At 32.9% G+C, this 122,348-nt stretch overlaps 7 protein-coding genes and 3 long non-coding RNA genes across 19 annotated transcripts; 5 read left to right on the top strand and 5 right to left on the bottom strand.

Moving 5' to 3' along the window:
- Positions 1 to 21,766: 21,766 nt before the first annotated feature.
- LOC112758648 (uncharacterized) lies at positions 21,767 to 22,973 on the bottom strand. Its single transcript, XR_003814967.2, has 2 exons — positions 22,585 to 22,973; positions 21,767 to 22,198 (listed from the first exon to the last, which is right to left on the bottom strand). It is a non-coding gene; the product is annotated as an uncharacterized lncRNA (long non-coding RNA).
- Positions 22,974 to 29,611: 6,638 nt separating this feature from the next.
- Positions 29,612 to 32,619, bottom strand: LOC140179894 (cyclin-dependent kinase F-4-like). 8 transcript variants are annotated; one of them, XM_072219772.1, is made up of 9 exons: positions 32,420 to 32,619; positions 32,098 to 32,187; positions 31,872 to 32,010; positions 31,602 to 31,696; positions 31,469 to 31,521; positions 31,303 to 31,369; positions 30,444 to 30,890; positions 30,261 to 30,348; positions 29,612 to 29,974 (listed from the first exon to the last, which is right to left on the bottom strand). In XM_072219772.1, the coding sequence occupies exons 4-7, from the start codon at positions 31,691 to 31,693 to the stop codon at positions 30,812 to 30,814; spliced, it is 291 nt and encodes a 96-aa protein (XP_072075873.1). In that variant the 5' UTR covers positions 31,694 to 31,696; positions 31,872 to 32,010; positions 32,098 to 32,187; positions 32,420 to 32,619; the 3' UTR covers positions 29,612 to 29,974; positions 30,261 to 30,348; positions 30,444 to 30,811. The 8 variants fall into 8 exon arrangements, with proteins under 8 accessions (XP_072075873.1, XP_072075874.1, XP_072075875.1 ...); XM_072219773.1 differs by having other exon boundaries at positions 30,267 to 30,348; XM_072219774.1 differs by having other exon boundaries at positions 30,676 to 30,890.
- Positions 32,620 to 33,023: 404 nt separating this feature from the next.
- LOC112757969 (carbon catabolite repressor protein 4 homolog 1) lies at positions 33,024 to 36,398 on the top strand. Of its 2 annotated transcripts, none has more exons than XM_025806510.3 (5): positions 33,024 to 34,740; positions 34,955 to 35,681; positions 35,787 to 35,873; positions 35,959 to 36,042; positions 36,118 to 36,398. In XM_025806510.3, exons 1-5 carry the CDS (start codon positions 34,586 to 34,588, stop codon positions 36,382 to 36,384), a joined length of 1,320 nt encoding a protein of 439 aa, XP_025662295.1. In that variant the 5' UTR covers positions 33,024 to 34,585; the 3' UTR covers positions 36,385 to 36,398. The 2 variants fall into 2 exon arrangements, with proteins under 2 accessions (XP_025662295.1, XP_025662296.1); XM_025806511.3 differs by having other exon boundaries at positions 33,041 to 34,740; positions 35,077 to 35,681.
- A 6,809-nt stretch (positions 36,399 to 43,207) lies between these two features.
- LOC140179970 (protein MAIN-LIKE 1-like) lies at positions 43,208 to 45,342 on the top strand. The gene is made up of 4 exons (XM_072220340.1): positions 43,208 to 43,285; positions 44,407 to 44,828; positions 44,937 to 45,122; positions 45,207 to 45,342. The coding sequence occupies exons 1-4, from the start codon at positions 43,208 to 43,210 to the stop codon at positions 45,340 to 45,342; spliced, it is 822 nt and encodes a 273-aa protein (XP_072076441.1).
- On the top strand, positions 45,304 to 46,908 carry LOC112754219 (uncharacterized). The gene is made up of 2 exons (XM_025801779.3): positions 45,304 to 46,440; positions 46,601 to 46,908. Exons 1-2 carry the CDS (start codon positions 45,390 to 45,392, stop codon positions 46,756 to 46,758), a joined length of 1,209 nt encoding a protein of 402 aa, XP_025657564.2. The 5' UTR covers positions 45,304 to 45,389; the 3' UTR covers positions 46,759 to 46,908.
- A 696-nt stretch (positions 46,909 to 47,604) lies between these two features.
- Positions 47,605 to 50,216, bottom strand: LOC140179969 (uncharacterized). The gene is made up of 5 exons (XM_072220339.1): positions 49,892 to 50,216; positions 49,428 to 49,509; positions 49,098 to 49,322; positions 48,517 to 48,890; positions 47,605 to 48,428 (listed from the first exon to the last, which is right to left on the bottom strand). Exons 1-5 carry the CDS (start codon positions 50,214 to 50,216, stop codon positions 47,605 to 47,607), a joined length of 1,830 nt encoding a protein of 609 aa, XP_072076440.1.
- Positions 50,217 to 69,826: 19,610 nt separating this feature from the next.
- On the top strand, positions 69,827 to 73,067 carry LOC112758486 (uncharacterized). The gene is made up of 2 exons (XR_003179650.2): positions 69,827 to 70,560; positions 72,840 to 73,067. It is a non-coding gene; the product is annotated as an uncharacterized lncRNA (long non-coding RNA).
- Positions 73,068 to 82,267: 9,200 nt separating this feature from the next.
- Positions 82,268 to 88,143, bottom strand: LOC112758444 (beta-amyrin 11-oxidase). Its single transcript, XM_025807121.3, has 8 exons — positions 87,837 to 88,143; positions 86,211 to 86,694; positions 85,752 to 86,018; positions 85,568 to 85,657; positions 85,032 to 85,110; positions 84,484 to 84,590; positions 82,896 to 83,020; positions 82,268 to 82,599 (listed from the first exon to the last, which is right to left on the bottom strand). The coding sequence occupies exons 1-8, from the start codon at positions 88,061 to 88,063 to the stop codon at positions 82,500 to 82,502; spliced, it is 1,479 nt and encodes a 492-aa protein (XP_025662906.1). The 5' UTR covers positions 88,064 to 88,143; the 3' UTR covers positions 82,268 to 82,499.
- A 6,284-nt stretch (positions 88,144 to 94,427) lies between these two features.
- On the top strand, positions 94,428 to 97,660 carry LOC140179891 (uncharacterized). 2 transcript variants are annotated; one of them, XR_011873779.1, is made up of 4 exons: positions 94,428 to 94,620; positions 95,371 to 95,443; positions 96,236 to 96,314; positions 97,508 to 97,660. It is a non-coding gene; the product is annotated as an uncharacterized lncRNA (long non-coding RNA). The 2 variants fall into 2 exon arrangements; XR_011873778.1 differs by lacking the exons at positions 94,428 to 94,620; positions 95,371 to 95,443 and having other exon boundaries at positions 95,848 to 96,314.
- A 1,031-nt stretch (positions 97,661 to 98,691) lies between these two features.
- LOC112756333 (beta-amyrin 11-oxidase) lies at positions 98,692 to 106,271 on the bottom strand. Its single transcript, XM_025804872.3, has 8 exons — positions 105,986 to 106,271; positions 103,763 to 104,246; positions 102,784 to 103,050; positions 101,199 to 101,288; positions 100,944 to 101,022; positions 100,259 to 100,365; positions 100,033 to 100,157; positions 98,692 to 98,996 (listed from the first exon to the last, which is right to left on the bottom strand). Exons 1-8 carry the CDS (start codon positions 106,210 to 106,212, stop codon positions 98,885 to 98,887), a joined length of 1,491 nt encoding a protein of 496 aa, XP_025660657.1. The 5' UTR covers positions 106,213 to 106,271; the 3' UTR covers positions 98,692 to 98,884.
- Positions 106,272 to 122,348: the final 16,077 nt, after the last annotated feature.

Here is a 122,348-nt window from a genome sequence, read left to right as displayed (position 1 = left end):
ACTTCACAAACAGCTCAGTTATCCTCACCTCCGGAAAACTACGCCTGCAGTGAAACAAGACCTGCAAGTCTTCATCCGACCCGATCACGAAGGTCTCATATCTCACACCAGTTGAGACAACGTCAATGGGAATCTTGTAAAATAATTTTTTTACCCACTTCGTCCCACACGTACCGAACTTTCGTAATATGCTTTGCTTAATCTCCGCCAACGTATTCGACGATCGGATAAAAACACTAAGCGGTTCTCTATCTGTGAATTTTACACCATGCCTTTTGCTCTTTTGAATTTTTCCAGAGCAGTGAACCAGAGCCACAAAACTATCCTCCCCCTCTATTTGTGAATAACACTCTACCTCTCCACATTTGGTCCCTCTATGGTTTATATAGGCAGCCCCATTCAGCCCATCACATGTAAACCGCTACTGGCAGTAGCGGTTTACACTCACACACACACACACGTAAACCGTTACTGCCAGTAGCGGTTTACACTCACACACACACGCACGTAAACCGCTGCTGGCAGCAGCGGTTTACACTCACACACTCACACACATAAACCGCGGCTGGTTGTAGTGGTTTATGCACACCTGTAAACCGCTACTGCCAGTAGCGGTTTACATAAAATAGTGAAACAATGTATTTGCGTATTGAATTTGGAAACAATGTATTTGCGTAATATTGGGGGTCAAACAATTTACTAACGTAAATTGCCCTATTTACAGATTATTATATTAAACACAGACTAAAAAAGCCACACTAAACAAAATAAAAGCATCAATGATACAATATAACCTAAAAAATCACTTAAATTCAAAAAGAACATTGATGAATTATAATAAATCTATATATGAGAAGTAAAAGTAAAATAAATAATTAAAAATAAAATAAAAAGAGCAATTAAAAAAAGTAAAAGAAGATAGAAAAGATAATGTGAGAAGTAGATAAAAAAATATATTTCAATAGAAGATTAATATAATTAATTAATACAAAGAATGAAAGAGAAAAATTAAAATACGATCTTAATAAAAAAATTTCAAAAACTATATTTTAAAAAAGAACCTATTAATCAACTTTTATAAAAATATTACAAAAAATTTAAATTATCTTTAAATAAAATAATAATACCCTTAAGAATTATTAATCAAAATAAATAAAAAAGAATTAATATAAAACAAAATCATAGAAAAATATTAGCAAAATTAATTAAGATAAAAAACAAAAATAAAAAATTACAAATACTTTACCTAAAGTACAAAATAGAGAAGGAAAAATGGAATATATAAAATAATAAGATAATAAATTGAATTAATTGAGTACATTTATTTCATTGTTTTATATATTATTTATTAAATAATTTATTATTTGTCTCGATCAAATTAAATAATAAATTAGTTATAATTAATTTGATTTAATGAATAAAAAATTTAAGATAATTTGATATTTACTCTAATTAAATTAAATATTTAAAGTTATGATTAATGTAATTTAATGAATAAAAAAATATTAAATAATGAAATATTTATCCTAATCAAATCAAATTATATAATTGATTAGTTATAATTAATACAATTGAATGAATTAAACACATTAAATTAAAAAATAATTTAGTTAATTTGTGTCTTAAGGACAGATTTTAAAAATATTTATTTTTCAACAACTTTTATAAAATATTTTCAATAATATTTTTTTATAATAACCCATTAAAAAGTACTTAATTAGTTAATACAAATAATTAGTATAATTGATTTAGTTCAATAAATTAAAAGAAATAAATGTTAAAGGAAGAGATAAAGAAAAAGTAAAATTATAAAAACGTATAGCCATTAAAAAGCAATAAAAAAAGTCTCTTTTAGTTTTTTGTTTATTAATTATTAATTTATTATAATTAATTTCACAACATTTATTATACGATATTCATCTTATAAATTAATACAATCAATTAATTGATATCAATTATCGATAATTAATTAGAATTGATATAACTCATTTTGCTATACTATCTAAATAAATAATAAAAAAATGCACGCCTCAATTTTTGTTAAAGTAGAATAAAATAAAATACATAAATTGAGTAGATATGAATCTGAAAATTATAAAATTTTATTAACAACTCAAATAAATTAGTATCATAAAACTAAATTTAATGTCTATTTTAAAAATAATTACTAACCTTTTATTCTTTTAATTATTAATAATTTAAATAAAGTAATACCCTATAACTTATTTTATTATCTATTTTAAGTAATTACTAACATTCTATTTTTCTAATTATTTGTTTGTCTTATTTATCATTTATGCTTTCAATCAATTATATTAATAAACAAATAAATTAAATTAACTCCGGTTATACTTGCACTACAAGATTAATATTGATTTGAGGGAGTATTTTGGTGAAGGTTTTAAAAACCTCCACTCATAATTAATTAAAATTAAAAATTTTGGAACATAACATCATTTTCTCCTTTCTCCCAAAATTAGGGCACCGAGTTAGCGAGAATGAAATCCTAAGGTTTCTACGCCATTTTCGCCGCCGTTTCCGCCGCCGTTTCTCAATATAAAGCTTTACTTTCTCACCACTTGTCAAGCAACTTCCCGTCCATTCTGAAATGCTGGCCTTCTTTATAAACCTCCACTCCACACTCTTCCTGCCTCCATTACTCCACAACTTGAACAACATTTCACCAAAACTATATATAACACATACAAACACTTTTTATTTTAATTATTAGTATAATGTCTAATTATTTTCTGTGTATTTAACAGTTTTGTGTGTGTTGATATACAGTCATGCCAAGGAGAAAACGCATTAAAAATCCATTGAAGTTTGTAGATGAGAGGGAAAACAACAATGCTTTTCGTTCACTTCAACCTCCAGCACCAGCAGCAACTGAAGATACCACTAGTGTAGAGGCTAGTGAGGCTCCTTCTCAAGCCGCTGCAAATTCCATTTCATCTGATGAAGCGACACGTTGTTCTAACTCAAAGTCTTCATCTGCTTGGAATGTGGAGATAATTGATATTAATTTATATTGCGTAATTAATTAATGTGATTAAAGCATAGTTTAAATCATTTATGCTACTAGGTTGAACATGTCCTGATCCGTAATCATTTATGCTAGCTTAAAAAATTGTAACTCCTAATATTTTCAATAATGAAGTTTTTTATTTTTCTTAAGACTCTACAAATATGAAGAAGAAGGCTAAGATCAAAGTCAAAGATATTTGCAACTTACCTAGGGGAGACCGTGTAATTGTAGAGGTTGACGAAGAGGGTGCGGCATATGGTGAAGCACAAGGTTTACTTGCTTGCTATTGTGGTATATTAGTAACTAATGCACGTATCTTTCCAATTAGCTTTGAAAAGTGGTCAGGACAAGAAAATGGTGACATGCCTAAGTCTTTCAAGGATGAGTGCTTTGATACAATGATAAAGGTAAAATTCATTTTATTTGAAACTTTTATTAGTTCAAATAATTATTTATTTATTTATTTGTTTGTTTGAAGCCCCACTTCCATTTTACAAGCACAGAAAAGATTGCCTACAGATATTGCATTCAAAGTATTGCAAAGAAGTGGGCAACATATAGGCAAAGATTGTGGAATGAATTCTATAATCCAACCATGAGAAGAGAAGCATTGGTGAACAATGTGCCCGATGATATTCCAAGAGATCAATGGGTTTGTTTTGTCAATTATCGACTAAAATCGTCTATAGTTGTAAGACACTAAACAATTCATTTAGTTATTGTTGTACTTTAATTAAAAAAACTCTTAATTGAAGTTTTATATTTATTTTTAGGAGCTTTGCATGAAAAATAAGGAAAATCGAAGCAAGCAAACCATTCCTCACACTTGTGGATCTAAATCCAACTCTCGAAGGCGACATGAGATGGTATATATATACACACACTTAATACATGTATGATTTTACTTGCATTATATATGTTAATTATTTAACTCTTTATTCCTTCTTTTTTAGTACTTGAAAATGGGGAAGAAGCCTAGTAGAAGAATGATGTACATTGAAACACATAAGAGAAATGATGGGTCTTTTGTAAATAACGAGACATTAACTATAGTGGTAAGTGTTTTGTAAATCTTTTCTATGTGATCTTATTTTATTTGTATGTGATCATGTGAAAATGGTATTTGAGTATGGTTACTTGTGGATTAAGATATATATTGATTATAGGAAAGTGGTTCACTCACTTGCACGCATTTTTTACTTTAAATTTTTGGTTGTGATCACACAAGCCTATAGTTCCAGCAAGTACTGAGCTGTAGAGGACTTTAAATAGACATTCTTATTTAGTTAGTGGCTCTCTTGTAAAGACACGATTTTGAATTGAAAGTTCTGCATATCCTAATTTTTCTATGCTGCTACTAGTGTTCTTCTATATATTATTCTGATTCTATAGTTTAGAGCTTTGAGCTATGTTGGTATTCGATAATATTAATGAAAATTCATGCTTTCAAATATTCATGCGCTTGGATCTTATGAGATTTGCAAGTGATATAGACAAGAGAAGGAAGAAGTGAAGAACTGCTAATTGAAATTTCTGTTATTTATTTCTTTTAAATTGAATAGTTTCTGTTGACTACTTTTAAATAGGAATAAATTGAGTTGAATATGACACAGTCAAATGAACAATTTGAGGTGTCTCCTAATAATGTTGTTGATAAAGTTTTGGGGCCTGAACACTTTGGGAGAGTTCGCTGCATGGGCATGGGAGCAGCGCCTACAAATACCTTTAAGAATGTGAGAAGTCGGCTTAATGAGATGACCATCTCCACTAATTCAGCTGGATCTTTTTCACCTACTACTGCTGTAATTTTACAGAAAAAGATCTATAATTTGGAGTCCGATTTACATAATTCACAGCAAAAGGTCACTAGTCTAGAGTCTAAGTTGCAGCAATCATTTGATATGATGAAAGCATACCTAATGATGAAGAAAGGAGGAATTTCCGAAGCGCTTATTGGCTTCTTTTCTTTCCGAGAGGTAAGTTTATAGTAAATTTACTTGTTAGGAATATAAGTTTAGATAGAGTAATATTCATTAAAAGTGGAGTCTAATTATTTAAATTAAACATGTTGTTTATCTCATCAATTCTAATTTCTACAACTGAAGATGAATAATAGTAGCTACTGGCAAGCATTCGTCTTATCTACATATAAATGGTTCTAAAAAGTATTGTTGTATTTTAAGAGTGTCCCTTTAATTTGTCACACTTCATAATAAGATGTGACTCCATTTTAATATTGAACATAAGTTTAAATGCTCTTCAAAATTGATTTGTTAGACTTATATCGAATCATCTTGATGCTTAACTTTATTGAAATTACTAATAACATCTTATGTTTACATATAAGCTAATGATGCTGAAAACGAGCCTACTACTCCTTTTGATACTAGGAGATCAGCTGGTGATAGCAACGGACATCCGAGGACAAATATTTGAGATTTTTATGTAATTAGATAATATTAAAATATTAAAGTTGTTATTTTATTTTACTTTTTAAAGAAAAACAGTAATAGTTATGTAGAACAATACCATATGAAATTATGTTTGGAACTATTGATATTGAGAATTTTTATATATATAGAGTTATGTCTTATATTGAGAAATTGTGTTATAAAAGATTTAGTTTTTAAATTTTGATATTAAAAAATAAATTTTAAATTTGAGAATATGTAAATGAGATGAGATTAATGAATGATTTGAAATTAAAAATAAATAAATAACTACAAGGTTTGTGGAGGTTTGAAAATCTCACAAAATAGTTAATTTGTGTTAAATTAAAAAAATCAATTTGTGGGGGGTTTTAAACTGCCACAAAAATTTAATATAAAACCCCACTAAACACACACAAAACTTCCACTGAAAAGATTGTGGAGGTTTCTAAAAATCTCCCACAAAAGACCTCGTGGCACCTCAAATTTTGGGAGTTTTAGAAACCCCCACAAACCATTTGGTGGGGTTATAAACCTCCACAAATAAGAAAAAAACTGCCACAAATAAACAAAAACCTTGTAGTGTTGAACTATTCAACAATTCAACATAATTTTTTTAATTTGGGATTAACGATAGAAAATAAAATTTTTTTGAGTAATTCAATATTATGAACATTAATTTTTATCGTGAAATAACCTAAAATTATAATGCAATTTATTTTTAAAGAAATAATCAAATATTATTGTTAATTATGAAATAACCTAAAACCATAATGCATTTTATTTTTAAAGAAACAATCATCCATTAATATCTATAAATAGAAACTATCGTCAAAATGCTTTGATTAAAAATATGAGGGATTAATTACCATTCATTATTAATAATATATCAATTATATCAAAAAGTAAAAATATAATTATTCGCATTTACACCATTAGAAGAATTACCATCATGAGGAAAATTTCGTCAAAAAAAAAAAAGAATAAAATTGCATACATAGTGAATTTAAAAAATAAATATTGTTAAGTAATTATATTTTTTCTAATAAATAGTAAAAAATTAAATAGCATAAACTATATTCTTTCAAAAGTAACCTTTTTAAGTTATGTTTGGCATGGTTTATTTGTATATCATTTAAATTGACATTATTTTTAATTATAATAATTATTTATCCTTAATAATTATTGTTAGAATTTAATAATTTTTCATGCCTTACAATAATTATCTATAAAAAAAACATATATATCCTGAAAAAGTTATTAAATAAATTTATTCTTTTTGCCCTATTTTCACTTTAAAAAATTTTTTGTTTTGTCTTTTTTAATTGTTATTATGTTATTAGATTTGTTAAATAAAATTAAAAAAATTATTTAAAAATAGAAATAGCGATGGCACCTTGAATAATTAATTCAATAGAATTAAATTTAAACGAATAAGATTATTCAATCAATTATATAAATAATAGCATATTTATAAATATTAATAATGAAAATAGTCTCACTAATGTAAATGATCAATACAATAATTATATGAAAAAATAACTAATCACATAATTGTATAATTTTTAAGATTCTATATAGTTGAATCTAATGGCCAAATAAAAAAATATCTATATGATAACGTTATAATATTTTATCATACTATAAATCATATTATAAATTTATATATCATATTATAATTTTAGGTCAACTCCTTAAACACATTATAACATAATGCATCTAAAAAGATACACCAAATTAACGAATATCACATGGGTCATAACATACACTCTAAATTGTCACGATACTTCAAATAAAAAGAGCATCAATACAGATAAATCAATGAATATAACTAAAATAAATAGCAACAAAGAGACACACAAAAAAAATAATAAAGAGAATCAATAATAACATTAACTTATAAACCACATATACGAACAATGTATATATTAATTGTGAATCACGAAAAAAATACAATATATATATATATATATAAATTGAAGTACACATACATGATAAAATAGAATATTATAAAATAAAATTATAGTAAGATTATTTAAAAAGAGATGACGCATCTTTTTTATTAATCAGAAGTTAAAAGAAAAAAAAAATATGCGTCTAAGAATAAGCAATTAAAATAATTTTTTTTAAAAAAATATAAAAAATAAAATGTATAAATAAAGATAAAAGAAACAAAAAATAAATAAATTACAAAAATTGTACCCTAAACATAAAAGAGAGAGGTAGGGAGAGAAGAAGGAAGAGAGAGAGAAAAGAGAGCAAATGAGAATAAAAAATATTTAATATTGTATAAATAAACGGTATTGAAAAAAATAAACTAATTAAATTAATTTATATATTTTATTATCATATTTATTATTTATTAAATAATTTGATATTTATTCCAATCAAATTAAATAATTAATATAATTAAGCAAATTAATTAATTAATATAAATTATAATAAATAGTGAGATTTAAAGTCTAATCAAATTAATTAATTAATATAATTAATTAATTATAATTAATTTGCTTTAACAAATTAAATAAAATAAATCAGAAAACATCTCAAAAGCATGCCAAATCAATTCCATTATTAAGAGCATGCGACATTAGTTCTACCTCAAGAATTTATTTTTTAATTTTTAAAATACCTTTCTTTTTAAGCACATTTTACATATTGTACACTATAATTATTAGCTCTCCATACTTTCTCTTACAATAATAACTGATTTTCACATTCACCTAGGTTATAAAAATCAGTAAACTTCTCTTTGAAAGCATCAATTTCACTTGGGTGCTTGACTTCTCCCAACGATCATTGCCAAGTGAGACTATGGATAAAATGATCAAATTTCTCTTCCAATTCTTCTTTGCACGCCGGATGAGGTAAGCCATATTTTTGTTTTTTCATGGACTAACACAAAATAACACCGTCAATTTCTTATTTCTCTTTCTCTGACTTATTTTGTACTTAACTGCCAGGAAATCCCAAATACAAAGGTCTTATTTTTTCAGTCTTCCAGTCGATATAATTACCGATATTTTTGTTAGACTTCCTATAAAGTCTGTTCTGATTTGTAGATGTGTTTGCAAGCATTGGAACACATTGATTTCTAATCCAAACTTTGCCAAGTTACTCCTTACTTATACACTTCCTGTCGTGATGATCCGACGCATACATTCAAGATTCTTTCACCTTGTTGAATGTCACCGAATTGAATGGCATGAAAGAAGAAACAATCCATTCGATGTGTTTGAGGTCCTGAAACCCAATAGTAATGGCAGCATAAAACTTGATCCTAAATTTGAAATTCCCCTCCTTGGTACAAAAGTTTATGCTAATGTGCATGTGCTTATTTGTAATGGTCTTTTTTACTTGAGTTGGTCAAAGGATAGAGACATTTCACTTATTTGCAACCCAATAACAGGTGAGTTCATAAGACTTCCAGAACACCCTCCAATCCTGAAACACTGCGAGTGCGAAATATCTTGGGGTTTTGGTTTTCACCCAAAAACAAACCAATACAAGGTAATGAGAATGCATATCTTTAAACGTGGTCATCCTATGGTTGTTGAAATGCTCAGAGTTGGAATATCGACAACATGGATAAATATTGAGGTAGATTATCCCAAGAATTTGATATATATGTCGAGATATGCTATTTATTTAAATGGGGCACTTCATTGGATTGGTGGGGATGTTGATGACAAGTCGATATGGGCTTTCAATTTCGACACGGAGAGGTTCCAATCGTTCTCTTTGCCGGATCAGGGTCTAAAAATCAGCATATTTGAATTCAGGGGTTTTCTTTACTTGATATATTTTAATGAGCCGGTCACAATGTGGATGATGGAAAGATACGGAGTTGGAGAATCTTGGACTCCCATTCTGGTAAATTCTTACAGAAATACTAATTCTTCCATAACCACGTATCATGATGTTTTTGTCTTTCGTGATCGTGAAAATAAAGCAATTACGATTTTTTGTACTCACCGTAATGACAACATTGAAATATTTGGTTTTGTTCCTACTCTTATCCCACTGAAGAATATTATCATCGGAGATAATGTGGAGGTGCAGAACATTTACTCACGGAATAACTCAAAATTGAGATTCTGATAGAAGTTTTAGGAGATTATTTCATTTGATATTTTTTTATTAATAGCAAATTTCTGCTGGATTGTTTTAGATTCATATTATAATTATAATGCTCACATCTTAATTATTTGGTTGCTTAATTATTGTCTCTAACTACTCAATATTTGCAAAAATTTTTTTTCTAAACTATTATAATTTGAAATATAATTTAAATTAATTCAATTTAATTTATAATCCCTGTTCTAATTTTATTGGTTTAATCACCTTTGAGTTACATTTTAAGCTGATAATAATAATAATGACTCCAAAATCGAAATTAAAAATTCAATCTCATGATATAATCATATGGTAATGAAACACGCTTCAAAATCATATTATAAAATCTAGTTATAATTAAATGCATTTAAAGTAATAATTTAACTCAAAATTCTAAATCAAAGTTCGATTTCATGATATATATTAGAATCAAATACATTCCAAAATCCATATTACAAAATTTAGTTATAATCAAATACGCTTAAAATAATAATCAAACTAAAAAATAAATCAAAATTTAATATTATAGTATAATCCTATTATAATCAAACAAAGTCCACAATTATATTAAAAAATTCAGTTATAATCTGTTACGGCCTGACCCAAACCATCTACGGACCAGCCCGACTCGGACACCACCCGACCCGAACGGTCGGATGTGAGACGCTCAGATGCCGACCCGGACACGCGTCCCTGACACGTGTCTTTGACAGCTTCGCTACAGCTGTGCAAGGGAGGCCTCGAAGAAGGTGGACCTGTTCCTGTAGGGCCCACCTCTAACACGGTATATATGCAGAAGAACCTGACTTCCCCCAAGGTATGTCACATACCAATCAACCCTTATTCGCCTGCATACTTTACTGACTTGAGCGTCGGAGTGTCTTTGCAGGTGATACCCCTTCTCACACGAAGTGCTCGGGACGTAGTCTACCCCAACCCGGCAACTCAGGATCAGGCGAGATCCCCTCCATCAATCAGGATACCAACCCGAATCGTCCGGTACCCGACCTACCGAACATTGGCGCCGTCTGTAGGGACCGCCTGAATGAAAGTAATACAAGGCCCTGGAGGAGCAGGGCGAGAAGCCGGGCAAAGAGGGGAACCCATCGTGGCGTCCTCGGAGGAGCGTACAAGATCCCCCCCCCCACCCACGACGAACCACACGATCCCTAGAAAGACGCCCCTTCGGGGGAACCGGCGACAACAACACCAGGATAATGCAGGAACTGCACCACAGAATGCAGGACCTAGAGCGTCGACTGGCAGATCAGGAACATCGCCAGCAAACGCCCGAATCAGGCGACTCCCGTTCTCCCTCGAGAAGCCGCTCCCGACGCACGGGTAGCCCAAGGTCCGAATCTGAGAGCCCCAGGGAGGAAAGGCCCACAAGGAGGCGCCACGACCCACTCATATATGTCAGGCACAGGAGGCGGCGCACCACAGATCACGCCACCGCAGATCGCGACCGGGAAGATGGTCGACGGGAAGACGGCGAAGGGAGAACGCGACGAACACGCGGACTAGTCATAGTAGGTGCGACCCCATTTCATCGTTCCATCCTTGAAGTCCGGCTGCCAAAGCACTTTGACAAGTCAACAGACATGAGGTACGATAGAACCCAAGACCCACAGGAGCACCTCACGGCCTTTCGAGGCCAGGATGAACCTGGAGGGAGTAGGGGACGAGGTAAGGTGCCGCGCTTTTCCGGTCACCCTCGTGGGACCTGCGATACGGTGGTTTAATAGCCTCCCGCAGGGCTCGGTGGCCGAATTCTCAGATATAAGCCACGCCTTCCTGGCCCAATTCACGACCAGGATAGCCAAGGCAAAGCACCCAATCAACTTGCTTGGAGTAACACAGAGGTCCGGAGAACTGACAAGAAAATATCTGGATCGTTTCAACGACGAGTGCCTGGAGATCGATGGACTGACTGACTCAGTTGCCAGCCTATGCCTGACGAATGGTCTCCTAAACGAGGACTTCAGAAAGCACCTCACGACGAAACCGGTATGGACAATGCAGGAGATCCAATGCATGGTCAGAGAGTACATCAATGACGAAGAAGTCAGCCAGGTCGTGGATGCCAATAAATGGCAACCCTCCTACAGTTAAAACCAGCACCACGGAAGCGGAGAAAGGCAGAAGGAACACGCCAGAGACGGTGGCCCGAGTAAGAATCCCAGGCCTTTCCCTCGGGTCGGGAAGTTCACTAATTACACTCCCCTCACCGCACCGATCATGGAAGTTTATCAACAGATAGCCGAGAAGGGGATCTTGTCGAAACCCCGACTGCTGAAGGAGCGAACAGGGGAGAACCGGAGCCTCTACTGTAACTACCACAAGGGCTATGGGCACAAGACTCAGGACTGTTTTGACTTGAAGGATGCGCTGGAGCAGGCAATTAGAGATGGAAAGCTAGCCGAGTTCTCCCACCTCATTAGGGAGCCGAGGAGGCGGAACCGCGACCACGAGAGCGAGGATGGGACATGGGCAGCAAAGTGGCGTCAGGAGCCGGAAGAGAACGACCACGGCCTCACCAAAGTAAATGTGGTAACCGCAAGAAACGCGGCACCCAGGTCAAAATCGGCACATAAGAAGGACGCCAAGGTCCTCGCGGTTTCCTCATCCCCTGCGCGAAGCACCAAGAAACTCCCATCCATCTCATTCGTCCCGGAGGACCAATGGTTTGACGAGGTTGGGGAAAGCCCTCCCATGGTCATAACGCCCATAGTAGGAACCGGTCTCGTCAAGCGGATCCTTGTAGACACGGGGGCAGACTCGAACATTATGTTCCGCAATGTGTTCGACGCTTTAGGTCTAAGAGACGCCGACCTACAGACTCACCAGCACGGCGTCATAGGGCTCGACGACCACTTCATCAAGCCGGACGGGATAATCTCCTTGCCGACCTCCGTGGGACAAGGTCAGAAGAGAAGAACAGTGATGGCCGAGTTCGTGATCCTACGAGACTCCACCGCCTACAACATCATCCTAGGGAGGAAGACCCTCAACAACCTAGGGGCAGTCATCAGCACTAGGATGTTGGTAATGAAGTTCATAGTTGAGAATGGGTCGGTAGGGTCCATAAAAGGAGATCTGGAAACGGCAGTCGCCTGCGACAACGCTAGCCTCTCTTTAAGGAAAAAATCTAAAGAGGCCTTGGGGGTGTTTCTCGCCAACCTGGATGCCAGAGTTGACGACAAGCCCAGACCCGAACCAGAAGGGGACCTGGAAAAGTTCAAGGTCGGGAATACGGAGGAAAAGTTCACGTTCGTGAACAGAAACCTCCCCCATGAGTTAAAAGAGACTTTGATGAAATGATCAGAGCCAATGGCGATCTGTTTGCCTGGACGCCAGCCGACATGCCGGGGATAGACCCCCGACTCTTGTCACACCACCTAGCCATCAAGCCGGAAGCCAAACCAGTGGCTCAAAGGAGAAGAAAGATGTCTCAGGAAAGGGCAGAGGAGGTGGCCAGACAAACGGTCAGCCTCCTCGAAGCGGGGTTTATCCGGGAACTGGACTATTCGACCTGGCTCTCAAATGTGGTCCTGGTAAAAAAGCACAATGGGAGATGGAGGATGTGCGTGGACTACTCCGACCTCAACAAAGCATGCCCCAAGGATTGCTACCCCCTTCCCAACATTGATGCACTCGTCGATGTAGCCGCGGGATACCGGTATCTGAGCTTCATGGATGCTTACTCTGGCTACAACCAGATACTGATGCACCGGCCAGACGAGGAAAAGACGGCGTTCATAATGCCAGAAGGAACCTATTGCTACAAGGTGATGCCCTTTAGCCTGAAAAACGTGGGGGCCACGTACCAGAGGCTGATGAACAAAATATTCAGCGATCTCATTGGCAAGACGGTAGAAGTCTATGTGGACGATATCCTTGCAAAGACCACACAACCTGGTGATCTCATAAGTGACCTGGAAAATGTGTTCGCGTCCCTCCGACAACACGGCATGAGGCTCAACCCGCTTAAGTGCGCCTTTGCCATGGAAGCCGGAAAGTTCATGGGATTCATGATAACCCAAAGGGGGGTGGAGGCCAACCCGAAAAAATGCCAAGCGATACTCCAGATGAAGAGCCCGGGCTGCATCAATGATGTTCAGCGACTGGCGGAAAGGCTCACCGCGTTGTCCCGGTTCCTCGGTACATCGGCAGCAAAAGCCCTGCCCTTCTTCAACCTGATGAAGAAGGGAATAGCGTTTGAATGGACCCCTGTGTGCGAGGAAGCATTAAACCACTTCAAAGAAATCATAGCAGCACCCCCGGTCCTCGGCAAGCCCAGAGCCGGAGAACCACTCTACCTGTATCTGGCCATAACAGAGGGAGCGCTTGCAGCGGTGCTGGTGCGGGAAGAAGCGAAAGCCCAACAGCCAATTTACTTTGTGAGCAAGGCGCTACAAGGAGCAGAACTTAGGTACAGCAAGTTAGAGAAACTAGCACTAGCGCTCCTAACCTCTTCCCGCAGGCTGCGGCAGTACTTTCAAGGTCACCAGGTGGTCGTAAGAACAGACCAGAGAATTCGTCAAGTGCTCCAGAAACCCGATCTAGCGGGAAGAATGATGACCTGGGCCATCGAGCTATCCCAGTATGATCTAAGGTACGAGCCTCGACATGGAATCAAGGCACAAGCAATGGCAGACTTCCTGGTGGAAGTAACGGGAGATCCGACCGAGGACACGGGCACACGGTGGAAGCTCCATGTAGACGAAGCCTCCAACCAGACGTCCGGGGGAGCTGGGGTCATCTTGGAAAGCCCAACTGGGGTCATTTACGAACAGTCGGTCAAGTTCGAATTTCCAGTGTCGAACAACCAAGCGGAATATGAAGCCCTTCTAGGCGGCTTGATATTGGCCCAGGAAGTCGGGGCTACGAGGCTAGAGGTATGCAGTGACTCGCAGATCGTCACGTCGCAAGTGAATGGAAGCTACCAAGCTAGAGACTCGTTACTACAGAAGTACTTAGAGAGGGTTAAAGAACTGAGCAAACAGTTTGAGGAGGTCACGGTCCAACACGTCCCAAGAGAAAGGAACACACGGGCAGACCTCCTATCCAAGTTAGCGAGCACGAAACCGGGAACCGGAAACCTCTCCCTCATTCAAGGCATCACGAGAGAACCAGTGGTTGCCCTCCACCTGACCAAGATAAGCCCCTCCTGGATGGACCCCATCACCAATTTCTTGGAAAACGGCGACCTCCCCGGAATCGAGAAGGAAGCTAAAACGTTAAGAAGGGAAGTTGCCAAATACACAGTCATACAGGGCCAACTATTCAAAAAGGGACTTAGCCAACCTCTGCTGAAATGCCTACATCCCAATCAGACGGACTACGTGCTCCGAGAAGTCCACGAGGGGTGCTGCGGTCACCACATCGGGGGCAAAGCCCTAGCAAGGAAGCTCATCCGAGCCGGATATTACTGGCCGTCGATGATGGAAGACTCCAAGGCGTTCGTAAAAAAATGCCTCAAGTGCCAAGAGAACGCCAACTTCCACAGAGCAACGGCCAACGAACTAAGCCTGATGACGTCCTCCCGACCTTTCGCACAGTGGGGAGTCGACCTCCTGGGACCCTTCCCAGTCGGCCCAGGGCAAGTCAAATACCTCGTAGTCGCCGTTGACTATTACACCAAATGTGATAGAGGCCGAGCCGCTAGCCACCATCTCCTCGTCCAATTGCAGAAAGTTTATGTGGAGGCAGGTGATAACTCGTTTCAGCATCCCAGAGTTCGTCATCTCAGACAACGGAACGCAATTCACCGACAAAAAGTTTGTAGAGTTCCTCGCAGGCTTGGGCATCAAACAGAGATTCTCCTCGGTAGAACACCCTCAGACAAACGGACAAGTCGAGTCGGCAAACAAGGTCATCTTACTTGGCCTCAAGAAGCGACTAGACAACAAGAAAGGAGCATGGGCTGACGAGCTCGCCTCGGTCCTCTGGTCCTACCGAACAACTGAGCAGTCAGCAATGGGAGAAACCCCTTTCCGCCTGACATACGGGGTAGACGCCATAATACCCGTTGAGATCGGCGAACCGAGCCCACGGATACTTCTCAAGGGGGTCGAGGAAGCAATAAAGAAGGACCTAGTAGACGAGACCAGGGAGAAGGCCCACCTGTTAGAGGTAGAACTAAAGCAAAGAATGGCCCTGCGCTACAACACCAAGGTGCTCAAAAGGGAATTTGGGCAGAACGACCTCATCCTGCGATGCAATGACATCGACCCCCCGACCCAGGGAGAAGGCAAACTGGCGGCAAACTGGGAAGGCCCGTACATGATCAAAGAAGTGATGGGTAACAGTGCCAACAAATTGGAGAAGCTCGATGGAAGGGAGGTCCCGAGAACTTGGAATGCGGGCAACCTGAGAAGGTTCTACTCTTAGATCAAGTATGTCGGCCAGTCGATCTAGCGAGCTTAATTATTTCCCTTTGTATCTGTCAATGGTAACAGACTTGCTTAATTGCCGATTAATATTTACTTACCATTTCTTCCTATTTTATTCCTATTTATCCTTTTTCCTACTTACACATCGCACGACGACGAGTTCCTCAACGCATTAAACGGAACCACAATACGGCACCCCGGGACTGATCACCCCGGGGACCACCTAAACCACAGCCACTACGAACAGCTACAACGATAACAAAAGGCCACGACCTGGCCCCGCTACCAACACAATGGTAAACGAACGAGCACTAAGCTCACACCAACAAAACGGTAACGCGACGAAGTAAAAATACCACCACGGGCAAAGACAACGGCAACGATAAGCCGATCAAACGTATTTTAAAGGTATAACAATATAAACGAGTTATACAACAAAAAACCGCAAATCCATATAAAAACATAGGCACAAGAGCTCATTTCCTCGGCATCTCAACGATCTTGCCATCCTTGATCGTCTTGAATACTCCGATCGCTGATGTGTCGAAATCGGGAGCCACGATTTTCACCTGAGCCTTAAGGGCCTCCTCAGTCATCAAGGTCGCGTTCTTTCCCTGCTCTTTAGTCGCCTTGTGTTTCTTCTTGAGCTCTTCAACCTCGGCCTGAGCAGCCTTAGCCAGCGAGACGGCCTCATCACGCTCTTTCTCCAAGGCCACCACCCGACTTTGCGCGGCGTTCAGCTGGCTCTCCAGAGTCATCTCCCGCTCAGCTAAACGGGACACGGTCTCATCGAAGGCTCTCATTTTTTCCTCGGCATACATGGCCTTCTCCTCGGCAATCTTGAGTTTCTCCCCCGCTTCGAACAGCTGCCCTTGAAGCAATTCAACTTGAACTTTGAATTCGTTGTTGGCCGTGGCAGCAGACTCAAGTTTTCTTCGTAGTGACTGCATCCCCGACAACTCGAACTCGGCCTTCTGAGCTATTACAGCCCCACGAAGCAGCGTGCGATACATCCACCTCGCCTGGCTCGTCAGCTCGGTACCGAGGAAGTGATCCTCCGTGCCAGGGATCAGTTGGGAGTCGATGAAAGCCGCAGCATCGAAGTTCCTCTCCATCACAGTAAGAGTCCCCTCAGGGCTAGAGGATGCCCTCTGCCTTTTGGGAGTAGGGACGAGCTTTAAGTCGGGACTCTCTCGTCGGGAGGAGGAATGCCCAATGCCGGCCGTCTCCTCGGGAATAGGGGAAGCATGCGCATCGATAGGATTCTTGTCAGACATTTCAGCGTCACGAGGTGAAGGCACTGACTGATCCTTCTTCTCCGAAGAAAGGTCCTCCGGCTTCCCGGCAACCTTCTCGTCGGCCTTCTCCTCATCGCTATCCTCCAGGAAGGTCTTATACAGACCCTCGAGCCCTGTCACTGAAGCCGACATATCTACTGCAATGGAAAAACAAATGTGTTAGTCGTGAAGCCGATAAAACCAAATAAAGCGATAACAATGCAAAAAACACAAGACAAAGCAGCTCACAAATATAACTCCTGGCGACCTCCCGTTCGCCCATGAGGAGGTGGGGGTTCACATGGTTCTTTCCAAAAACTGCCCACAACACGTCGGCAATTCTCTTATTTACAGCAGACATTCCCTTATAGGTCACCTTTATGAAGGTATTAGACCTCGCCCCGAAACTCCAATACGTCGGGATGAGGCGCTCCCCCTCCAACGACAACCAGAATGGATGGCGACCTTTGGCGGGACGGACCTTGAAGTATTTATCCTTGAACCCATGGTAAGAGTCCTCGAACAACCCAAATATCCTCCGACCCCGGGCGGATCGGAAAGACAAGAACGCTTTCCTCGCTTTCCCCTCCTTGGAAGGGTTAGTTAGGTTGAAGAAAAAGAGAAAGACGTCCACGGACACCGGCAGCTCGAGATATTCGCACACCATCTCAAAACAGCGGATAGAAGTCCAACTATTCGGATGCAGCTGCGACGGCGACACGGATATCCGGCTGAGAAGCGCCATCTGGAAGTTAGAAAACGGGATACGAACGCCCACCTGGGTGAACATGGCCTTGTAAAACCAAATCCAGTCGGCAACCCGGGGGAAATGGAAATTAATTTCATACAGCCGTTCGTTGGGGCGGGAACGAAGACGTCATAATTGGCCTCCTCGTCTGTCCCCCCACAGAGATACTCGGCTTGTCGGAACTCTGTCAACTCCCCCCTCGTCCATTTGATTTGGCAAGTCTTTCACATTGGAAGTCACCCAGGCGTATGGGTCGTAATTCGCGGCAGAAGGAGAAGCCCGAGAAACGATTCGAGGCATACCTACAGTGGGGGCACCACTCCGTTAGTCTATGAGGTCGGGAGTCCAGATAAAGCCCAGAAACTATGTTCGTCCTATTCAACAGTTAAGACCAAGCATGGCTAGAAGTTATATATCATAACAAGCTGCCTAAAAGCCTACCCTGGAATGGTAACCCCCCCTAACCCACCTACTTGGTACTAAAAAGTTATCTATCAATGAAAACCAAACATGCAGCAAAACAAGCAACAAGCACAAGTAGAAAAAACAACAGCAAAGACAAGAGATCCTCGAAGCAAAAAGAGAGGAGAATAGTGGTTACCTGGATTGGTTATGAAAGACTTGAAAGGGAAAGGAACGCGCGAAGATGCAGAAACGGTGCTTTGGATATTAGGGAGAGAAGAAAATGGAAGTAGGAGGAGCAAGAATAGGTAGGAAAAGAAAAGGCAAACTGTTTAAAAACCGCTACGCAAAGCGCGAAAGGACCAGGGGCACAATGGTCTTTATGCGCGGGGTTTTCCAACCCATTATGAGCATTTAATGCTCGGCGCAAAGAACGAAGCGACGAACGGTCACCCCAGTAACGAAGAGACACGCGCGCAGGAGGCACGTCCCTCCCACGGGTAGCCGACCTGTCGCCAAGCGCACGAAAGAAGAGGCAACGCGCCCCTAACAACCCTCGCGATTATTGCTGGCACGTCGGGGGCACTGTTACGGCCTGGCCCAAACTATCTACGGGCCGGCCCGACCCGGGCACCACCCGACCCGAACGGTCAGATGTGAGACGCTCAGATGCCGACCCGGACACGCGTCCCTGACACGTGTCTCTGACAGCTTCGCTACAGCTGTGCAAGGGAGGCCTCGAAGAAGGTGGACCTGTCCCTGCAGGGCCCACCTCTGACACGGTTTATATGGGGAAGGACCTGCCCTTCCCCCAAGGTACGTCACATACCAATCAACCCTTATTCACCTGCACACTTTACTGACTTGAGCGTCGGAGTGTCTTTGCAGGTGACACCCCTTCTCACACGAAGTGCTCGGGACATAGTCTACCCCAACCCGGCAACTCAAGATCAGACAAGATCCTCTCCATCAATCAGGATACCAACCCGAACCGTCCGGTACCCGACCTACCGAACATAATCAAACATACATAAAGTAATAATCAAAACCGAAAATCCAAATTCAAGTTAAAAAAATGTGCGGAGCTTTCTTAATTTGAAAAAAAAAACTCGGCTTTTGTAGTTCAATTTCTCCACTTACAAAAATAAAAGCCTAAAATTAGTAAATTACAAACCTTGAAGTAAGGACTAGCTTACAGCTTGAAATGTCTATGCCCCTCCAAAATTGGCTAACCACACTATGACTAGGAGGTGGAAGTAAAACTATCCATATCGTACAACACTTCTACAAACCAAAACAATTTGAAGATTGCTATTGTTACAGCTACACCTACTTCTACTACTCATCTTTCACAGCTGGCAGTCGTAATTTAACCAAAAGTAAATTATGCTGCCTTTTGATATCTACTTGAACAATTAGGAGAGCTTTCTTAATTTTAACCACAAACTGTACAATAAAAGAGGATCAAAATTCTAAAATAAAAAGAACGAAAATAAATAAAAAAAGTAATGTTAGGTAAACAAAAAAAAACAGTCAGAACTTGCTTTATTTAATATTAATTAATTATCACAACAATTAATAAATGCTAAATAAGATAAGTTATGATTATTTTTGGCTGATTTTCCTTGGTTACCAAACATTTCCAAAATAAAAAACAGGGAATGAAATTGATGCATTGATCAGAGAGTAAGAATAAAAATAGAACATATTATTAAGTGATTAATGAAAGGGGGATACTCCCACAAAGATGTTCAAAACATCTTTTTTTAAAGTTGCTGATATGTCACATGATATGTCACATTGTAATTGGTGTATTTAAATAATCGGTTTAGTATTTATTATTTAAACCCGGTTCGATCTGGTTGATTTAAATAAACCGGATCGGATCATGCTTAATTAATTTTTTTTTATTAAATTTCTGATACGACGTCGCTCTTAAGCTCTACCTTCTCCTCCCTCACCGTGTCTCTCTCTCTCTCTCTCTCTCTGAAGCTCGAGTTTTCTCATCTCTCACTGTGGCTTATTGGTCATTGCTCTCGCACCCAAGCTCTCTCCCTCTCTCGGCTCCAGTCTCTCTCACTGTCTGGTGTCGCACTCAACTCGTCATCGCTCTCTCGGCTCCGGTCTCTATCACGGTCTCTGGTCTCGCACTCAGTCGCGCTCGCGCGCCTTCCCTGCCCTCGTCGTCGCCGGAGGCAGAAGCAGCAGGTCCTGGGACTGGTCGTCTTCGTCGTACCCTGTCTCGTCACCGTCTCGCAGTCAGTCTCGCACCTTCGTTGTGCTCGTCGTTGCCGGAGGCAGAAGCAACAGGTCCCGGGGATTCCTCCTCGCCGCCAGCTTCCTTCGCACAACCAGAAGCTGGTCCCAATTTGGTGAATTCCAACAAATTTCCCAGTTCTTTCCTTTTCTGTTTTGTTGCTGTCTTTGATTTTGGTGCTGAAAATATCACTGAACTAGAATGACCTTTTTGTTGCTGAAAATAATCACCGACTGTCAATTCGTCACTGATTATCACTGAACCCTGAATAATTTGTTGTTGAAACTATCACTAAGCAATTTTTTTGTTGCTGAAAATCATCATTGAGATGAATATGGTACTGATTATAGAATTTTTATGGAATAATTTTTTCACTTTTACCTATATAGAATTAAAAAGAGAAAGAAAACGAGTCTGGTTGTGAATGCATTATTGATATTGAAACTTATTTGCCAAAGCTCCATCCTATGTAAACAAATGAGAAGACAAATGACATTACATTGGGGGCTTTTCTCTGGTGTGGAACAACTAATTTGTCTTTATGCACATTGATAATCGTGCTAGGCGCTTCAATTGAACTTTTGGTTGGTGGAGTTAACTCAGATTTGATAATATGATATGTTATGGCACTGCAATGCAAGGCTTCTGGGAAGGATTACCAATCATGCTGTACTTTTAGCCGTTCTGATTTTATTAGTTCCACACCCTGCTCCCTTCTTTGATCACTTTGTGTCCTTTTTTCTTTGTGTAGCATTTTGATTTGGCAGTGTTATTACTTACTAGGTTGAACAATTGATTGGACAATTAGTGTGATCAAGGGAATGGGAAGGAAGGAAGAAAGAAACAAACAAAACAAACATTTCTTTCCCATTGCTTGCCTTGTGACAATGTAAATTTGATTTTGTTGTTATGGATTTAAGTTTGTCTAAATAGAAAAAGGTTTTTCTTTTTTTCATAGGAGTTATTGGTTTAGTGTTTTTTATCAGTTTTTTTCTGCTAGTTGCAAAGGTGCAAAACTTGGGTCTCATTTTACCTTTGTGTATGAGAAATTGGTTCATTCTTCAAGATGTGTTTGAAAGACAAGAGGGAGAGGAGAGGGAGGGAGAGAGCAAAGGAAAAAAAATATGGCTTCATGTTCCAACTTGTGGACTAACTTCAATTCTATTTGTGCATCTAATTGACTACATAATAGGGTCAGGGATCAAGAAAGTGCTGCTTAATTCTTTTTGTTTAGCTAATGCAGTAGATAAGCAAGCACACCATTATTTTCCACTTAGTTTATTTTTCCCACTAACTACTAATGTCTGCTGTGGTTCCATTTCCTCTATTCTTATCAGTTATCACCACTAGTGCCTGCTCTGTTTCCGTTTCCACAGATTCTGCCAACACAGTAGCCGGTGGTTCCTTTTTCTCTCGTGGTTGTGGTGCCACCACCGTTGCCTGCTGTTGTTCCTCCTCAATTACTTGTGCTTCTCTCTTTTCTAGTTGTTGCACAACATGTTGCTTTAAATATCTAAACAATATTAGTTGTTTTTTGATGATTTATCTGCTATAATAACTGTAGTTAAAATCAGAACTCAATAATAAGAATTCAAGATTCAACAACAACAAAATTCAAGTAAAACAAGATGCAGCTTAGCAAAATTCAACTGAAAAATTTAATAAATAAATAAATAAATTCAGTTCAATGCAGCAGAAAAGATTCAATCATACATATTAGTAACTCAGAAGAAAAATTCGATACAGCACAAGTACAACAGATTGGATTTATAAATCAATCTCAACAGCATTAATTCAGTAAATTAATAACTCAAAACTCAACAGAATCATCAATAATACACCATAAGCATATTCAGAATAAACCACAGAAGAAAACAATATAGCACAAATACAACAAATTGAACTTTGAAGAGGATAAAGGGGAGGTCTTACCTGAACTGGCGGCGAAGGCGAGAAGAGCAACAGCGAGCCAGAGACCAGAGAGGAAGAGATGCAGTTACACTGTCGCAGATAGTTAGAGGTAGAGAAACATGTAGTTACAGAGCCAAAGAGCCAGAGCGGCAGAGAGGGGAACAGGATGGCGGATAATTCTGCCTCCGGCGACGACGGTTCCCCTCGGGTGGGTGTCATGCGCGCGACGACGGCGCGGTAATCTTGAGAGTTAGACGTGGAAGAGTGAGAGGGGGAGGGTGGCAGACGGCCATGAGAGTGGAGGAGGTTGGCGGAGAAAAGGAGAGCGACAGCACAGAGGGTTAGGAGTTGGGTTTTTTTGGTAACTAATATATGAAAAAGTGATAGAGATATTTTAATTATTTTGTATAATAAAAATATGATAATTATTTTATATATATATATAAAATAAAAAATTAATTTAGATCGGTTTAAAATTTGGTTTATTTAATTTTTGATTTAAATTAATTTATTTGGTTTAATTTTGACAAAATATATGGTTTAACCGGTTCTATATGCTATAATTTGATTGGTTAAAAACAAAAATTCATAAAAAAAGATGTTTTGAACATCTTTATGTAAGTGGTCTCCTTAATGAAAACATCTAACTTTTGATTAAAAGAGAATCAGGAGCGCTGAGAAGAGAAGAGTGAATGGCGCTACTAAGAGTTTTTTTTAGAAAGTTCTTTAGTATTTTGGAAGACCAATAAACAAATTACTATTATCTGTTTATCCATTGAAATAAAATATAGTGCACTTGCATTAAAATATCCACTGTTGTCCGTTCATAACACAATCAATATATTAAATTTGGTATTCATGTGAATCCATATTTAAAAGGATAAAAAATAAAAATAAAATTCATTCAAAGCTTACTATATAAATTATCTTTTGTCACGTATAGTAATAAGAAACATGTTGGCAAAGTGGTAAAGGAGGTGGCGTTGCATTCATAATGTCTTAGTTGACATCTTCACCAAATTTTTATCTTCTCAAGTCTTCCATTTTAATCTTAATAAGTTTGGTATTCTTGACATCTTTCATCCTTGAGAGCCGTATTAAACAACTATTCTATCTTAGTCTATGACAAAAAAAAAAAAAATCTTACACTGATCCGCATAAAGTCAGTCCAATAGAATATATAAATTCAATTATAATTTCAGCTTATATATTTTAGTTTTATGTTTATATTTTTTCAATCAAAAAATACATAACACAATATTTTTTATCTTTGTATACTCTTTATACTCTCTATGTACTCTATTTTTTAGTTTTATTACATAAATCTCTTCAATAATATTTTCATATACAAATGTATATACATTATAATTGATGTTATTTGAACGTACACAACGGATTGGTACCACTTTTTCACAGTGCTAGATTTGCATGCCACTGCAAACAACCTTCTTTTTTCCCTTACCATCGATGTTTGGTAACGTAAGCGCCAAAGTTTATTACATTTCACTCACTACGAGGACTCTTCTTCCTCGTCAAGTTCCCTCTCTCTCATCCCCCTCTTTCTGCTCACGCCGACGCTGCATTGAGTGACCACTCTTCCTCCATAGCCGAGTTCCGTCCCTCTTATCGTCCCTCTCTCCTCCCGCTGTCGATATCTGGTAAGGTAAGCACTCCAGCATTTTCCTGTCCTGAAATACTAGGGTATAGAATGCTCCTTTGTCTCTATTTCTTTGTATTACTCTATGCCTTGTAACATTTTTTTTACATTAATAATTTTGGTCTCAGGGTGTCTATTCTCACTTAGATAATATATTTGGCTGGTCTTTAATTATTTAGCTTTTAAAAAAATGTAATTTCTTTTCAAATTACAAATAAAAAATATAGTTTCTCAAAATTATTTTTCATTAGTATTATATTAAGTAAATTTTTTTATTAAACATATATATTTTATATGTGTAATTAATTTTAATTTACATATGAATTTGAATCAAATAACATCAATTATAATGCTTATACATTTGTATATGAAAAAATTGTTGAAGAAATTCATGTAATAAAACTAAAAAATAGAGTACATAAAAAGTATGTAAAAATAAAGAATATTGTGTTATGTATTTTTTTATTAAAAAGTTACAAAAATAGAGCTAAAATATATAAGCCGAAATTATAACTAAATTTAAATATTTTGAGCTAAATTTATGTGTTAGTGTGAAATTATTTTATTGTCATAGACTAAAATGAAAAAGTGTTTTAATAAAGAGAATTGAATGGAAGAAGAGTCCCTCCCTCTTTGGCTCTTTCTATCACGATCTTTTTATAACACTGTTACAAAATATTTACAGACCCAATGATTTAATAGAATAGTGAAGTAAATAGCAATGTAATTAATGAACAAAAGAAAAAAAAAAACAAAAATTCTGTTAGAAAGACAATAAAATATTTTTACAATGTTTACAATAAATTGGTTGTTTAGTTCAATAAAAACAAAAAAAAAAATTACCCCACAAATTATCCCTAATTTCAAAAACACTCCTTCAGTTTTTTTATCAAACCAAACATCCAAACCCTAATTTCAAATTGATTTTCATCCAAATCATTTTCCTTTTCCAGCGGGCATCCCTCCCACCCTCCTACCGTTCTTCATTAACCCTCCTAAATTTTCAACTTAACATCCTTTTTGAGCAGTTTCTTATTATTTTTTGTCTTCTGAAAAATACCATAATCCAATTTAATTTAAATCGTATAATACTATAAATTTTGTTATAATATTGTGAAAGTAATTATAAACTGAACTGCGTAAATGATTATTAGACTTGATGATACATATAGTAGATATTAAGATATATATGGCCGAGATGGAGCATAAATAACCAAGTATGCAGCAATATAAGGAAACTCTCCCTAGCTTCATAACTGCCTGGTAACAATCGGTACGGCGCTTAATCTTTTTCTATTATTGCAGTACCTATTATACCCTTATCATTTTATAATAGATTTAAGTTGTCATCATTATGTTGTTTCATTTATTTCATGTATTACATGTTTTTTAATATGTATTTTTTTAGAATGTGCATAATTTTATCACCGTAATCTTATTTTATTTCCATGGATATAATGTTATAAAGTAAATTTCCTCTTTAACTTCCTTCTTGAGCAGTCTCTTGTTATAGTCCATTATAAGTTGCTCAAGCTTGTTTAAACCAATTTTCAAAGTAAGAGGAATTGGTCCTCTAAAACTATTCACTCCTATATCAAACACTTGCAACTGAGACAGGTTGAATATTGAAGATGGAAAAGTTCCAATAAATTAGTTCAATAGAATAGTAAACTGCTAGAAATTGAAAAAAGCATGGTCTATATTTAAAGGAAGAGTACCTACTAATTGGTTTTTTCTTAAATGAAAATCTCGAATATCGGAAAGAATGTAAAGTGAATGAGGAATTATGCCCGACAAATTATTTGAACCAAGGAAAATAGAATTCAAATTGGATAACCTACCCAAAACATGGGGTATATTTCCTTCAAGATGATTGTATGCAAGTGACAGCGTCTCCAACGATGAAAGATTTAAGGAAGGTGGAATTCTTCCAACTAAAATATATGGCCCTCTTGTTGAATGCGCCTTATTTATCATCGATTGAAGATTAGGGTTCAAATGCTAAGGGACTGATTTGAACTGTTTCAGCATAGTTATTTTATCAGTAATAGCAGGGGACACCTAGGCATCTGTCACGGTGACAGTTAACGTCACACACGTCAGCTAACGTTAGCCAATTCAGCGAGGAAGATGACGGAAAGACAAATGTAAATAACTCGGTTATTTTTTGTGGACTATTTTGATTAACTTTATTTTTCGGAGATGAAAATGGAGATCAAAATATCTTTCAGAACGATTTTGACTATTAACTCAATACTAATTCTTCTATAACCACGTCTCATGATTTCTTTGCCTTTCACGATTTTTCGAATTCACTGTAATGACAACATTCAAATATTTGGTCTTGTTCCTACTCTTATCCCATTGAAGAATATTATCATAGGAGATAATATGGAGGTGCAGAATATTTACTCACAATTGAGGTTCTCTTAGTTTTAGAAAATCATTTCATTTGATATTTTTTTTATTAATAGCAAATTTTTGCTTGATTGTTTTAGATTCACATTATAATGCTCACATCTTATTTGGTTGTTTAATTATTGTCTCTAGCTACTCAGTATTTGCAAAAAAATTTTTCTAAACTATTGTAATTTAAAATGTAATTTAAATTAATTCAATTTAATTTATAATCCCTGTTCTAATTTTATTAGTTTAATCACCTTTGATGAAAAAAAATTTTAAATTTTGAATCCCTGTTTGCAAAAATTATTTTGCATATGCATTTAATTATATATTATTAAGTCAGAAAAAATTATTTTACACATGCATAATATAAATAATTTTAAAAATAATGTGTATAAGAGTTTAATTTTAATACATTATAAAAAAATTTACACAATTAGATTCATAATTTGAAATTATTTTTTAGATAATAAATTTTAAAATTAATTATTTAAAATCAGCCTCTTTTGCGGAAAAAAAAAATGAAAAACCTTGTCCCATGTGGCTTGATCCTCCGAAATCCTTCCATGACGATTCCAAATTGCGGTAAACACTCCTTCTAATATTCCAATGCCAAAACCTTCCTTAACATCCTCTTTCTCCAATATCACCAACTCCACATTAATAGGTGGATTTAGATCTCTCTCTTCCTTTCTTTTTCATGTAGATATTGTGTAATCACTCACTCGATCGGTCTTTTCCTAGATCATAAAATTGACTTTTCATGCACTAGGACTCCAGTTTCACACACACTTCCGTACAAAATCCTAACAGGACATAATTCTATTATTATTATTATTAATAAGATCAATATTATTATAAAGATAAAAATATAATTAAATATTAGAAATAAAAAAGTACAAAAGAGATTAAAGAACTCGAAATTTATTTATTGTTCACCTTACAACAAAAAAAAACTAATAAAAATATTTAGTTTGTTATCCAATTCATATTTTTAAAAAAAAATTCATAAGAGTTGAATTAATATTTTATATTGTGTTAGTTCATAATATAAAATATTTTATCTATTTATCATTTATGTACCGTGATATTAAAATCAATTTCACAGCAAAATCGAAACATTAATTTCAAAAAAATCTAATGGCAGAAACGACCAACTATAAAGGAGGTGGCCGGCGGCATAACAAATTTCTCGTCGCAGAGCAGAAGCCGTGCAGATTCTTTACAGAATAGAAACGCGACTTGAGCAAATTCGTCATCGCAGAGAGGGGATAGTACAAGGAGAGGAGACGGCGACAAGAGGCGCCGACAAGGCTGATGTAGCGGCGGAGAGAGGAGAGGATTAGAGAGAGAGTGGGAGAAGAGAGGTTAGAGAGAGAGGAGATTTTGAAATGTATGGGGAGAGGATTTGCGCTTCGAATTTTAGGACTCGATACCGTCGAATTTACCGGCGGATAAATCCGACAGTAACACATTACGGGTCACCAAAATGCAATGTTTCACTAATGGGTTTACTGACAGACAAATCTCACGCAACATTTCTTGCGCTATTTTTCTCATTTTTCCTTTAATTATTACCAGTAAATTTATCGTCGGAAACGAAAATCCACTTGTTAATGATTTGACCTGACGAATTCCACATCAAAACCGTCAATAAATTCGTCGGTAAAGTCGACGCTAATGTGCGACGCTGAATCTCACTGTAAATCCAATAGTATTCAATGCATCTCTTATAATAAAAATAGGTTGAATTAAATAAATTTTTTGTATGATCTCAATTATATTTTTATCAATATGAATTTTTTTCATTATTATTACTCAACATTGCATCAAATAGAAAAAAAAATCTTCATATTCTCACCATATTATAGTTGGCTCTGCAAATGAAAAAGATTAATCAAATTTTATTTTATTATTTTTTTTTAGGATTTGAATCCTTTAAAAAATTTTAATATTTTTTTAAGTATACATAATTTTATCAAAATAATTTTATTTTTCATGGGTATAATAGTATAAAGTAAATTTTATTTTTATTATGAATATCTTTACCAGCATTTTGAATATTTATAAACAAAAATAATAATTTATCCATAAAAAAACCAAATAAAACCAATTACAATAAATTAATACACATAAAATTCAATCTCCCGACACTTATTTAAGCGGATGAGTAAGCTAACCACTCGACCAACCTAAGTTGGTTTGTTAAATTATTATTAGTGCAATATGAAATGATACACAAAACTAATAAATAGAAGATCTCCTGCTTTTTTTTCTGCCTTAGCTTTTGCTTAATTAAATCACTATATACTACTAATTAATCACGTAAATGACATGTGTATTGTGAAAAAGGTCAACGTGCATGTTATCTTTTTATTAGAACAAATGCAATCTGCACTACAAGAAAAACACCCATTCAGGTACACTTGAAAAATGTAGCCAAAAGTGAAAAAAAATGATGTCTTAGGCTACGGCTACGCTTTTTGGGCTACGGCTACGCTTTTTGGGGTGATTTCTATTCGGCCGTTGCCTATTCTCAAAGGCTACGCTTTTCTGCACCAAAGTCTACGTTTTTGGCGTTTGGAAATAGGCTACGCTTTTCAAGTGATGCTGTCCAGGACCAAAGGCTACGCTTTTCAACTTTCATTTTTTCAGAAAAGGCTACGCTTTTCAACGCTACTGCATCACTTGTAAAGCGTAGCCACATTGTGTACCATAGCTACTTTTTATAAGTATAGCTTTAGGTCCCTCTTTTTTTTTTTGTATACTATAGCTACTGTATATAAGTGTAGCCTTAGGCCCCTCATTGTTTTTTTTTTATTTTCTATATATATATATATATTCTAATAATTTTTTTAAAACCTAATATTTAGTAATATGATTATATATATAATCCTATTTTTTTTAATTAAATTAGTCAAAAATTATAAAATAAAAATAAATACATAATAATACCATACAATATTCTTTAAATAATAAAAAATATCCTTTAACAAAATATATTTATAATGAACTAAAAATATTGGGATGATCATAAATGAGTATTCATACATCTCACACTAAATTAAATATACCCATATCAAAATATACATTAGATTAGACCACTTAGAATTTACTACTAATAAACTATAAAAAACCAAAATATTGTATTCTACATAAGTATCTTCTAATAAAAGTTATTAATCTTCTGATAGAAGAGAAAAAAATAAATTGATGTCAAATAGAGCACCTAACATCTGCGACTGAATTGAACATATATTGAAGCAAATTCTTGGCTTCTCCCATTGAGCGCAACTGATTCCGACGTCCTCTATTCGTAAAGGCCCGCTCTCGTTTTTTTGCCTCGAAAAGCTGAGAAGTCATTGCCACAAGTTAATTAGATGATATGCTTAACATGCCTTCAAAGAAAAGAGTGCAGGTGTCTCCATATGTCAGCGATCATTAGTGACATAGTAGTAAAGTTAACTTACCAACTTGACACATAGTGATATCTTTCAAGAACTAAATTGAAAGTATTGAATCTTTAATCAGTTTAATGAACCATATCGACTTATGTGTGATTTTTGATAATCCAATTTTAATATTATCTCGTGAATCAAGTCACGTGAGACCAAATAGGTTAATTGACACTACTTACCAATACCTTCAATGATAGTTTTTCATCACTTAGAATAGGCAATTTGCTTCCGAAAACTAGCTTTGATACATCAGGTGCCTTTAATGACCTGCATTATTATCCAACAACTCATATATTTTGTCACTTTCTCCTAATAAAGGAAGAAACAAATATGAATGATGATGATTCATTAGTTAATAGTACCTAGTTTCATCAACACAGAAGGAAGTAGAAGTAGAAGTAGTAATAGTTGTAGTAGTTGAGGTTCCATTTCCATAATTTGAAAGACAGAAATAAATTGGTGTTAGTTCAGAAAGTTGGTCATTTGCAATAGCCAAAATGCCAAATGGTCCAAAAAATATGTCCAACTGAACAACAAAAAATAAATAAATAAATAAATAAAAATCAGGAAAATGTAAAGTAAAACCATGATTACTGTGAGATACAAGTTGTAACAATGCAACCAATAACTATGGAAAAATCCTGTGTTGCAGGGCCAATGTGTAATGGCACTACTGTGCCAGGTTTAACCAATAATTCTTTAAATTCATCACTGCTAAGTCTCAAGCTCTCTATTTCTTCCACTGGCCATTGAAGCAAATTAGTTCCAGTCTTCTTGTCATACAATACTGTTCACGAAATAGTCTGATTCTAGCAGCCAAAACACAAACATTTGTGGATTAGAGATTCTTACTAATTAAAGTAATTTACCCATCAATATATAAGATCAAATTACAATGTGTCAAACTTTCAAAGTTGACTCTTTGTGCTACTAAAGTACTTGTTTTCTATTTTCTTTCTTTTCCTTTTGAATTCAGGCATTATCATATTGAAATTGGTACAGTAGGTCAGTAGCACATGTTTGAAAGTGTCATTTGAAACTTGAAGTAGATTCACAAAAACCAGGACTGAGAATTATTAGATAAACATTACCAATCAAGAACACATAACACAACATAAGGAACCAGAGAGAGAGAGAGAGAGAGAGAGAGAGAGAGAGAGAGAGAGAGAGAGAGAGAGAGAGAGAGAGAGAGAGAGAGAGAGAGAGAGAGAGAGAGACTACCTGGCACCAGGGAAAAGAGGACGAAGAGAGAACAATTCAGCCATTATAGCACCCATTGCCCACATGTCTAAATGAGTGACAGAAAATTCAGTAAATAAAATGGTACTTATCATCACTCCAAACAGTATTAATTTGATCATTATCGCTGTTTAAAGCATATACTTACCAACTTTGGAGCTATACAGATAAGATTGAAGTAGCACTTCAGAAGCACGATACCTAACAGAAGCCAGCGTACAACTTATAAACTGCACAATACACAACTGAACAATTTACATACAAAAGTTGAAAGCACTTACCACCGTGTGGAGACATACTCAGTGTAGGGTGGTTGTGAACTGATCTCACGTGCTAGGCCAAAATCAGAATAGACCATAGAATAAATCTCCATTTGCTGCACAATAACAACTTCATTAAAATGTCAACCTAAATGATTCATAATTGATAGAAAAAGCTAGGTAATTCTTGAGAAGTTTGAAAAAAAAAAGGCTAACATACTCAAAAAGCATGTTCTCTATTTTATCATATAGCACATTTAACAAAGGATTCGGATGCAATGATAAATGTACCAGGCTTCAGATAACGGTGGAAGTATCCCCACTGGTGCATATATGCAAGACCTTGGAAAACTTGAAAACACCAATTCCTAACTTCACCCTCAGAAAACATCTTCTCCCTGTCTTTCATAAGTTGGTACAGGTTGCATTCCTAAATCACCCAAAAAATTGAAACATCAATTACTGGACTTTGCACAAGATGATGCAGACCACATCTAATGAAGAACTGGCCACCCACCATGTACTCAAAAACAAAGTACAGAATGTCACTTTCTCGAATAACTTCCTTTAGCTTCACAATATTTGGGTGGTTCATTTTTCTTAGTGACTGTAAACCAAGAGAAATTGAAGTAAGTTATAAACAGAAAATAAAAAGCCATATAGCGATAATGTTAGTCCTCACATTAGTCCTCACAGCAGTGGCCATGGTTGCAGCAAAACAGAATATTCAAATTGGATAGGAATTAAAAGCAATTACAATCCTGGGGATTCAAGATAAAGTAAGGACTAGAATTAAAATCAGAATATAGAAACCATAGTGGTGATAAAGCAGAGCATACAAATTCAATCTAATCGATGGCAGCAGCGGTGGCGGAGCAGGACGGCATGAGAGCAGACCTCGCCCTTCTCCCCCTTGTCGCGTTTCTGCTCCTCTGTCTTCCGTGCATCTCTCATGCTTTCCACTCTCCTCTGCCCTAATCAGCGTTGACTGTGTCTGTGGTGACAAAGGCTTCGGCGGTTACCATGAAGTGCGGTGGCGCGTCGGTGGCCATGGAAGCACCGCGACAACAAGGCGTCACCTCCCTCCTGCGCGACGCTCCTCCTGATTCTCCCTCTCTCAGGCACGACTCTTCCTCTCCAAACGACGCGATGGCAGTGACAGCACCAAGTCCCGCGGCGAGACACGAGCGGCGGGCTCCAGGCCGGCGGTGGCGGCTCGCGAGGACGACGACAACGAAGCGGCGATGGCCAGTGGCGCCTGCGCAACCTTCCTCTTCTCTTCTTCCCCCTCGGTTCTCTCTTTCTCTCCGCTATCCCTTTTCCCTCTTTTCCTTTTACTGCTGCTGTGTCTTAGGTTGAATTAGGAAGAAAGGAAAACTGCTGCTGTGTATTGGTCAGAGAAGGGAAACATTGGCGGTGGCTAGGTTAGAAAGGGTTAGGGCTTTTGGGGATTAATTTAGGAATTAGGATATAATTTGGGACAAAAGTGAAATTAAAAATGTTGGGTAAATTGGGGTTTGGTCAATTTTAATAAAATTAAAGTATATTATAAAAAATTGAAATCTAATTTACTCTTTTAAAATTATTTTAAAAATACTACTTAATTATCAATTTACTAATCAATTTTTAATCAAATATTCTAATTTTAAAATTAAAAATATAATTTATTTTTTGTTTATAAAAATCAGAGTATTAAATTTCAAAATCTCAATTATTTAACTAAATCGTATAAAATTTTTATTCTTTTACAACTATTAAGTTATATAATTTAAATATATAAAATTATTCAATAATTATAAGATTAAGTAAAATTTTCAATTTAATTATCAAAACTTGATTTAATTACTTTTAATAAAATAATTTCTAAAAATAAAATTTTTAAAGAATATATAAGTTGAAATTAACTCATAGTAATATTTTTCGAAAATTTTGGATCTTACATCTTTTTTGATGGTGAGAGGGTTTTCGAAGGCTACTAAGTGTGAGTTTTGAAGGGACAAAAATTTGACTAAGTGTGTGAGTTTGCTTTTGAGAAAATGAGAAAAAAAATTTATCAAGTGTAAGCTTTTGGCTTTAGATACATTAGGCATCACTTTTAAAGTGCACCCAAAACTTAATAAATAGGCTATCCTTTAAAAGCACTCTCTTTAATACAAAAAGTGAACTCATAGATATCAACATACAGCTACATTTTATAAGTGATTTCTATAATACCTAAGGCTACACTTTTTAAATGATGCCAGTATTGTGTTTCCTTTTCTCTTATAAAAAGGCAACACTGAGAAAAGCGTAGCCTATTCTAAATAGAATACGCTTTTCAAATGTAGCTTAAAAAAAGTGTGGTTGAATGGGTATTTTTCTTGTAGTGCTGTGATCATATTGATGGAATTATTAACGTATCAGATAAGTCTTCTATTTCTTTAAATGACTAAATGTATTTTTATTCTAAAAAATGTGAATATTTGTTAGTTTAAAAATTATCTGCACGTTGATGTAGACACATAATGAAAAAAAAAAAAAACAAATAGGAAAATGAAAAACAAAACAAGATTAAATAATCGTTTCTTGTCTTCCTCCCAATTTACACTCACTCTCACACACACACACACACCAAGAAAGAAACCATACGAGACGAAACCATTTCTTTCACATCCTCAGTAGTAAAAACCCTAATCTTCGATCGCTCTCCTCTTCCTCTCTCTAAAACCCTAATATCCGATCCTCCAGATCGCTTCGCCCATCAAATCCCCGCTCCCCAATCGCTAAGCTTTCCTATTGCGCCACCAATTTTCCTCCTAGGGTTTGTTCTGATTGAAATTCCGTCAAGGCTGGCGGCTAGCCGGGTCATGTAAATGGCGGATCCGCCAACAATCCGCCCCTGCAAGCGTTGTGTTACAATTACACATACAGTTACGGGCGGTAGCATAAGAAGCAAAAGCAGCAGTAGAAGGAGAAGAGTGGTGTTGATAAGGTCAGAGAGCTGTGAAGATTGCGAAGAGTGAAGCATGCTGAGCGTGGTGCGAGTGCACCTCCCTTCCGATATTCCCATCGTAGGATGTGAGTTAACACCTTATGTGCTCTGCCGCCCTGACAGGACCGTTACCACCGATGATGTTTCCGAGATCAACCCCTCAGATGGCCATTTCTTGCGTTACAAGTGGTTAGTGCACTTCCCTCTATTCGCATCTTCTTTTTACCCTATTGTGAAAGAATTATTTATCTTTCTTGATGATCTTGAATTGTGTTTCTTGTTTCTTAGAAGTGGGTGTATGTAGTGTTTGCTGTTAGGTTTTAGCTCATTTAGCTATTTTGGCGTATTAAACTTGAATCTTTTAGTGTCTGCTATTTGAGGTCACCATTTGGACTTTTGGCAGGTATCGTGTACAAAGTGATAAAAAAGTTGCTGTTTGTAGCATACATCCATCCGAGCAGGCTACACTGCAGTGCCTAGGTTGTGTTAAGGCTAAAATACCTGATGCGCTAAAGTGTTTTTCAGATGCATGGCAGCATCATGGTGTCTTACATGACCGTGCTGCAAGCGCAGTTAATGACAACGGAAATGAAGAGGAGGAGTTATTTGGGCGATTTAATAATTCTGGTTCTGGATCTTCCAATACCACCTTATCTGCCTCTGCTTCAAGTGCTAGCCTGACAAATGGAGCTGCACCTGTGTATCCGGCAGCAGTTACACAACGAAGTGGGGGTGAAACGTGGTTTGAAGTTGGACGTTCTAAGACATACATCCCTACTGCTGATGACATTGGTCATGTACTTAAGTTCAAGTGTGTTGTAGTTGATGCAGAGACAAAACTTACCGTGGGGCATGCTAGCACTCTACTAACATCCCGTGTCATTCCTGCTCCTTCGCCTAGTCCACGTCAAATGATACCTGTTGATGGGATGGGGCATTTAGATGCAGAAGGGCGTATAACATCTTCGGGATCTTTTACGGTTCTATCATACAACATATTGTCTGATTCATATGCCTCAAGTGAATTATACAATTACTGCCCTTCGTGGGCTCTTTCGTGGCTTTATCGCAGGCAAAATTTGTTACGAGAAATAGTTGGTTACCGTGCTGATATTATTTGTCTTCAGGAGGTATGTTCATGTGCTGTTAGATGTGATGAGAATTTTTTTTAATGGTTTTTAAACTCTTTATTCGTTGAATGGTTCTAAGTAAATAGCTCTTTATGTCAACCACAGGTTCAAAGTGATCATTATGAGGAATTTTTTGCCCCTGAACTGGATAAACATGGTTATTATGGTCTTTACAAGAAAAAAACAAATGAGGTTGTTGTTGAACTTTACTTCGTTATTTACATAATTTTTAAGTTTTTTCTTTTGTTGTTAAGCTGAGATGATGGAGGTCTTGCAGGTATTCCTTGGTAATGCCCATACAATTGATGGTAGTGCGACATTTTTTCGTAGAGACAGATTTTCACATGTGAAAAAATACGAGGTGAAGAGTTATTTTATGGGTATAGACTTCTCTTAAGTTTCTATACAACTTAAAATGGTGTTCTCTTGCATGCAGGTTGAATTTAATAAGGCTGCACAGTCATTAACAGATGCAATGTTTCCAACCTCTCAGAGGAAAACTGCCTTGAATCGGCTGGTTAAGGTTGTTTATTGCATGAAACATGATACTTTTGATATTTTGAATGAAGAAATTATCTGTAATAGAGCTGTCACACTATCAGTAATAATTGATGAGTATAAAGTTATCCATAAATCGCAGAGAGAAACTCAATATGTCAGGAAATCGTTCAAGTTCAGTGACAGACAAATTATATACAAATAGCATATAGATACAAACCTGCCCCAGATTTTGCTTCTCTATCTCCGAGAGCTCAACCAAATCTTTGGTACTAGCTTGTTCCACTTTCGAACGGCAAAGAGGCATCGAGAAACAAACATCCTAGTTGCCATAAGTATAATAGTTATTCACCAAAATAAATAGTAATTGGAGATTCTAGTACAATAAGCTACTAAAACAACCCTTTGGATAAAAAGCAAACTCTGGTAGCACAAAGAGTACCTAAAGTTTTAAGTAGTTTTAGATAAACTGCATAACTCAGGATTAACCTTGGATGCTTCAGTCAAACTATGGACCCGAAAAGGCACTAAGGGCCAGAAAATAAGAGAACTATATTGCTAAGCAAACAAAAATGTGAAGCTGAGAATATACGTAGTTAAAGCAGTATTGCATACTAAATGCATAATTCATGAGTTTTTTTTTTAGATATATTATCTTTTAGACTCTAGATACTATTTTATTTGAGTTTTAGGGTTTAATGGGTGTCATACTCAAATATAAATAAGTTTTTAGGGTTTCAGTCCCCAAAATACTAAAGCCGCTTTTGTTACTCTTTTCCCATCAAAAGAGTTGTAATTCAGCCACTTAGGAATACAAAAGACTTTGGTTGAGGAAGATCGAAAGAATTACAAGATCCAAATTCTTCTGTCAAATTTTTATTTTTATGAATAAAGGTACGCTTTCGCATTATGATATATTTTTGGTGATTCAATATGAATTATCTGGGTTATTGAAATTAATTTATTTCAATATGTTAACTAACTAATAATAGGTGGACATGTGTCACTTATGAGATATATTTAATTTGCATGTTACAGTAGAGGGGATTCTTAATTATACGACTTGTATAGTAAAAAAATATTTTTACCGCGTGGCTAGTTGTGAAAAATTATTATTCTTATGATAAAGTAGAGGTATATTTGTAAATTGAGTTTTGCCGCTGTTCACCCAAAATCGAGTGTATGTAGCAGGTTACAACTTAGAAGGAAGAGGGGCTATTTTTTTTTATTTCTTTTTTTGGTTATTATTCTGGGTTACACCAAATCTCACCCACAACAGAGAACACACTAATACATGGCTGGGGAAAAACCTTTAACTGCAACTTTTAGACTTGAAATCTCTTGTACCTTCTTCCATCAGCCAGGAATTGCAGAGGAGTGTTTTCCAAGACTTACGCACCCATTAGAAATGAAATCTAAAGGTGCCTTGGTTTGTATTTTAATTTTATATTTTTTGGTTTTTTAGATTTTATAAAAAAATAAAATTTTATTTTTTATTTTGATTTTTAATTTAATAAAATTTTAAAAATAAAAAATATTTAAAAAATAAAAAATAAAAAATAAAAATACAAATTAAATACATCAACAGTAAAAATAAAAAAAATTATATTTTTTATTTTTATTTTATTTTTTTTACAAAATTTTATATAAAAAATACCAAAAATCAAAATGCAAATCAAAAGCAACCATAGCTCTTTTATTTTGAATTTGTATATATCCTTAATTTAAGATTAATCTGATCTTGTTCCTAAGATGTGATTTGATTATTGAAAAAAAATAATAATAATATGGCTGATGCTATCGTTTGTGATTTTTAAAAAATTTATTTACAAATTATGTGATTTGATTATTGAAAATAGAAAAAATAATGTGGCTGATGCTCTTGTTTGTGATTTTTTTAAAAAATTTATTTACAAATTATATGAATCAAATTCAGAAATCTACATTCTTTGGAATATTCTTGTTCGGTAGATCCTATTTCTTTTCATATTGCAATTTCTTGTGTGTTTAGTTTTTTTTATTTCATAATAATATAAAAGTAGAGTCTATTAAAAAAAATTCTTTACGCATTAAAATCAACTACTATATATATAATTTAATTTATTTTTAATATATATTTTATATTTTAACGTATATTCATAATTTAATTTATTTAATATTATATTAAAATTAATCTGTATATTAATTTTTTTAGACTAAAATAATTCATTTTTAAAATTATTAAATTAATTTAGATAATTATTCTGTCAAAAAAATAAATTGGAATTGATTTGTCTATCAAAATAAAATTTTAAAAATATTGTTTTTTTTTTTAAAGATAAATATTATTTTATTAATATAAAATAAAAGTGTTTCCATAAGGAAGTACAAAAGAATTGGGTATTCCCATTTATCATCAGCTGTGACTGAAAGACTAAGAGCTTAAAGAAGAGTAAAGTAAGAGTAAAGAAAAAGTAGCATCTATTAGGTATGGTTCACGAGTTCACGCACTAAATTGCTAGCTTTTTTCACTATCTCTGGTGCTGGGCTTATTACCTTCTCAAAAACACACCGATTCCTCGCTTTCCAAGTGCTCCAACACAACGCCGCTATGAGGAGGGTCTTTTGTCTACCGTCGAATTGAGCCACTGCCCATGATAAGACTCGTTGCCACCAATTGAAAAAAGTTTCTTCTTCTCTCATCCATAGGTCAGGGGTTATTAAACTTAGGCTCCATATTATTGAAGACAGGGGGCATTGGAACAAAGCATGAGAAATTGATTCAGCCTTCAACATGCATCTTGGACAAGTGGCAGGAGTGGATGCGAACCGGCTGTGAACTTGTTGCAACACCGGAAGCTTTTCATGAAGACTTTTCCATAGAAAAATCTTAATTTTATGTGGTAATTTCAACTCCCAAATGCTATTCCATACTCTGTTGTGTATGTTCTGGGACCTCAATGAAGTAGGAGAATGAAAGAATCCATAAGCAATTTTGTATCCTGACCCAACTTCATATATACCAGATTTTGTCCAGCACCAATTAACTTCGTCCTCCTCCTCTGTTGGTTTGATTGAAAAAATTTTATTGCATATATCAACTGAAAAAATCGACTCAATCAGATTTTTATTCCAACTTCTATCAGGATTTAGTAACGCACTAACGTAATACACTTGCATATTTGGTGGGATTGTGAGTGCATTTTGAGGGACATTAAGGGGCACTGGTGGTGGGAGCCAGGGGTCATGGAAGATGCAAACATTAGTGACAGAGCCTATTTTCCATAACAAGCCTTTCTCGATCACCTTGCGCCCTTCAAGAACACTTCTCCAACCCCACGACGGTACGCTTCCTATCTCTGCATGTAGGAAATCTGTATATCTGAAATATTTAGCTTTGAGCATTCTTGATATAGTAGAATTAGGGTATTTCATTAGACACCAACATTGCTTGCCCAATAAAGCCAAATTTTGCGCCCTTAGATCCTTGATCCCCAGCCCTCCATCTTTTCTTTGGTCTCGTCATTGTGTCCCATTTAATCCAAACTATTCTTCGTTCTGCGCCTTTTTGACCCCACCAAAATTGCGAGAGCATGCTATGAATCTCAGTCAACAGCGTGTCCGGGAGCTTGAAACAAGAAAGTGTATAAATAGAAATCGCCTCCCCCACCGCTCTCAATAGCGTGTGCCTGCCACCTGATGACAATATACTTCTTTTCCAACCCAGAATCCTCTTCTGAACTTTATCCTTGATAACTCCAAATGTTGCTTTCTTTGATTTTTGAACAATAGAGGGCAGTCCCAGGTATTTGTCTTGTGCTCCGATATGTTCAATATTTAGTGTTTGAGCAACTGCTAGTCTTGTGTTCTGAGGAGTGTTGTGACTGAAAAAGATAGCCGACTTATTCAAATTGACTTTTTGCCCACTAAAACCCTCATAGGTCTCTAGCAATTCTAGAATGCTTTGGCTTGTATTAGGTGCGCTCTTGCAAAAAAGGATTGAATCATCAGCAAACAAAAGGTGATTAATTGTTTGGCATCTCCGATTAACTTGAACTCCTTGAATTAATCTGTTTTGCTCTGCCTTGTGTAGCAAGAAGGAAAGTCCTTCTGCACAAAAGAGAAAGAGATATGGAGATGAGGGGTCACACTGTCGGATGCCCCTATTTGGCCTAAAATAGCCAAATGGTTGACCTTCCACAACAACAGAGTAAGAAACAGTCGTTACCAATTCCTTAGTCCAGTTAATCCATTTAGCATCAAACCCCAGCTTATCCATAATATACCATAAAAAATGCCATTCAACCCTATCATAAGCCTTGCTCATGTCTAGTTTAATAGCCATCTCATGCTCTGCCCCACTTCTCTTATTTTTCAAATAGTGCATACATTCGTGGGCAATTAGAATATTATCTGAAATGAGTCTTCCTTTGAGAAACGCACTCTGATTTGGACTTATAATTTTATTCATAATACCTTGTAATCGGTGCACCATAAGTTTAGAAATAATTTTATACATAACTGAAGACAAACTGATCGGTCGTACCTGAGTCATGTCACTGGCATCTGGCACCTTTGGAATCAAACAAATTTGAGTATGATTGAAGCTTTTTAAAATTCTGCCACTGTGAAAGAAACTTCTCACTGCCTTAAAAATGTCACCTCCAACTATATCCCAAAAAAAGTGAAAAAATTTAGCTGTAAATTCGTCATCACCAGGAGCACTCTGAGCATGAAAAGCTTAAAAGACTAATTTCAAAATCTTCATATTCACTTATCTTATATCTACTCATCAACATTATAGTTGACTCTGCAAATAAAAAAATTTACTCAATATTCACACACACTTTCTTATACAAAACCCTAGCAGGACAATTCTATTTGTATTTGTATTACTATTACTATTATTATTATTAGTATAATGATAAATATTACGATAAAAATAAAGATATAATTAAATATTATGAATGAAAAAGTACAAAAGAGATTAAAGAACTCGAAATTTATTTATTGTTCACTTTACAACAAAATAAAAACTAATAAAAATAAAAAAACTAATAAAAATATTTAGTTTGTTATCCAATTCATATTTTGAGCATTTTCTTAGAAGAGTTGAATTAACATTTTATAATGTGTTAGTTTACAATAACTATATTATAAATGAATTTATGTATCGCGATATACATGATAAAGTAGGTTGAATTAAATGAATTTTTTTGTATGAACTCATATATATATATATATATATATATATATATATATATATATATATATATATATATGTATGAATTTTTTTTCTTTATTACTCAACATTACATCAGATAGAAAAAAATCTTCATATTCACTTATCTCATATCTCATCAACATTATAGTTGGTTCTGCAGATGAAAAAAATTAATCAAAATTTATTTTATTAATTTTTTTTAATTTGAATTATTTAAAAACTTTTAATATTTTTTTAGAATGCATAATTTTATCAAGATAATCTTACTTTTCATGGAGATAATGGTATAAGCTTCGTAAACAAAAATAATAGTTTATCCATAAACAAAAACCAACAAAACCAATCGCAACAAATCAATACAATATCATGATTCAATCTAATTTGAATCCTATACTACTTTAAAATATTGTAAAAGCAATTGTAAACTGAATTGAGTGAATGATTATTACACTGAATACTTGATGATACATATAACAGATATGCATAGGTGGTGATGGATTGTAATTAGGCAACTATGCAGCAATATAAGAAAACTCTACCTAAATTCATAACTACCTTATAACAATGGATACCACTCTTAAGTGCTAACCTTTTATTATTGCCTGCAGTACCTATCATACCCTTATCATGTTATAGTAGATTTAAGTTATTATCATTAAATTGTTTCATCTATTTCATCCATTATATATATATATATATATATATATATATATATATATATATATATATATATATGAATATAAAATGAGTAAACTTAGCTTGATTCTTTTATTTTTATTTAGGCTTGTATTAACTCATGTTAGTTTTATATTTTTTCAAGGAAAAATTGAAAATTTAAAAGGTTTATATAATAATTAAATTTAAAAATAAAATCAAAATCATGTAATTTGAATTGAAGTGATATTTTCTTGAAAATCGAAGCAGCTTAACAACTCTATTTAACATATTTTTTCGGTGAACCTCAAGTTATTTATATTTTTACGTGTTATAATATTTAATTTTAGTTTAGGTTATTAGTTTATATTTTTACTTATTATGATATTTAATTTAATTTAATTTAATTTAGTTAAAGGATTAGATTTTATATTTATAGGTTTATGATTAGATTTTTTTCGACGTAATGTGAAATCTATAAATACTACTTATTAAATTATTGTAGCATTTATGACAAAAAAATAAAATATACAAATAAAATTGAATGAGTCATTTTTTAACGAGGTAAAGTGATTTTTTTAAGCCAACGAATTATAATTCATATAACATAGTTTTTTCGGCAACGGATTCCTTGCTCCATATTTTATGAGGGTGTATCATTAACCCACTTAAAAATAATTATAAATTGAACCCCGTTTTTTTTTTTGAAAAAACTAAAAATTAAAAATTGACCTCTGTATTTATTAACGCTTTTTAATTTCCATATTGTACCGTTGGTGGTGTATTCAAAGGATATGGGGGTGGCTTGTTGTGTAACCTGGTTGTGGTGTCAGGGGGAATGGGACTCGGACCCTCCGAGTTCAAGCCAGGAAACGCACGGTCCGAGTCCAGGGTATTGGGATGACGATGGTGAGGGACTCGGACCCTCCGAGATGGCGTGCTTCACGGACCGTCCGCTTTGGATTTGAGTTGTCGAACGGTCCGAGTCCATTGCTGGATTGGACACGCGGCGCTTCCCCGTTGAGTCCCTAATCGGTGGGCATCATAAGCGTAGAAAGAAGAAAACCTGCTCTCCTACCATCCGAATCCCCACTTCACTCCCACCAACCTTTCTCCCTCAAAGCCTTCTTCTTCATTTCTCTGAACTTTGCATGGTGGAGGAGCAACATTAATGGGGAAAAAATCAAAAATTAAAGATGTTGATCGATCTGAGCTTCATATTATTCACTATCTCAGTGATCCTGATTATGTAAGTATTTTTTGAAATTTTTTTGAGTTTTTTAATTTTTTTATAGTTATAATTATTAAAATATAAAATTTCAATATTATGATTGTTGTTAGATACACAGTTGAAGAATATAAATAGAATGATTATGACTAATTTATTAGTATTAGTTAGATTATTGTAAAATATTTTGAACAGATTAATAATTATATTTATGATGATTAAAATTTTTTTTATGATTATATTGTTGTTAGACATGCATTTGAAAAACACAAATGGAATGAGTATGACTTATTTTTCATTGTTTGTTAGATTTCTTTAAAATTATTTTACAGATTAATAATTATATAAATCATTATTAGAAAATTTGTGTTGATTATGTAGTTGTTAGATATATGTAGTTGTAGAATATAAATAGAATGGTTATGACTAATTTTTAAATATTTGTTAGGTTCTATTTAAATATTTTTTTACAGATTATTAATTATATATATCATGATAAGAAAATTTGTTATGGTTATGTTGTTGTTGTTGTTCTTTAGTTTTGTGTTTTTGGCTGTAGTAGTAAGTAGAACATAACGTAAATTTTTAATAAGTTTATTTAATTGTAGTGTAATTATTATTTGTAAGCCAATGTTATTTGAATGTGTTTTTAAGAAATTAAGTGTAACTGTTATCGATTTTGGTTAGATGTTATTATTATTGTGGTAAAGTGTTAATGTTGAGTTGATTAGAAAGGTTTTTTTAGTTAAGCCATGTTAGATATTTCTTTATGGGAAAATTTAAATAATTTTAATTGTAGTAATTATTATTAGCAAGTTAATTATTAGCGTTGTTAGAATATGAATGATGGCATATACAGATTTATTAATATTTTGTATTGCAGGGGAAAAAATTTTTAACAAAAGACTAATTAATTAATGTTCGATATTATTGTGGATGTTGTAAATATTGTTGAGATTTATGATTAGGAATATATGTATTTGTAATGAGTTTCATTAGCAGTTATGAATACTTTTGAGGATTAACTAGTTAAATTTAGAAGTTACGAGATTTAGTTGTATAAGGATTCAGTCAATAAATTTATGATGGTAAGTTAGCAATTCTTAATAATTTGATTAGTAATTTGTTATGTTTTTTTGTAGAAATCAAGAATGTTGACATGTAACTATCCACTTCCTCCGGATCGGTACAACGAAAGGGTGGAGGATCATCTGCGAATTACCGGGTTCTATCATGCATCTCAGATTGGGATAGTGCAGTGTCAGAAAGCATTGGTAAATGCTCTAATTGAACGTTGGCACCCAGAGACACATACGTTTCACCTTCCCATTGGTGAATGTGCTGTGACACTTGAAGATGTAGCTATGATTCTTGGTCTTCCCACAGATGGTCTTCCGGTCACAGGGATGACAATGAGCAGTTATGAAGCGTTGGAGGCGGAGTGTTTGCTTCAATTTGGAGTTGCACCGCGTATGTCTGACTGTAGATCTAGTTGCATAAAACTTACCTGGCTGCGTGATTTAAAAGAAAATTTACAGTTAATTGATGATATTAGTATACAGAGGTATGTGAGGTGCCATATTATGTTGTTGATCGGGACGATCTTGTTTTGGGATAAGTCTGGGGCAGGAGTGCATTGGAAATTTCTACCCTTGCTACGTGATTTTGGTAGTATTGGTCAGTATAGTTGGGGAGCGGCATGCCTGGCACATCTCTACAGGGCATTATGCCGTGCATCCCGTTTTAACTGCAAGGAAATAGATGGTCCACTAATACTTCTACTCTGTTGGGCTTGGATCAGGATGCCATACCTATCGCCGCTACCTAGGGAACCTCGAAGTTTTCCACTAGCAAACAGGTAATAACTTGTTAGAATGTACCCGTATGTTGATATTTATGATTCATTTAATGGTAGCTGAGGTAATTGAATATATCATAATAGGTGGCGGAACTGGGAGCGTGGTGACCGACGATTTAGATACTTGAAGTTAGCTCACTTTAGGAAGTCATTTGATGAACTTCAGGAAGGGCAGGTATGTTTCAATGAAAGTAGTATTAGTTTTATGTTTAGGGTCTAAGACATAAGTATACAGCATTGTCTTTGTAATTGGCTTTGTGGACTGTTATGTTGAGGTTCCTTTATTTTTTCCAGTTTGTTTGGGTTGCTTATGCTGTGGATCGGGTGGATCCGAACATCATTCCTCCTGAAATCTACATGCAGTCGGTGGTTTGGAGTGCTACAGTTCCGTTGGTATCATTTGAATGTGTCGAGTGGCATGCTACCGATAGATTTAGGCGACAGTTTGGTTTGGTTCAGGGACTACCTAGTCAGGAGCGGAATCTAGAGAAGGCGCATGGAGAAACCCTGAAGGGGCCCAAGAATCTTAATTGGGCCACGGAAGCGAGTCATTCAAAATGGGTGATGCATTGGTCAAACAGGTATAACTACATTCTATCTGAGCTTCCGATGCCTTCACATGATCTACTAGATAGATACATGCATTGGTACCGATCAAAATATGGGAACCACTTGAACATGTCAAATCTTGTGGGTCAAGATAATGATGAAGGTGATCAGGATATGGAGGAAGGTGATCAGGATTTGGATGAGGATAATCAGGATACCGATGAGGGTAGTCAGGATATGGATGCTGACAATGAAGTAGAAGAGCCACATTCGCCGCATATATTACCTCCAACACCGATTCCAGAAGAACAACCTCAGTCCTCAAGCCATTATGTACCTCAGACACAGTTCCCCCCATCAGTTCCAATCAGTCAACAATATTGGGGTACCTCACAATTTGAAACAGGAGAAGGAGGTTCCTTTAGCCAGTTGCTTGGGTTGATGTCTGCAGATCCTGGACTACCACAATATGGCCAACAGCCTGACTTCATGGCTGGTAGGTATTCATTGGATGCTAGGTATCCGGGCCATACATCATCGGTTGCTTCTGGGGGGTTTGTGTCGGTTGACTCTAGTAGGAGTAATGACGGACGCGGAGCTTTTTTTAGTCAGAATCCTAACCGTGTATCCATGGGACTCATTGAAGAAGATGCTAACACACCCGAGAGGGAGACAGATGCGTATCTAGTAGATGACCCGGATGACGAGGAGGATCATGATGACGATGAAATAGAGGAGTTTGACGAGGATGAAGAATCTCGTAATGATGGTATTATGTTTTGTATTCTACTTTACATGTTCCATTACTTTTTTATTTTATGTTCATAACTGGCATCTATTTTTTACTTTTAGTAAATCTTATGTGGTTTATGTCTTGCTGTGATTACCTGCTGCGCATAATTTAATTATTTTTTATAATTTCTATACAGGTCATGCACGCACTCCGGATGAAACCTCCAAAGGTTACAATCTGAGGATTGATCCACCACGTCGCAGTGCTAGTCGCTACACTCCATCTGTCATCAAAAAGGCGGCCAAGAAATGCAAGAATTTAGTCAAGGATGTGAAGTGGGCCATGAGAAAGTAGTTGCCTTGTAACTTATTTATTTAAGTAGTAATCACGTGGACCATGTTGTATTTATGTAGTATGTTTTGAGTATGTACGCACTACATTTATGTTGTATGTTTAGAGTATGTACGCACTACATTTATGTTGTATGTTTAGAGTATTTATGCACTACGGACACTATTCAGGTATTGCTAACCTTTAGTACGCAGTAAGGTACAGGTGCTGTATATGTACCCATTATTGTTGTTCAGTCATACAAGCAGATTGGACCGGAACCTGCCGGTTCATTTATACATGCAGATTGCACCGGAAAGGCCGGTTCAATCATAAAATCAGATTGCACAGGCCAGGCCGGTTCATTACAAAAACAGATTGAACCGGACCGACCGGTTCAGTTATACAATCAGAGTGAACCGGACCGGCCGGTTCATTCATAAAATTAGCTTGAACCGGACAGGCCGTTTCATTCATAAAATCAGATTGCACCGGACCGGACGGTTCATTTCGAATAATAGATTGAACCGGACCGGCCGGTTCATGTATACAACCCAATTGGACCGGACCGGCCGGTTCATTTATACAATCAGATTGCACCGAAAAGGCCAATTCATTCAAAAAATCAGATTGAAGCGGACCGGCCGGTTTTTTTAGAAAATCAGATTGAACCGGACCAGCCGGGTCATTCATAAAATCCGGTTGAACCGGACCGGCCGGTTCTACAAGGAACACATTGCAATACATAAACCGTTTTAACATAAAAACATCAGAAAAACATTACATAATGTTCCACATATCAGGTCAAGTTCTATCAAAATGACAACCCATGACATAATAGTGACGTGCCACACCTACCACAATGTGAACCTACTGAGCATCTCCGTCGGCAGTTCTACCAGTTGACTGACGGCATCTACTACGACTGTGTCCCTCAGCTCCACATAGCGTACATCGCCTAGGACGACGTAACATTCGCGTGTCCATCTCATTCAAGAAACGCGTCATCCTGGGGCGCCCTTTCGAGACACGTCTCAGATACGGATTCGGTACGTAGCGAGGACCGTTGTACGCAGGCCACGTCGTCGGGTTACCTAGTGGCCTAAATCTTGCTCGGTACACCCGCCGAACTTGGTCCATCTTATACACATCATGCACATATAGCTTCCAATCCAGTCGCTGGTTTGCGCAACATGCGAACACATGTCTGCAGGGGATCCGGTCCACCTGGAACTCACCACAATCACATCGAAGGGCGCGTAGATCGACTGCAAACTCCAGTCCGCTTGGCATCTCACGCACCTCGAAGACCTCATTCTGCCGGTCAAAGCAACTGACCTGTATGTTTCCTGATGCAAGTTGGTTTGCATGCAACTTCGAGGTCACGACTTCGGAGAACACATGGCCAGCATTAATCCGCGCTTCTGCCTCTGCTCTTTTTCTGGTGAAAAGCTCGTTTAGCCTGTAGAATGTTGCCTTGACAAGAGCAGTAATAGGAAGATTGCGTGCACCCTTCAACACTGAATTGATGCATTCCACTAGATTCGTTGTCATGTGACCCCATCGGTATCCACCATCAAACGCCAATGCGTACTGTTCGCGAGGAATTCGGTTTAACCAGTTGGTATACGCTTCCCCCCGTTCCCGTAATCGCTGGTAACGCACTTCATACTCCCGCACCGTCCTGGAATATCCTAGAGGAAACCAAAGAAAAAAAAATCATAAAAGTCGAAAACAAATATTAATATTTAACTACTGTTAATAAGTTACTTAAATTATTACCAATGTTGACGACCAATTTTTGGAGGTACGGTGCCTTGAATTTCCGCAGAAAATTCGACTCTATATGCCTGATGCAGAACATATGAAAAGCTCTAGGAGGTGACCATGCTCCGTTACTCCGTTCCACAGCTGCATTGATGGATTCGTGTCGGTCCGATATCAGTCCCACACCATCCCGAGTGACAACATGTTGACGCAAGTTACTAAGGAAAAAGTGCCACGCATCAGAAGTCTCTCCCTCGACAATAGCAAACGCAATTGGAACGATGTTGTTGTTGCCATCCTGTGAGACTGCGACTAGGAGACAACCCTTATACTTTCCGTACAAGTGAGTCCCATCCACCTGGACAACTGGCTTACAATGTCTGAATGCCCTGATACAGGGGTAATAACTCCAAAATACTCAATGCAGTACCCGAATATGACCAACCAAGTCATCGCCTTGGTATGCAGGCATAGTCTCAAAATGGACAACAGCTGATGGCTCCTTATGACACATGGCTTGAAACCATATAGGCAACGCTTCGTACGATGCCTCCCAACCTCCAAATATTTTTTCTACTGCCCTTTGCTTAGCCAACCATGCTTTCCGATAGCTAACAGTATAGTTAAACTTCGATTGCACTTCTGCTATAACGGACTTTACCTTTAAGGAGGGATCAGCCTCAACCAATGGCTTTATTGCTTCTGCAATTGTGATGGAGTCCAGCTTCGCATGATCCTGTGAAATGGTGGCTCTGGTACAAGTGTGACTACCATTATACCTCCTTATAACCCAACAATACTTCCTGCTGATCAGACTAACCCTGATAAGCCAATCACACCCTGACCCATACTGTGTACACTTGGCATAAAATGTCAAAGGCTCAGACTCATAAACCCGGTAATCTACGCTTCGTCGTATGGTATACTCTTTTATTGCCTTAATAACAGCTTCCCGGGAACTAAACTCCATCCCAACAGCAAATTCACCATCTGCGACAATAGGAACTTCTGCCAGGACAACAAGCATGGGAAAAATTTCAATAAATACATATATAATTCAAAACCATACTAAATCAATATTAACTGCATCAAGTATGACATAAATCAGACCCTAACGTAAATAATAATAAAATATTAAATTCTATGTTCTATATTCGTTTAAAATAACGTGATATGTTTCAAACATTACTTAACACATATGTTGACTTTTATTTTTTTAACTTCCTACTATTTTTAAATTTTTTTTTTACATAGGATCAGGTCAACCGGTTCAATGTCTAACACATACATGACATCCACGCATGCTTAAATAATGGGTAATAAATAATAATTCATTCATAAATAATTCAATAAATAAATAAAAAAGACAATAATTTAAATATTAACGTACCTGCAGTCATATATTCCGGAAACTCCGGAACATGCATGGCTTCCAAGTCCAGAACTCGCATGAATGAAGGCTCCCCAAACGGCATATCGTTTGCGAGTGCATCTGCCACCTCTGTCACATCTGGATCCATATTTCCCTCACCATGATCTTCATCTCCATCTGCACCAACACATTCGTAGTTGCTTTCGAACTCTTCTTCACTGTCACTATTATAATCTTCCCGTAGAATGTTTCGGTCTGCCTCAGATTGTTCAAACTCAACATACAACTCGATAAACGAGATCTGCGCCCGGTTTTCAATATACATTGAAAACATCTCCTGCATGCTCGCTTCGTCCGTCACATATCTTGTTTGAAATTGGACAAACCCACCAAATACCGATACGGGATATCTGTATAGAACACAGGATATTTTTTTTGCCCTCTCAGAATCAATCTTTTCACAGATCAAACCTTTGAGTTCTTCAAAGGAAATGATAAAAGGAATAACAACATCTATTGGATTTTCACAAATAAATTTTACCCCTTCAGATGTTTGTAATAAAATTTGACCAAAATAATACACCTTTATTAGTACTCTATCACTCATTTCTCCTACTCACAAAAAAAAAACATAACACTAACTACACACTTCTTTGATTTTGAACAACCATGAAATATTTCCAGAAGAACGAAACAGAGGAGGAAGCGGCGCATGAGAAGGAGAAGAAGAGGGATAACCTAACACTAACTCGTTGCACACTTTTATATAGACTCTATACTCAACTCGGAACGTCCGACTTGGTTAACTTCATTCAAAAATATATTCAACAACCAAATCGGACCATGCGTTTTCGTGAATCGGTTCTACTATCCCTTGCCAAAACGGACGGTCCGACTCCATCCGCTACACGCAACTCGGACCGTGCGTCTTCTCTTCCACCCCAGCCATCTCGCAGGGTCCGATTCATCTGCAACAACACACTTTCCCTCTCCACCACAAATCGGACCGTGCGTCTCCCAGTATAGAAACTTCAACAACACAAAACTCGGACCGTCCGAGTCCCACTCCCAAAAGCTGCCAAAACTCTGCCCCACATACATGTCTAACCCACCTTAACTCCATATCCATGCAAAACTCACATACAGGCTCCATTTCGAAAAAATTGAGCCATTTATTAACTTTTACACTTTTTCCTTTTTAATTTTGATCACAGATTCAACGTTGTAAACTATTTGCTCTGATAGGGTTTTGTCCTCTTTCAATAGTAATTGACATGGTTTCTTCCTCTTCCTCTTCCTCTGCCGTCTCTCTCATCCGCTCATCTTCGCCGTGCAACCCGCTTCTGCAGCCGCCTCGCAACCCGCTTCCGTTTCCACTGCCCGCGCCACCCGCTTCTCCGCGCCACGCAATCCACTTCCCCGCCGCCGCACAATCCGCTTCCCCCGCTTTCTTTCAGGTAACATTTTCACCCTATCTCTTGTATATATATATATTTTCTTGCTTCTTTCCAAACTCATATTCTATTTAGTTTATTTTGTTTTATTGCTTTTTCTATGGTAAGGTTTGTGTGAATTTGAATGAAGTTTAATTTCAATTTGTGTTTGATATATGTTAAAGAAACTTTGTTTCAGTTGTTTATCAGTGATTCTATTTTTCTGGTTCATATGTGTTGTTTCTTCTTATTTATTGGTAACAACCTTAATTTGATTGATTCTGTATGTGCATATTAAATTTGATTTCTTACTAGCTAGCTAGCTTGCTATAGTGATATGACATTATTATTATGCACAGCTTCGTATTTAGGGCTTAAAGAGTTTTTGCCACCATATTTGGATCCAAATCTCACAAATCAAGAACTCATCTCAGGAGTCAGCTTTGCCTCTGATGGTTCTGGTTATGACACACTTACACCAACTCTCAGTGTATCTATAACACTACTCTTTTTCTTTATCTACATCTTATTTATCACATGCCTGAAATGGTTATAATTTCTTTTTTTTTTCCCCTCAAATATATGTTTCATGCCTAGCTTTAATTTGTCAATTTGGTTAAAAATATTTTTGTACAAAATTACTTACCTAAATCCTCTTTATGTATAGATATAGTTGGATAGAAGTATTAAGTATACATAGATTGGTTAATTTTTCTGAATTTGCATTGGTCTCTCTATTAATTGCAGAATGTAATTTCAATTCGAAAACAGTTGGAACATTTCAAATAATACAAAAATAGGTTGGAGAGGATTCTTGGTAAACAGAAAACAGAAGATCATATAAAGAACGCTATATTTTTCAGAAGTGCAGGGACAAATGACTTTGTTATTAATTATTTTACATTGCCAATACGAAGAAAGACAGAGGATAAGTTATTGTTTGGAACGGTGTAGAATTGAAGGAAGTAATTGGTATCCAGAGGAAGAGAAAGAAGAGGACAGAGGATAAGTTATTGTTTTGCAGCATGAAGCAGTAGCTACCTGGCGTTGATGCTAAATTGCAGATTCTACAAGGTTAGTTGTTGTCATGAGATGATTGATGGTTATCTGATATGCAATGTAACAGTCATACGGGGTGAATTCAAGGGGTATTGAAATATTTTGTAAGAGTTGGCTTCCTGAGAATCCAAGCCAAAAGCAACAGTGTTTTTCTGTGATGGATATGGAGACATCTGCACTTTTTTCTTTGAAGGCATGTTCCTGGTATTAATAACATGGCTATATCCCTAGTTTTGATGGTCTTGTTGATGATGTCATTGAACATTAGTCCAAAATCAAAGGTAATTAAATTCTCACCATCTGCTGTCTCGAATTTCAGTCGGTGTTAATTTTGCTGTCATAATAAATCTGTTGAGATGCCATTAGTTTCTCCTCAGAAAGTAGATCAAATATGATATCATTGTCTCCTAGTTGGTGGTTTTTGTACTTTAGATAGAGTAAAGTGATTAGAATGGCATAATGTTTACTTCTGTTCTATCATTATAAATTAGTCTGTATGAAGTAATGCTTAATAGTAGAAAGTTCAAAGAGGATATCAGAAGGAATGAGTGTCAACTAATGGTTCATTTCATGCAACTGTCTTAGGCAATAGCATAACTAGAATTAAAGCATCAAACGTATGATGTGCATTAGGAAACTATGATGTGCAGAAACCCCAAGGGTAACATTAACATTGCATAGTTGAGAAAGGTCGCAGAAACTCACAAGGACAACTTATCAGCACTTATGGTAAAATTTGCTTCCTATATATTGATACTTGTATATTCTAGTTATATAAGCAAATTGACATTATTGTCAAACTTTGAGCCTTTTTTTATACTAAGTTTGGTTATGATTTGATTGTAGGTAACATATCCCTCAACCTATGAATGTACCTACGGGCTTAGATTATTCCTGCGAGGCTGTGACCACTTTGAGCCTTTTCTTACTTTTCATGAGATATACTTTTCTTTGAGTCTTTTCTATTATTTCTACTTTTCTTACTTTTCATGAGATATACTTCAGTTCTATGAATGTACCTACGGGCTATATTATACTTCAGTTCTATTTTCTTTTAAAGGAAAATGGATGATTGCAGGCTCAATGTCAACAATGATGAATTCTGTCTTAAATATTACAACCAGAGTGCATATAAGCTGTTATCCAAGTGCTTTGCGAATCCTTGCAGCATAGACCAATATACTATGATATTTGCATGGCAGTGATGCAATATTGGAATATTTCTAAAAAAGTCTTGCCTCTTCCTCCTCCCTCAAGTGAATAATAATTGTGTTACTTTATTTTATGATTGATGTTGTACTTTGTAGCTTTATATGATTATTTGTATGATTATTTTTTATCTCTTTCATTGTGTATCACTTTTACATTATCCTATTAAAAACTTATTTATAATTCTGGATAAAACTAAAAATCATCAGTGTTATTTACCTTATTTTTTTTTATTTTTTTTTTATGATAAACTCATCTTTATTAAAGTAAAAAAATAAATTGTATAATGTATATTTTACAACTATAAGTACAAAATTACTTGAAATTTAGATAATAATGATCTATTTACTAATTACGCTATGTTCTTTTCGTAAATGGTTAAAGATCGAAGTAGAATTTTACTCTTCAAATTTTAAATTTATCTTTTAAAATTTTAAATAAAATTTTAAATTTTAATATTTTTAAAAATAATATATTTACATTTTTGCAATCGAGAAACAATCTTTCTTGATGGGCACCGAATCAAAGAGAGAAGCAAAAATTATTGAAAACCAAAAAAGAAAGAGAGATGAGCTCGTGTTTAGCTCTTATCACGCAGTAAAATGGCTCTTGCTATACATATTTGGATTAGAAAAAGTTAAAAGAAAAGAAGCAAAAGAAAGAATATAAAAAATGCTCCCATGTCACTTCAAGGTCGGATCTTCCTCCCTCCATACAAAAATGGAATATTATAAAGGAAAAATAATTAAATAATAGACAGAAGAGCGATTCACAGGAGCATTGATCAACCTTTATAAGAAACAAAAGTGTGATTCAAACTAACACAATATAAAATAAAACCAATATTTTTTATAGTTTGCTCTTAAATAGGACCCTTGTGCAGTGTCCCTCAATAGAACCAGCACCTTCTGTCCTATGCGGTGCCCCTGCTTGGTTGGAAGACTTGACTGCACTACTATGAACATTGTACCTTTTGTATACCTTGTCCCGGTTCTCTGACCACCAAGTCTCTGCTTGACGCAATCCGAATCTTCCCTTGCTGAAAGTCAATTTAATTCACCACCACATCGATTACATATAGAATATGATGAATTAAAACAACACTGATAATAATCAGGGAGATGTAAACACCAGTCAATACTAGAAACTGATAAGCACTCCATGTCTAGGATCTGTATTATATTTATTTTAGTGTTCTAAAAGTAACAATAGTACTCACCTAAAAAATATTTTTTAGAAATTTCATACAAAAAGAAAGTTAGGAAAGAGACGTTGAAAATGTGAGTGTAGATGGTTTCAGAAGAAATGCCGGTTTTCTTTTTTAATGGTAAAAAGTAAAAACCAACTCCAAATGACATGAACATGAAAGATGAATGTTGGTAAGGGCAACTGGGAGAATTAAAAATGTTGGTAAGAGTAGTTTTCTTTGACCAAATACTTCATATAGGACCAAAGATATTAGCCTAGTTTAAGATAAATCCAACAAGACACACCAAAGGATATAGCATTAAAAGCAATTGCCCTAAAGATCATGGTTCAATCCATTCTGCGTTATTCCTATTAGTAGACAGTCCTGCATTTCTTGATCTTAAAGCCATCTGAAAACTTAGAATCTGAAAACTCATAATCCAATTTCACAACACAAACTCATCTTAGATTCAAAAAAATTAACCAGAAAGAAAGATGAAAGTGAAAAGGCAGTGGCTTATACATATTTGGAATGTAGTGATATCCTGTTGTTGCAAGGCTATTGCTAATTGCAGATCAGAACTGTCCCACAATTACAGGTAAGATCAAAATTAACCATATCATATTGAATAATTTTAATTGAAATTACAACAGGATTTAAAAAGGAAAGGGGGAAGGGAGAAAATGTTTACAATGAATTCTATGGGAGTCAATTTTTGGAACCTAATGTATGGTCTAATGCTCAAGTTAAATCTCGCATTTCACATGGCCTTTGTAAATAGATCTACATGAAATATTCCTAACTAGCATCTTAAACCAGAAATAAAGGATTCCACAACCTTAAACCAAAATACTATACCATATTACAGCACTTCATTGCTACTGTATGAAGCATTCTCATCATATACCTACAATATAAGCAATATAATATCATTAGTACTAGCTAATAGGCAGCAATTAAAACTTTGTCATAACTCATTGGTAAAAGTACTAGTGAGTCATCTTCAATGTTCATGTGATCATCCAAGTCATTATCAAATGACATTCATATCATATCATATGGTTATGAACTTGCAGTAAAGGCAACAAAAAAAGAATAGCAAAGTGCAAAAAGCCAAGAAGGGGGTTAAAATGGACATGAGGCCATAATTATACAAAGGAAAAATATTATTTTGTATGGAATCACATTCACACATCTGCACAAGAATTTAATTATAACTTTACTGGAAACAAATTTATATAGACATGCAATCATTATTGTTATAAAGGTAAAATTCTTTGATTCATTCATCTACTTTGCTAGTTGAGGTTTTGACGTTGAAAAGGGAATGGTTCAACAAGGATTTGATCCCCTTATGCTCAAAGTTCAGATTTGATTGGCCTTTACACTCAATTTTGTTTCGTTTTCATGGCAATAACATTCCTCCTAACTACTAGCACAGCAATATCATCACTATTATCACCCAAAAAAGAAAAAAACATACGAAATGATGAATTGAAAAGGCATAATGATTAACTAACCTCCAAGCGTTGAGGCAGCGTCTTGCGCGGCGGCGGCGGAAGCAGGTTGCGCCGTCGTCTGAGGCGTGTTGTGGCGGCGAGGATTGGCGAACAAGAGATACAGCAGAGGAAGAGGATGAGAGAATGGTGGTGAATGAAATTGAATGAAAAACCCTAGCAGAAATGCTACTCTTCTCTTCTCTGTAATCTTCTACAATTTAGCATCAACGCCAGGTAGCTGCTGCTTCATGCTGCAAAACAATAACTTATCCTCTGTCCTCTTCTTTCTCTTCCTCTGGATACCAATTACTTCCTTCAATTCTACACCGTTCCAAACAATAACTTATCCTCTGTCTTTCTTCTTCGTATTGGCAATGTAAAATAATTAATAACAAAGTCATTTGTCCCTGCACTTCTGAAAAATATAGCGTTCTTCATATGATCTTCTGTTTTCTGTTTACCAAGAATCCTCTCCAACCTATTTTTGTATTCTTTGAAATGTTCCAACTGTTTTCGAATTGAAATTACATTCTGCAATTAATAGAGAGACCAATGCAAATTCAGAAAAATTAACCAATCTATGTATACTTAATACTTCTATCCAACTATATCTATACATAAAGATGATTTGGGTAAGTAATTTTGTACAAAAATATTTTTAACCAAATTGACAAATTAAAGCTAGGCATGAAACATATATTTGAGGGGAAAAAAAAAGAAATTATAACCATTTCAGGCATGTGATAAATAAGATGTAGATAAAGAAAAAGAGTAGTGTTATAGATACACTGAGAGTTGGTGTAAGTGTGTCATAACCAGAACCATCAGAGGCAAAGCTGACTCCTGAGATGAGTTCTTGATTTGTGAGATTTGGATCCAAATATGGTGGCAAAAACTCTTTAAGCCCTAAATACGAAGCTGTGCATAATAATAATGTCATATCACTATAGCAAGCTAGCTAGCTAGTAAGAAATCAAATTTAATATGCACATACAGAATCAATCAAATTAAGGTTGTTACCAATAAATAAGAAGAAACAACACATATGAACCAGAAAAATAGAATCACTGATAAACAACTGAAACAAAGTTTCTTTAACATATATCAAACACAAATTGAAATTAAACTTCATTCAAATTCACACAAACCTTACCATAGAAAAAGCAATAAAACAAAATAAACTAAATAGAATATGAGTTTGGAAAGAAGCAAGAAAATATATATATATATACAAGAGATAGGGTGAAAATGTTACCTGAAAGAAAGCGGGGGAAGCGGATTGTGCGGCGGCGGGGAAGTGGATTGCGCGGCGCGGAGAAGCGGGTGGCGCGGGCAGTGGAAGCGGAAGCTGGTTGCGAGGCGGCTGCAGAAGCGGGTTGCGCGGATGAGAGAGACGGCAGAGGAAGAGGAAGAGGAAGAAACCATGTCAATTACTATTGAAAGAGGACAAAACCCTATCAGAGCAAATAGTTTACAACGTTGAATCTGGAGTAAAACCCCATAATGGCCCCTCAGATTGAGCCCGTGCACCAATGTTACCCCTGACTTTCGAAATGCTCTAATTGCACCCTCCAGATTGAGCTCCGTGCGAAATCCTGGTCCCTCCACCCAATTCCGGCGTGACTCAGCAGCCGGAGTGCTGAGCTGGCTGCTTATTGTCCACGTAGGCAGCCTTAAACGGCTAGCTGATGTGGAGGATCTTCAAAGAATGTCAAAATTCCCTAAAGTAGTCCCTGGTACAAATTATAAACCCTAAGTTGTTCTTCCCTCTTTCTATGTGTATTGGTTCGTCGTCCAACTCTCCCTCTTCTTCCCTGTTATTCTTCTTCGTCCTCTCCCGCCATGAGTGACAGTCAAGCTTCTCGTAGGTCGAATCGCTCATCTGCGACTGGAATCTGGAGAGGAAACAATGTGCGTGCCCGGCGTTCAGCAGTTCCAGAGTGGTGTGGTTGTGGGTGTAGGCCTGTCCTTCGGTGGTCAGGGACGGAGAGTCATCCTAATAAGCCATTCTTCGGGTGTCCGAATTATAACGTGAGTGCAATTACTGGCTGAAATTTGGCTGAAATTTATAGTGTTGGTTACTTGAGGTAGTTGTTTGATAAGGTTGATGCTTGTTTGCAGACTAGTGGAAAGAATTGGTGTGGGTTATTTGTCTGGGCAGATTCGGCAAAGGATGAGGTGCCGCTGAAATCTGATGAAGAAGATGAGCAAGGTGGGATGAAGATGAACATTGCATGGAAGGTGGGCAAACTGGAAGCAGATGTGAGAAATGTAAAGCTGATGGTCCAAGTGCTTGGTTTAGGGGTATTTATGTTAGTTGTGTTTGTGTTGATGTTACTGTTGAAGGTTTGATTAGGGTGAGAGCTGAAACACACAACCAGTGTAATCCAGTTTATGAATAATGTAATTGACATTAGATTGTTTTTGATATACTGAATGACTATTTGGTTTTGTTCTTGTAAACATAATTGATATGGATAAGCAACAGTAGGATGAGCTTACATAAGGCACAATTCATAACTGAATCACAATAAAAATAGTTCATATAAAATTCTGCAATAATGCATTGATGACAATAACAAGCCAAAAAATTTTGAGCATTGTTTCAGCTAGATTCCAGCAACTTAATTAGTATTTAAAAGTTGCAGAGGTGTCTATAAATCACCATGACCAAACAAAAGAGACTAAGATAATTGTTTCACAAAATATTACAATCTTTCATAATCTCAACCTAAAGCTAGGATCTGCATCACTTCTTTCTTGGCGGTTTGAATCCTGGGATGGGTACAAACTTCAGGAAGTTGGCAAGCCTTGCTGCAGTTGCCTCACTAGCTCCCTCCATTGGATTGAATGATGCAGAGCCAGTTGGAGGAAGTGACCTTCTTCTAAGTGGCAGTTTCCCAGGTCTTGTAGGTGTGTTCCTGGTTTGTTCATGCTGCTGCAATATAGACAATATTTGACATAAAGCCTATAAAATAAGACAAGTAATAAAAACACATTACATGAAACATTATTAAACAAATACCTTTTGGGAGTTTTCAGCTTCAGAGTATGAGGGCTGAGACAAATCAATTTCAGCCTGCTGGACATCCACATCCACAAGAGTGGCAGGAGAAGGGGCAGATGCAGTAGCAGTTGCAGTAGCGGACGCTGTTGCAATTCCAGAGCTTGTAGCAGTAGCATAGGCAGTTGCAGCTTGAGGTGCATTGGAAGTAGTTGTTGTAGCTGAAGCAGTGGCAGTTGCAGTGACATTCTGAGCAGCAGCCTTAGGGTCTTTAGCAGCAGCCTCCGCAGCTTTCTTCTTCTCAGCCTCTGCAGCTTCAGCCGCCTTCTTCTTCTGACACCCTCTTTTTGTATGACCTTTCTGCAAGCAATACTTGCAAGTGAATGGTCGTAGCTGTCTCTTCAGAGTGGTGGTTGACTTGGATTTCTTGCTAGAGTGACCCCCCTCATCCGCATCCTTCCTTCTCTTGGTTTGGAGCTGTCCAGGTTTCCTCTTAACCAAAGGTGCCAATGGTCTGTTGGCCTCAGATCTTTCCCATAATTGTTGGCCAGATATAGGATTTATGTGGTGGGAGTAAGTGGCTTTGTAGGACTCCATTGTGAGGAGCTTGTGGCAGAAATCCTCAGGCCACTTGTTGACCCTTGCAATAGCAGCACATGCGTGCACACATGGGATTCCTGCAACACCATCATCAGCAATAACAAGTAGGTGCATAGTTAATTAGACTCACTAGGCAGAGTAGTTTAATAATTAAGTAACAGTTAAAGACATTACCTGTTAGCATCCAAAACTGACAAGTACATAGCCTTTTCCCCAGATCCACTACATGGTGTGTAGGGTGTCCATGTACCTCGAACTTCTCGTATCCGGTGTCTCCAGCCCAGATTGGTTGCCATTGCCTAGATTCCTTCCTCAGCTTCTCCAGTCTGCTCTTGATCACTGGGGGAAGTATCCCCACATGATTATCCAACTTCACTTTATTTTTGGCCATCGTCCTCATTACGAACATCCTAACCTCTTCCAGCAGTGTGATTATAGGCTTCCTCCTAGCTTCCTTAATCTTTGCGTTGAATACTTCGCACGTATTGTTACAAATTGAGTCTAACTTTGGCTTGTGACTAAACTGAGATCTTGTCCAAGAATGTGTTGGCCACTTTTCTAGGTATGCCCATGCCTCCGGATTAAGCCTCTTTAACTTTTTCCTATGTTCCCTGAATTCCTCAAATGTTGTGGCTCGTGCACAATCCCATAGCAACCCTCTTAGCTCCAGATCTTTCCATTGCTTGTTGAAATTCTTCCACAAATGCCACACACAGAAACGGTGATGCACATTGGGCATCACCTCCTGTACAGCATTTATGAGTCCCTACAACACAGAGTGGATGCCAATAATAATTAACACAGATACAGCAGAGAGAAGTATGTTGAATACATAGTTATATGCTCATCCATTTAGACCCTTAATTTTTTTATTTTCACCATACTAGACCCTCACTTTGTTAATTTTCACCATAATAGTCCCTGAGTTTCTAACAAAGGCACCATAATTGTCCCTAACTTTTACTATCGTGCATCTACAGTAGTCCTACTCAGATATCAGCAAGCCTCTTACAGATCAAGGATATTGTAACACAGTGATGCAAATAAACTGGAAACTAAATTAGAAGGGATTAGCAGTAGTGTACCTTTTGCATGTCGGATATGAAACACCAACCATGTGTCTTGTAATCTCCCAAATCTGCGTGCAGTAGTTCCAGGAACCATTTCCAGTTGGCAGTGTTTTCAACTTCTACAACTGCCCAAGCAATGACATATATGTGGTGGTTTGCATCCTGCCCAATAGCTGAGAGAATCTGCCCTCCAAAGACAGTTTTTAGGAAAGCACCATCAAGTCCAATGAGTGGACGACATCCTGCCTTAAATCCATTCTTGCAGCCACTTAAACACACATACATTTTCTCAAATATCACATCACCGTTTGGCTGTGGGATGGTGCAAATTTCGACAGTTGAACCCGGGTTTGTCTTCAGTAGTGTCTCCCCATAGTCCCTCACCATTGCATACTGAGCCTTTTCATCACCATATACAAGGTTTCTAGCATCAGACAGTGCCCTAGAGATCGAGTTCCTATTCAATGACAGATCATACTTGGTCTTGAAGAAGGTGTTTGCATCACAATGCCTGAAGTTGGGATACTTTTTGACTTTCTTCACCAGCTTACTAGCAACCCAGTTACGATTGGCTGCTCTGTTCTTATCCTCCCTTGCACAACTATGATCATCTCTGAAAGTCTTCACTTGCCAGCAAGTATCGTCTCGGTCCTTGGAAGCAAAGATGACCCAACCACATTCCTTCACCTTGCAAACTGCCCTAAGCCTATTCCTATCATTTTTATTGAACCGAATACGCCTTCCCTCCTGGATGGTGTACTCCCTAACAGCCTCTTTGAAATCCCACTTTGTATTAAACTTCATTCCAACCTCCAAGTGAAGCTCCCCGAACCTAGTCCCCTCTCTAAAAACAGGAAACACCTCATCAGACTCGGTCTCCTCTTCTAGTTCATCTTCAGAATTGGGTGGGGTTTTCATCTCCAATGAATGCCAAGAGTTGGCACCATCAGAATCAGTCCCAGGATCGTATGCATCATAATCATCATTCTTATCAGTTCCAACTTTTCCAAAATCCACTTCAATATCAGAATTACCCTCCACATAAGCATCTTCATCAACACAAATCTTCTCCTTCATCTTATTCTTTCCCTTACCTTTATCCTGTGAAGCACTCCCCTTACTTGTTTTCTTCTTACCCTTTACCTTAGGTGAAGGAACAGGGTCCGCAGCACATGAATCAGATGAGCTGTCTTCCCTTACTGGTTTATAGGGCTCATCTTCTGAACTATCATCAGTTTTAGAGGACTCCTCATCAGATGACATCAACATCACTGGGATCTTGCTACCCTGCCCTCTTTTCTGAGCCTTTGTGCCTCCTATCCCAGTGGCAGACCTGAGGCAATACCTCCTATGAACTTTTGTTTGACTTGGTTTCGGGGTGTTATTGGCCTTCTTTTTAACTTTTTGTTCAGACGGCACCTTAACTGATGCTTTTACCCCTTCCTCTCTAGGTCGACTCACATTAGCAGTAGGATTCTTTCCATGATTTGGCCTAGAACCATCGTCTGGGGCAGCTGCAACATTTTCCTTAGCTTGAGTCCCAAGGTCCCTTACTTGATCATCAATGTATACCATAACCTCCTCCCCTTCTATCAGTTCAGGTGACGAAACCTGATGTTCAATGTAGATATCAACAAGGCCGGCATTCTGTGAACCCATCTCACACATCTCTCTTAGGTCTGCATCACTATTTAACTTCCTCAATCCCTTCCCTATGCTCTTTCCAGGTACAAGCCACCAGACTTCCTTCATTCTGTCATAACCTAGCTCCTTATAATAGTTTCTCAGGTAAAATACATCCAAGCTATCCACCTCAACATCACCTAGGCAGTTTCTGTTGTCCGGATAGTAACCAATCTTTCCATCCACGCCCTTCTCAAAACTTCCTCCATGATGAAACATAATGTCCAGTACTTCATCCATCTACCAGATAAGTTAACAAACAAATTAAACACATGCAACCTTTCTTTGAGGAAGAAAAAAAACAGAGCAAACCAAACCCCTGCCTAACAACGTAACCACAAAAACCTAACAACACAGAAATCTAAACAAGACACCAAACGAATATCAACTCTGCTTCAATCAAGACACCACGTGAACATCCATCAGTGAAAACCAAAAAAAAAAATTTAAAATTCAACTACACATTCTGTATTACTAACCTTGTTGTAGCTGACGATGACGATAGCCTCTGCTTCAACCACTTCGTACCTGTGGCGTACTTCCTTCTCCTGGCAATGAACTCACTCAAGCAATAGCCAGAAAGTGCCCTAATGTCACACCATTCTCTGGACGACAGCGAGAGGAAACGTTTGAAGAGAAGTAGGAGAAAGCCTAACGAATGATCAACCCCCTCCCCAAGCAACGTTTCAATTCCCCTCCAAGGCAAAACGACGTCGTATTGATTCATTAAGGCCATCCACGCAAAACGGCGCCGTTTAAGGCTGCCTACGTGGACAATAAGCAGCCAGCTCAGCGCTTCGGCTGCTGAGTCACGCCGGAATTGGGTGGAGGGACCAGGATTTCGCACGGAGCTCAATCTGAAGGGTGCAATTAGAGCATTTCGAAAGTCAAGGGTAACATTGGTGCACGGGCTCAATCTGAGGGACCATTATGGGGTTTCACTCGTTGAATCTGTGATCAAAATTAAAAAGGAAAAAGTGTAAAAGTTAATAAATACAGAGGTCAATTTCTAATTTTTAGTTTTTTCATAAAAAAAAACGGGGTTCAATTTATAATTATTTTTAAGTGGGTTAATGATACTCCTTCATAAAATATGGAGCAAGGAATCCGTTGCCAGTATTTTCATATTTACTTATAAATCGCAAATTTAAATCTCTCTATTTTTAGAAAAAAAATTAATTTATTTCTTTACTTATTGTTTTAGTTTCTTTTTAACTTTTTATTATGGTGATTGTTACGGTGTCTAAAAGTGTTTGTCTAACTTACCAAAAAGGGTTAAAAATCAATATTTAATTTTAAAAGTATAAAAATAAATAATCATTAAATATTCAAAAGTTGCCATAAAAAATAAGTTAGGCACCAAGTTATAGGCACCATAGAATTCACCTTTTATTATTCACGGAAGTTTGGCTTTTTTTTTTCCACGAAATCTGTAACTTCAATTTTTTATTCCTTAGTTTTATGAAGAACATGTACCATCATAGGCATTAGTAGAAGTTGATATTTAACATTATATTAACATTTCAAAGTGTTGATAGTATGTCTGCCGTGATTATTTTGTTTATTTTATTTATTATTTTATATATATTCATAACAAATCTAAATTAATTATAAGACAATACACAAAATACTTTTAATATACCTCTAAAATTCGTTTAAATCTGTGTTTATATTTTTTTATATAAATAACTTTTAACACATCAAAAATAATAAGATAACATATAAAATACTTAGTACACGTCCAAAATTCATCAAATTTGTTTTTATATTTTCTTAACATAAATATTTTTTTAACACAAATAATAAAAAAAAATTGATTTTCCTGTGCTTCTTTGATTTTGAGCTATAATAAAATCCAGAAATGAGGTTGTTAAACAAATTTTTTGAGCTACGCATACAAAACTAATAAAATAAAAATTTCTGTATACTTAAAGGAAAAAAAAAAACGTTGTTTGTCATAAAACAAACGTGATCGTCATTATTATTAGGCTAATGTTCAACATTGCTGTTGTATACTTTTTCTTAATACATCTAAAATTATAAAATTATATACTAAATAAGTTCCTAACATATCCGAAACTCATCTAAAAGACTAAAAGTAATTGTATTTATTACTCTGGTTAATTAGGATAAAAAGAATTTATACCAGTTTTAAAATTGAAAAAATTAATTTTGATAGTATTATTTTAATTTTAATTTGGTTAGAGTTTAATTTTGATTTGTTATTTTTGTTTTGTTTGGTTTAAATTTAAATTTAAATATTGTGAGATATAATTTTGAATTTTAAATATATAAAAAAATATTTCAGACATAATGTCTAAAAATAATTATTATAATAAAAAATGACTGATTAAAGAGTAAATTATAATAAATACCTAATTGTATCGTTTGCATTTGTATATATCCTTGATTTAAGGTTAGTCCAAAAATAGAAAATAATGTAGCCAATGCTATTATTTGTGGTTTTTTAAAAAATTTATTTTGAAGTTTCTTTACAAATTAGTATACTTCTCTTGAAAACATCAATTTCACTTGCTTCAATCATTAGGTGCCTACTTTCTTCCAACAATTCTTGCTACGTAAGAGTGATGGAAAAAATGATTAAATCCCTCTTCCAATGTTTCTTTGCATGCTGGATGAGGTAAGCTATATTTTATTTTTTCATGGAGTAACACAAAAACAACGCCGCGAATTTTTTATTTCTCTTCCTCTGAATTATTTTGTATTTAATTGTCAGGAAACACCAAATACGAAGGTCTTGTTTTGATAGTCTTTCAGTCGATATAATTATCAACATCTTTGTTAGACTTCCCATAAAATCTGTTCTCATTTGTAGATGTGTTTGTAAGTATTGGAATACATTGATTTCTGATCCAAACTTTGCCAAGTTACTCTATACTTATACATCTCCTGCTGCCATAATCCGACGTTGGCATTCAAGAAACTTTCACGTTGTTGAATATGACCGAATTGAATGGTATGAAAGGAGAAACAATCCATTGTGTCTCAATTTGTTTGAGGTCTTGGAACCTAACAGTAGTAGCAGCATAAAACTTGATCCTAAATTTGAGATTCCTTTGCCTGATCCCAAATCAATACAGGGTACAGGAGTTTATGTGGATGTGCTTTCTTGTAATGGTCTTTTATACTTGAGTTGTTCAATGGATAGAGACATCTCACTTGTTTGCAACCCAATAACAGGTGAGTTCATAAGACTTCCAAAACAACCTCCAATCTTGACACCCTGTGAGCAAATATTTCGGTGTTTTGGTTTTCATCCAAAAACAAACCAATACAAGGCAATGAGAATCTATATCTTTAAACATGATAATCAGTATGGTTATTAAAATGCACACAGTTGGAACATCAACATGGATAAACATTGAGGTAGATTATCCCAAGAATTTGACATGTGTGTTAAATTATTCTACTTATTTTAACGGGACAATTCATTGGGTTGGTATAGATGTTGATGGAAATTTTGACACGGAGCAGTTCCAATTCTTCTCTAACGCGCCCAAGGGTCAAGGTACAGGCTCCATATTAGAATTCAAGGGTTCTATTTACTTCATGTATTTTAATGAGCTGCTTATCTCAATGTGGATGATGGAAAGATTTGGAGATGGAGAATCTTGGATTCCTGTTTACCAGTATTCTGTAAGTTCTGACCGTAATACTAATTCTTCTATAACCACATCTCAATTACCTAGTTGTATTGTCTACTGTGATAGTGAAAATCAAGAGTTTAGGATTTGTGCGACTCCTTGGTATGATTTCAAGGTTCATGACAAGTTTCAAATGGTTCGCCTTGTTCCTACTCTTGTCCCACTGAAGAATATTATCATCGGAGATAATGTGGAGGTGCATAGTATTTACTCATTGGATAATCTAAATTGAGTTATACTGTTTGTTAGTTAAAGAAAAAAAAAATCCTTCATTTTAATTTTTTTTTATTAATAGCAAATTTATGCTTTATTGTTTTAGATTCACATTATAGTACTCACATCTTATTTGGTGGCTTAATTATTGTCTCTAGCTAATCAATAGTATTTACAAATTATTAGCAAAATTTCTTTTTCTAAATTATTAAAATATAATTTAAATTAACTCAATTTAACTTATAATCCTATTTTAATTTTAGGAAAATAAATAACATTTTTGTTTCGAATTTTTCAATTGGGCCAGGCGGCCTCCATTGGTCCAGTGATTTCAGAATGCTCTTCCTGTGTGATTGGAAAAATATGTACAGTATCATTCATGTTCTAAATTGAAGAATTATTTAAAGACAAAAAAAAAATTATTTCACTGACCTAGAGAAACATTTTTGTAGGTAAATATTACACCTTAGAAAAAGGTAATAGATGTTCCATTTACAATAATGCATAGTGGTTTCTTTTATGTAATTAAATTAAATGGATCAAAGCATACAACATAAAATTCAATTTCAAGCAGCCTTTAAAAATACTTGGAACTGATGCTTGATTAGGTAAGTATGAAATAATTTTGTGGTGGTCATAGAAAATCTAGAAAATGTTGCTGTCTCTGCTTGGGTGCAGTAGTGGTAGAGTTGCCAGTAAGGTGCTGCACTAGAGCCATAAACTCTTGAGGCCTCACGTGAATCACCTTCGGAGACCTCAAATGCACTATCACCGGCTGCTTCTTCTTCTTCTTCATCTTCTCTATCTTGTTTACTACTAGGCCTGCAGGCTTTGGACCCTGCAACTGCACCTCCCCTTCTTCTTCCTTCTACACGTGATGTCTCCATGATCATATTCCCACTACTTTGAGAATTTGAAGAAATAAACTTGGCAGGGACATTGACATTGGTATTGGTATTTATATATGAGGAGAGTATAATATACTAGTAGCAGTAGTAGATATGTATGCTAGTCTGAATTTGTCTAATATGAATTAATTAACCAATAATAATATTTTATTGTATTGCCGTCCTCTGTTGAAATTTGCAGGCTGTTTCCTCTGACTCGGCATGCCTTCCCCCAATTCACATACAGTTAGTCTCGGTCAAAGTCTCTTAATTTTTTTTTGGTGACTAGTAGTCATCATTAAGTCAAAACTTTCAAAAAGAGCAACAATTTAATCATGTTTGAATTTAGACAAAGTATTATAAAATAAAGTTCACCTGCTTATTATTAGATAAATAATTATAATAAGAATGTTTGACTTTTATATATTAATTTAATACTCACCGTATTACACTATTTGTTTTATTTGCGAAAGTAGTCTCCCGAAATGTTGACTTTTTTTCAAAGTCAATTACACTATAAAATATAAATATACACACAATACACAGTCACGCACACATTGACAAACGAGGTTGTTTAAACTAGTTGGTCTAGTTTACAAACCACCACCATGGACGATCTTGTTTAATTTGGTCAAGCCTCTCCCTTGTTATTTTGTTTAATTAGGACCTATATATCAAAGTTTTTTTTTTTCTTTTGTCTTGATCGGAGCATTCAGTTGGTTTGATCCATGTATTTGGTTTATGATGAGGTACCGGTTCCCAACCTCTTCATAATTCTCATTCACATCATTAGAATTTTGGTGAACTTTGACTAGAGTTGTGGAATTGGACTAATTATTAAATCGATCAAATGACTAATTCGATAGTTGAATGGTCTAACTAAGATTGAATAGTAATGAAATCAGTTTAATTAAATATAAAATAAAATTATTAAAAATTTAATATAAAATTTTAAATAATTAAAATTAATGATTTTTAAATTAATAAAATTTAAAATTTTACATATTAATTTGTCTATAAGTTATCATTGAAAATTTACAAATTCAAATATTAAAATTTATGACTATAAAAAATTAAAATATATATAATTAACAAATATATTATGTTTCTTTTTTTTTTACCAAAGATATGAGATTCGAACCCGCAACCTCTTAATTGAGTATGGGGAGACTATGCCATTTGAGCTATTACTTATCAGCTATAAAAAATTAAAATATATATAATTAACAAATATATTATGTTTCACCACTAAAAAAAAAACAAATTTTAGACACTATTTACACAAATTTTTAATTATTGAATCCAAACTTACACAAATTACATACCCTCAATAACTAAGTATTGATTATTGAATACAAATTTACACAAAATTTCTATTCACATCAACAATTCAACGATACATAAAGCCTTAAAATACAAAACAATTAATAATTACATACATAACACAAACTCAAAAGTCATAATTAACAATTACCATCAACAATCAACAAATTATTTTTAAAAAATTAACTTAGAAAAAGAATTATCAAGAATAGAATTATCAAGAATAAGATAAATTAACAAGAATAATTAACTCAAAAAATATAGATTAATCATAATTAATTTCATAAAAAAAATTAGGACTGAAGAAGCAATGAAGGAGTGTTTACTAGAAAAGAAAAGACGGCCGAACAACAGAGACGTTCGCAAGAAAGTGATATCGAGCAGTTAAACGGAAGTGACGGCCGAACAGTTCAACAGAAGTGATGGCGAGAAGAACAAGCGAGCAGCGACATTTGCATTTCGCGTGAGACACAGCGAGATTAGAGATAAAGAGAGCACAAACTTAAAGAGAGAAAAGCCGAGCAGAGACCTCCACGATAAGAATTGGGCGTAACAATGACAATAACAATACAAATTACATGAAATACTCATGTACTCATTAATCTAATGACTTTAAACAATGACTAACAATAGTAAGAGCATAAATTAAACAAGATAAGATATAACAACTCGAATTTTTGAAATTATTTATAACATATTTTATTAGTTTGACTAAGTTATTTAGGAATTATTTTAATTAGATATAATTAAATTGATTTTATAATTATTTGAGTTTCATTTAATTAGAATTCTTGTGTATAATTTTGTATTAATGAAATATTTTGCACAATTAAAATTAGAATTTCAGTAATTTATAAATAATAAAAAATTATATAATTTAAATTGAGTAAGGAATGGTTTAAATTTTAAATTTTTATTTTATAAAAAAATAATTAATTTAATTGTTATAATTCTTAAAAATAATTGTTTTAATTTATTAGTATGTAAATAAATTAAATTTTATGTGTCCCCAAAATAATTTCTAGTATCATAATTAAATTTTAAATTATTATTTTTAAATATAAAAATTTTGTAAAATTTTTATACTATTAGTATGCATTTTTTCTAATCCTAAAACTAGCAACACACACTAATTATACTCTCAGTCTCACTAAGAAGTAAGAACACGCGTTCTTTTTCTCCTCACCATCACCATGACTCACTCCCAGTGACACTCATCCCTCACTCCCTCAGCCACTCCCTCACTCATTCTTCCATATATAATTCCTTCTTGCTTCTTCTGGGTCATCAAGAACACACAAAACAGAGAAAGAAAATAGAGGAGGGAGAGCTTAAGAGAGGGAGGGCGCACCGGTGGGGCCTGGGAACGCTGCCGCCACGTCGTCGTCGATTGAAAGTTGCCGCTATTAACGGGACGAATAGAATGCGAAGAGGGGAGAGAAATGTGTCCAAACATGAACAAAGGGGGAGGAGAAACTTGCAGAGGAGAGAGAGACCGTGCTGCTATTGTCATCATCGTCGTTGTCAAAGAGTGAAAGGAGACGCCACTGGAGCTGCTGCTGTTGTGGGTATCGTCGGTTTTTATTATTGCTTCACTCCACCATGACTGAACCGTATCTCTCTCAATCCAACAGAACTTGTGGCGCTGCTATGAGGATCACTGCTGAAGAAGACAAGCTACTGTTGCTACTCCGGTTCTGCATCGGAGCTACTGTTACTGCCACTGCCGGAGGCGATTAGCGTTGCTGTTGTTCCAATCGATGCTGCTGCCGCTGTCCCGATTGCGCTGGGTGTTGCCGCTGCAGCGAATTCAAAACAAAAGAGGGTTTAATTTCGGAGTTCGACTAACTGAGGTAGGGGGTTCGTTTTGAAATTAAGAGTTTTGAAATTAAGAATGCCAAAAAGCTTACTGAATAATTACAAAAGATTTATAAATGCTATGCATGACCAATTAATGAGAATTGATAAAGTTGAAAATTGTTAGTAAATGTGAGTATGCTTGAGTATGCTGAAAGTGAGTTTTGGTAGGGTTGTTGGTGCTGTAAAGAATTGGGTGATTAGATGAGTTATATGTGTATTTGTAAATTATGATTCTGTTATTGATGATGATATAGTCATAGTTGCTGCTGGTTGTATTATGATGAATGATGGTTCATTATGGATTGGTGAATTATTGTGTGCTTGAATGATGATAATTGATGATTTATTATGTGTATGATTGATGTTGAGCTCCTATGGAAAGAAATTCTGTTTATGATAGTGTAGAAAAGTACATGTTCAACTAAGTATATGTGCATTTGTGAAAAGGGTGAATTGATAAGTATGAACTCCTAGGGTTGTGCTAAGCACTTTGGCAACTTTGATTAGTCAAAAGAAAGTTGGAATTGTGGTTTTAGAGGAATTTTAGGCTTGAATATAGAATTTGGTATGAAGGGTTGTTAAATCATTCAATGCAGAATTTTCTGCATAATTGGCAGCAAATTAAAATAAAAACTGGGAGCAATCTAGACATGATTTTCAATCCAAATTATTTTTCTGTCAAACTTCAAGAAGTCAAAATTTTTCTATAAAAATTTCAGGGAATTTGATCAAGTGGTTTGGAAGATGTGAATTTTTGAAATTTGGTGGTTGCTGCAGAATTTTCTGGTTTTCTGGTTCTACAGTATCACATTCCAGCTACTATAACTTTTGACTTATTTGGCATTTTGAGTTGCTTTCAAAAGAATTTTGAAGATCTGTAAGTCTACTTTAATTGAGTACAAAGTTCATATCCATAGCTATTTTGTAGAGTTAGTTATGTCTCTTGTAAGCGGAGATGTTTGCAGAAAATTCAGAACTAATTACTAAAAACAGGACAGCACTTCCAATTGACATTTAATTAACCAAACGAGGTGCTATGAATCTGAAATTTGTTTGTTCTAGAACTTAGTGGTGTTGAGTGTATCCTCACCAAAATTTAGAAGTAATGGATTAGAATTGAATTTATTACAGATTTATCAAAAACAGAGTTGCTTGTTGTATTTTTTTCTGAATTCTCTTTAGTGCAGCAGCAGATTTTATTAAGTTGGCTATCGGATTCAATTATAATCCAAACGTGGTAAAACTTTATTTATACCCAAAGAATATGTCCAAATTTGACAAAATATAAGAGCTTAGTTAAACAAAGGTGTGTAGGTTATCCCTAGGACACGTTTAAAGCTAAGCGGTGATGCAGAGGTACGCCTAGTTTCACAGTGATGGGGAGGTACTTTTAAGTTTCTTGGTGATGCGGAGGTATGCTTAGCTATAAGGTGAAGCGGAGGTATAATGGAAAAGAAAGAAAGTGGGAATTAAAGAATGGAAATGATACTTAGAGGAAAAGAAAAGGAAAGTAAAGAATGAAATAAATTATTGAGAATTATATGTTAAACGGGTCTTGCGCCAAACTGTTAATGCGAAAGTGTCCGCCTAACTGATAGCATGAGATTGCTAATGCGGGAATGTTCGCCTAATTGATAGCACTGTTTCTTATTGTGATGCACATTAAAACGCTATTATGATGAGGCCTAACTGACACGGGTAACCGTGATGCCAAGGTATCAAACTAACACAGTAAAGGAACCATATTCGGGGTTCATTCCGAGTAATGTCGGGTTGCGGGTAGACAACCGACGCATGAATTCATGGCCTGCGCTAGGGACAGACATGCATCATATTGTTTGCGCATTGATTGTGGTTGTTTACTTTGTTTATTTGTGCTTGTAGTATTGTCTTGGTGACTTGCTTGTATGCTTGATTGGACATTTTACTTGTGTTGTGGACTTAATAATGTTGTGGGGACTAATGTTTGTGATTTCGGTTAAGTATATTATTTGCGATACTGGCTTACTTGAATATTGCGGTAATTAAGAAATGTTGTTTAAGGATGAGAATCAATAATGTGACTGTGACTTTATTTAAGGTGATTTAAAGAAAGAGCTATAAATAGCTTTAGGTAAGACTTCGGAAAGATTATAAGGGTTTAACAAAGAAAACTGAATTTGTGATATGAGTTAGTTATTTGTATTTTATTCTGTATTTTTAAGGCATTCATTTTTTCTACTGAGAACATGCGAGGACGACGTTCTCACCCCCTACAAATCTTTTGTTTTAGCGACAGGTTCAGGAAACCCTTGACAAGGAGCCACGACCGGTCCATAGAGTTTTATATATGTATTTCGTATTTTCTGAATTTTGGTTTAATCTTAGATCTTTATTTCTTCCCTCGTCATTTATTGTTCAAGAGATTTTAGAGGAATATGACTTGTATTTGAGAATCTTGAGATAAGTCTATGTATATAATGTTTTATATATATATTGTGATTAAGTGATTAAGAGTAAATTTCTCGCTTTCTTAATTAAAGTTTCGATTTGTATTCGCAAAGACTCGATATTAAATAAAAATAGTATAAAATAAAATAAATGTTGTTTGGATTATACTACTCGAAATCACTTTTAGATGAAAAATTATTAAAAAAGACATCAATTTAAATAATATTTTATATTATTCTATCATTTTACTTTATATTTGAATAGATCTTATTAAGAGATATTATTTTATAATAAAATTAATATTTACTTACTAAATTAAAATAATATATAAAAATTAACAAAATATATTATAATACATAAAAATACTAATAAACATCAAATTAAAAGATAAAACACTAATAAAATATATAAGAAATATCATAAAAAAATTTCATATAATAAAAAAAATTTAGATGAACTAAAAAACAATAAGAAATAATAATATACATGAAAAAGTAAAACACTAAAAAAATGTTTATCATATAAATAAAAAAATCCAATAAAAAACATAAAAATAAAAATATGAAAGAGAGTACTAAAAATAATAAAAAATTAAAATATTTATCTTAGAGTGATTGAAACAAATTTAAAAGATTTTGATAAAAAAAAAATTGGAACGGAAGAACATACACAAAGAATTACTGTGAAAGTTATATGGTTACTTGCATTATTTTTAAGTTTTTATAGAAGAAAATGAATGGTAAAATTGGTAAAAAAAGAATGAATTTCTCATCTAATTTTTCAACTGTAATCAACCTTTCCCAACATAAACGTAGAAGTTAGAATTTTTTGCTTCACATGAACGTACATTCAGAAGTGAAAGCAATTCTGAGTTCAGTTTCACAAAGTTGCCAAACATAAAAATAGGACATTCAACACACTCAATCCCCAAGGTGAATTCCAAACACACCTATAGTCATTAGTTTTTTGAGTATGAATTGGTTGAAAACAAGTTGAAGATTTTTCTTCTTGTGAACATTGAAGTTGAGAGTGTGCATTATGTAGCTTGAAGTTACAATATTAAACTGTTAGTGTTATGCGAGATATAGAAATTGGGGGAGAACAGTATCATCATTTTAAAACAGAGGAGGTTAGGAATTATTTTGTCCCCTGTTAGAGTTGTCATAGACTATTTTGTCTTCCGTTAGAGTTGACGGAGCAAAGGACCTAAGTGACTAACGAATTAGTGTGTGTTTGGATTACGGTTTGCAAACTGAGGTTTGTATAAAATTGATTTTGTAGAATTGATTTTAATCAAAAGTGAGTTAGTATTAACGTGGTTTATGTTTGGTAATTCTTATTCAAAATGGATTATAGTAAACTAAATATTGTTTGGATTACATTATTCAAAATCGCTTTTAGATAAAAAATTACAAAAAAGGACATGAATTTAAATAATTATTTTATGTTATCTTATAATTTTATTTTAAATATTTAAATAAATTTTAATATTTTTTTAGTACTCTCAATATTTTTTAGTACTCTAATAGGATTAATAGAATTATAATACAAAGTAAAAAAAATATTCCATACAAAAAAGAAATAGCAATAACAGTAAAAGAACTCATATAAAAAAACAGAAATTTTATAAAAAATAATAATATACATAAGAGAGTATTAGAAGAAAGTACTATAAAAAAAATAAACATATGAATAATGAAGGACATAATTGGTACATAGAACCTAAAGTTCAATCCAACGTGAAAAGATATCACTTTCAAAAATTAAAACAATTAGGGTTTAGTGGGAGTACGTACTCCGTACTCTGTACAATTTTGAAAATCGAAGATGAGCGCTGGAGTGAGCGGGGAAGAGACTTTGAGGGTGAAACACGGTGAGGCAGCCGATAATGTCGGCGGAAGAGATAAGGGGGAGAGTGGGGGAGGGATTGCATTAGGGGAAAAGGAGGATCATATTTCGGGAGGGGTTTCTAAGCCTTTGAAGGTTTCTTTCAGGGACAAAGTTGTGGGTTCCAAGATTGCTAAAGCTTTTTCACTTGTTGAAACTTTATCGGGAGATAACATTGCAGTAGTTTCTGGGAAGCAAGGAGATCTCTTGCCACCGAGTGTCACGTTTACCCAAGAAGCTAAGAATTGCTTGGCAGAACCTTATAAGGATGCTATAGTAATTAAGGTGCTAGGTAAACATTATAGCTACACTGTATTGTCTCATAAACTTCGAACGGTATGGAGGATTAAGGGAGGTTTTGGTTTATTGGACGTGGGATTTGACTACTTTCTTGTGAAGTTTGATGTAGCTGAGGAGCGAGAAAAAGTTCTCTTAGGAGGTCCATGGATGATCGAGGGAAATTATGTGGCTGTGAAGCCTTGGGATCAAGAGTTTAGATCAAGTGAAAACTGTTTTGGAGCAACTTTAGTGTGGATTAGAATTTCTGGATTACCAATTTGGTGCTACCAAGAAGATGCAATGCTCCGTGTTGCGGCTGCAGTTGGCATTCCCGTTAAGGTTGATTTGGCAACAAAATTAGCTGAAAGAGGACGATATGCTCGAGCATGTGTTCAGATAGATTTAGGATTGCCAGTGACTAAGAAGATTCTTGTTGAAGGTGTTGAATATGAGGTTGAATATGAAAGTCTTCACCTTATTTGTGGCTCCTGTCTCAAGTTTGGTCATGATATGAAGGTGTGCAAGACTGACAGCAATGCAGGAGGAGGAACTAATGCCAAGGTGATCAGCGATGTAGCAAAGCAGCCAGAAAGCTCAAATTCAAAAAATCCAGTATATGTAGAAAAGGCAAGTTTTCATTTTGGCAAGAATCTTGGAGATGAGACTGTAAAAGTTACTGTCCCGGATTTGGTGGAGAGTGATTTGCATGCTGTTCATGTAGACCATGCACAACATGAGGATTTAGAAGGTTGGACTCAAGTGATTAGGAAAGGAAAGTATAAAATGGGTCAAAAGCCTTCTCTTAGCACCCATCAGGTCCAACCAAAAGTAAAGAAGACTCCTAACAAGGCTACCAATACTTGGACAAGGCCTAATCACCAACGTACAACACATGCTACTGGATCCAAAGCAAAATTAAGCAGGGGCATCAATATTGGAAAACCGGTTAGTGTGGCTTCTTCGGGGACCCGGCACAATGTTCATCATCAGCAGCAAGGTGAGACAACAAATGGCACTGTGCGAAAGCGTCCTCGCCCAAACTCTTTGCAGAATTCACCAGTAGATAAGGATGGAGCATCGACGGCGGGTATGGTGCAAGTTTCGACGGAGAAAATTGGGCTGCAACTTGAGAGTCCATTAAAGGCAGGATCGTCGAAGACAGGGACATCATGTTGAGTCTCGGGTTTGTTATTGGAGCTCCCTTTTTGCTATTTTTATGGATAGTTTCAATATCATAGCCTGGAATGTGAGGGGTGCGTCTAACAAGATGGCCCGTGTGCATTGCAAAAATTTGGTGAGAATATATAAACCATCTTTCTTCTTTCTCTTTGAGACTCATACCATGTTTAATAATTTGAAGAATTTTTGGGATAAGTTGGGTTTTCATTGTGTTGGTATTGAGGAAGCAGTAGGACACAGGGGTGGCATTTGGTTTCTATCTTCTATTGCTAATGCTTCTTGTGTGGTTATTGATCAAATTGACCAATGTATCACAGTGAAAGTGAGTGTGGGTAACTTAGTTTGGCTTTGTAGTGCAGTATATGGGAGTCCTCAATTCGAAAAAAGATGTATGCTTTGGGATCATTTGCGTTCTATTAATTCAGGCCATAATAGACCATGGATGGCAGTTGGTGATTTTAATGAGATTGTGGCACCAGATGAGAGTACAGGTGCTTATTTTTCTTCTCACAGAGCTAGTCTATTAACTACTACTCTAGATGACTGTGAGCTCTTTGATCTTAAAGTGACTGGTAGGAGATATACTTGGTATAGAGCAGTTCAGGCTGGCAGGGACTTGGCTAAAAGGTTGGATAGAGCTATAGTTAATGAGGCGTGGATGACAATGTTTCCTGAGGGTTATTCTGAAATTCTTAGCAGGCTTCATTCTGATCATTGTCCTATTTTAGTTCGTTGTCATGGTAGCCCCAGAGTGAAAGGTTCACGTCCTTTTAGGTTCCAAGCTGCGTGGGCAACACATCCTTCTTATAAACATGTTATTAGTAAGGCTTGGAATCAAGAGTTTGGAGGCGTTACCGAAAGGCTTAAGATGGTTCAACAGGCTTCTTTGGACTTCAACTCAAAGATTTTTGGAAATATTTTTGTGCGAAAAAATAAGCTGGAATATCAGATTGATCAGATTCAACGGCGTTTAGAGGTTACCGATGTGTTATCTCTGAGAATTAAAGAAGCTGAACTGAGGGAATATTACAATAGGCTTTTGTTGCAAGAGGAACTTTTTTGGTACCAAAAATCTAGAGAGCAGTGGGTCAAGTATGGGGATAGAAACACTAAATTCTTTCATCTTCAAACTTTGGTGCGTAGAAACCATAATAGAGTACATGGATTATATGTTAAAGATGGGTCTTGGTCTACTGATCCAGATATTCTCCAGGAAGAAGCCCTCTCTTTTTACAAGAATCTCTTTGGTACAACGGAAGAGGTTGAGGTTGATTGTTTAGGGGATGTTCCGATGCCCACTCTAAGCACTGAGGCTTGTGCTAGGTTAATTGACCCTGTCTCTTTTGCGGAAGTCAAGTCAGCAGTATTCAGTATGAGCCCTTTTAAGGCTCCTGGTCCAGATGGCTTTCAAGCTTATTTTTTTAAAGAGTATTGGGAGATAGTAGGCACTGAGATTTGGAATATTGTCCGGAGCGCTTTTTTGGGAGAGTTCTTAAATCCTAGCATCATGGAAACTCTGATTGTGCTTATTCCTAAAATTGATAACCCTACCTTTATGAAGGATTTCAGGCCTATTAGCTTGTGTAATGTTGTTTATAAAATTATCACCAAAGTATTGACTAACCGACTTCGGCCTTTTCTTCCAGATATTGTTAGTCCTTTACAAGGAGGTTTTATTCCAGGTCGTGGTGCTCCTGATAATATTATTGTGGCCCAAGAAATTCTGAATTTCATGAAGCACACAAAATCCAAGAAAGGTACTCTTGCTTTTAAAATTGATCTTGAAAAAGCTTATGATAGGGTGGATTGGAGGTTTTTGGAGAGTACTCTCATTGCTTTTGGTTTTCCTATCATCACTGTTAATTTGATTATGACTTGTGTCCGTGCATCATCTCTTTCTATTATGTGGAATGGGAATAGATTGGATAGTTTTGCTCCTAGAAGGGGGCTTAGACAGGGCGATCCAATGTCTCCTTACTTATTTGTGCTTTGTATGGAAAGACTTGCTTGCTATATATCTCATAAGGTGGTTGAGGGTGTGTGGAAACCAGTTTCTGTCACTAGGGGTGGCCCAAAATTTTCTCATTTGATGTTTGCAGATGATCTCTTACTCTTCTGTCAGGCTACAAAGAGTCAGGTCCAAATGATCATGCATTCTCTTAACATTTTTTGCAAGGCATCTGGCATGAAAGTGAATCTTGAAAAGTCTAAAGCTTTTTGTTCTAAAAATGTGACTGCTCGTAGAAGAGATATTTTTACTAGTGTTTCTTCAATACGTTTTGCTTTGGACTTAGGAAGATATCTTGGAGTTAACCTTAATCATTCCCGTATCAGTAGGGCTTCTTTTCATTCGGTGATTGAAAAGGTGAGGGGAAGATTAGCTAATTGGAAAGGAAGGCTTCTAAATAAAGCAGGGAGACTTTGCTTGATCAATTCTGTTGCAGCATCCATTCCTGTCTATCATATGCAGGTATCTTTTTTTCCAAATTGGGTTTGCGATAAATTATCTTCTATGATGAGACAGTTCCTTTGGAAGGGTCAAGTTGATGGTAAAGGTCTTTCTCTTGTTAATTGGAGGACCGTGATCACTCCAAAAAAATTTGGTGGCCTGGGTGTTAGAGATCCTGCGTGTGTTAATATATCTTTACTTGGTAAATTGGTGTGGCAACTTTTTCATTGTCAGGACAAGCCTTGGGTTGCTCTATTGAGGGCGAAGTATCTGAGGAATAAGGGAGTTTTAGATGGCCCTGTCCCTTGCAATGCTTCTCATGTTTGGAAGAGTATCTCAAAGGCTTTTGGTGCTCTTAAGGATGCCTTCTCTTGGTGCGTTGGGTCACTTGATCAATCTTTTTGGTTTGACAATTGGAGTATTGAGGGCCCAATTGCTCAAGATGTCCCTTTTGTACATATATCTGACTCTGATTTAACTATTAGAGACGTTTGGAAAGATGGTCAATGGAATCTCCATGATATTTTCTCTACCATTCCAGAAGATGTCAAACAGCATTTGAATGCTTATAATCCGGATTTGAATGCTGGAGAGAGTTCGGGTTGGTCGTGGGGTGTGGCATCTTCTAGACTTTACTCAGCTAGGAGTGGGTACAGTTGGCTAGCCAAAAGAAAGTTTGACTGGAATGAGCATGATAATTGGTTGTGGGTATGGCGACTGCATATTCCTGAGAAGTACAAGTTCTTGATTTGGCTCAGTCTTCATAATGCTATTCCTACGGCAGAGTTTCGTTTGGGTCGTGGTTTAGCTTTATCTAGCACCTGTCATCGGTGTCAGAATGGTTCTGAATCAATTCTTCATTGTCTTCGGGAATGCCCTAGTGCCAAGGAGGTCTGGAACCTTTTAGGCCTGTATTCAAATAACTCGAATTTACATGATTGGCTCTACAGAGGTGCAAGGAGTGAAAATGTTTTTCTTTTCTTTTCGACCATCTGGTGGATTTGGAGAAGCAGGAATCAGGACTTATTTAATATAGATGATTCATGGAGTGCTAGTAAAGTGGTGAGTTTGATTCGTAGTTCAGTAAGGGAGTTTCACACTATTTTTGCTATGCATCAATCTCTGTCTCCTCCTTCACTTTGTTTGCATTGGGTTCCACCTCCAGTTTATTCTGTTAAATTGAATTGTGATGCTAGTTGGTTTGCTCCTTCTGGCTATGCTGGTTTTGGTTGTATCATTCGCAATCCTGATGGATGTTGGTTGAAAGGTTGCACTGGGAAAGTCGAAGTGTGCAGTGTTCTTTTTGCTGAATTGTATGCAATTTGGAGAGGTTTACTTCTTGCTTGGGAGAGTGGATTTCGTGAGGTTATTTGTGAATCACACTGTTTAGAAGCTCTTTTCTTGGTAAACCAAAGAATGCTTGGTAAGGATATTCCGGAATGGGATTTGGCAAAGCATATACAGGAGGCTATGAATTGGAATTGGAGAGTCTCTATTCTTTTAATTCAGAGGACTGCAAATAGTGTTGCAGATTGTATGGCTAAAGCAGCTGCTTCTGTCGCGGACATTCACTCGAATTGGAACCAACCATGGAGTGAGTTTCAACATCTAATAGATTTAGATATGACCCTAGCCAATTAATTTGGTTTTGTATCTTTTTTTTTTTCTTTCTTTTCTATTTAGTCACAAAAAAAAAATCCAACGTGAAAAGGTAAACGGAAAAGCTAGAATTTTTAGCTTTTGGTAAACCTGGGTTGAAAGCAGAAATCACTTCTGCGTTTACAGCATAAAAATATTGCCAAACATAAAGATGAAGCTTTCAAGAAACTCAAACGAGCTTCTCTCTTCTCCAACGCAAATCCAAACACACCCTTAATTGTTAGGGACTAATCGAGTAATTAATTTTAGTTAGGGACTAAAATGTATGTGTGATCCGAAATTCTTTAAAGATCAAAATGGATAAATACTCTATATTTTTATTATATGTTATTTTACTTAATGTTTTAATTATTATAATATAAACGAAATAAACTCTTAATTAATTCATTAACACTGTAAACGAGATAGATAATAAGATACAAAAATATAAATAATGTTTAAATTATCTGTATCGGTAAATAAAATATTTAAAATAGTTATTTTAAAAAAAATCCTCACTTTCTTGGAGAAAATGGCATTTCGTTTAAGTTTTATGGCCATTCAAAAATTAGATAATCCTCCACATGTCATTTCTTGCTTTATTAAAGATCATACTTTGTCACCAAAGTGAAGATGTAATATGTGAAATTTTTACGAGGCACAAAATATATGACAACTTAATTTAACTATTGTGTGATGAATATAAATTTTTATAATTGACTCTATATGGCAAAGTAGAACAAAACTTGTATTGTAGAATACATAATTAAAGAAGGAAGAGAATTCAATAAGGAAATGATACAGACTTGGAGAGAAGGTTGTCCATGAATAAATGAGGGTGCTTGAAATAGTGCCAAGTATTGCCGAGAAGAGGCCAACGTAACCCACCAGGAGGAAGAAGACGGTGCTTGTCTCCTAATTTGAAATCATAATATCTGTTTATATGGTCTAATAAATAAAAGTCAGGTCTAATAATACAAAAAAATTTATCAATAAAGATAGAATCTACGATAAGTTTGATTTTTTTAAAGAGGCCGGATAAAGATATAGAGGTCTAGTTCTACTTAACTTAACAAGTAACTATCTCTTTAAATTTTTTATATTTTTACTTTATCTAAAAAGTAATTATCTATTCTACTATAAATATAATAGAATTCTCAGGTATAACTCACGTTCTCACTACTAAAAATTTGCTTAAAATCTTTGTTAACTTAAATATCGAAGTTTCTTGTAGATATTACTCCTCAACCTCCTCACAAAAAATTCGAACAGACAACACTTTAACACTAAATAAGTCGAACGCTGCTACACAAAAAATAAACCTAAACCTCATATTCAAACCCAAATCAACATTTCAAGTAACTTTTAGAACAATACCATTCATTGAGTCTTCTCCCCAGTGTGTTTAACACAAAGTTGCATGCCAACAATGTGGCACCACTCATCCAATATTATATTAAACCACATAAAAATACTTTATTAATTTGTGCTTCGTTAATAGATTAATGGATTTTTGTCCTTCAATCATCTGATCCAATTAATAAGTGGACAGTTGTAATCCAATTACATTGACCTTTTTAAAAAAAAAAAAAAACTAGTTAGAAGTTTAAAAAGTATCTTAAAACATTTGTTAACAGTACTAAATAATTTTTTATGGCGGCTTCTGTGGTTACCCATTAATTATGGGATATTGTGTTCCCTTTTAAAATGGGTTGCATGAATCACTAATGTTTACTTAATAAGAAAATAAAAATAAAAATAAAAATAAAAAATAAAAGCATAAATCAAATAGATCTTATGCAACAGAGCTACTAAATTGATAAGAGAAGATATAATACTGAACTGCGAATCATGAGATCAATAGAAAATAAGAAAAATTGTCTCTTTATTGCTGCATTCAAGCAGAATAAAGTTAAGTGGGCTTGTTTATTAGATCACTTAGATTATACATAAACATATATAATAACTAATGTCTCAAAGATTACATTATTATTATTGCATGCAAGACTAATAATAACATATATAGAGCACCTAGATAGTTGAACTTGATTTTGCTCATCAAGCACTTGGCTATTCCGTTGAGACCTTTGTGACCTTGGCAAGACAATTATCTTTAGGCACAGGTAATGGGAAGTAAGAGACAGGGCTTTCTGGATTTATCTGCTCAAACCTATAAAATTAAAATTAATTAGTACAAAATAACACAAGCAAATTTCAATTCATAAAATAAATGCGATATCCATATATATATATATATATATATATATATATATATATATATATATATATATATATATATATATATATATTATAGTATAAATACACCACTGCAAGCAGTAGTTATCGCATCAAAGTGGCTAGTGTTACATATGCAATGGAGTAATAAATCAATCATTTTGGAAAGAAAAGAAAAAGATAAAAGATCGAACAAATTAGAAAAGAGAAATATAAGAACGTTTAACTAACTTATAATTACGAACGAAATGGTGCAGAAAGATGAGCATTTCAATTTTGGTGAGATCTCTTCCTGGACACATCCTTGTTCCAACTCCAAAAGGAAAGAAGGCTCCTCCATTTGTATTATTTTTATCCTGCCCACCAAATTTGCATTAGCAATATATATCTTCAACAATTCACCCACAAAAAATATTTAAATAATTTATTTTTATTATTAATTTTATAATCAAAATGTGTCACATATCACTTCTTCATTATAATTGAAATCAAATATTTTTTTCCAAAATTAAAGAGTCAACTCCTCCTCTCTCTTTTCCTTTTTATATCTCTCTTATTCCTTAACTTACTCTGTATTTCTTATATATCATTATCAATGACTAATTATAATTTTGACAATCAAAATGTGTAACATGATATTCTCTAATTACAATTAAAATTAAATTAAATTTAAAATTGAAATATAACTATATTAAATTACTAATTTAACAACTAAATATATCACATGACACTCTCATTATGAAATATTTTCCTCCAAAATTAATAAATTTATTTCTTCCATCCTCTTATTTATCTCCCTCTCTTTCTCTATTTCTCTCTACTCTTTCCACTTTATATATAACTTGTAATTTATATTACTAATTTGACAAATCAAGATGTGTCATGAAATATTTTTTATTATAACTAAAATAAAATCTTTCTTTCCAAAATTAACAAACTCCTTCTCTTCTTCTTCTCTCTCCTTCTCTTTCTTTTCTCTCTCCTACTCTATTTCTCTCTACCTTTTTGTTTTATAAAAAACAAAATGAATAAAATAATATAATTTAAATATATTCACAAAATTATAAAGAATATATAATTAAATGTAATTAAAAATAATTCCGTTGTATTATTCACATAAAAAATTATATTATTGTTATTATTATTATACGCATATTTTTTAGTTTTTAATTTAGTTTCAAATTTTTACGATTTATCTTTTTAATTTATATTTTTGTTTCGCTTTTTTCAAATATTTATTACATATAATTTGAAGAGAATACTAATATTGTAATAGATAACTAGAATAAAAATTCAATTGTTTCAAAATAAAATTTTGAATTAATTTTTAATTATTAATATAATTTTTTTATACTAATATCTAATTATATTTTTATATATATAGAAAAAAATATTATTTTTAAATCACAAACATAAAAATAATTATTTTTATTTGTACAAGAGACGTAACACCAAATCAAATATAAATTCTTTCAAGTTTTAAATAATAAATATTAAAATTAATTATTAATTAAAAAATTAAACTCTTTCACACGATAATAATAACTAAAAAATTTATTATTTAATTTTTTTATCTATAAAGATTTTGGTCTTCTTAGTCGTAGGAGATTTTTGTCTCTTATAACCTTTTTGTAAAAGTAATTTGATTTTATAAATTTTTTGTGACACAATTTATAATGTCAAAACAAAATCGACGTCATTTAAAAAGATTTATATTTTCGTAATATTATTACGAAAAAATTTACTAGTAAATAATTATATTTGCATAAAATATAATTTTAAACCAAATATTATTGAAATATATATTAATCGTACTTACATCCCATCTAGAAGGATCAAACTCTTCTGGATTTTTAAAATATTCAGAAGACATATGACACGCTTTTTGCCAAACCACTGCTCTCCATCCTTTTGGTATGATATATCCTGAAAATACATTAATATTGATAAGTTGAAAAAATCACATATATATTATATTATGTAATTTCTCTTTTACTGTCAATATATCCTGTCAATTATGACAATAGCGAAAAGTATAATTACACAAAGAGACAGAAAATTATGATAACTTTTTAGGGAGAGGCTAAAAGTTAATTTTGTAATATAAAATATTAAAATAAAATTTTTAAAATATAAACTAAAATTTATATATAATATATAAGAGCTTCTAGGCTCTAGCTACATATATTTTGCTATCAATATTTAAAGGAAGTGTGGTTATTTTTTTAAAGAAAAATTATTTTATTTTTTAATGAATTTATAATGAACTGAAAATTGAAGACTTATTAATATTAAACATTTTAATATATTTCTTAAAAATGCAATTACCAAAACTATTTATATGTGATAAAACATAAAATAATGTACCATTGATATTGACATCAGTAGTTGCCTCTCGAGAAAGTGGAATGGCGAAATCGCTCACACGCAATACTTCGTTAATTACCTACAAGACATAATAATATCTAATAATTATCAGGTTATTAATTAAGTGCAATTTCTCCATAATCTCCTTAAAGTTAGAGAGTAAACGATAATACTAACAAAACAAAACCAATAAGGAAAAGTCTAGGGACAGCAACTTTAGCAAAAAAAAAGTGAGTCATTGGATGAAATTTCACACCAATCTCACACCATTAAAATCATCTTGATAGCTATTTGATGGTTACAAATCACAAATATTACTGGCCTCCTAGCATTCCTCAACAAATAATTAGAACTTATCTTATCTAATATTTATTAATTATTACAAAAAGTTAGAAAGACAAAAAAAAACAGTCAAAATTTGCCTTATTTAACATTCATTAATTGTCGCAACAATTAATGAATGCTAAATAAAATAACTTACGGCTATTTTTTGCTGATTTTCTTTGGTTACCAAACATTTGCGATCTTACAATTACCTTAGTAAGATAAACCATTTGCTTAATTTCCTCAATACTTAAATACTGTTGCGAAGGTGGCCTTGACTTAATGATTTCTTCCTGTTCCTCCTACAACATAAAAAGAATTAAAATTAAAGAGATTATATATAGATCTATTTGAAATGAAGCGTATCTTGAATACTAATACAAAATAGCAAATTACCTTAGCTTTTTTGAAGGCGAGTGGGTTGTTAGAAAGATAAATCATTGCCCACATCATAACCGTAGCTGTACTTAGATGACCAGCTATTAAGAATAATATTAACAAGTCAACAATGTCTTCACCCTTCAATTTTCGACCATTCACATCCTCTAGTTCCAGAAGAACATCCACAAGATCTTTCTTTTCCGATAGCATTTCACCATTTTTTAGCATCATCTTCCTATCCTCCACAACGGATTTAACTATCTTTTGCACCTTCTTACGATTCTAATAATTAATATGTCACATATAAAATCAATCAAAAAATCATAACATAGTAAAAACTTACATGAAATTGTTAATTTAGACCATTAAATAACAATTTAGTCAAATATATCAAATTATTTAACTGTTTTTAATTAACAACTTCACGTGAATTTTCATTAATGGTTGTTTTGTAAACATGAATTGGGTACAAACCTGGAGTGCATTGTAATAAGAAAAACCAGGTAAGTAAATTGGCCAAGAGAACAAGGCATCATTAATATGACCAAACAAATGTTCAACTTGATTGATTATCTTTTCATTGTAAGATCCCATGAAGATGTGAAGAATGACTCCAATGGAGATAGACTTGGTCTCCTTGAAGACCTCAATAGGCTGTTGCATGCTATTATCAGCCATTCCTTGGAGTGAATTGACGACAATGTCCTCTATGCGCTCAAGAAACATGGCCAAAGCATTGTAACCCATGATGGGAGCAGTGACTAGGCGTCGAAAACGCTTGTGATCCTCATTTGACACTTCATATAAGATCGTTTTAACCACTGTTATTGCGGTTTCAGGATAAGCAAGCCTAAAATTTTTGTCATCACTTAATACTCTTCTTGAGTCCTCTAGAGTGCACACAAGAATACTTGGCTTCATGAACAAGTGTGTTTTATACATACCAATTCCTCCATACCTGTTACAATTGTGACAACATAAAAAAAATAGTGTTCATATCCAAAAATAAAAGCGTCAAATTCTCGTACAGTAATATTATTGATATATTTTTATTATATGTTATTATTGTACTTAATTAATGCTCTAACTATTACAATATAAACGAAATATACTCTTAATTAATTTATTTATACTGTAAACGAGATAAATAATAGGATACAAATAGGGTTGGAAGTGAGTCAAGCCAGCTCATGAGCCAGCTCAAACTCGACTCGTTAACAGCTCGATAAGCTAAGCTCGTGAGTTGGTGAGCCAAGCTTGAGCCTGAAATTGAACTCATAAATTAAATGAGCCGAGTTTGAGATTGGATAAGCTCAGCTCATTAGCTCGTGAGTTGGCTCGATTATATATATATATATATATATATAACAATCTTAATTATTTAATATTTATATTTATTTTTTACATATAATTTTAATATAGGACATAAATAAAAAATTTATAATTTATTGATAGATAAACAATATATAAAATTGATCTTTTCAAATATTTTTAAAAATATATAAGTTATAATTTATTGATATAAAATTATAGATTATGTATTTATGTTTCTCTTATTTGAGCCAGCTCGTGAGTTTGAACCAGCTCGTGAGCTTTTGGTGAGTCGAGCTTGAACTTAAGAAATAAGCTCGATTGTTAATGAGGCGAGTCGTGAGCCAAGCTCAATTTTTGTGAGCCGAGCTTGAGCTTGGTCTAGCTCGGCTCAGCTCGACTCACTTCCAGCCCTAGATACAAAAATATAAATAATGTCTAAATTATCTATATATATCGGTAAATAAAATATTTAAAATGTTTATTTAAAAAAAATCCTCACTTTCTTGGAGAAAATGACATGTCGTTTGAGTTTTATGGCCATTCAAAAATTAAATAATCCTCCACATGTCATTTCTTACTTTATTAAAGATCATACTTTGTCACCGAAGTGAAGATGTAATATGTGAAACTTTTACTAGGCACAAAATATATGACAACTTAATTTAACTATTGTGTGATGAACATAAATTTTTATAATTGACTCTATATAGTAAAGTAGAACAAAACTTGTATTGTAGAATATATAATTAAAGAAGGAAGGGAATTCAATAAGGAAATGATACTGACTTGGAGAGAAGGTTGTCCATGAATAAATGAGGGTGCTTGAAATAGTGCCAAGTATTGCCGAGAAGAGGCCAACCCATCTCACCAGGAGGAAGAAGACGGTGCTTGTCTCCTAACTTGAAATCATAATACCATTCATTGATCCTTCTCCCCAATGTGTTTAACACAAAGTACCATGCCAACAATGTGGCACCAATCGTCCAAACCCAACTTATTATCTCCATTTTCATTTCCAGTTTCTTGAGTTGAGTTGTGTGCTTAATTTGGGGCTATATATATGTATATTCGAACGTTTTTTTTGTTTTTTGTGTGTGTTTTATTAGGACTTACTTTTGTTACTCTCTTCCTATTATCATTATAATTATACAACACTATAAAATGTTTTATATAGTGTATAATTATATTTATTTTTTGGATGACTATTTATATAATTAATATAAAAAAATAATTATTTTTATTAATATAATATTATGTAATTTTATATATATATATATATATATAAAACTACTTTAAATTAATAGTGTTGTTTTGTCAATTTTTAGCAAATCGAAGGTGGTTTGATATCTAATGGTATGAGAGTGAAACCAACTCTTCTTTGTAAGTGCTAGTTTTATTTTGCATCAAAATCCATACCTTTGACAATGACAAAGAAGAAGGAACCAAGCTTTGCAGAAATTCAAAGTGAACAATAAAATTTAAATGTCTTGAATAAAAGAGAAATCAAATTAAATAAAGAAAAAATGATTGGAAAAATAAAGGACAAATTGAAAGGTAAAGACTGGAAAGGATAAAAGTTGTCGAATTTAAAGGGATCGAAATGACATTGCAAAGAAGATAAATTGCATGAAAATGAAAGTTGTAGGGAATTTAAATGAAAAGTGAAGACATGGAAGGAACCCTTTAAAAAAAAAGACTTTTGACTGACTCAGAAAGTCGATAGGGATGTGAGTGAGTGTGAGTATTTTCTTTGAAAAGATTCCAACCTTTGTTCCTTCGATCTTTCACGTATTTATAGAGATCTTTGACCAATCATATTCAGATATAACTTCCACGTGCATCAATCCTTGAATAATTGTTCTCTCTCCTTGAGTGCCGTCTGTAATTACTACTAACCATCTTCATTTATTAACTTTTTCATTTCTTCGATTACTTCGCTCTTTCTTGACGAGTCTTAGTTGATTAAAATCTTCTCCTTCATCGATTGACCATCCTCGATGAATCCTATGTGGTTAATCTTCACTTCTTTTTTCAACCGAAAAATTGCTTTAGAGATTGAAACTTTTGCCTTCGATTCGGTTTTCTGTCTACCATTTTCGACACCAATAACCTCTTCTTCCATCCATACAGCTGACCTCCGTTGAGTCTGCCTCTTCGATTTTCACATTTGCGTCAATCGATTAATAGAGAGTATTTAAAGGAGTACCTAATTGGCTCCAATCCAAAGTTAATTCTAACATGTATTTGGAAGTTGATAGAAATATTTTTTTGGCACTTGGGAATGATCGAAGCCTATTCTTGTCGAACATTAGCTTGTCAAAGATTTCAATAATATCTTTATCGAAAATATTATTTTCGATATAACAAATGCCCGCTAAATATTTATTTTTTCGACTAGAAAGAAGAAAGTATAAATACTTACTATTATTCAATATTTTCGACGATGGTACCAGTCATCTCTTCATCTTCTTCCTCAAAATTTTTCTCGACATAATAATCCATTTTTAGGAATGGAGTTTCAACTGCTTTACCTCGATCGGTCGAAGTAGAAGGAATACGATGCAACTGTCGACCACTTTGGTTACCATCAATTCGATCTTGAAAAATGGTATCTCTTCCACGGCCTCGATAAAAAATAACTACATCGAGCCTGTTGCGGTCGATATTCTCTCGTTTTCTCATTCACCAAACTCTTGCCAATTCTTGATCCATCCAACCCCATTAGCATGGGATTGACGAAACGAAGGTGAATAATTATCCTGTGGACTCTGAACAAATTGAGCTAAGTGTCTAGTTTACTCTTTATTGTCGAAATTGGTCATCGATGGCTTGACCAATTCGAAACTGACCCCAAATAATTGTTTGATCAACTTTATATATTGTACAAATTTTCACAAATATTTTCACGTAGTACATGACAAAATATTAGTGAAGCACCGTGTCATTCTTGAAGAGTCAAGGATAATAAAATGGATAAAGATATCCCATATTTCAATAATGCTTTCTTTTTTCAATCTATCGAAGAAAAATTATCTTCGATATAAGAAATGCCCCAAGTATTTGTTTTCGACATCTTGAGGCAAAGTGGTTGTTTGTCGAACTATTGGATCTTCGACATTTTGTTGAATATTTTCAATCATATTCATTTTCGATACCTCATTGAATTTTTTTTATGACAACATATTACCCAAATCATGATAATTTTCATTTTCCTTCTCGAATCATTGTGGTTAGAGAGTTGTCATATTTGATGATTCGAAAATATCATAATCAATTTTTTTTTCAAATTTCCAACTTCACAATTTCCAAAGTGAACAAAGAAGTTTTTTCTCATATGAAATTTGATCAACTTTATAGAGTTTCAAAGTTTAGTCACCAAAAAAAAAAGTTGAATAAAAATTTTTTTCTCTTTTTCACAGTTATATCTAACAACTGCCAATAACCGCTTCTCAAGAACTTCTTTTCACAGACATACTTGTACATACCTTAACAGAGTATGCAACTCCTTCCAAAGTATTCCAATATGCACCTGTAACTTGATAAATTTCGAATTTGTCGAACATTGCCTTGTCGAAAATATTTTTTTTATGATGATATATTTTTTTTTGCTAGATGGACAAACGCAAAAATACTTATCATTATTGAATATTGTTTTCGACAAACTCATATTCAACCATTTCTCTTTCTTTCTTCTTTTCTTCTTTTATTTTTTAACTTGTCGAACTCTCTCAGCCAAATAGACTAAATCAGGAATATGCATATTGAGTAATTTTTTACACATATAAAAGCCAAGACCTTTGATGGCTATTTTGACTATCTCGGTTTTAGGGACCGACACATAACATCGATTGCGAGCATTTTTTAATCGAATTATATAGTCATTTATCGATTCTCCATCATCTCGTTCTATTACAAGCAAATCTGTCAACGAGACATTCAATTCTGCTCTATAAAATTGAGCATGAAAAGCATTTTCCAATTGTGCCCATGTTAAAATCGAATTGAAAACCAAGTGAGAGCATTTTTTGTTAATGAAGCAGGAAAGAACTTTATTCTCAGGCTTTCATTATCTGCCAAATTTTCTAATTCGACCATATAGCAAACTATATGCTCGAGAGTTGACTCTCCAGCCTCTCCTGCAAATTTTATAAATATTTTGGGATTTTTTACACCCATTGGCACTTCTGTCATTTGTATTGCAGAAGAAAAAGCAGAAACAAAATATGGTCGATGCATGAGACCCACATTGATACCCATTTCATTGAGCACATCCTCGACAATCTTTGTCACCTGGTAATGATATCCACGCTGTGTGTGAAGTCTATTCAAAACTTCATCAGCATTTTGATCTCGTCGAACTAGATAAGGGATATTTTTTTCCCTTTCAAGATTGTTAAATACATTATCCTCATTATATCCTACGTTCTCCTGGTCTACTACCAAATCTTGGGGAATAGGCTGCCCCTCATCATAATCGACAATTCAAGCAATTCTCTCGACTTGTTTAACCAGTCGATCATATTTCGACTCATTGTCAGCCAGGATACGATTCAGAATAGTAGTCATCTGGTGAGTCAATAGGTTGACTAAATCATGATGGCTTTCATAAATATATTGTCAAAACTCAGCCATCGATCTTGAATTATTCGACGAGGAGCCCATTTGGTATCTCGATTAACGTCGGGATATGAGAAAGAAGGTTGGTTAAAAACCGTACCTAGTACATTTTTAAATCTGACTGGAAATGTGTAACTGCCCATAGGAGGCGTATAGCCAGGAAGAAGGCCAAATGGAAGCCGACCTGCGGTTACTTGCGGTTGATTCTGTACTAGGGTGATCCTAGGGCGTGAATTTCGCCCACTACCACCAACACTTGCATCAATAACTGCAATATTCTCCCCAGAATTATACTCTGCATGTGGAATCAAATTTGCAGAAATTTGTGTAGCAATTATTGGGGCATTATTACCTGTTTCTGCATTGCCATTTGAAACTTCGTCAGACATGGTAATAATTCTATCACTTCTTAATCGCATGCACCAAATATCAACACTGCATGCACAATGCAACCGTTGAAAGCAACAAATTTTGACACAATTAAATGTTAAAATTGTCCCACTGGGCGTGCCAATTTGTTTTGTCGTTTTTTAGCAAATCGAAGGTGGTTCAATATCTAATGGTCTGGGAGCGAAACCTGCTCCTCTTTGTGAGTACCAGTTTTATTTTGCATCAAAATCCATGCCTTTGACAATGACGGAGAAGAAGGAACCAAGCTTTACAGAAATTCAAAATGAACAATAAAATGTAAATGTCTTGAATAAAAGAGAAATCAAATTAAATAAAGAAAAAGTGTTTGGAAAAATAAAGGACAAATTGAATGGTAAAGATTGGAAAGGATAAAAGTTGTTGAATTTAAAGGGATCGAAATGACATTGTAAAGAAGATAAATTGCATGAAAAGGAAAGTTGCAGGAAATTTAAATGAAAAGTAAAGACATGGAAGGAACCGTTCAAATAAAAAGACTTTTGACCGACTCAGAAAGTTGCTGGGGATGTGAGGGAGTGTGAATATTTTCTTTGAAAAGATTCCCACCTTTGTTCCTTCGATCTTTCACGTATTTATAGAGGTCTTCGACCAATCATATTCAGATATAACTTCCACGTGCATCAATTCTTGAATAACTGTTCCCTCTCTCCTTGAGTGCCGTCTGTAACGGCCACTAACCATCTTCACTTATTAACTTTTTTATTTCTTCGATTGCTTCGCTCTTTCTTGACGAGTCTTAGTCGATTAAAATCCTCTTCTTTATCGATTGACCATCCTTGATGAATTCTATGTGGTTAATTTTCACTTCTTTTTTCAATCGACAAATTGCTTTAGAGATTGAAACTTTTGCCTTCGATTCGATTTTTTATCTACCATCTTCGACACCAGTAACCTCTTCTTCGATACAGCTGACCTCCATCGAGTCTGCCTCTTCGATTTTTACATTTGCGTCAATCGATTAATAAATAGTACTTAAAGGAGTACCTAATTGGCTCCAATCCAAAGTTAATTCTAACATGTATTTCGAGATTGATCGAAATATTTTTTGACACTTAGAAATGATCAACATCTATTCTTATTGAATATTAACTTGTCAAAGAGTTTAATAATATCTTTATCAAAAATATTATTTTCGATATAACAAGTGTATTAAAATTAAATTCTTTAATTATATAAAGTGAAAAGCAATTATCTATACATAACACACTCTCACTTTCAATTTGACCACTTTCACACCTTTTAGTGTTAATTTTTGGAGAGGATTTTGATCCTCTAAATTTTGAATTTTCATTTTAGAGGATAAAGTGTGATCTCTTACCATTGAATGTTTTTTCTTTCATGTTTTTTCTTGGTCTCACTTATAAAATAAATAGTGAAAAATCACACTTTACTCTCTAAAGTGAAATTCAAAATTTAGAGGATCCAAATCCTTTAGAGACGATGCGAGTAGTTTATGTCTTATTATATATCTGTTGGCACTTGTTGAAGGATTATGGATAGATCTAATTGGAATTTTTTTTGTGCTTATTATTTTGAAAAGAAATTTTTTTTACTGTTTTTATTTTATTTATACATTTCTAAAATATAGAAAATAGAATAAAGTATTATTTTAGTTTTTAATATTTAAGTTAAATTTTAATGTATTTCTTAATCTTTCAAACATTTTATTTTAATCTAAAAAATTTTAACAGATTCAATATTGTCTCATTTTTTAATTTGATAAGAATAATTAATAGAGTGGGTATAGGTATTATAAATATTAACAATATTTTTAATTAAATCATATCTTTTTATTTTCTTTTTTTTAAGATAATTATTTTTAAACTAAAACATAACGTTTGAAATGTTATAAATTAAATTAATATTTAATCTAAATATTAAAAACCAAAATAGTATTTTACAGTAAAAAATATTAAAAATAGAAACAAATAAAAAATCAGTCTAGGTAAAATGCATACTTTTTTAACGAAAATATTCTACAATAAACATTAAAATTCACCACTAATTAATTATTATGTATATATTTATATATCTTTTTATAATTTTTTAATAAAATAATCATTCATCTATATAAATAATCAAAATTTTTTAATAGAAAAAAATTAAACATCTTTTGAAACAAAAAATTACCTACCATTATATTTTAATTACAAACCATCAATTAGTATAAAAATATACTTTTAAATAAATAATACAGATTTTTTGAAAATGTTTTCAAACAAGAATAAAAAGAATCCAAATCCCACGCTTGCTGCATGGAGGATAAAATAATATACTCTGTGCAATCAAAGAATTTACGAGTATAAAATTGTGATTTTGCTTTCCACTTTCCAGCACACATATTAAGAAGTGAACTGCTTAGAGCACGTTTAATAGAGAGTCCCTCCTTCACTTTTTTTCAGACACAGAGGACTCCAACCGTTGCAGAAAATAATAAAGAAGTCCTCGCACAAGTCTTAAAGAAGAGGAGTTTCTCTTCAGAGGGATTCTATTCCACTAATGATTACTTGTTATGACTTATGTGGTAAGTTATCTTTAAAATAATAATAATTAAATAATTATATTAAATAATTAATATAATATATTTAATTAATTATTATTTTAATAATTATATTGAATTATAGTTAATATTATTAAAATAATTAAATTATAATTAATCATAATAAATAATTATATTATTATTTAATTAATAATTTATATTAATAATTTTAATTATAATTAAATAATTATATTCAATTATAATTAATTAAATTTATTTACATAAAAAAATAAATTTAATTTTTTATATATTATAAAATAATTTTTTAGTGAGTTATTTATTTTTTATTTATAAAATTTAAAATGTTAACTATATTACAAAATAATAGAGTTTAACTATATTTTTTTATATTAAATAATTTTACAAATTAATATAATCTCGAATTATATATTGTGTATTATTTTTATATATGAATTTATTTAATATTAATATTTTAATAGTAAATTTTTTTAAATTTATAAATTTAAATTATATTATTAAAAGCCAATGAGTAATAGCTCAAATGGCATAATCTCTCCATACTCAATTAAGAGGTTACGGGTTCGAGTCTCCTATCTTTGGTAAAAAAATATATATTATTAAAAACAGTAATTATATTAATTTTAAGTATTTTAATTAATTAATTAAGTGGGATTACAACAGGGACTAAAGTTAGTTCCTCCTAATGGAAAAGAGAGAGATATTTTGAGTTTCTATTTACTGTTTATGACACAAAAGTGTTACTTTTTATGACAGGTGGATCATAAATAGAAATTAAGATTACTCCCCTACTGGAGATGATCTTACTACTTGATTAAATCTGCTTCGAGTAAGGATCGAATCATTGTAATTTATTTTAGTTTTTAATATTTAGATTAGATTTTAATGTATTTCTTAATCTTTCAAACATTTTATTTTAATCTAAAAAATTTTAACAGATTCAATATTGTCTCATTTTTTTAATTTGATAAGAATAATTAATAGAGTGGATATTGAGGTATTGTAAATATTAACAATATTTTTAATTAAATCATATTTTTTTTTTTAAGATAATTATTTTTAGACTAAAATATAACGTTTGAAACGTTAAAAATTAAATTAATATTTAATCTAAATATTAAAAACCAAAATAGTATTTTACAATAAAAAATATTAAAAATAGAAACAGATCAGAAATCAGTCTAGGTAAATGCATACTTTTTTAACGAAAATATTCTACAATGAACATTAAAATTCACCACTAATTAATTATTATGTATATATTTATATATCTTTTATAATTTTTTAATAAAATAATCATTCATCTAAATAATCAAAATTTTTTAATAGAAAAAATTAAATATCTTTTGAATCAAAAAATTACCTACCATTATATTTTAATTACAAACCATAAATTAGTATAAAAATATACTTTTATATAAATAATACAGATTTTTTGAAAATGTTTTCAAACAAGAATAAAAAGAATCCAAATCTCACGCTTGCTGCATGGAGGATAAAATAATATACTTTGTGCAATCAAAGAATTTACGAGTATATAAATGTGATTTTGCTTTCCACTCTCCGGCACACATATTAAGAAGTGAACTACTTACTACTGCTTGAATCTGCTTCGAGTCAGGATCGAATCATTGTAATTTATTTCTTCACAAGTCCCTAGTTTGCCACCAGCCAAGCCCACTACTCATTGTCATCATCAGGTAGATTTTCTTTTCTTTTTTAAAAGAATTTAAAGTTTTAATTTAATATTAAAATAATTAATTATTTTATTAACTTTTTTAGAATCAACTACTATTTTTAATCATAAAACTTTAAAAGGTTGATAATATTAAAAATTTTATTTTTCCCCTAAATTTAAATATGAGTTAAATTAATAAAAAGTATAATTTATTTATTTTATCAAAAATTTGTGTATGTTACGTATAGTACATATAAAAAATTAATAATTAAATTAATTATTAATAAAAAATATATATTAAAAATAAATTAAATAATATATTATTTATACATAAATATATAATAATAATTGACTAATTTTTAGTATGTATATATTAATTTTTGATAAATACATAATCACAATTAAATTAAAAACCTACCACTACCATAAGAAACTTCAGTACTAGCTTTCCATACATTGTATCTAAATATGGAATCCGGGTCTTAGATAATGTAAACAGAATTGAGGCACATTGCATTATTGTATTGATGGGAGGACTGATTCGGTAATTGAATTGATTAGATTATTGATTTATTAGTTTACTGATTCAATCGATAAATTATTAATTGCATTGGTTGGCTCAGTTTCAAATAAAATAAAAAATAAAAAATAATAAAAAATTTAAATTTAAAATTTAAATATATATATATATATATATTTTTAATATTTAAGAATAATTAAATCTCAAATTTTAAAAATAATAAATATAAAACTAGATATAAATTTTTAATAAAATGTATATTTCTATTAATAATAGTACATAATTAAAAATATAATTAATTCAAAAAATAAAAAATACAAAATTAAAATTAAAATTAAATTAAATAACTATAAAATTATTTAATTCAAATTTTATTATATAATTATTTTTTGTCATACATAACTAATATTAATTTTAATTTAATTAAATTGTATATAAATTATAATATAATATGAATTTTTATATAATATATATTTTATATGAACAAATATATAAAAAAAATGTTTTTTTTAAATTAAAAATGAGATTCAAATTCATAATTTTTAAATAAATATAAAAAAATTATACTATTTAAACTATAATTTATTATCTTTTTAAGTTACACCAAATTTCAATATATAATCCTTATATACTGAAATGACAAATGGTTTAGTGATAAAAAGGCATGCTAAAGTTTTGCCATCTTCCATGTGCAGTTCCAAGTTCCAACCGTTGCTGGCCGATTCGGTTTCCCTATTTATTTACTGTTTTCAGCCCGTATACAATTATTTGAGAAATTAATTTGGTAGTTACTTTCAATTCAATCTAAAGTAATAAGACATGTCTCCAGATTTCAACTATTAAATTAACTTATTAATTGTTGAATTCGCGTGTCACTATCTAGATTATAGAGTAATTAAGGTACGACAACCAGGTGAAAACTATCTAGATTATAGAACAATGTATGACAATGACGTAAAAACATAAGTTTATATTTTAAGATTAAAACTCTAAGCCAGCACTAATGTTAATTTTGAGTAGCGAGTTCAATTGCAAATTATGATTTTATATACGATTGATTATATAATATTTTGAAATTCCTATGATTTATTTAGATAAACATCATTGTAATAAGGTGTATATTATGATGCTTATTATTATAGTGAGTACAGTGCGTGGTTAAGTAATTTTGATAATACTTAAAAAATATTATGAAAATTAAAATAATATTTTTTACAATTTGACAATCTTTTTAATTTAAAAATACATGTAAATTTAAAAAGTATTATCAAAAAATAAAAAATGTGTAACTTTAGTTTTAGCATGCAAATTTGAGTAGGCCTTGTTATTAAACCACCTAGCTAGGTTCGAAATAAACATATTACATATATAATAATAACTAATAATAAGTCTCAAAGATTACATTATTGCATTTAAGATTAATAATAACATATTGATAATACTAACAGGATAAAAAAATCTAAATTTATTTTATTTATTAATTTTAATAATAATTAATAAATATTAAATAAAATAAACTTTAATTATTTTTAACTAATTTTTTTGTTACTAAACCTTTCCAATAACATATATAAGGCACATATATAGATAAACTTAGGCAACAAATATATATATATATATATATATATATATATATATATATATATATATATATATAAAGTATATGGAACTAAGAGGCGATCGGCCAAAAAATAAATAATTTAACTAATTTATAATTATATTTAATTAATTTTATTTGTTTTTAATTTATAATATTTGATATTAATTGCTTCTCACTCCAAATTAAAATTCTGAATGTTACGTTGGAGAAATAAAGGCGAGAATCATGGAACTTCTAACAATCCTAATTCTTAGTATATAAAAAATTTTATAAAATATATAAAAGAACATCTATTTAGTATAAAAAGAAACATTTTGATACATAGTAGAAGAAATATCCTAATACCTAGCATAAACACTATTTATGTAAAAATTTTAAATTCACTCAAAGGTATTTAGGTAATTTTTAACTCGTACCCTCTTAATTCTCTAGCATTGTTGATATATATATATATATGAGTTGATCTTGCACATCAAGCACTTAGATATTCCATTGAGACCTTTGCGACCTTAGCAAGACAATTATCTTTAGGCACGGGTAGTGGGAGGTAAGAGACAGGACATTCTGGATTTATTTGCTCAAACCTATAAAATTAAAACGAATTAATAATAATACGAAATAATATAATAGAGAATTTCGAAATTATAAATAAATGAGATATCAAAGGCGCTACGCAGGACGGATATAAGGGGTGAGTGGAGGTCTCCTAATTTTTTTTTTTTTAAATTAATAGTAATAAATTATTATATAATTTAATTTTAAAAAATATTTATTATTTAATTTAAGTGAATATTATAATGTTTAAAAAATAGTGTCTATTTATTAAAAAATGTAAAAAAAAATATTTAATTTAAAAAATATAATAATAAATAATTTTTAAAAAATCAAAATTTACTACAAAAAATAAGTTATTAGACAAAATTTAAATATCAATTTATAGGCACCATAGAATTGGTCTTTAATTTAATATAAATAAAAATTCAGTCTAATTTAAATATTAATAATTTTTAATATTTAAAAAAAGTAATAATATTTAAAAATTTTGAAAAAATATTTTTATTAATGTTTTTTATTAAATAAAAATTTTTAAATTTTATAAACTGAATTCTTTTTCTTCTTGTGACCGTCTTTTTTTATTCATTTGATATTAATTTTTTCTGTTTTAACTATTACAATTAAGAGATCTTTTTCAATTATGACTATTGTAAAAAATAACTCAAAAATAATATAAAAGATAAATTTTTTATTAATTATCTTTTAATTATATTAAAAAAAATTATTGTAAAATTTAATACAAATTATATTATCGATGAATTTTATAATACGAAAAATCGATCATTTCGTTAAATAAAAGTACATACATATTTTTTATACTTTAAAATATATTTTTTATCGATATATTTTTATAATATATTTTATATTATATAATTTTTAATATTATATGTATTATTGACCATAATAACATTTTTTGATCCGTCTCTGGAGCTAGTATTATATATCGGATGAAGTCATATAAATTATTAATGATGTAAAGACCTACCTGATGATCTAACATTTAGTAAAGAAAACAAAAAGAAAAAAGAACAAATTAAAAGAGAAATATAAGAACATTTAACTAACTTGTAATTAAGAAGGAAATGATGTAGAAAGATGAGCATTTCAATTTTGGTGAGATCTCTTCCAGCGCACATCCTTGTTCCAGCCCCAAAAGGAATGAAGGCTTCTCGATTTGCATTATTATCATCCTGCACACCAATATATCATCCAAACCAAAAAGATTTGAAAAATAATAATTTCCATGAAATATAATTTTAAACCATAATGCTACTGAAATATATGTACTTACATCCCATCTGGAAGGATCAAAATTTTTCGGATTGGTAAAATATTCAGAAGACATATGACAAGTTTTCGGCAAAATTACTGCTTTCCATCCTTTGGGTATAATATAACCTGAAAGTGTATTAATTAAAAAAAAATATAACGTACCAACATATTATCTATCAATTTATTGTTAACAATAATTAATTATTATATTTTAAATATATATATAAAGAGACACATTCAGAAAATATATCTATAAAGATATTTTTATTAAACACAGTCATAAAAAAGATATTTTTATTAGACACATCTACAAAAATAATTCTATTAAATACAGTTATAAATAAGAGTTAGCAGAAATTGACAAAAATACTGTTGGTAACATAACGAGATTGATTAATTAATAATCAAAATAAATCACTTACGAGCGCACACTTATGCATACACACATTTATATAATATTTTTTTCTCTTTTTTTTTAATATGGCCTATAAATTTTGACAATAACTTATGAGAATGGCTAAATATATTTCGTTAATCAATATTTAATTAAAGCCAGAATGGTTATTGCTTTAAAAATAAAAGTTATTTTATTTTTTATGAACGATGAATTGAAAATTAAAAATTTATTAATATAAAAAATGTAAGACATATGAATTGCCATATATGAATGAGAGAAACAAATCAATAATAAAACATAAAAGTACCATTAATGTTCACATCAGCAGTCGCCTCTCGAAAAAGTAGAAACGAAAAATCGGTCACACGCAATACTTCGTTAACTACCTACAAAACATAATATTTAATAATAATTATCATATTAATTGTTGGCAATTGCTCCCTCTCCTAAAAAATAGTGTAAATTATGCTGTCTAAATGCTCTATTCTCCTGTTATGACTTCCTCAATATGCATATATTGTAAATGTACTATGTACTATTTTCTAAATTATACAATTATTACCTTACTTAGATAAACCATTTTCTTAATTTCCTCAATAGTTAAATACTGTTGCGAAGGTGACCTTGACTTCATGATTTCTTCTTGCTCCTCCTACAAGATGTATATAAAATTAAAAGAAGGGGGGGGGGGGGGTTAAAAGAAGCACCAAACAAAATGGGGTTAGGTTTTATTTTAAAATTTATTTATTTATTTATAATTTTAAAAATATAATCAGCTTTTATTTTAATATATAAAATTTGAATAATTACACTCTTGAAAAAAAATTATTTGTTAAGTAATGGTAGAAATTTGTATCCACATTAAAAGTTATAATAAGAATGTTTAATAATATAAAGCATTATTTCAAAAATTTATTTCCATCGATTATATAAAATTATGTTAAACGTTTATGAGAAAAAATCATTCATAATTTTAATTATACTTTATCTTTAAGATTGTTTACTTAATCTTGTATTAAAAAAAAAGCTCTTGATTTAATACATAAAACTTTTATAAACACACTCTTAAAATTTCATTTATAATATGAATTTTTAATGTTAAATTATTATTAGATTATACACATTTAAATTATAATAAATCTATATTATCTATTTTAATTTTGTTGTGATTTTTTCAGAATCAAACTATATAGCTTATTACTATACTCTAATATATATATATATATATACGGTTTAGGTATTATTATTTATTGAAATTATTATTTTATTATGTATTAAGAATTTTAAAAATATAATAAGTTTTAATTTAATATATAAAACTTTAATTGTCACACTCTTGCAAAACATTATTTTTTAAGCAAAGGTGGAATTTTTTATCCACATTAAAAAAAAAAACTATGAACTTTTAATAATAAGTGAGATTCACAAATTTAAAAAAAAGCTCCTTCACTTTTATTTTTAGTAATAGTCATGGATTTAAATGAACAACAATAGTGGGTTACAAAATAATAATTGTGATAAATTGTTGTTATAAAAATTGCATTAATAAAAGAAAAAATTCAATCATAATTTCATTTGAAACAAGTGCTAATTGTCATCCTTAATTATCATCTAATTTCTGAATAAAAAAGTTTTTATTTTTTTTATTTTTTGATATTTTCAAAAAATAAAAATTCAAACGTTGGATTATTGTTTAGAAGGAAAATAATTAGAGCCATAACTCATCCTTATTATCTAAAATTTCTAAATAAAAAAATTTATTTTTTTATTTTTTGATATTTTCAAAAAATAAAATATATATTTAGATTTTACGTATTTAAGTACTAAGAAGATAATTACTAAGAGAATGAATTAAAATTGTTAATTATTTCTCTTTTCAAAAACTTCTGTGTTGACCATGATAAGTTATAATTAAATTTCAAGCATGACACATTAAATAGGAGGGTAAATAGAATTATACCTAAATGTGTAATACTTAGCCTACATAGGAACAAATTAAATTAATTTTTTAAATAGTCATATAACTAACAAGATAAATTAAATTATAGTTTATAAGAAAAATATTTATAATACTACAAATTTTTATTATTTTATTAAATATTTTTCTATAAAAATAGCCAAATGAATAATATAAAATTCCAAATTACCTTAGCTTTCTTGAGGACAAGTGGATTGTTAGTAAGATAAATCATTGCCCACATTATAGTGGTAGCTGTAGTTTGCTGACCAGCTATTAAGAATAATATCAACAAGTCAACAATGTCCTCATCCTTTAATTTTCGATCATTCACATCTTTCAGTTCCAAAAGAACATCCACAAGATCTTTCTTCATTGATAATACTTCACCATTTTTTAACATCATCTTTCTATCTTCCACAAAGGATCCAACTATTTTTTCCATCTTCTTGCGGTTCTAGTTAATATGCCAAGTAACAAATCAATCAATAACCAATAAGCAAATATTATTAAGCGTGAAATTAGCCAGCAGCAGTAAGGTGGTTTGCAAAGGTTTAGAAATTATTGACCAATTTATTATGCCATATGTTTTAGTCAACTTAATTAAAAAAAAAAAAAATAGAAGTCACTTAGATAAAGATGTTAAATTTTTTTTTAAAGATGTTTTTTAAAAATTAAAATTTAACACATATAGTCATTTAAAGATGTTTTTTTTTCTATAATAAGGGTATTATAGTCATTTAAAAAAAATAATATTAATTTAAATTTATTCAAAATTTGATTCACCAATTTTCAATCAAATTAATTTGTTTGGCCTAATTTTGACAAAAATAACACAATTTAATCGATTATATGTGTTAAATTTTAATTATTAAAAAATATTTTAAAAAAACGTTTTAGACGTCTTTATTAGAGTAGTTTCCAAAAAAGATACTACAGTAAAAGGTGAAATTTTGGTAGAAAATAAAGATTAACCTTTTAATAAAAAAATATTAAAAAAATGTATTTGTATAAATTTTGTAACTTTTCATTCAATTTTACTGTTTGCTAAAAAAGATTTCTAATAATATATCCTCTTAAAAGATTTTTCATTCCAATATATATCATTGAGAAAATATTAGTCTTTTAATATGCTTTTTCTATACATGAATTAAGTGCTAAGTACTAACCTTGAGAGCTTTGTAATAAGAAAAACCAGGTAAGTTAATTGGCCAAGAGAACAAGGCATCATCAATATCACTAAACAAATGTTCAACTTGCTTGATTATGTTTTGATCCTTAGATCCCATGAAGATGTGAAGGATGACTCTCATGGCGAGAGACTTGGTCTCTGTGATGACCTCAATAGGATGTTGTATGCTATCATTGGCCATTCGTTGGAGTGAATTGACAACAATGTCCTCTATGCGTTCAAGAAACATGGCCAAAGCATTGTAACCCAGAATGGGGGAAGTGACTAGGCGTCGAAAACGCTTGTGATCCTCGCTTGACACTTCAGATAAGATCGTTTTAACCACTGTTATGGCGGTTTCAGGATAACTAGACCTAAAGTTTTTATCATCAGTTAATACTCTCCTTGAGGCCTCTAGACTGCACACCATAATAGTTGGCTTCATGAACAAGTGTGTCTTGTACATTCCAATTTCTCCATATCTGTCAAAATTGTCACAAAAGTAGTGCTCATATCCAAAAATGATAAAGTCAAATTCTCCCAAAAGTATAGTAACATTGTTTTCTTGATTTTTTATTGGAAAAAAATTGATTAATAATTTGAGAAATGATAAATCCACTCCATTTTTTATAATGTTACTCTGTACTATTTTTTCTGTATTTTATATATTATTATATTATTTTTTTCAAAAACAGAAGTTGACATGAGGAAATAATAAATAGTGACGGAGCTTAAAAATTTTTGTTATGAGATGCCAGAAATTTTAATAAAAAAATTATATAATAGTATTTATATTAAAATAAAATTTATAAATATAATTATTTTATTTTTAATTTTGTTATTAATATGTTGAATTACATATGTTTAGGTTAACAAAAAAAATAAATCTGATTTTGGTTAATTAAAAAATTTCGTTTAGGTTAATAAACCAAATTGATTTTATTTAAATAAAAAATTAATTTTTAAAAAATTACCAGTTTTTGCGTGACAAAAAATTAGTTTTTGCACATAAAAATCCATTTTTGTTCAAAGACCAATTTTTTTTTATCTAAAAACTGAGTTTTCTTTAGGGCTGTCAAACGGGCTAACCCAGTCCATTTAGGCCCGGCCCGTTAAGCTCGTAGGTTAAATGGGTTGGCCCGTTTAAGCCCGCTTTATTCGCGGGCTAGAATTTTTTAACCGGGACCGTTTATGGTCAGCCTGTTTATCATTTTATTTTATTTTTTGAAAAATATTTTGATAAAAAATACCACTTTTAGGTCAAAAACTATTAAAAATAATATTTTTTTAGTTGATGGGTTGAATTTTCGGGTCAGATCGAGAGAAATATTAGCTAAAAGTGCTACTTTTTTTAAAAAAATGTAAAAAAAAATTAAACGGACCACCCATTTAGCCCGCGAGCTAGCCCGTTTAACCCGTCATTTTTTCGAGTTAATCGGGTTCAGCCCGTTTAACCCAAAATTTAAACGAGCTTAATTTTAGAGGCAAAGTCCGCCCATTTAAACGGATAAACGGACTGGCCCAATGGGTTTAGCCCATTTTAAGGGCCTAGTTTTCTTTTCAAAAGATTGGTTTTCTATTTAAATTATATAAAATTAATTCCAACTTATAATTCTTTTTTAACATTTTAAAAGATCAAATTCACCTTTAATAATATCTATCTCTCAAACTTAAAGTCTCAAGACTAATTATATTTATTATTTTTTTTATTACAATCAAATAATATAATGCAATAAAATAAAATTTTAAGTTTTTAATAAAATAAAATACCAAAATTTATTAAAATAAACAATATTGATACTACAATGATATTTAACTTGTAATATTAATTTTAAAATAAAATAATACATGAAAATAAATGAGAAACTAAATATGCTCAATTTGTTACTGTCATATAGGACAGATTTGAGAGAATAATGAAAGTGGATGTTGAACACAGATAAATAAATTGAAAGCATTTCAATTTAACTAAATGAACTAATTTCTTTTTTTAAGTAAAATTACTAATTTTTTTACAAAAGTTTTGGAGGCCATGATCTCCATTGTCTAAGCAAAACTCCTTCAATCTATGGATCATAAAACTATTTTTTAAAAAAAGTTTAAGTTAATAAAAAGATACACATAAATAATTATAAATGAGTAAAATACTATATTTATTCGAAATAAAAAACGATAACGGTAAAAAAAAAAAAAGGGAATACTATAAGGAAATGATACAAACTTGGAAACAAGATTGTGGACAAATAAATGAGGATGCTTGAAATAGTGCAATGTTTTGCCGATAAGAGGCCAACCCATGTCACCAGGAGGAAGAAGACGGTGCTTGTCTCCTAACTTGAAATCATAATACCATTCATTGATCCTTCTCCCCAATGTGTTTAACACAAAGTAGCATGCCAACAATGTGGCACCAATCGTCCAAACCCAACTTATTATCTCCATTTTCATTCCCAGTTTCTTGAGTTGAGTTGAGTTGTGTGCTTAGGGGCTATATTTATATTCGGACTTTTTTTCTGTATGACTGTTTTATTAGAACTTTGTTACTCTCTTAGTATTATCATTATAATCGTAGAGTTTAATTTTAATGAAAAAACAGTATAAAGCATTTTATATAAATGGATAATTATATTTGTTTTTTTAAATAATTATTCACATAATTAATATAAAAAATAATTATTTATACTAATAGAATATCATATAATTATATATATATATAATTATTTTATATTCATAGTGTATTAAAATTAAATTTTTTAATTACACACTCACCTTTAATTTGACCACTTTCACACTTTTTAATGTTGACTTTTGGACACATATGGGAGTAGGTTTATGTGTTATTATACATCTGTTGGCACTTGGTTGAAGGATTATGGATAGATCTAATTGGATTTTTTTTTGTGCTTATTATTTTGAAAAGAGATTTTTTTTTACTGTTTTTATTTATTTATAAGTTTTTAAAATATAAAAAATAAAATAAAGTATTATTTTAGTCTTTAATATTTAAACTAAATTTTAATATATTTTAAATATTTTATTTTAATTTAATCCAAAAGATTTTAAACGAGTTTGGTGTTATCTCACTTAAAATTTGATATAAATAATTAATGAAGTGAATATTGTGAACGTTAATAATATTTTTAGTTAAGTCATTTTTTTTATTTTCGCATGTTAAAAAAATCTAACCAAAATTATTTTGTAACACTTGTTTTTTTCATTCTCTTTTTTCGTATAAAATCTCAAATCTTAGCAATTAATCATCGTGCTCCAAAATTTTAGAAAAATTATTTATATTGGTAATCGTTGGGGAGGATCGATTTTATTTAAGTACTGAAATCGAACGTTATTATATTTTTAATATGTTAATTATTCATATCAAATTTAATAATGGGACAATATTAAATTCGTTTAAAATTATTTTAGACTAAAATAGAACGAAAGTTTAAAACCTTAGAGATCAAATTAAAATTTAGTCCAAACATTAAGAACTAAAATTATATTTTATCTTAAAAAAATATTAAAAATAAAAACGGAAATCAGTATATATTATGTATATATTCTACAATGAACATTAAAATAATCACCACTAATACAATGAACTAAAATTGTATATTATGCATACTTTTTTAACGAAGATATTCTACAATGAACATTAAAATTCACCATTAATTAATTATTATGTATATGTTTATATATCTTTTATAATTTTTTAATAAAATAATCATTCATCTAAATAATAAAAAAAATTAATAGAAAAAAATAAACATTTTTTGAAACAAAATATTACCTACCATTATATTTTAATTACAAACCATAAATTAGTATAAAAATATATTTTCAAATAAATAATACAGATTTTTTGAAAATGTTTCCAAACGAGAATAACAAAATTAAAGAATCCAAATCCCACGCTTACTGCATGGAGGATATAATAATGTACTTTGTGCAAATCATAGAACTTATCTATTTTTTTTTTTGTTTAGTTTCAAATTTAATATTCCTTTTGCAATATGAAAATGTCGTTTGACTATTTTCTTAAATGAAAGTTTTCAAAAAAGAACTATTCCTTAAATCTGCTTCGATCAGGAGTCAGGACCGAATCATTGTAATTCCTTCACAAGTCCCTACTTTGCCACCAGCCAAGCCAACTACTCCTTGTCATCAGGTAGATTATTATTTTCTTTTCTTTTATAAAAGAATTTAAAGTTTTCATTTAATATTAAAAAAATTAATTATTTTATTAATAACTTTTTTAAAACAAACTACTATTTCAAATTATAAAATTTTAAAACATTGATAATATTAAAAATTTAATATTTTCCCTAAATTTATATATGAGTTAAATTAATAAAAGATATAATTATTTATTTTATGAATAAAAAAATTGTGTATGTTACGTATAGCATATATAAAAAATTAATCATCAAATTAATTATTAGTATAAAATATATATTAAAATTTAAAATATTTATTAAAGATAAATTAAATTATATATTAGTTATACACAAATATATATATTAATTTTTGATAAATATATAATCACAATTAAATTAAAAACCTACCATGGCCATAAGAAACTTCAGTACTAGCTTTCGATCCATTGAATCTAACTATGGTATCCAGGTCTTAGATAATGTAAACAATCAGAGAACTGAGGCACATTGCGTTATTGCATTGATGATGTTCCCTATAATCCGCCAAGAATAGTTCTCATAAGTCATTCGGTGCATCAAATAAACAATATAAAATAATTAAAAATTTAAAATTAAAATTAAAATAAAAAAATTATATTTTTTAATATTTAAAAATAATCAAATTTTAAATTCTAAAAATAACAAATAAAAAAATAAACATAAATTTTTAGTAAAATATATATTTTTATTAATAATCATACATAATTAAAAATATAATTAATTCAAAAATATAAAATTAAAATTAAATTAAATATCTATAAAATAAAATTATTTAATTTAAATCTTACTATCTAATTAAGATTTGTCATACATAACTAATATTAAATTTAACTTAATTAAATTGCATATAAATTATAATATAACATGAATTTTTATATAACATCTTGCAGTGACGATTAATTTAAAAATAATGAATAATAAGGTAGAAACTCAGATGTAGTCAACTTCACGTAAAGTTGATAATTGAGATTTGTTAGATAAAAATTTAATCAAATCAGTTAAATCATTTAACGACTATCAAATATCAGCTTCACGTAAAGTTGACTGCACCTGATGATACGTGCTTCAAATATTCGTGATAAGAAGAGTTCAAGTATTATTTAAAAAATATTAATTTACATTTTTAGAATATTTTAATTTGATGTATTTTTATTTTATTTATTTAATTATTAGATTGGGCCTTATGTTTGTAGGTTTAGGGTTTTCTATATTTTAATCTAATAAGAGGTTATAAATACCTCATAAACTAGAGTAATCGTAATATAGAATGATTTAAAAATTTGAAACTTTTTTTTTGGTTTCATGATAAAATCATGGTATGAACAATTAAGGTTGAGGAGTCTCTTTCTTGTTGCATCAGAAAATTGAATAGAAGGTTGAGAAGTCCTTTCGATTCAATTCCCAAACTATGGCGTTAACAAGTTAGGTTGAAGAGTCCCTTGAAATTGAGTAAAAAATAAAGTGATTCTCTTTGTATTCAATTTTAATCTATTATTTATCTCTTTTATTCAATTTCAATTCTTGTCTTATTTATCTTTTTATTTTTTTTATTACCTGAATTTTCACCGAATAATAATTATATTGGAAGGGAATAAGGAAATAATGGAATAGAGAGGTGGAAAGAAAATTGGGGATGAATGAAAGAGGATTCTCAAGATAGTGCCAAGTATTGCCGAGAAGAGGCCAACCCATGTCACGAGGAGGAAGAAGATGATGCTTGTCTCCTAACTTGAAATCATAATACCATCTAATTGATTTATTTATTTGTTTATTTATTTTGCTTATTTCAGTCATACTTCTAAAATAATATATGAAAGAGAATAAATTAGAACGAAAAAAAAAATAATTATTGCTATCAAGGATAATTTCGTAACTTAATTTTAACATTTTATAATTTGAATATATTTCAATAAGTTATTTAATCTAAATAAAAAATTTAAAAGTATTATATTTAAAAACGGAAAAAGTACGTAATAATCTTTTTAAAAGTGAATGTTTATTAACTCATCACAATCTAACTTTTGAAGTAATGCTTTTTTAGGACTATATATTTATATATGAATACCATATATAATTTCATATATAAAAATAAGTAAAAGGTGTATTTAATTACAAACCATAAATTATTATAAAAATATACTTTTAAACAACAAATAAGGCAGATTGTTTTAAAACATTTTCACACAGAATAATAAAAGAATCCAAACCCCACGCTTGCAGCGTGGAGGTCAAAATAATATAATCTATCCAATAAAATAATTTACGAGTAAAAATAAAATTGTGATTATGCTTTTCGAGCACACATATTAAGAAGTGATTAGGGGGTGCGTGTGCATCGATTAGAACCAGATCCAACACTTGTGAATATTATTGTTATTTCACAAGTCCCTAGTTTGCCACCTGCCAAGGCAACCAGTCCTTAATTGTCTGTCATCAGGTACATTCTTTTTTATTTAAAAAAAAATAACATTTTTAATTTAAAATTTAGTTAATATGTATTATTAGGACACATAATAAAACTATTATTAAATATTAATAGAATATTTTAAATATTTTATTTAATAAATAAAAAATAAATATATGAAAAATTTAAATTTTTTGTATTTTTATTTTTTTTAATTTATCATCTTAACCTATATTCTTAAAATACAAGTTAAATAAATCATTTAATTTAATATTAAAAATAAAAATATATATTTAAATAGGTCTTTAAAAAAATTTGTGTCGAATATTTTCATCTCTAACAAATTTTATTATATTAAAGTCTTTAAATTTTATAAAAATAAAATATATAAATTTTTATTTCAGTCAAATTTATTATTTTTACAAAGATATTAAAAATGTAATGAAATAATCTACGTATCTTACTTTTATAAAATTTAAAAAACTCAATCTAATAATATTTTTTTAGGAACGAAAATATTGAATGCAAAATTTTTTAATAACTAATTTAAATATATACTCTAAATATAATTAATCATTTTCTTTATGTGACATGTTAATATTAACTTTGTTGTCATAAACTTTTTAATATTAAATTAAAATGGTAATCTTTTTAAGCACTATATAAATTTACTAGTAATATTTTATTTATTAATATATATATGTGTGTGTTTTTTTTAATCTTTTATATTATTTGTATTTTAAAAATTTATTTTATTTATAATATTTAATTACTATCAATTTTTTAAATGCATCTAATAATTATGTAATTTAAAATAAAATGACAAATTCAGTGGATTTTATTTTTTATAAGGTTAACTTGAATTATTCATATAATTTAATTTTCTACTATTATATACGTAATGTCTGATAAATTTTTTTAATACTGTTAATATATAAATATAAATGGAGAAAGTAATAATCTAGTACGTACCTAAATACTGGCAAATTCACGTATATATCATTTGAAACTTGAGGGAGTACGTGATTAACAATTTCAGTGGGTGGAGTGTGATGAACTATGAAAATGCACAACTTTCTTGTTTATAGGCAAATTAAAAAAGAAAAAAAGGTGGTAACTGGAGGGTTCCACCTATTGAAACCTCTCCATGCACTCCTCACTTCTCTAATAGTTTGCATTGTTTGGTTGTTTTGCATTAAAAAAATAAAATATATTTTTTTTATCTCTAATACTTATGATTTTTTTAAAATATTCTTAAAGTTTAATTTTATTCAATTTTATTGTTAATATTTTTTATTTATTTAATTTTGTCTTTTATATTTTTAATTTGTGTTAAAATTATTTCTAAAAGTTTAATTTTATCCCTAATATTTGATATAGAGTTAATCTTTAAGATAATTTTAACACAAATAAAAAATATTAGAGATAAAATTAAATGTAATTAAATATTAAAGATATTTTTTTAAAAAATTACAAACGTTAGTGATAAAAAAAATATACTTTATCTTATTAAAAAATTATGGGTCTGATCTACAATGCTATCTTTTAGGGTATAGTATATATATTGTAATTTTTGTTGTTTGTAAATTTTACAATTCGATACAATTTATGAATCAAAATTTGGTCTAATAATAATTTGATTTCTGAATAATTTCTTCAATTATTTTATATTTCAAACACTTTGCACCTTAATTATTAAGGTTTATTTATCTTATGTCTTATAAACATATGTTAAGTTTATAAGTTAAGTTTACAAATTATATGTAGGTGATCATAAAAGAGAGATAATGGCCCTCCAACATTCAATTTTTTTTTATAAATTTTAGTTTAGTTCCTCTAAATTTATTATTTTAAACATTTTTACGAAATTAGTTTTAAATCTCTTTCTAAAATTTAACGTAACTTCGTCTCTCTTTAATCATTTTAAGCAACTTATAAATCAATCACTTTCTATAAATTCCGTGCTGTCTCACATTATTTTTTGGGTATACACTAGGTACTTTCTAAACAAAGAATTTGAACACAACTAGGTAGAGTATAAAAAACAGAAAAATAAAATAAATTAATTTTGACGCACTATTATTTTATACGTATATTTAATCATATAATACTGTATTAATAAAAATAATTATTTTTTATATTGGTAACATAAATAGTCATTTAAAAGAACGGTTATAATTATACAATTGTGTAAATAATTAATCTCTACATACAAGCTAAGTCTTTCAAATAAATAAGTCCAAACAAATAGTTTTGACATAATTCACCTTACGCGTCTGAAGGTATCAGTAACCTAGGTGTGAATCTTGAAAGTAATTACAGAAGCATGAGAGAATAGAGAGAGTAGAGAGTGAGAAAACAAAGAGAGAAGAAGAGGGGTTCTGTTCTTGAATTAAAGAAGAAAGGGAAAGTGAAATTAACTACAGTAACAGAGTTCTACAGCTTATAAAGGAAAGAAAAGAGTGTGAGCTGAGTTGGCTCTAACTAACTAGCTTCTAGAGAGTTCCAGCTTAACAGCTAACTAACTGTAACTAACTAGTAACAACTTGTACACCAGCTTGTACTTGCTTAGCTGGCTTAGCTCTAAGCATAATGTCAATACATCCATCATCATCTCTAGTTTCTTTTTCTTCTGTTTTCTTCAACGTGCAAGCCTGTTTTTGAGCTGCTTCAGTGATCTGTTCTTGGACTGCTTCAGTAACACTTAACTTCTCTCTGAAGTGCAGGAAGGCTTCGGATGGAATTGTCTTTGTGAGAATGTCAGCTACCTGAATTGCTCCTGGGATGTGGCTCACTCTTATGCGCTTGTTGTTGACATGATCTCTCACAAAGTGGAGATCAATTTCAAAGTGCTTGAACTTTGAATGCAGAATGGGGTTTGCAGCTAGCAATACTGCAATTTGGTTGTCGCAGTATAGCATAGGAGACTCCTTAGGAGAGAATTGAAGCTCACACAGCAGGTTGTTCACCCAAATTAACTCAGCTACTAGGTCTGCTATGCTCCTGTACTCTGCTTCTATACTGGATCTAGCAACTGCAGTATGCTTTCTTAAAGCCCAAGATACCAAGTTTGACCCCCAAGAACACACAATAGCCACTGGTGGATTTTCTATCATCAGGATTCCCAGCCCAGTCCGAATCACTGTAAGCAGTGATTGCCATAAAATTTTCTTTCTTCAGATTCAGCCCATAGCTTGCAGTTCCACTCAAGTGCCTCAGCACTCTTTTCACCATCTTCCAATGACTTTCTAATAGAGCTTGAACAAACTGTGCCAGCTTGTGTACACCAAAGAATATTTCAGGTCTTGTTATTGTCAAGTATTGCAGGCTGCCAATCAGGGACCTGTAAAGGGCTGGATCATGAAAATTTGCACCTCCAAAGGCTGATAACTTGACTGTGGAGGGTAATGAAGTGTGGCAGGAAGTGCATCCTACCATGTTTGCCTTCCTTAGTAGCTCCTTGATGTACTTTTGTTGGGTGAGAATCAGTTCATCACTACTTGTTCTTGTCACCTGAATGTCAAGGAAATAGTGCAGGCTTCCCATATCTTTTAGGGCAAACATGTTGTTTAGCTTCTTGATAACTTGATTGACTGTGCTTTCAGACTCACCAGTAACTATAATATTATCTACATAGACTAGCCCAAATATTCTTTCTCCTTGACGGCTGCTTTGAAACACAAAGACATCAGATTTTGTGGGGGTGAAGCCAATATCTTTCAGACCGGATGCTAGCTTGCTGTACCATTCTCTTGGTGCTTTTTTAGGCCATAGAGGGCCTTTGTTAGCTTGCACACTAGTGATGGATCTCCCTGTTCATACCCTTGAGGCTGCTTCATGTATACTTCTTCTGTTAAGTCCCCATGTAGAAAAGCATTATTATCATCGAGCTGCCTTATTATCCATGAGTTCGCCAGGGCAATGGTCAGAATTACTCTGATAGATGTAGGTTTCACTACAGGGCTGTAAGTCTCTGTAAAGTCGAATCCCGGTCTTTGGGCATAGCCTTGAGCCACCAGCCTTGCCTTGTATTTCTGCAAAGAACCATCAGAGTTGTATTTTGCTCTAAAAACCCACCTACTGCCTATTGCCTCTCTGTTTGGTGGCAACTGCACTAGCTTCCATGTATTATTTTTTATCAATGCATCATATTCCAGGTCCATTGCTATTTTCAACTCTGGCATGTCAAGTGCTTGCTTCACACTTCTAAGCTCTAGGCTATCTTGAAATGCTCTTGGTCTCACAATTCCTGCCTTGCTTCGAGTGACCATTGGATGAGTGTTTGTAGCTGGTGGGACTTCTTGACAGGGCTCAGAGATTGGCAGGACTATCTCTATATCACTGATTAGTATGGGGACAGGTACTGATGAGGTTGCTATATGTCTTTGAGAGTTTCTTGCTGTGGAAGGAAGTGTTGAAGGTGGGATTGGATGAGTTGTTCTGTCTGAGGCTGACTGAATTGGATTCTGTGTTGAGGCTAGAGTCAATGGGCTTGATGGTGAACTTGAGCCTTGGGCTGATTGACTCGTTGGAGTTGAGTTTGGTCGAATTTGAGCCGGTTGAGAGGGGAGGACTGGCTACATTATTAGTGGTGAGCTTGTAGCATCTTGTGCTGCTACTGTGTCTGTGAAAATTGGAAGCATAGGAATGGTAGGTGGCTGTGATGCTTGATCAATTGAGGATGCTAGCAATTGACTTCTTTCTTTGAGATTCTCAAAAGGAAATTTGTCTTCAACAAATACTACATTTCGAGTGATGATTATCTTTCCATCTTGGGTGAGGCATTTATAGCCCTTGTGGGCTGTGCTATAGCCAATAAATGTACAGGGTGAGGATCTGAAGTCCAGTTTATGTCTGTTATAGGGTCTTTGATGAGGAAAACAAAGACACCTGAAGACTCTAAGATCTGCATATGTTGGTGTTTTGCCAAAGAGCTTTTCTGTGGGGGACACTCCTTCTAAGACTGGTGTAGGCAGCAGATTGATCAACCTTGCAGCAGTACTGAAAGCTTCGCCCCAGAATTTTGTTGGCATGGAAGCACCAGCCAAGAGTGTGAGCCCCATTTCCACTATATGTCTGTGCTTTCGTTCTGCTGAGCCATTTTGTTGATGGACGTGAGGGCAAGAGAACTTGTGCTGCACTCCTTTTTCCTTTAAGATTTTAGACAAACTAACATACTCAGCTACATTATCAGATTGTAACATTTTTAATTTTGTATTCAATTGCAATTCAACCATTTGTTGGAAGTGACAAAAAACTGATTTAAGTTGAGCTCTAGATTTAATAAGGTAAAGCCAAGTGAACTTTGAAAAGGCATCAATAAAAATCACAAAGTACCAGTTTTCACTACTATCTGGTAGGGGTGCAGGTCCCCAAATGTCTGAATAGACAAGATCTAATGGTGATGTATATACTGTTTGTGAGGGTAAGAATGGTAATTAATGTGACTTTCCAATACAACAAGCTTCACAGACTTCTTTATTAGGTGTAAAAGAGAGATTACAAGACTTAAGTACTTTTGACACTACACTTGGATTTGCATGACCTAATCTTGCATGCCAAATCAGGAATTTATTTGACTGTGTTAGTAAAGAGATGTAGACTGAGGGTGTGTGTGCAGTAGTGATGTCCTCAAACTTATACAAGCCTCTATCAACACTCCCTTGGAGGAGGAGTTCTTTACTTCCCTGTGATTTAATGCAACATTTGTCAGCATGGAATTTAAAGAAAACTCTATTATCACAGCAAAATTGATGTACACTCATCAGATTTTTTGTGATTTTAGGTACATGAAGCAGTTTTGTTAGGAATAGTAATTTAGAGCTCAAATCAGTGTTAAAGCACATTTTTCCAATATGGTGAATATGCAAACCTGAACCATCTCCTATAACAACTTGCTCATTCCCTATGTATTCTTCTTTCTCCATCAGGTTCTATGCATCATGAGTGGCATGATGTGTAGCTCCTGAATCCGGGTACCAGTTTGAATCTTGCATGGTTGAAGGTGTTGTCAACACATTACTATAGTTTGCCTTTGGCTGAGTGATCTGATTATTGCTACCATAGGTATCTTCATACTGTTCTTTATCATATCTGTACTAGCAGAATTTGGCTATGTATCCTACTTTATCACAGACCTGACATTGTGGCCTGCCATCTCCTTGCATTATTCTTCCTTTTTCATAGGAGCCTCTGCCTCCTCGAGACATTCTTCCTGTTTTGCCACGAAAGTTACCTCTAAAATTTTCTCTGCCTGCAGAGTTATGAGAATAGAACTGACTTTGTTGAGCTTGTGTGTACTGTGAGTGCTGAGCTATATTTGCTTGCATAAGGGTTTCCGATTTTCTAAACCTTGCTAACATGCTTTTATGAGCTAGTAACAGTGCTTCTAATTCTCCTACTGTTATGCTAGTAGATCTTGCTAACACAGAGGTCATGACATTTCCATATTCTTCAGTTAAACCATGTAAGATTGCATTAACATGATCACTCTCCTTTATTGATTCTCCAACAGAGGCTAATGCATCAATAGTACTCTTTATTGACAGAACATACTCAGTGACTGACGTACCTATCTGGATCGTGCTCAATTTGTTCTTCAGCTGCATCACCTTGGCCTTGATCTGAGACGCGAAGTGATCTTCTAGCCTTTTCCAGATCTGGTGTGTGAGCGTGCATCCAACCATTCTTGTAGTGAAGAGATTCGACATTGAGGACATTAACCAAGACTTCAAGAGAGCATCTTGCCGCTTCCGTTTCTGGAACTCTGGATTCGCTGTACCATTCGGAAGAAACATCTGAGGAATGTTCTCTCCAGTGAGATGATTCAACATATCATTTCCTTTGATTGTTGACTCTGCTTGATCTTTCCACTGTAGGTAGTTGCTTTCATCTAGCTTCATGGATATAGGAGTTGCAACGAAACTTTGCGCCATGATTCTCGAGTAGTCTTCAGTCAGAGATTCAATTGGTTGCTTGCGGAAGCTATGGAACCCTAAGCTCTGATACCATGAAGGTATCAGTAACCTAGGTGTGAATCTTGAAAGTAATTACAGAAGCATGAGAGAATAGAGAGAGTAGAGAGTGAGAAAACAAAGAGAGAAGAAGAGGGGTTCTGTTCTTGAATTGAAGAAGAAAGGGAAAGTGAAATTAACTACAGTAACAGAATTCTACAGCTCATAAAGGAAAGAAAAGAGTGCGAGCTGAGTTGGCTCTAACTAACTAGCTTCTAGAGAGTTCCAGCTTAATAGCTAACTAACTGTAACTAACTAGTAGCAACTTGTACACCAGCTTGTACTTGCTTAGCTGGCTTAGCTCTAAGCATAATGTCAATACATCCATCACCTCTCCTCCTTCTCCTTCTTCGTTATTTTTCTGTTTCGTTATCGTCGTCACCAACACTACCACCTCTTCCTCCTCCTCCTCCTCTTCCTTCTTCTTTTCTCATTGGAATTTCTCTTCCTCCTTTCTTTTCCCCCTTCTCCTCCATCATCTTCATCATCATGATCATCATCGTCTTCTTTTTATACGTATCGTCGTTATCGTTATCATCTTATTGTTATCGTTATCGCAGAATTTTTGCCACATTGATAATGTTGCATGATCCAAAATTGATTTGGATGTGTTTTTGTTGATAATTCAGTCATTTTTTTAGTTATTTTCAAACTGAGTTTATCTATCACAATCATTAAGTAATTTTGGTGTATTTCTGAGTTAATTGAGGTTTGTAGAAAAATTTTGCTATAAAAACTAAGAAATTTTAGTGTATTTTATTTTGATAAGTTTTGCAAAATTCAAAACTCTTCCTCTTTCTCCTCCTTATCTTTTGTTGTTTCTTCTTCTTTTTTTTTTCATCATCATCTTTTTTTTTCTTATTCATCTTTTTCTTCTTGTTTTACCTTCTCAAGTTTTTTCTTATTTTTCTTTCATAAGAAGAATAGAAACAAAAAAAATCAAATAAAGAAGAAGAAGAAATATATAATACTGCAAAATTACTAGCAAGAGAATGAACCTACATTCATTCAACTAAAAGAAAGAAAGAAATAAGAAAAAGAAGAAGAAGAAAAAAATGCAGCATTAAAGAAAATATTTTTGTGTATTTGTAGCAAAATTTCGATGTAAAAACTAAGACATTTATGTGTTATTGTTAAAAAATTTCGATGTATTTGTATTCTTATAAGTTCTGCATAATTCAAAACTCTTCCTCTTTCCCTTCATCATCTTTTGGTGCTGCTTCTTTTTTTTCATCATCATCATCATCTTCATCTTTTTTTTATTCATCTTTTTCTTCTTATTTTACCTTCTCAAATTTTTTCTTATTTTATTTTCTTAACAAGAATAAAAAAAAATCAAACAAAGAAAAAGAAGAAATACATAATACTGCAAAAATTACTTGAAAGATGATGAATCTACATTCATTCAACTAAAAAAAAAGAAAGAAATAAGAAAAAAAAGAAGAAGAAAAAATGCATTAATTTTTTTTTTTGTATTTATAGCAAAATTTCAATGTAAAAACTAAGAAATTTATGTGTTATTGTGAAAAAATTTTAGTATATTTTTATTTTGATAAGTTCTGCATACTTCAAAACTCTTTATCTTCCTCCTCCTCATTTTCTGTTGTTTTTTCTTCTTCATCTTTTTATTTTATTTTCTCAATTCTTTTTGGGAGAAAAAATCAAACAAAGAAAAAAATATATAATGTTGCAAAATTAATAGAAAGAAGAGGAGAAAAAAATACAGCAACAACAGCAGCAATAAAAAGAACGACGAAGAGGATGAAACACGCGAAGAAGAAGAAGAAGGAATGTGAAGAAAAAGGAGAAAGAACGCAAAAAAAAAGGAGAAGAAAAAGGAGAAAGAGAAAAAAAAAAGAAGAAAAACACGAAATACAAATGTTGGATGAAGAAAATAAAAAAAAAGAAAAAGAAAAAAAACACGAAAAAAAAGTATAATTTCATACACACATTATATAAATAAATTTTGTTAGGTTAAACTTAATTTATTTGGACTTGTATATGTAATAAAATTATTATGTAAAATATTTTATATTACTAATATATCAAAATTAAAATCTTAGAACAAAAGATCCCATCTTTGTCAAATTTAGAACAAAAGATCCCATCTTTGTCCAATTTGACATTGTTATCAATAATAATCAGTCACACCATTTCACTCTTGATAGTTCCTAGAAAACCAGTTGATAATATTTAATTATTTATAACGTCTGATTCTCTGTTTTAATATAGAAGATCTTTTGATCTTTTCGAATCAAACATTTTAAATAACGGTGGAAAAAAAACTTCTTTTTAAATCATGTGTGTGTGACTCAGAGTATACGAGGTGGAACCGCGGAACTGATGGTAGCTGCCATACTATATTTTGGAAAAAAAAAAAATGAATCACCCGATTTTTGGGTCCCTACCCAATTTGGTCGTCACTTCTCTCTTGTTTTTTAAAGATAATAAGTTTGAAAATTAAACTAGTTATAGCAATATCTGATCAAATAAAAAAAAAAAAAACTTTTATGCAAATGATGCATTAATTGTGCATTCTAAGGGAGATATACAGGAACAGGAGTTTGATTATGATGAGGTGGGAAGAGCTGCTTCCATTTATGAATCTCCTCCTCACTCTGAAGCTTTCTGATTCCTCCATAAATTCCACACTGATTTTCACATTGTTGACCATTCTTATTTCTTTGTAGCTTTGCTTTTCTCATCCCTGACTCAACATGGTATTGCTTGAACTCCACCACCAACGTCTCTAATAATAATTAATATTCTTTTCATAATGCTGGTAGGTAAGCATTTAGTGAATAAATAATCATTTTGTTTTGGAATAATAAATTAAATTAAATTAAGTTAAGCATTATTCATCAGTTGATCGAACATATCATAATGTAACTAAGGAACAATAATGAATCAATGATAAATATTTAAATTAGCTTTCAACGCATTTCAAATAAAAAAATTTTAATAACTTTGAAAGTTTTCTTGACAATTATTTTCCTTATGTAAATTATCTTTTCATTATGTTTATTAAAATTTTATTATAAGAGTATACGACAATTAAATCCAAAATAATATCATTATCTATATTATTAGTTCTCTTAAACTAAAAAATCAATATATTTCAAAATCTTTTAAAATAATAAAAATTTGTTAAATTTCAAAAAATCTTATCTGATTTAAAATTTTTAAGGTCCAATTTATGTATTTAGTCATGAACCAAATCTGCAACATAAAGATACAGTAATTGATTAACTAAGACAAACTAATTTTGATACTAATGAAAAGATATTTACACTAATGAAAAGATATTTTTTTGCTGATGAACACTCACATGCAATTATCTTTATATTTATGAAGTTTATATAAAGTTAAAAGTAAAAAATCGTTAGATGCGACTTTGACCTAATAATTCCACATAAAATTATTTACATGTGGGTTTCACCTTTCTTACCGGAGTGTTGACAACCACAGCAATTCTCATTCTCCTTACATGAGTCCATGTGACCGATTTCAGCATACCACCAATCTGCAAACAAATCATTATTAGTCCTGAAATTAATAATAAGGTAAAAATTACCAAACATTGTTAAACACCAAATCAATTATTAGCTCCGATATCTTTTGAAAATTGAAGAATAAATTATATTGTCATGTATTATTGTATGACATTGACAGGTCTACTTAAATGTATACACATGCATCTAATACATGAAATAAATCCCTTACATATTTTATTTAAATTTTAGAATATTAAATTTGAATTGTATTTTAAACAATTAATGTATTATATCATTTAATATAAAACATGAGAAATATTTTCATAATGATATTAAAATTTAATATGTAATCTAAAATTTTATCCCCCTCCGCATTTTACGTATGAGTTGAATTAATAAAAGATATAATTATTTCATGGATTAAAAGTTTGTGCATAACAAATTAAATTTACCATTGGAACAACTGCAAACATTAACATGTAGTATGTATATATATAAATATACGATCATGTTATGTATGTGTACACTAAAAATTAATCTTTAAATTAGTTATCAATATATTAAAAATAATTAAATTAAACAATATATATTTATATATAAAATAAATATATAATGACGTAATAATTTTAATAAATATATAATCTCAAATTGGAAACCTACCATAAGGAACTTCAGTACTTGCTTTCCATTGAATCTCAATATGGTCACCGGGCCTTAGGTGATGTAAAGAATCTGATAATTGAGGAATATTGCATTGAGAGGTTTCATTTGGTGGAGCTCTCACCTTATCCCACCTAATGCTGTTCCCTATAATCCTCCAACCACCCATTTGTTGCCTATTAATTAAGTAGTAGTTCATCACAATCAAATCGTACTCAATTAATAAGATGCATCTTACAAAATCCATGAATAAGGTCAATTACTATAATTAGTTATACCTTATTAGTTAATTGAATAATAATAATAATAATATAGTATAGGTGTAAACACCTTCCCTTACCTTGCTTGAAAGGTATTAGTTTTGGAATCATAGCTGACTAAGGCATTACTGACTAATAATCCCTGATAGAACAAATTAAATATATAAATAAGGATTATTACAAATCACATAGAGATTTGTTAATGAAAAATTATAACTACTCTTAATATAAATGAAATAACTTACCCTATAGACTTGTGCTGGAAACCAAAACTTGCCATTTTCCAGAGCGATATACAAAGCCATCATCATCATAAGGCTATTTGACAATAATAATTGACCACTAAGAATATTCTTGGAATCAATTAAATATGAACCAAGGCATAGCATAGGCCAAGAACCACTAAAAGTCCCTAGTGACCCATCATTTTCACCACCGTTGTGATTGATAATCATTTGATAGAAGGTGTTTCCTTTTTCCTCCTTTGATTTTGTTACATGCCACTGCCACTCTTTGTAAGCAACATCACCAAAGACTTTACCCCATTTCTTCTTTATGTG

The sequence above is a fragment of the Arachis hypogaea genome, chromosome 16 (assembly GCF_003086295.3).
Source record: "Arachis hypogaea cultivar Tifrunner chromosome 16, arahy.Tifrunner.gnm2.J5K5, whole genome shotgun sequence".
Classification (NCBI taxonomy): domain Eukaryota; kingdom Viridiplantae; phylum Streptophyta; class Magnoliopsida; order Fabales; family Fabaceae; genus Arachis; species Arachis hypogaea.
Note: the sequence above shows the minus strand (reverse complement) of the source record. Positions and strands in the feature narration are given on the sequence as shown.

Bases quoted from the DNA above. Each gene is read 5' to 3' on its own strand.
- LOC140179894 (XM_072219772.1), bottom strand. From the start codon at position 31,693: ATGGAGATTTATTCTATGGTCTATTCTGATTTTGGCCTAGCACGTGAG. The intron at 31,522-31,601 runs GTAAGTGCTTTC...GGCTTCTGTTAG, and splicing joins GAGTATGTCTCCACACGGTG to GTATCGTGCTTCTGAAGTGC. The intron at 30,891-31,302 runs GTAGTCTCTCTC...TTTGGCTGCTAG, and splicing joins CCTCTTTTCCCTGGTGCCAG to AATCAGACTATTTCGTGAAC.
- LOC112757969 (XM_025806510.3), top strand. From the start codon at position 34,586: ATGCTGAGCGTGGTGCGAGTGCACCTCCCTTCCGATATTCCCATCGTA. The intron at 35,682-35,786 runs GTATGTTCATGT...TGTCAACCACAG, and splicing joins ATATTATTTGTCTTCAGGAG to GTTCAAAGTGATCATTATGA. The intron at 36,043-36,117 runs GTGAAGAGTTAT...TCTTGCATGCAG, and splicing joins CACATGTGAAAAAATACGAG to GTTGAATTTAATAAGGCTGC.
- LOC140179970 (XM_072220340.1), top strand. From the start codon at position 43,208: ATGGGGAAAAAATCAAAAATTAAAGATGTTGATCGATCTGAGCTTCAT. The intron at 44,829-44,936 runs GTATGTGAGGTG...TGATTTTGGTAG, and splicing joins GATGATATTAGTATACAGAG to TATTGGTCAGTATAGTTGGG. The intron at 45,123-45,206 runs GTAATAACTTGT...ATATCATAATAG, and splicing joins AGTTTTCCACTAGCAAACAG to GTGGCGGAACTGGGAGCGTG.
- LOC112754219 (XM_025801779.3), top strand. From the start codon at position 45,390: ATGTTGAGGTTCCTTTATTTTTTCCAGTTTGTTTGGGTTGCTTATGCT. The intron at 46,441-46,600 runs GTATTATGTTTT...ATTTCTATACAG, and splicing joins TGAAGAATCTCGTAATGATG to GTCATGCACGCACTCCGGAT.
- LOC140179969 (XM_072220339.1), bottom strand. From the start codon at position 50,216: ATGCAGGAGATGTTTTCAATGTATATTGAAAACCGGGCGCAGATCTCG. The intron at 49,323-49,427 runs GTATACCATACG...TTGGCTTATCAG, and splicing joins GTTATTAAGGCAATAAAAGA to GGTTAGTCTGATCAGCAGGA. The intron at 48,891-49,097 runs GTTGGCTAAGCA...CCCCTGTATCAG, and splicing joins GTTAGCTATCGGAAAGCATG to GGCATTCAGACATTGTAAGC.
- LOC112758444 (XM_025807121.3), bottom strand. From the start codon at position 88,063: ATGAAAATGGAGATAATAAGTTGGGTTTGGACGATTGGTGCCACATTG. The intron at 85,658-85,751 runs GTAATTTGCTAT...TTTATGTTGTAG, and splicing joins TCGCCTTCAAAAAAGCTAAG to GAGGAACAGGAAGAAATCAT. The intron at 83,021-84,483 runs GTAAGTACGATT...TTTGGTGGGCAG, and splicing joins TTGATCCTTCTAGATGGGAT to GATAAAAATAATACAAATGG.
- LOC112756333 (XM_025804872.3), bottom strand. From the start codon at position 106,212: ATGAAAATGGAGATAATAAGTTGGGTTTGGACGATTGGTGCCACATTG. The intron at 101,289-102,783 runs GTAATTTGGAAT...TACATCTTGTAG, and splicing joins TTGTCCTCAAGAAAGCTAAG to GAGGAGCAAGAAGAAATCAT. The intron at 100,366-100,943 runs GTACTTTTATGT...ATACACTTTCAG, and splicing joins TGCTGATGTGAACATTAATG to GTTATATTATACCCAAAGGA.